This window comes from Ylistrum balloti, unplaced genomic scaffold, assembly GCF_031769215.1.
Source record: "Ylistrum balloti isolate Yb309-2 unplaced genomic scaffold, AGI_CSIRO_Ybal_v1 Utg370104, whole genome shotgun sequence".
Classification (NCBI taxonomy): Eukaryota; Metazoa; Mollusca; class Bivalvia; order Pectinida; family Pectinidae; genus Ylistrum; species Ylistrum balloti.
In genome coordinates this window covers 1-127,093 of record NW_026782129.1, presented here as the reverse complement: position 1 = coordinate 127,093, position 127,093 = coordinate 1, and the positions used below count along the sequence as shown (strand labels likewise).

Sequence of the window (127,093 nt, the reverse complement as noted above, 5' to 3'; positions counted from 1 at the left end):
GTGATCAAAGCAATTCAACAATACCATGACAGACTTGTTTGTTATAGACAATACCACACTGAGAGACAGTTTCAACGATAGTATTCAGCGACCAAACTTTATAATACCATGCGTGATAGCAAGAACTTCCTACGGAATCCTTTTAGAATAAGTCATGTAGAGATGTCTTTAATGCCGATTTCACATGACAAGTCGCCAAATACCCCATTTTACCTACAGACTGATCCAAATGTTCAACCATGATACAAGAGAGTGCTCTAATGCTTACAAAATGCACACAAATCGTCCAAAGTAATTCACATTTTGTATAAATCTCTAGTTTTGTTTCTAATGGAATGCTATGGTTGTTACCTGACATTTTGCTGTATTTATGCTTTCCCTGTAACTGAGGTAGTCACGTAGGTTTTCTTTTCAGCCATAAATGGTGCGGACTATTTTTACGTACCTGGTAAGAATTATTAACCAGTCCGCTACAAGTTGAATCTTGTCATAATGAAAAGCAGTTTGTAATAATGAATTTACAAAACTAGCTTACAATTTGGATATTGCAACTATTGCACAAACAATGATTGAATTCAGCTTTTTAACTTGGAATCAATGTCAGTGAAGTCTGTGATAAGATATACATCTTGGAATATACTGATCACAATAGCATCATAATAAAACTAATGCGCATATAACCGCTTTATCTTTAATTGGGATGGATCAGAAAAATTAAAATTGCTATCAGCCATTTCAAATTTCGGATTGGAATAAAAAGTAAAGTGTCCTATATTTCTCAGTAACTGCAGAAGGAATCAGGAAGAACAGGGTACGTTGTTCTTATTCATGTCTTTGTTACAGGTACAGCTCCAGATTTACTGAATTTCTTATTATGGAAAATTGTTAAGTGGTTTGAAAGACCAATGGTACCTTACAGATCCTTTTTAATTGTTTTCCCTGCATAATAATCCATTTCTGATCAATTGACTAGAAATTGCAACTATATATATTAACGAATGGTGCAATACTATTTTCAAAATACCTTGGAAGCTTGTACATTTTTGAAGTTGAAGAGAACAAGAAAGAAAAAGAAAAGAAACTATGTATATGTATATACTAGCAACATCATGAAGCCTTTCAATGATGTTGAGATCCCACTGGAAGCTCATGTGTATAGTGTGCTATTTCTTTCAATTGAAAAATTGAATAACTTGAAGCTGTGGTGAAATTACCTTCCACACACCTAAATAGAGTCTTCTTCTGTTACAGACTTCCGTCAATGGTAATGATGTTGAAATTTCATTACCTTGGAAAAAGTATAGATTTTTTCAATCTGTGCCAATTGTCAATGGCATGTGACATAAGTTATTCATGACTATTCTAAAGGTTGATTGCATTTACTGCTTTTTTTTGTGTCTTATATTTTTTCACAATTTCTGTTTGAAAATTAAAGCAGCAAACTGCGATAGTAGATCTACAAAACAGAAATGCCTGAAAATAGAAACAGTTTGGTTATATCTGAAATTTGTAATAGTCATGTTGTATTACAATACATGTGTATTAAAACTGATAGAAATGTGTTCTGTTGATAATGTTCACACATTAGTTATAGATATATGATGCCATTGGAATGTACACTAGTAAGTAATTACCTTATAACATGTTATGTATGGCAGCCATTAGTTATTTGTTGAAGACATTGATTAGTACATGTTGTTGATAAAACCTCTATAGATTTTACACATTAACAGACATCAGCATTTCAACTTTGTTAAAAGACAAGGAAACCATACTAAAGAAGTTCCTTCTAATAAATGTCACATCAGCATGTAGAGTTTCTTAACAACATCCAAAACCACTCCTCTTGAACACTGCCAGTGGAGTTCTGTCTCCCTGTCATTCTAGCATAGGCATTGTTAGTCTTCTCTAACAGTCATATATGCAATATACTGAATATATGTGACAATAAAATGTTGACTAGTACCAAATGTATCCATATAAGTTTGATATCCAGTGAAAATGCATACCAATGTTATTTCAGTGTCCTGTTATAAGCCTAATTATTACTGGATAAATATGATGATATTCAAATCTCAGTACTTGTATAAAAGACCTGTTCTTTATCACAAAATCTCATATTGTATTCTTTTTTTTAGGTACAAAATCATTTATATATAAAAAATTATCCTATGTCAGATGATGCTGTAAGGTTTTGAAACTCAGTTCTTTGTTTATCGTACTCGAAGGGAATAACATGACGATCGCATGTCAGCCTCAATCTGGACCCGTCAGTCTGTCACCCCGGTAATGATAGTGGCCACGGGCTTCAATGCCTTTTATCATCAGGGCTCATTTTTCAGTATTTATTTGTGTAGTGCATTGTTATCAAAGACATTATGCCTTGGGTTGTCCAGGGCATGTCTTCACTTAGGCCAGACCATCAGTGGTCAGTCAATAAAAGGCACAGATTGATAGCTCTATTGTTTGTTTGTGAAAGTCATTTAGCTAAATAGGAAATAGTGCAACTATACTATCCATACTCCTTACTGGATTTGCTATTGTGTTGTAGGATTGATTACAAATTATGGTCAGTTAAAAGGTTCCCAATAGGCAATGTCACCAGGCAATACTTTCATTATCCTGGTTACTTCACTTCAATCAAAATTGATGTATTTTGATCATGTGTCCACTGATTAGTCTGTACGTGGTCGGAACCTTGATTTTATTTTCTTTTGTTGATTGAATCTCAGTGATTTTTCTTGCCATACTGATTTCTCCATAAGACAAAGAGAATGGTATTTTCCTAAAATGAAGCAAGAAAGAAAAGAATGTCTTCACAATTATTTAGAAACTTGTACATCATCCAAAGTAATGAATGCAGAGGATGCTGTAAAATTAAGATAGAAAAAAAACACTGCTGATGTAAGCCAGTACTTGTCAGTGACTGGTAAGAGACAACACGTGCTTGTCAGTGGCTGGCAAGAGAGAGCACGTGCTTGTCAGTGGCTGGCAAGAGAGAGCAGGTGCTTGTCAGTGGCTGGCAAGAGAGAGCACGTGCTAGTCAGTGGCTGGTAAGAGACAGCAGTGCATGTGAGTGGCTGGTAAGAGACAGCCAGCACTTGTCAGTGGCTGGTAAGAGACAGCCAGCACTTGTCAGTGGCTGGTAAGAGACAGCCAGCACTTGTCAGTGGCTGTTAAGAGACAGCCAGCACTTGTCAGTGGCTGTTAAGAGACAGCCAGCACTTGTCAGTGGCTGTTAAGAGACAGCCAGTACTTGTCAGTGGCTGGTAAGAGACAGCCAGCACTTGTCAGTGGCTGGTAAGAGACAGCCAGTACTTGTCAGTGGCTGGTAAGAGACAGCCAGCACTTGTCAGTGGCTGGTAAGAGACAGCAGTGCATGTGAGTGGCTGGTAAGAGACAGCCAGCACTTGTCAGTGGCTGGTAAGAGATAGCCAGTATTTGTAAGTGGCTAGTAAGAGGGCTGTTAAATTGGACTATGATTTTCTATCTGTGTGTAAACATCCTTTTATTGTGTTACATTATGCCAGCATTTCCCATAAACTGCTGAATGGATCAGGAGGAAAGATACATTCTTTAGTCATTGTTGTTGATCTGATGCAGGTTTTTGAGTAAATCTCTATTGGAAAAATAAGGTGGCTCATGCTTGCCAGCCATCTTGCTTTTTGATATCAAGTTTTGTCTTGGTACCATTGTCTTATACCTTGTTCTCATTTTAAGATGTGACATGACTTATGGATTGACCACTCAAGCAGAAGGAGCTTACTCTTCAGGAACACCTGATGTTATTGTCACTTTTTCATGAATCTCAATGGAAATCTTTCTTTTGTTCTTATTTTGCTCTAGTTTTATTGTAAGTAAGCATTTATACTTGAATTTACCATACATTATATATCCAGCACCAATCATGTTTCAAAATATGAGCCCTGTTTTATTGGCATTATCTATTCATGAGAAATATCTATGCAATATTCTGGAAATTAATTAATATGATACATTCCTGAAATCCTGCTTTAAATTGGTCGTAAAACGTTTAAAACCATTTTAATGACATACTAAATCAAGATTCTGTGTACTGTAAAATATTCCTCTTTATGCACTTCAGCCCTGATGAGATCCCAGCAAGCTCTCATAAACCAGACAAAAATAAGACTTGCTGCTATTGTATTTTGGTTCACTTTCCCAAAAGGAGATTAAATTGTCTGCATACTAATATGTAAATTTTCCTTTCTGACAATTCAGCAGAAATTTAAATATTAAAGACTCGATATCTCTTCTGTAGGTTTAGGTAGTTTGAATTACCATAAGTCTATAAATGTAGATTTCTGTTTTAGAGAAGTCATTGGCAAGGCTAAATTAAACCATAGAAGAAATGGCCTGCTGAATTGGCTGTCTGTAGTTTAGTATACAGACCTGACAAAACCTGTAGGAAATTTCTGGTGTACATAGATCTGAAAGATATTTGGAGTCAGTACAGACCTAAAGACAAATCACATGCCTGGCCATTTCCATTTTTTTTAACTGGGATAGATGTACATGTAAATCAGTAATATTTACATTCTACTGGCTACTGGCCAGGTAATCAATGGAGACAATCCATGATTGACAAATCTTAATTGTAACAGCTATACAGAGACAAAAAATTCTATTCACATGATTAAAGTGAAACTGCCAAATCATCATCCAAGTGACTAATTTGAATAGAACTTGCCTTGGCCTTACCAAATGGGGGAAAAGAAATGATATGTACACAAAAGTTGGGGGAAAAAATTCAAAACTTCAGCAATGTGTAAACATGATAAGACTTGATGAATGGTAAAATTTGGGAAATAATTTTAGCTTATGTTGATTAGGTAGCTGGTACCAAAATAACACATTTCTGACTTTCATAAGTAAGTCTTAAAACATTTTAAATCACTATTAAAACCACTGTTTAGTAGTTGACTAGCATGATATGTATACTTTATTCATTGCAACAATTACAACTATTACAAAATTATACAACTTATTTAAAATCATATCAATTACGAATCCTATGTAAGAAGTACTTTAATTTAGTGGATAAATGGAAGCATACACAGAACTCAGCCCATTATCTAAGCAAAATGAATGTTAGTCTTTAAAACGATACCAGTGATACGTTCGGCATTTTAAAGAAGAAAATTAGCTGATAAAGATGAATATATCAATTCAATATGACAGAAATTTATCTATATAACAGTTAACACAACTGTTTCCAAATGACTTTGGTTGACCTTCAAATTGTCACTCTTGTATCCATGGATGTCTACATTTAATTGAGCATTCACAAGGGAGTTCGAAGTAATCTGATTGTGTGTCCAGAGAGGGAGTGGACCGGTCAGTGGCTCAGCATACAAATAAGGAATTAGGTTAGGGATTTCTGAACAGTCAGGTCTGAAGCCATGTATAAGATCTATAGATTTGTCGACCATTCGCATACCCTGCTTTCCATCTACATAGTAACGTAGCTTCATCACCATCTCCTCACATTAGACGAAGCCATAGACTTCCTTAATGGTGTATTGGTCAAACAGGACGTTTTGCGCGCTGGTTAATTGGGAGAGAATTATAAGGAAATGTCATGCTCTCAGCATCAGTGTACAGAACCTGTTAGATAGATTTATATAAATAGCAAATATGTAAAAGTTGCTGAATAAAGACATCACAGATTTCTGGTCAAGTCTGAATCACTGAAGATGAATCACAGATTTCTGGTCAAGTCTGAATCACTGAAGATGTATCACAGATTCCTGGTCAAGTCTGAATCACTGAAAATGTATCACAGATTCCTGGTCAAGTCTGAATCACTGTGTAGATGTATCACAGATTTCTGGTCAAGTCTGAATCACTGTGTAGATGTATCACAGATTTCTGGTCAAGTCTGAATCACTGTGTAGATGTATCACAGATTTCTGGTCAAGTCTGGTCAAGTCCTGGTCAAGTCTGAATCACTGTGTAGATGTATCCCAGATTTCTGGTCAAGTCTGAAACACTGTAATGATGTATCACAGATTTCTGGTCAAGTCTGAAACACTGTAATGATGTATCACAGATTTCTGGTCAAGTCTGAATCACTGAAGATGTATCACAGATTTCTGGTCAAGTCTGAATCACTGTGTAGATGTATCACAGATTTCTGGTCAAGTCTGAATCACTGTGTAGATGTATCACAGATTTCTGGTCAAGTCTGAAACACTGTGTAGATGTATCACAGATTTCTGGTCAAGTCTGAAACACTGTGTAGATGTATCACATATTTCTGGTCAAGTCTGAATCACTGTGTAGATGTATCACATATTTCTGGTCAAGTCTGAAACACTGTGAATATGTATCACAGATTTCTGGTCAAGTCTGAAACACTGTGAATATGTATCACAGATTTCTGGTCAAGTCTGAATCACTGTGTAGATGTATCACATATTTCTGGTCAAGTCTGAAACACTGAATATGTATCACATATTTCTGGTCAAGTCTGAATCACTGTGTAGATGTATCACAGATTTCTGGTCAAGTCTGAATCACTGAAGATGTATCACAGATTTCTGGTCAAGTCTGAATCACTGAAGATGTATCACAGATTTCTGGTCAAGTCTGAATCACTGTGTAGATGTATCACAGATTTCTGGTCAAGTCTGAATCACTGAAGATGTATCACAGATTTCTGGTCAAGTCTGAATCACTGTGTAGATGTATCACAGATTTCTGGTCAAGTCTGAATCACTGCGTAGATGTATCACAGATTTCTGGTCAAGTCTGTTAGACTGTATGGTGGTATGAGGTCAATCATAGAGGTATATATTGATAAGACATGGTGTTAGACTGATGGGTTGTGTGAGTTCAAACATCAAGGTATACATTGGTAAGACATGGTGTTAGACTGTAGGGTGGTATGAGGTCAATCATAGAGGTATATATTGATAAGACATGGTGTTAGACTGTAGGGTGGTATGAGGTCAATCATAGAGGTATATATTGATAAGACATGGTGTTAGACTGTAGGGTGGTATGAGGTCAATCATAGAGGTATATATTGATAAGACATGGTGTTAGACTGTAGGGTGGTATGAGGTCAATCATAGAGGTATATATTGGTAAGACATGGTGTTAGACTGATGGGTTGTGTAAGGTCAGATTTTTTAGTCATTTGTTTCTCAATTGGATTTTGAAGCATAAAAAAGACAAAACAAGATGTGTAGCTGAGTTTTATAATGTTGATATTCTGTAGGTTTGAATACTTATGTGGTATTGCTTCGTATTTGATAGATGAAAAGTGATGTGAAGACAAAATGAAATTAAACTAAAACTTCATAATAGTGTGTTTTAAGCTGTTCTTTCAAGTGAATAAATATGATTTTGAAATTATAAAAAGTTCAGAGACAAGCAAGGAAACAAGATGGGCATTAAGTCTATTGTATAATCATTGTGTAGAATTGTTTGTTTTTGTTAGACTTGTAAAACACCAGCTTAACATACCTTACAAAATTACTCCAATTCTGCTGGTTTTAGCTAAAACAAGTTCAGTTACTGTCAGTAGAAATCAAAAAAATTCTTTATTAGGAAATGGATGCCTTTTCTGTTTCTTTAAAAAAAGAAAAATCATTGAAATGAAAAAAAAGAAGTGGAAGATGTGTGTCAGTTTTAAGGAGTCCACATTGAACACTGCAGATGTGATAATGTTTTTGGTTAGACCTAATTGAATTTTGATTATTTGTTTATGATCCTAATGCAAATTATTGTAGGATGAAGTAATTGAGACTGATGGGTATTAAATGTGAATTAGTTCCTGTCACTTTAGTGTCCTACTCAATAACTTCACCTAATGGATAAAATTGTGTTGTGTGTTTGAGGCTTAAAGCCATGTTCTTTAGGATAGAGTAATTTACTCTAATGTAAGAGAACAGGACTGGTGAATCTTATCACATAATAGGTAAAAGCATATGTAAAACATTTTCTGTATCTGGTTTAAGTTTAATATGACATTACAAATGTTTCCTTTTTAATTGGCTTATCATACAATAGGATCCATGCAAAACCAAGCAAATACACATAATAAAAGTCATGCTACTTTGTATATGATTATTAGCTGAAAAATGTATTTATCAGTTTCATGTGGGTATTTAGTTTGGAATTTGACAATTTATATAAATGGGTAGAAGAAATGTTCAGTCTTAATTGCATAAGGAAAAGACAATCAGAGATGGAATAACAGAAGCTATCACAGTAATAGTCTTGTCCTTTAAGTTTTAATGGAATTTTAGTTGAATTCCTTTGTTCGAGCTATATTACTGTGTTCAATCATTTGAAAGCTGACAACATTCTAATGAAATCTTGTGCAGTAATTTAATTGCCAACTGTACCCTAAATAATGTATCTAGGATCTTGTCTGTTATTTTAAATTGCATATTTGTATTTTTCCTTATACAGCATTAGAATTTACTTGAAGGTGTAACAACTTTTTCTGTACCATAACTGAATTATCCATTAAAAACAAAAGCACATTTTTAAAGCATTGGTCATCCTGGAACTATTTCTGGATCTTTTTTTTAATTACTTTTCAACCATAAACCATTTGAACACCCGCCATGACTCAGAAGAAGAAAATGGTCCCTGAAGCATCTGGCAGCTGTGACAGACATATCTTCTTCACTCTTCACACTGTTTGATTGAAACACTAATCTTGTGTGCACTGAAGACATAACCAACTAAACACTGCATGAGGCTAGGGATGATGAGGGTAGTCACCATGACGTTATTGTGGTAATAGAAACAGTCATCATGGCCATGTACTTCTTCAGCTCTCCAGCTATTCATTGCAGATCCATTAGGTCTATGATATACAGAAATACTTATATATATTTCACTTTTTTTCTTGCTCTTTTTTTAAGAATTGTGTTGATTACACAATGTGATAATGACTTAACTGTCTTGTAGCAGTTCTCTCAGAGGTTTTGAAACAAATTTGACCAGAGTTAACATATCAGTGACTAATACATGTAGTCAAAAATAATCCATTTAGTTTTAATTATTTGTGCACAGAAGTGTAATGTCTAGCAATTTTCATTGTTTTTGTGCTGGAGTTTATTGATGCAGATATTTAATGTAATTTAACTATCAACACAATATTTTGGATTTTGTGTTACTACTTAATTGTTTTGTGTCGTACTGCTGAAGCTAGACAAATGAGATCTTATAATAGCTGAGCCTTACTCTGAAGGATATCTAGGCCTTCTGGAGCGAGATTATTTGGTGAAGCGTAGAATGAAACCAATATATTTGTCTGGCATTTTCATGATGAGTTCTGATGTGTGCTCCAATGTTAAGGCTGAAATAAATGAAAATTCAGAGATGTTTTTCTCAAAAGATTTATGAACCTACTTAAATCTCTTCCAAAGGCCTGTATAATTAAATTTTAAAACACAGTATATTTAATAACACTAGTACTTTTTTAATTTCTTAATAGAAAGCATGAAATGTTTATGTAATGAAAGATTGTGATATTAGAAGCACTAATATCACAGTATGAGTTTTAGAGAAAGTGAACCTGGATCAATGGAATATAATTTTGTCAAGGAAAATATAAGATTCTTGTTATCAGGAGGAATGTGAAAACAGACCTGCACAACTACCAGAGCAAAGACATTTTGAAGCATTTTGACCTTGCTTGCTAATATGTTTGAATCCATATGATTTAGACATGTGTTACTTATAGGGTAGTCTGGTAGAACAATACATATTCCTATTACCTGAAGGCCACCAGGGTTTTATTTCAGGGTTAGAGATGAAAAATTGTAACCTGCCTGCCCATGTTGGTTTTCTCTGTGTTTTCTTAGCTGGTCACTTACAAGACAACCTGGATTTTCTGTTTTTCTTAATTGGTCACCTACGAGACAACCAGGATTTTCTGTTTTTCTTAGTTGGTCACCTGCCAGACCTCCTGTGTTTTTGCTGGACAGACCGCGTAGTTTTGTAGTCACTTGCCAGTACTTGTGGTTTTTTCTCTGGGTTTTTTTGTCACTGACCAGACCATGTTGATTTTCTCTGAGGTTTTCCATTCATCTGCCAGCCTATGTTGATTTTCTCTGAGGTTTACCATTCACCTGCCAGCCCAAGTTGATTTTCTTGTCACCTGCCAGCCCATGTTGATTTTCTTGTCACCTGCCAGCCCATGTTGATTTTCTCTGAGGTTTTTACTCACCTGCCAGACCATATTGATTATGTTGTCACCTGCCTGATCACATGGGTTTCTCCGTTTTTTACTCACCTGCTATATAAATACGCCATTCACACATGCATCTGGTTCCAACAACCCAGCTCTATTGTTGTTTTATTATGATTTAAGTTTGCTTCTTAATCATTACTAATGATAATAATCCACAGCTCTTTCTCTAGTTCTATTGAACCAAAGAAGCATGCTCTACCAACAAAGACACTATGTACAGTCCATGCCAACCTGTTCCTCCTTAATTTCAATATGTTGTCATAATTTCAATGTTTGCTTCCCTTGACTTCAGAGATTTCATGTCTATAATTGTAGTGTAGAATTCCTTATAAGACAAACCAAGTTATGATAAATTTGATTTGTATATTTGTTTTCCATTGTTGCAGATATATTAGAAGGACAGGACATTTGCCTGTCAGACAGTTGTATTAATGGAGGCACATGTGTGATTGACAATACCGCCATTAAATGTGTATGTCCACCCAAGTAAGTAAAAAGTAGTATATCACTTTCTGTCGAAGTTAATCACTAACATATTCATAATTTATTCAACTTGATGAATTCAAATATCTTCACACTGCTAAAAACTCATTTTTATGTCTGACTGGGTTTTACTAGATCATTTTGTTATACCTGAAAATTTAATGGAAAGAACATGGATGCTCTTAGTTTGAAGATATGAATATATATGGGCAAAGGAATCACCATCCAAACATGGTTATTACAGACGTACAAAAAGTACTTACGTCTTCCATTCTTTCAAAAAATGACAAAGTTTAGACTGTTCATGGTATACACAGAGACATCATGGTATGTGATATACAGAAATATCAGAGTATAGTTATCACACTGTGATCATACTGGTAGATATCTACTAGAGAGTAAGACAGCCCTTGGTATGCATTACAGGTAGCTATATAGATATTTTTCTACAGATTTCAGACAGTTCTTGGTAAGCTTATTTTAGCTATAAGTCTGTACTTATTCCTGGAGAATTAACACAGCTCTAGAGTTAGACAGCTGTTGTTTTGCTGAGTTTAGTTGCTTGTCTGTGCTACTGGTAGATGTTATCTAGAGAGTTAAGACATCTCTAGAGTCAAGAGAGTTCTTGGAATGCAAGTTTTGTTATCAGGTTGTGCTACTGTTAGATGTTTTCTAGAGAGTTAAGATAGTTTTAGATTTAAGACAGTCCTTCAGTATGCTGAGTTAGGCTGTACTACTGGTAAATGTTTTTAGAGAGTTAAGATAGTTTTAGAGTTAAGACAGTCCTTCAGTATGCTGAGTTAGGCTATATAACAGGTAGATATTTTCTAGAGAGTTAAGACAGTTCTACAGTATGCTGAGTTAGGCTGTACTACTGTTAAATGTTTTTAGAGAGTTAAGATAGTTTTAGATTTAAGACAGTCCTTCAGTATGCTGAGTTAGGCTGTACTACTGTTAAATGTTTTTAGAGAGTTAAGATAGTTTTAGAGTTAAGGCAGTCCTTCAGTATGCTGAGTTAGGCTGTACTACTGGTAAATGATTTTAGAGAGTTAAGATAGTTTTAGAGTTAAGGCAGTCCTTCAGTATGCTGAGTTAGGCTGTACTACTGGTAAATGATTTTAGAGAGTTAAGATAGTTTTAGAGTTAAGGCAGTCCTTCAGTATGCTGAGTAAAGCATCTGGAGATGAGTCCCAACATTTCTTGATAGGCTAGAATAGAAATATCAGAGTTCTGTTTGCAGACTGTACTAGACATTGTCTATACACTTCAGACTGGTAACAGCCATACTGCCGATCAGAGAAAGTTGTGTTGTTTAGCTGTGCATCCTCTCATTGCAACTGGCGACTAATTAGTGCACAATACTTCCATTAACATACAATGGAAGGACGTTTCCAGAACTCCCTATGCTTGATAGAGAATCACATAACATCTGTTTAGGTGTTTCTCCTCTGATATAATTTTATACTCGTTTATTACAAACCACAGATGGAGGGATTGGTGATAGAACACATCTATTTTATCTGTAAATGACAGAAACTTGATTTTAAAAGTGGAAACATTTTTCTGTAAATGATATGCATTTCATTTTTTTACTGAAGCAAGATAAATTATCTGTCAAGATAAACGTTTGTCATGATACCATATTTTCCAGGCTATAAGTCGGCACCCAAGTAGGAGCCGCAGGGCTGGTTTTAGCGATTTTTCGATTTGATCCACATATAAGACACACCATTTCTTATGATGAGGTAGATTTGTTAATATGAAATGTGGTCATTGTGCAATCTTAATAACAGGAAAGATTTTTTGTATTCACTACACTCCATAGACTATATTAGGGTATGTTTTATTTGTTTGTTAGATATAGTTTTTTATACCCTATTCTATAACCACGCAGCAAGCAAATCTTCTATCTTTTTAATATATAACAAAAATAAAGTTGCTCCAGTAATGTGCATTAATTAAGTACAGTAAAACTATTTGGAGATTTAATTGAATGAATCAGTATATATGGTTGTGGTGTTCAGGCATTTCTTCTGCAGGATTTGGGCATGACTACAGGCCCAATTCCCTCTGACAAAATCTTTTTCGATCCAAACATTAAAATTCCCAAATGTCAAACAAATTTGGATGGTAGAAATAAGTTCAGTGTTGGCAGTCAGTTCTGGATTCAAATGGTTGTGTAATTGCTTCAACAATATATTAAGAGGTACATAGGACAGAAATAAAATGATCATTTGTGATTTTAATTTAATCATCGTAATGTTTTCTTATTTTCCCCAAACTGAGATTTTGTCTGATTTTTTTCCCCCTAAATTCGAAGCCACATACATCATTATTTCCAAAATAGTGCAGGAAAGCCATGTACAGCCTTATTTCCAAAATAGGATGAGAAAGCCATGTACAGCCTTATTTCCAAAATAGGATAAGAAAGCCTAAGAAAGCCATGTACAGCCTTATTTCCAAAATAGGATAAGAAAGCCATGTACAGCCTTATTTCCAAAATAGGATGAGAAAGCCATGTACATCCTTATTTCCAAAATAGGATAAGAAGGCCTAAGAAAGCCATGTACAGCCTTATTTCCAAAATAGGATAAGAAAGCCATGTACAGCCTTTTTTCCATAATAAGACAAGAAAGCCATGTACAGCCTTATTTCCATGATAAGACAAGAAAGCTATGGTTGTAAGAATGACTTGATAAGATCATCTGTGCATACCATCAGTATAAAGATCTCCTGTGACAAATCAACCAGGGCTTTTTGAGGGTTTTTAGGGGTCGATAAAAGGCCCTGTTCCCGATTGAAATCATTTCATATTTCCTAATTTCCATATTTCCTAACATTTGCAATATACTCCTGAAAGTTTCCTTCACGATTCAGCAATTCATTTCCCTGAATGAGGCTAAAAAGCCTTGCATACTGTATATCAGATAAATCATAAGTTGATTTATTTGTTATGACATCAGCTGTCTTAAAGATCCTGTGGGAAAGCATAGTTTCTGGTCACATTTTATGTATCCTGATGGTATGCTACTGCATGAATTGTAAAGCTATATATAGAATTACAATTGTATATGTTATCACATGTGATAATTACAAAGCACCTATCGTGTACAGCAGCGAATGCAAAGTAAAAATAAAATATGGCTAAACATTTGCTGTGAAGTCTTTTCAAAAACTGTCTCTATATGGGCAAAGACATCTTCCTCTCTCCTTTTGTTATCCTGAAGTTTCAGGTGTGGCCCAACAGAAAAAGCTTCAGCTGTTAAAGTAGTGTTTGAACATGCTCTACATTGTAGCTAACAATGAGTACCTAATAACATTTTCATGCAAAGACAATAAACATTCTTTGTTCTTAAAAACCTGACAAGTTAAATCCCTAGTGTTGAAAAAATATTTGCTCATGTTTTAAAATTGAAAGAAGCTGACAATAAAATGCAGACAAAAGCTATAAATTTTACCGGATTAGGAAACCGAATAATTGTGCATCCTTTTGAGGACGAAAATCAACTACCAGGGTATTAAGGTTCTTTGTTGAATTAAAACTCTTGTGTGTCTGGAGGTAGCAAAGCATGAACAGGATTCTATAAAATGGTCATGATTGACAATATCATAATGATGAGGGATGAGAGAAATTGCTTTTTTGTTGGTTGCCACAAACTTCAAACGAAAAATTCCTTTGATCTCCAGAATTTCATTGCAGAAGACGCAAGATTTAATGAAAGAATGTGCTGTCAAATGAGAGAAGGGTGGCAGTGTAGCACATATGACTCAGAAGTAATTTGATGATAGCTATCCTCCTCTCTAGATTACTGGAATTTCCTCTTGCATAACTTAAAACATTGGTGTCCCTAAGTGTGATGGTGAGGATTGATGACGCCTGAAGTAATCAATTTGCCACATTAGGAATGGCCTTACAATTCCAGACAATTTCACTTTGAAATCAGTTAGGTTAACATAGGCTTAAACATAAAACCTTAATACAATCTTTTTGCTCCAATTCATTTTTTCTTGTCACTGGTGACAGAAAAGTTGTTTATTTATGTTTAAAATTTGACTGTCCAAAATAAAAGGTTTTGCTACAAGTATATGTAACTGGTTTCTTTATCAGTTATCAATATCTAGATATGAAAATAAATACTGAAACATTGAATGGAAAATTACAAAAGAGACAGAAAAAGCACTGGTTTGGGATACTTTGTGGGGTGGGGGTGGGAAGAGTCATTCGGTCATGAATTATATTAGAAGTGAGAAACACTGGTTTGGGGACTACTTCAAGGGGCACTGATGTCAGAGAGAAAATTATGTTATAGGAGGAAGGTATTAAACATGGAATAGGAAATTTTAGGTAATGCTTTAGGACACCGCCAGCCTTGTGAAATAGAAAATAGAATTAAAATGTGGAAAATGGGTGGTTGGGGATATGGTTAGGGAAGTACTTCCAGGTAGTCACTGAATTTAGGAAGTGTTACATCAGGGCATTGAAATACTAGATAGATAGTGACATTAGTAGAGGAAAGCACGGAGATAAAAAGTACTGAGTTGGATAAACAAGTAGTGGTTATCAAATGTAAACAAAAGGTCGACCTATAGATGCCTGCTTCATTTCAGAAAACTCATCATTGCCGAGGAGCGTGATAAAATGTGTCAATTAATTCTATGATAATAACTGTACAAAAGTAAATGTTACAGTAACAATATAGTCATCTCAATTTGATGGTGCAACCTTATTTGGTATACACCATTTGTGACACCATCCAATCCATCAATAAATAGAATATCTCTACTCACACCTAATTATGTAAGCATGTAATTACTGTGTAATCACAGAGTAGCTCTGAAAAGGGAAGTAACCAGTGGTCATTATTGAAGCTATTGAACCTTAGAAAAACAAATTGTCTTATCCTCAAGACCTTGACAAAGGTTATTGCCTTGTCATTTGAAGGTCAGACTGGAAGTCAATAAAAGATAATTGAAGTTGTCAGTCTACTGTCTGATCTGAATGTGCTCTCGTACTGTGATGTCATGTTATAATAGATCATACACCACAGATAATTGTCATGTTATATAGGATGATATCTAACATAGTCAATTAGCACTTTTTAACATTGATTATTTGTTACTGTGGTACTTTCAGTTACACTGGCGATCACTGTGAGAACACCCTCCCTTGTCCAGTGTGTCAGAACGGTGGGGAATGTGAGGGAGGTATATGCCGATGTCCCTCAGCGTTTTCCGGCTTGACATGCCAGGAAGATGTGAATGAATGTGCCCAGACGACTCCACCATGTGAGCCCTATGGAAAGTGCCAGAACACCTATGGAGGCTACACATGTACTTGCATAACAGGTAATATCAAGACCACAAAGAAATCCTGAAAAAGTGAAAACATTTTCTGTAATAATTCTTTGTGTAACATTCCGACTGATTTTTCTTCCATTTATTAACTTTTATGAATATTGTGTACTATGAGTGCTTATGCTTATGTATAAAACACTTTCTCTAGCAAAAATATAACTTTCTGCAAACAATATTATCAATTGATGATATGCTCCTGCAAATTGCTCACAAGAAATACATTGAAACAACTAATGAAATGAGAGATAAAGTATTGGTGTGTCAGTGTATCAGTTGCTGTGTAATTAAAGAATACCCAGGTGCATATTTGGATGTGATTTAATGCTCCCGCAAGTTGTGAAAATTGAATTGATGGAAATTGATAGACATTGTCCATATTTAATGAGACACTGACTTAAACCTTAACATTAAATGTGTGGGCTTTTTTTACACCTCTCATTCAGTTTATAGTTTGATAATAATTTCTTCCATAATGTCCGTTTCTAAATGTATCCATGTTACATATCCACAGTTATCCTGGACACGATCTTTTCACTCATTCATGAAAAATTTGTTCAGTCTTTGCTTCAGGACCATTTCTAGCATCATATGTCATTTTAATGTAAAGGCATGTCTTTCTATTTTACTATGCTAGACAATTAAAGTGACTAGCTGTTACTGTAATACTGTAGCTCCCATTTATTTGGATTCCTTCACTAACACTACTTAATCATTATTTTGGTATGTGGACATCTTTGTTCTTTAGAGACTAATTATAAAACACCCAAAGAGCATGGAAGCTTATGCAGAGATAAATGGTCATCCATTGTCTGATATCAGCTTCTCCGTTTAAATGACAACCTCTTCTTGTGACTTTGACATGCTTTAAAGGTCACAGGAGTCAAACAGCTTCATATGAACAATCATGAGTCTTATATATGCTTTTTATACTGAGTTTATCACCCTGGTAACAGCCAGGGCATTTGGGTTGGGATTTCTTTGTGACTACCTCACATAACCACATATCAGAGGCTTGCTGCAATTGTCATCCAGATCTAAATCTAGACCTAAGTGTCATGTGGAACACAAGCTGCCATGGGCAGGGAGAGTCTAACCACAAACCTCTGATCTTCACCTGAGGTTATACAGGCCAACACTCTAACTGTAGGAGCTTGCCAGTTGATATTTTATCAGAAGGATTGTTGTTTGGCTAGTTAACATGTTACCCTAACCCTAACATGTCATATTGATAAAGTCATCGTACAAAATCCTCTTTTCATAAAGTGCCAAACAGTAAGTAGTAGACATACATAAGGCCTCTTTACATCTGATTCTTTTCTTTATACTTTTTTGTAATAATTGAGCCTGTCTCTGAAGTCAGTTCTATATATAAGCACTTCTTGTTCAAATGTAGGTCAAAGGTCAAGGTCAAATGGTCAAAACATGTGGTACCACCAGAAAGGTCGTGTCACAAGGAACTCACATACCAAATACAAAAGTCCTACCTCTTATGGTGCAATAGTTATGTGCAAGGTTAAAGATGACAACAGACAAATTGACAGTACAAAAATAATATGTCCCAATCTTTCAATCTGGGGGCATAAAAAGATAGAAATAAAAGAGAGAAGAAAAACATCAATTTGATGTTACTTAGAATTTTACACAATCATTAGCTTGCTACCCTGATTCTTCATGTCCTCATGCATCATTATGATTAAAAGCTTTGAGATAATTAAGGAAAGATATATAAATGGAGTGGTGATTTATGATTTGAGAAAGTCGAACAGTGACTGCAAAAAGTTGCCCAACCCAGGTTTGTATCATTGATTGATACTTATTCCCAGTAGCATCATAGCAAGAATACCTAATGGTAAGATGGAATATAAATATTCACAATACTGTAAATGATTTTACTTTTAATTTGTTTTGGGGAACATATCTTCATTTTAATGACCTTATGAAGTATGTACTTGAGGGATATAGCTGAGTTACATATATCCCTTATGAGGTATGATTTGAGGGATGTAGCTGAGTTACATATATCCCTTATGAGGCATGTTTTGGGGGATATAGCTGAGTTACATATGTCCCTTATGAGGTATGTTTTGAGAGATATAGCTGAGTTACATATGTCCCTTATGAGGGATGTTGTGAGAGATATAGCTGCGTTACATATATCCCTTATGAGGTATGTTTTGAGAGATATAGCTGAGTTACATATGTCCCTTATGAGGTATGTTTTGAGATATATAGCTGAGTTACATATATCCCTTATGAGGTATGATTTGAGGGATGTAGCTGAGTTACATATATCCCTTATGAGGCATGTTTTGGGGGATATAGCTGAGTTACATATGTCCCTTATGAGGTATGTTTTGAGAGATATAGCTGAGTTACATATGTCCCTTATGAGGTATGTTTTGGGGGATATAGCTGAGTTACATATATCCCTTATGAGGGATGTTGTGAGAGATATAGCTGAGTTACATATATCCCTTATGAGGTATGTTTTGAGAGATATAGCTGAGTTACATATGTCCCTTATGAGGTATGTTTTGAGAGATATAGCTGAGTTACATATATCCCTTATGAGGTATGATTTGAGGGATGTAGCTGAGTTACATATGTCCCTTATGAGGTATGTTTTGGGGGATATAGCTGAGTTACATATATCCCTTATGTGGTATATTGTGAGAGATATAGCTGAGTTACATATGTCCCTTATGAGGTATGTTTTGGGGGATATAGCTGAGTTACATATATCCCTTATGAGGTATGTTTTGGGGGATATAGCTGAGTTACATATATCCCTTATGAGGTATGTTTTGGGAGAATTTCATGTTTTTTTCATTCATCATCCATTTGCTTATCATAATGACTTAGATTGTCAAATATGACAAAGTATATCAAAAAGATTTCACGATTTGTGACATTTTGCCACAAACAGTTATACTGATATAAGAGCTAGCCATCACACATGTTTGGTGAATATGTGACCTTGTTTCTAATTCACTGAAATAAGATCAATTTTGAATAAGATGAATTTTCTCAAAAGGGAAGTTTTCATTAAATTAAGTGTGCAATATATTAGGCAATATGACAATATTTACTTTGAATTCCACAGAAGTCAGGTGAGTAACTGGGGATTGATTTAGTCCAAACTGGCCTTTTCCCCAAATTTTGAAATGTTACACAACTACTGTCTAATGTACAGGTGCCACGGGTGCAGAGTGTGATTCGCTTCTCGACCCCTGTTTGAGTGGGCCGTGCCTGTTTGGAGGGACCTGCCATGTGGGTGTGGAGGGGTTTACCTGTAGCTGTGTGGATGGCTTCATTGGGGACAGGTGTGAGGCCGTGGTCAGGAGCTGTATCAAAGACCCATGTGGACAGAACGCTTTGTGTGTGGACAATCCTACAGGTAAGAAAAATTGCTATAAGTAGACAACTCTACAGGTAGGCAAAAGTATTGTAGAGTGTGTGAATAAACCTACAGCCACAGGTAGTTAAGATTACTGTGTGGGTAAAACTGCATTCACCATACACTTCACAGCTAGGTAAAATTACTGTGTTTATACCTCCATTTGCAGGTTGCATTGTTAGTCATAGATTCTGACGCCAAATATCACACATATCCACATAACCTTAGTTATACAATGTGAAATATTTTAAGAACAGAATCTTTCTAATCCAAGTAGACTTGAGGCTTAAAATGCAGCGTTCAGATTTTCCTAACCCAAATGTTGATGAAGAAGAATGTACAAACGTATAACAGTACATATTATTTTGTGAAGGTCTAGCTATATATCTCCAGTGTAAATGTTGGTGTGTCAGTATAGTGGTTGGTTTAGCATTTCTGAAACCCTGCAGGAGACCAAGAGACACTAGACACTTTTACAGTGTCTATTTGCATGCTGTATGTTTGTAATAAACTAGCATTGAACATGCGTGTTTGAGGCCCAGAAAGCCATCAAGGATTCTATAATTCCCAAGTCTTAGTGATGCCCCACTAGATCAGACATGCGGGGAAGTGATTTTATAGACATATCGCATGCATTTAATTGCCCCATCAATAAACCAATAGAGCAGGCTTATTCACTTCAGTGTAATATTACTAGATATAGAAAGGGCTTCCAGGTCTTAGCTTGGGTACTAAAGGACACTCTCAATAACTTTTAAGTACATTACCAGGTCTGGAGGGGATTATTATACCAAAGTTTGGGCAGCTTTGTCCCATTACATACAGTAAACAATTTACAAAGAGATGTTCCACGTACGTATCAAATTTAACAAATGTATTGATTTAAAAAAGATGTTTCTACCATCATTTTCCTTCTACTTGACTCTGTGTACATCTGGAAATATCTATAAGATATGATCTAGAGCTGGGTGTCTATGAATACTAAAGTGTCTATTGGATACTGAAATGTCTGTTGGATATTAAAGTGTCTGTTGGATACTAAAGTGTCTATTTGATACTAAAGTGTCTGTTTGATACTAAAGTGTCTATTGGATACTGAAGTGTCTGTTGGATACTAAAGTGTCTGTTGGATACTAAAGTGTCTATTGGATACTGAAGTGTCTATTGGATACTAAAGTGTCTGTTTGATACTAAAGTGTCTGTTGGATACTGAAGTGTCTATTGGATACTGAAGTGTCTGTTGGATACTGAAGTGTCTGTTGGATACTAAAGTGTCTGTTGGATACTGAAGTGTCTGTTGGATACTAAAGTGTCTAGATTGGAGTGTCTCTTTACACATAATGAGAACTCTCTATGAGATATAATTTTAGCCGAAGAAATGTGCTCTTTGAAACATTTCAAACAGAAAGGAAATTATCCTTACCTATGATTTTAATTAGGGGTTGTTAATTCTTTATACTTCTCTCATTTGTTTTTGGTGCCCAATGGCCGTTACAATTCATGCTTAATTTTGCTGAAATTCAGTTGCTTTTTGCTTTCTTACTTGAATAACATATACATTCTTTTAGGTGGCTATACATGTTACTGCAAGCCTGGTTACCATGGTGAGCAATGCCAATCAGACATAGATGAATGTGCCTCCTCGCCATGTCGTAACGGGGGAACATGTTACAATGACATCGATGCCTTTAACTGCACATGTACACCAGGTAAGCGTAACCATGTACATGATGGTCAAACAATACTTTGTTAAATCATACAATGTTATCATGTGTCAAAGTACAAATATTTCTGTGCAGACAGATTTAGAGGAAAGTGACCAGTGGCCATATTGTATTTTTGCATTGAAAAGTTTTTGTTTCTGTTTATCACAAAATACTGAATAGTCCAATCACTTGATTCTTCAAGGATCTCTTGTTTTTGGTCTGTGTAACCTGTAAGACTATGTAACATCATATTCTCCTCCATAGGGTACTCTGGTCCTCGCTGTGAGATTGACGTAAATGAGTGTGACAGTAATCCTTGTAAGAATGGAGCGACCTGTTCTGACATAACCCTCAACAGCTTCCAGTGTCTCTGTGCCCCAGGGTACTCCGGAACAACCTGTGAGACAGACATCGATGATTGTAGACCTGAACTCTGTCAGGACTACCAAGTCTGTGTGGATGATGTGAACAAATACAGGTAATGTTATACCTAACCATGTAACTTCCTCATAATTCAACTGCCTATCCCCAGTTGTAGTAAGCATAGTATATCAACATACTCAATAAAACATGCATACAAAAAATTTTCAAAAAGTGTTATTCTGAAACCTCATGCATTTCTTATCCTAAAGTTATCAGCTGATGTATCTAAGATTTCAATATTGGCTTGCTCATTAGGTGCGAGTGCCCTGCAGGCATGACAGGAAGTAAATGTGAGACACATATTGATGATTGCCATAGCAACCCTTGTCTAAATGATGGGACATGTGTAGATGAAGGTGACCGATTTGTGTGTCGGTGTTTGGATGCATATGCAGGTCTACTGTGTGAGATACGTACAGACTACTGCGACCCATCACCTTGTCTTCATGGGGCCACTTGTGTAGGGAACCTAACCACTCCCCCATTCTATACCTGTCAGTGCCCACCAGGTTTCCTTGGAGATACATGCGAAGGTGATGTGTATGAGTGTAGTTCAGACCCATGTCAAAATAGAGGAACATGTGTGGAATTTACAGATGGTCGAGCAGGGTATACTTGTTCCTGTGTTACTGGGTACACAGGACAGATGTGCGAGACTGAGGTCAGCACATGTGTTCTCACCTGTCTAAATGGAGGAACATGTAACAGCACCTCCAAAGGTAAATCTTCCTGAACCAAGTTAATATTGTCCATAAACATATCATCTGGAAATTGAGATGATGCGATTTTCATAAATTTTCGTAAATATTTTACTTACCTTAATTGAATTTGGATAAGTACTGTGAATATAATATGTAATTATAATAGGAATAATTCATATGAATATAACAGTGGATATTATGTGATATGAAATAATGACTGATGTATGATATCTGGCTGTGAAATCAGGTAATGAAAGTAATTAATGAGTCAATATCTGTTACAGGTGAGAGGTGTGAGTGTCCACCAGGTTGGACAGGTAGTACATGTGAAGCAGACATAAAGGAGTGTTTGGACCCTCTGAACTGTCAGAATGGTGCCACATGTGTGGACCTGCCAGGCAGCTTCCTATGTGTATGTGGGGATTTCTGGGAAGGGACCCACTGTGAGACTGACGTGAAGGAGTGTGACAAGACACACTGTCAGAACAATGGTACATGTCAGGAAACACTTGGGGGTCCACCATTGTGTAGCTGTTACACAGGTTTGTTTTTTTCTGTTAACTTTAATATTAGATATACTTTAATAGATTACAAATACACCAAAATTTTTGTTAAATTTTTTTTTCTCATGAAACAGGGTAATGAACTGTCTTATTCTACAGTTGTTGTGTACCCAGATTTCTCTGAATATCTTGCGATTGGCCTCACATATGTGGTTCACTGAGGTAGCCACCGGCTGTTTCAAAGAGATCTGGCTTTTGCTGTTGACGGGATGATAAACCCAGCAAACAAACTATTCTTATAAAAATATTTCAGTTATGCAAAGTTGGTGTTGTTATTTTTGGCAGGAACAACTGGACAGCTCTGTGAAACTGTTGTGGATGCTTGTAACCCATCACCCTGTCAGCATGGCTCTACCTGTAGTAATGTGGCAGGGAACTTTACCTGTACCTGTACACCTGGATTTACAGGTAAATCCAACACCAATATTAGTACACACCTAGATTTACTAGGATGGTGATGATGATATTTGGTATGTGGGTTGTTTTTCATAGTGTGATGTGTGATATATTTAGTAAAGTGAATTATATCAACTTTTTTTAATGGATATCAGCTTTTTAATTGAACATATAGCTTTTGTGTAGTTAAAGTTCTGCTCCAAGTATTGAGAAATTAATAATGTTTTGGTCCAAACAGGCAACTTTGACTTTCTAATCTTATTTATTTTTTCAATTGATTTGTATAATTTGAATTTATGTGTAGCTTTGAATTACAGTTGATATTCATGTGATCAAAATTTGTCGTCAATGTGAAGCTATGCTATTCTCAAATAGCTCTTGTTTCAGAATCAAACTGGGTAAAATACAAGCTAAAGTGAAAGCCATGCCATCAAATACATTAATACTGATTTCTCACAGGAAATCTCCAAAGATATATTTTTATAAACCAGAGATAAGGAAAATGTCTGTGATGAGAAGATCAGCTGTTGGTGCTAGTTTGAATCAAAACTAAAACAGATAAATAAAAAATGACAAATACTCTTTATTTTAGGACAACTATGTGACCTTGACATCGACGAGTGCCTAGATCAACCCTGTGAAAACAATGCCACCTGCCATGACCTTGTCAATGACTTCATGTGCATCTGTGAACCAGGGTTCACAGGAGTTAATTGTTCAGTAAATTATAATGATTGTGACCCTGACCCCTGTCGTCAAGGCAGCACCTGTGTTGATGGGGTTAATAAGTACACCTGTACTTGTCAGCCAGGATATACAGGTAGTTATGTCAACATTTCTTAAGTTACTATGAATTTTGTTTAAGGCCCCAATAACCCCTCTTATACCGAAATACTTTCATTTAGTGCATAGGAAGCTTTTGGAATATTTAATGAGTAGCTTAACTGAACTAACATTAGTTCATTCATGCCAAATTTTTTTTGGTGATACTTATTCATGATATGATAAGATTAATAATAATGACACACCTTCCTAACTTAAGTTTCCAGCTACGTTATATAAAACTCAGTATAATACTGAGATACATACTGTCTGTATTACCAGTATTTCAGTTTGATGTTTCTATGATGTTAACAGGTACCACATGTGGTGTGGAGATCAATGAGTGTGGTGCTGACCCTTGTGTTAACAATGCTACCTGTATGGATGGGAACAATAGTTTCACCTGTCACTGTCTACCTGGATTTACAGGTAAATAAGCTATTTCTAGCTTGTACTCAAATCATTCTTGTATTATGTCATTTTTTTAAAATATGGTATTTCTTTTGAGATAAACATATATTGCTTGCTTGTACTTTAATCATTCTTCTATTGTGTAATTTTAACATATTATTTTCTTTTTAAATAAATGATGTTTTAATACAAATGTTTACAGATAAATAGATCATTTAGTCTTTCAGAATTCCCAAAATTATGACCTTAAAACAACATGTGCCTCAGCTAGCCTTACGATATAATGTTTTGAGTTACAATACACTAAACTGTTTTCGTTGTTTCAGGGCTTACATGTGAAGTAGATATTGATGACTGTATTGGAAATCCATGTTATGGTAGTGCCACCTGTCAGGACGAAGTCAATAGTTACTCCTGCCTGTGTCCACCAGGGTTTACAGGTGAGCCTTAAGTGTGCAATACAATATTATTCCAGCTAGACAAAAGATTATTCACTGATTTTGATTGTTGAATGTTTTTAGTTCTCTTTTCCTCAGCTGTGAATTTTAATGTGATAAAAACTTCATATAATATGTATTGCAGGTAAAACATGCAAGGAAGATATAAAAGAGTGTTTCCCATCACCATGCCAACATGGTGGTACCTGCACAGAGCCAGGAGTCAATCAGTTCCAATGTGAGTGTCCAAAGGGTGTATCTGGAGACACCTGTCAGTTTGTTCACTTTGCAACATTTGACAGTCAAAGCTACGTTCAGTTACCTTCCTTGTATTCCCTGGTCAGCACAGGACAGAGGAAGAAGCGATCAGTGGATAATGTGACAATAGTCTTGTCTTTCATCACATCCGTACCATCAGGGGTCCTTTTGTTAACATCAGGAGTAAGTTATATAATGAAATTTTGTTTTGTATCAATGATTACGTTTTGATGTGTGTAGAACATTGATTAAAACATGTTATAATATACTAAAGAAAACTTGCAGCATACTAACAAATTAATGTGTGCTACCAGATGTCTATTAAGAACAGATCCCTACCATGGAACTATTATATTTGATTTTCCTGGCACACTGGGAACACTTTTTGAAAACATAACATTTTCACAAAACTAATCATGTGACTGAAAGACTGATTTAAACAAGACATTGGACAAATTTGTCTCAAAGTTTTCATGTTGGAAAATCATGTATTTTAGTTATAAAATCATTGTATTAGGGGACAGATTGGTTATAAATTAATGAATAATTAGTCTGCCATCCAGACACATGATTTATGAATATCATAATGAAAGCAGATTAACTGTGCTTCTACTATAAACAACACAATGTTTATTTACAGATAAATAGTGATGGCAGTTACCAGCATGTGAGCTTAGAACTGATGGAGAAGACTGTAATAGTTTCATTAAACATTGGTGATGAGACGAAGACAGGTCATATCCCACTTCCCTCCCCTATTTTGGGGGTTTACAACCACACACTCCAGGTGTCACTAGCATCACCCATCACAAATATCACTCTTGATCCTAATAGTTGTTATGACACCAGAATATGCCAACTGTCACTGAAAGTCACAGATTCTGACAAAAGATGGCTGCTGGAAGACTTTCTGTATGTGGGGGGTTTTCCAACTCTCACCCCATACCAGCGTAGCAAGATCACCATACCACAAGGATTTGTGGGTTGTCAAGGGGTAGGTCATAGTTATGTAGAAATTGATCGCCCATTTTTAAATTGTATTTTGTTTGGATTAGGAATAGTTGACAATATGATTGATAAAATAGCTGTCAATAAACTAGGCGTGGTAATAAGCCCAGCCTTATTTAGTAAACTCAATAAAAATTCTAACAAATGCCATTTTTAATGCCATTTCCATATTCTGATCTGAGGTAGATATGTTTTTCCCTGGCTCTGTTAAAGAATTTCTTTTGAGTAATTAAATTGCTTATGAAATAGCCATAAATAACATTCTACTGAAAACTTTATTTGAATAGAAATAAAGCCAACATTTTTCCTCGCAAAACATAGTGCTTAGTTGTTTCATGACCTTGTAATTGGTAATCAATGCATAAAAATTTTATTTATTGTTAGGAAATTTCACCACTCATGGTTTTGTTGTTTAGGATTTGGTCATCAGTGGGAATAAAATCAGCTTGATGTCATCGAATTTGTCATCTGTTCTTCCATTGGCTGGCTGCGCAACACACAACTACTGTTCACCAGATTACTGTCAGAATGGCGGCATATGTCACGACGCCTGGAATCGACGCTATTGTGATTGCCCTGTTGGATTTGATCATAGTGTCTGTCAGCACCAGAATGAAGCTCACTTTGTTCTGACTTCTATGCTACATTTTGCTGGGATCCAGGAGATCACACAGATGTCCCTAAGGGTGTCAGCCATTAGTTCCTCTGGTGTTATAGCCTACACGGTATGTAGAACTAGGACACCTGGACCATGAAACATAGATATAACTGATTTAGGTCTTACTTACAACGGTCACCATGAAACATAGATATAACTGATTTAGGTCTTACTTACAACGGTCACCATGAGACATAGATATAACTGATTTAGGCCTTACTTACAACGGTCACCATGAAACATAGATATAACTGATTTAGGTCTTACTTACAACGGTCACCATGAGACATAGATATAACTGATTTAGGCCTTACTTATAACGGTCACCAACTGTTTTAGGCCTTACTTACAACGGTCACCATGAGACATAGATATAACTGATTTAGGTCTTACTTACAAAGGTCACCATGTGACATAGATATAACTGATTTAGGCCTTACTTACAACGGTCACCATGAGACATAGATATAACTGATTTAGGTCTTACTTACAACAGTCACCATGAGACATAGATATAACTGATTTAGGTCTTACTTACAACGGTCACCATGTGACATAGATATAACTGATTTAGGCCTTACTTACAACGGTCACCATGAAACATAGATATGACTGATTTAGGCCTTACTTACAACGGTCACCATGAGACATAGATATAACTGATTTAGGCCTTACTTACAACGGTCACCATGAGACATAGATATAACTGATTTAGGTCTTACTTACAACGGTCACCATGAGACATAGATATAACTGATTTAGGCCTTACTTACAACGGTCACCATGAGACATAGATATAACTGATTTAGGTCTTACTTACAACGGTCACCATGAGACATAGATATAACTGATTTAGGCCTTACTTACAACGGTCACCATGTGACATAGATATAACTGATTTAGGTCTTACTTACAACAGTCACCAACTGTTTTAGGCCTTACTTACAACAGTCACCATGAGACATAGATATAACTGATTTAGGCCTTACTTACAACGGTCACCAACTGTTTTAGGCCTTACTTACAACAGTCACCATGAGACATAGATATAACTGATTTAGGCCTTACTTACAACGGTCACCATGAGACATAGATATAACTGATTTAGGCCTTACTTACAACGGTCACCAACTGTTTTAGGCCTTACTTACAACAGTCACCATGAGACATAGATATAACTGATTTAGGCCTTACTTACAACGGTCACCATGAGACATAGATATAACTGATTTAGGCCTTACTTACAACGGTCACCATGAGACATAGATATAACTGATTTAGGTCTTACTTACAACGGTCACCATGAGACATAGATATAACTGATTTAGGCCTTACTTACAACGGTCACCAACTGTTTTAGGCCTTACTTACAACGGTCACCATGAGACATAGATATAACTGATTTAGGTCTTACTTACAACGGTCACCATGAGACATAGATATAACTGATTTAGGCCTTACTTACAACGGTCACCATGAAACATAGATATAACTGATTTAGGCCTTACTTACAACGGTCACCATGAGACATAGATATAACTGATTTAGGCCTTACTTACAACGGTCACCATGAGACATAGATATAACTGATTTAGGCCTTACTTACAACAGTCACCAGTTACAATCACTGCTAGAAGAATTGAATCCTAATCATACATTCCAGAACAATAGAGGGTCAAATTTTTAAACAATTAGGGCTGGTTAATACATTTATAAAGGTTGATTTATAAATCATAGTGTTGATATTTTTAGAAATAAGTTTTTACATGAAAAGTTCTGTTGTTGTTTCTGAAAATGCATGATATACAATAGGATATGTTTGATTCAAAGTGACATCAAATTTTTCAAATTTTAGAAAATATGTCGGTGATTTGTCTCTTATCTCCACAGCTGGGGTTTGAATCCATGGCCTTGATACTAGATAAAGGACAGCTGAGGCTGCAAATCCTGGCTTCAAATTCTGAGTATTTGAGTCAAGTTGGAGAGAACTTAGACCATGGTGATTGGTTCTATATAAATATGAGGCTGGGAGCAGGCCAGTATAGACTTCAAGGTAAATATTTTTGTGTGACAAGTTCTATTTCAGCAGAAGGCTAGGAGTAAACCAATTTAGCAGATACACTAAAGTGATAAAGTACGTTTATTCATGAGCACAAGTCAGTGGAGACTTCAGTGTAATTATTCATTAAATGTCTTGATTCTTAACCAGCATAACTAAATTGCATGTTAGCACTGAATGTAAAAGTTAGATATATCTTATATAAACTCATGCAAATTTTCCAAATGCCTTTTCTTTACATTTTACTTTGCAATTACAGTTTCCAGCAATAGCAATGGAGTTGTAGGGACCTCCAGTGGAACTGTCGGTAATTTCCTGACCATTCAGATGCCAGTGTTTTTTGGTCGACTGCATGACCATCCAGGTGCAAACAAGTGGCGAGTGAGGGAAACACCACTTCCTACATATGAGAGGTGAGCAGGCAGTGGCTTTAGTTATTCAGAGGTCTTGTAGTTAGAGAGTTCATGACAAACTCAAAGGCTCTGTAGTCAGAGTTTGTAACAAAATTAAACTCAGAGTTTCTGTAGTTAGAGTTACTCTCTAAATTTAAAGTCAGAGGTTCTGTAGTCAGAGTTACTCTCTAAATTTAAAGTCAGAGGTTCTGTAGTCAGAGTTACTCTCTAAATTAAACTCAGAGGTTCTGTAGTCAGAGTTACTCTCTAGATTAAACTCAGAGGTTCTGTTCTTGGAAAGTTAATGATGAACTAACTCAGTTCTGTAGTTGGAAGTGGGCTTTAGAAAAACAAATGAAATTATATGTTATTTTACACTATACTTTTTGTGTTAGAGTAGTTTACTATAACAGAGAATTACTTTAATTTAGAATCATCAATACATGAGCTAACGCATTGATATAAGATAAACATAACACTGAATTACAATGGATCACTGGTTACTGTATTCTCAACACTGTCTTCACTAATAGACGTCTTTCCCTTGTTGTTATCATGAATATGTGTGTGTCACACCTAAACGTTATCTTTTGTATGAGATGTTGTGACAGCCCTCTGAGATCTTCTTTTTAACAGTTTTAACGGCTGCATCAAAGATTTGATCATCAACAATCACCAAGTAGACCTCCAGACAAGCCAAACTTCCATATTTGGTAATGATCCACCCATGGCTACACCGGGGTGCCCCAGAGAAGGTGTGTGTCGACCATCACCCTGTCAGAACAATGGTGCTTGTAATGGTGGGTGGAATGGCCATTCTTGTACCTGTCCTGCCAACTACCAAGGATATAACTGTACAGAAGGTAGATTGAACCATACTGTGTGATTCTGTTATATTATAAACTATATTTCTAAGAGAACAGGTTATTATATTAAAATAATTCCTAAAATAGTCACTGTATTATGACTTGCCATTTTATTGTTCACACCTCTTTAGTTTATGTCCCTGAAGTCAAATTATCATAACTATCACCTGGGGAATAATATATGTGTAAAAAGTCTGTCACTGTACTGTAATTATATATATATTGAAAGTTATTTTATTTTAGCACTTTCCACCTTTAAAGTATTGCGCTAAATTAGGATAGTATCAAGTGCAGATTCTGTGTGCTGTATAGAAAGCATATGTATGTATTGTGAATGCACAAATTCATTATTAGACAGATTTTTCAAAAGGTGACACCAAAATTTGGTTGTGTTAAATTTCATTTACAGTACTATGGTATTAGAAAATATTTACTATTTAAATAACCTAATATAATATTTGTATGTCTAGTTGCTGCAGCATCGTTTAATGGCCTAAACAGCTATGCCCATCTCCAACTTGATCGCAAGAAATTACCTTTTGGGGATGAAGGGACGTTAGACTTTAAGACCAGACAGCACACATCAACCATGATGTATATTCAGTTTCTGTCCAATAATGGTCAGATTCTAGGCAGTCTGGAGTTTAGGCTGTTCAGACAAGCTCTACAAGTTGTGGCAGGATTTGAAGGTCAAGGTAATATGGTATATCTATCTCTACCTATTAATGTTTGTTGTTTTATAAAAATGGAGTCCATACAATTTGTTTAAAATATAATATTACAAGACAAAAACAATTACTTATGGTGTTGTCAAGATATTTTACTGGACATTTCAGACCACTTGATATTGTCCCTTTATGTATAATTCCTAACTCTCTTAAAGCCTTACCTCTCTAATGAAATAAAACACATCATCTGTTCATATTGGTTGTTTAGAGCAGTAGTGTCTACTAGTGAGCAAAGTTGAAGTTACTTTGAGATCTTGGGTAATGATAAAATTTAGATTCCAACAAAAAAATTTTTATAATAGCAATATATACACTGTATATGGGGAAACTCAACACATTTTAAAATTTGTCCCTTCCACCATTTAAGCAAAAATTAAAGGTAGGCAAAATTTTGATGTTAATGCTAAAACGCAGGTTTCTGTTACTGTAAGACAAAACATTCTTTAAGGATGACAACATCTTAAGCGAATGTTTCCCTGTTTATAGTTTCACAATGGTCTACAGTGTTGTAACCTACATCAGGTAATGACATCTCATGTTGCCTTTACAGAAAATGTTTTAGAGTTTCCGGTCATCATCTCCGATGCCATATTTCATCATGTCCAGTGGAGGAGACAAGGTTCTGACATCGTTGTGGCAATGGATGGGCTGTCGCAGGTCCTCAACACATCATTTAACCCCTTCAGAGCTGATTTTGTTCCAATCATTGAAGTTTACATCGGAGCTAAACCATTTCGGCAAGGTATAGCATATTTCAATCAGGTCTATTCCCTATCAAAAAGACCTTTTGCTGTCACCCATGTCCATCTCATCCCAATTCAGTGCCAATGCTTTAGCTAAACACACTCCATGATAATCTTCAAATCAGATAATGTTTCAGGGTGCCAGATTTAAGGTCACCATCATTAGTTAGTGAATGCCTGTCAAGTCATTTCAGTGATTTTTATTAATATTTAGGTGAAGAACAATCATGAAAATTAAATGTTCCTTGATGCACAAGGTCACTTTACTTTCTAATCTGATTTCAAATTGATTAATCTTTACACAACAAGTCAAGACATCTTGATAATCAAAATCAGTTTATGAAGTATGTTCATACTTGAAAATCATGTAGGAGTTTAAAGGTTGAAGGGAACATAATCACCTTTAGAAGTTTGGTAACAAAAGTAATTCTACATAGGTGAGTGTGTTGGAGCTTTCTTGCCTTACATTTTCTAGACTTTATTGGAGAGAAAAATTCTAGATTGGTATAACAGGTTGTAAAAGTTATATTTAATACATGAAAAATTATTGCTCATATGCCATGTTTACTTCTTTACTCAATACATTTCCATATGTCTTTTGAAAGCATTAGTTTGTCATAACAAATTCCTAATATATAAAATTTGCCATCAAGAAGAATTGTTTGGTGGTCAATCCCTTACATAGATATGTGCTGTTCATTATCATGGAATTTTAATTATATTTCACAGGGTCTATCTACCTGATTGGCTATTTCCTGGGCTGTCTCCGAGACATAAGTTTTAATGGGAAATCACTGGACTATATTGACGGTAGTGATCTCAGCACTGGTCTGGTTGTCGTTGGGATTTATAAGGTGGAATTAGGTTGTCACGGAAATGACGTTTGTAACCCTGACCCCTGTCCAATAAACGCAGCCTGTACAGACATCTGGAATTCCTATGAGTGTCCATGTCTGCCTGGATGGTATGACCTTGATTGTTCTACGAGTGTAGACGATTGTGTTGACAACCAGTGCAAAAATGGAGCTTCCTGCATAGATGGTCATATGACCTACAAGTGCCAGTGTGTTGAAGGCTATACAGGGCTGTACTGTGAATCAGTGAAGATGATGTGTGAGGAGAACTACTGTGTTCCCGGTAACACAGTTAACTGTACAGATATATTTCCCTCTAACTACTCCTGTCTGTGTCTGCCAGGTTGGTCAGGGAAAAATTGCTCTCATGACATCGATGAGTGTGCTAATCATCCATGTCAAAATAGAGCTTCGTGTCTGGACCTCATCAATGGTTACAAATGTGTTTGTCCCACAGACTACTTTGGTGAGATGTGTGAGTATAAATACATTTGTGCTTCAAACCCCTGTTTCAATGGGGGCACCTGTCTTCCTCATCCAGACAACGGAGATTACAACTGTTCCTGTCTACAACAGTATACAGGAAGGCAATGTCAAAACTTCAACTTCTGTATGAATCATGACTGTCAAAATAATGCTTCCTGCGTTTCCAAGGAAACTGCGTATGAATGTCACTGTATGTCACAACATTATGGTGCTTTCTGTCAGTTCACAAACTTCTGTGTGGACAAGCCTTGTGAGAATGGTGGGGAATGTATCAACGATAAAACCTCTCACTTGTGCAGGTGTGGCAAGCATTATACAGGTACAAACTGTGAACTCGCCATTGATAAGTGTGAGATCAATCGATGTCAAAATGGTGGTTCTTGTTTTTATAACTCATCACTTCCAGAGACAGATTATTTATGTGTATGCATGGAAGGGTTCAGTGGTTTTCATTGTGAAACAGATATTAACGAGTGTCTGTCTGATCCATGTTTAAATGGTGCCACCTGTGTGGAGAGTTCACAATCTCCTTTTAATTTCTATTCGGGCTTCCATTGCAACTGCCAGCCAGGTTACTATGGTGAACAGTGTCAAAATGAGACAGATGAGTGTTCCAGCACGCCTTGTGTAAACAATGGTACCTGTGTGGATTTGGTGGATGAGTATAAGTGTAATTGTGCTGAAGGATTTCAGGGCCAGCACTGTGAACAGGACAGACGGGGTTGTACATCAAGTCCTTGCCAACATGGTGCTCAGTGTCAGGCGATTGATCTTAACGGTACTTACAAGTGTGAGTGTGTGACAGGGTACAGAGGAGTTCACTGTGAGGCAAACATTGATGAATGTGTAAACAACAGTTGTCAGCATGGAGCCACTTGTGTTGATGGCATTGGGGGATACAAGTGTATCTGTCGTCCTGGATACAGTGGCATATACTGTGATGACATTGTTGATTCCTGCTTCAGCAGTCCGTGTGCTAACAATGGACTTTGTCGCTACCAAGGGCTGTGTGACTGTACTGACGTTGTGGATTACTGTGGCTGGCACAACGAAACCTGTCAGCGCCTCCTTTGTGACAACCGTGTGGAGTGTACCACCTATGCTACCTCCTACAAATGTGTTTGTGACGGAAGTGGTTACCGTGGTGACACGTGTCAGGAGGACGTTAATGAGTGTGAAAACCCATCTTCATGTGAACATGGTGGACAATGTGATAACACCATGGGTAATTACACATGTAACTGTGTGGACACTGGGTTCACAGGTCAACGTTGTGACCAAGATGTGGACGAATGTGATGGTGTTAATCCATGTTTTAATGAAGGTAAGAAATTTTAAGACTTCTTTTATTTTATTTTTCATCAAATTGATCTGATTGAATTTTTCCATCCTTTCTACATACATTTGTGTGACCAGCCTTGCTCTAAACAAACTTTTGATAAGTTGCCATGAAAATTTATTTAATCATTTTCTATTGAACACTAAAGAACTGTTTTCATGTTTCGCAGGTCGTTGTCTGAACTTCATTGGCTCATTCCGCTGTATCTGCCCAGCTGGCTGGACAGGACAAACTTGCGGTCAAAACATTGATGATTGTGTCAGTCAACCATGTAAAAATGGCGGCCTGTGTGAGGACCGTATCAACAGCTACATCTGCGACTGCAAAAATACCGGTTTCCAAGGCAACACCTGTGAATATCCAATCAATGATTGTCTCGTTAACCCATGTCAAAACAATGGCCAGTGTATGGATAAGATAAATGGATACACATGTGACTGCAGTGGTACTGGTTACCATGGTGACCGTTGTGAGTTGATGACTGATGAGTGTGCTTCGGTGCCCTGCAGAAATAATGGAACATGCGTGGACGAACGGGAGTCATTCACTTGCATCTGTTCAGGAACAGGTTACAGTGGCACTCTCTGTGATATCGACATCAATGAGTGTGAGACTGACCACCAATGTATGGGTAGTGCAACATGTGCCAACAAAGATGGAGGATATGAGTGTGTCTGTGCAGACACACATACAGGTAAGTACATTCAAGAAACCCACACAAGTCAGGATAGGATAAACATACACCAGTATAGTTGTCACCACCAGATTGTGGGGCGAAAGTATAGTTTTTTTATCTATCTAAGTTGTCTAACTGCATAGATTTCTTGGTTGTTGGTTGGTTACAGGTTTCCGTCTCCATGACTTGTCCTTTCTTGAGCAGTTATCTCACCAACAAATATCAGTGTTATAGTGACATGTAGAGTGTTACGCATGAGTGAGAAATTTAATGAGGTAACCGGTCAACTGGTACATGTGAGGTTAATATGTTACTTAGACTGATATGACTAATATGTAACCATTATTGCAGAGGGCAGACACTTTTTATATGGTCCTATTTTTCTGCAATACCCTTGACTTCAACTCAAATATTCTACTTTAAGTCATTAAGAGCAAAAACAGAGAAAAGAAGGAAAAAGATCCAACTTTCAAAAAGCAAATAAACTTAAAACAATGATGGTCGTCAAAATCATTGTGGGATTTCTTGTTTCAAATAGCATTCCAGTTGTAGGTAAGGGATGGTGGCCCATGGGACCTCTTGTTATGTTCCCCAAAAATTTCCCGGAGAGCATATAGTTGCTGCCTTGTCAGTCTAGATGTCTTTCCATCTGTTCTTTTGTGTCTGGAGCATAAGTATGCCCAAACTGAAGCATGGATCAAGAAACTTGGTGTATATATTGGTCATACTAAGACAATGTGCAGTGTACTAAATTCAAGGCCCTTGGTCCTTCAATTACAGAGTTACTGACCTTTGTTAAAATTTTGTGTCCAAAGCAAAACTTGTTTGCAGTTAAACTTGGATGATGAAACTTAGTGTATACATTGATCATACTAAGAAAATATGCGGTATACCAAAGTTAGGATCTGCAATCCCTTAATTACAGAAATATTGCCCTTTGTTAATATTTTGTCTCTAATAACATTGTTTTCAGGGAGCATTCATCAGTTTTACTGATACTCTTGTTTTTGTTGAGATATGAAATCAATATTGATGAAGGTTTCCTTATTGATTTCACTTTTGTATATTCTTCCTTGTAGGTACATACTGTGAGACACAATTGTCTGTAACTGCTCTGGAGGATGGCAGTGGGGGAGTTGTTGCTGCCTCTGTCATTATCATCATCATTCTCATTGCACTTGTCCTTGGATATATTGCGTGGTATATGAAGAAGAGTAGGAAAATGCATGGACGTTATCGACCATCGGAAGAGGAGAATTCCGTTAACACTTCCATACCTCTGGAAAAAATGTTAGATGTGACAACAGGAGAACGACTTATTTAATGGAGATGACTATCTTACATGGTGGTAATAACTCCTTGTTTACTGACTATAACGATATGAAAAATAATGTCTGGATTGAAAATTGATCTGGTATTCAGAAAGCCATACTAGTGCAGAAGGTATAATGATAAATAATTTAGTATATTTTCCTGTAAATATTGAAATAGACATGATCTCCATTTACTTTTTACATTTTTTATCTGTTATTTTGTTCTGTTTATAGCATTGACCAAAGAAATGTAATTGTATATAATACTGTAATTTGTATACATTAGGACAAACACAAAGGAAGTGTTATCTAACATAAGATGGCTGCAAAAAACGCCACATTATTGAGTAGGTTGTGACTTTTTTTTTTCGCTTTTTATATGTCAAACAAAACCTTATGTTTTTTTTTACAACTTATAGGGACTTTAGTGATAAGTCCTCAGTTTTGAGGAAAGTTGTGAAACTTTGTTATGACAGATATAACACAGACTAATTGTTATGAAAGATTTTATATGTGAATAAAATATTTATAATTTATCATTCCACTGGTTTTCAAGTTAATATACATGTGTAAGGGACGTGATTAATATATAATTTATCATTCCACAAGTTTTCAAGTTAATATACATGTGTAAGGGACATGATTAATATATGATTTATCATTCCACAGGTTTTCAAGTTAATATACATGTGTAAGGGATATGATTAATTTATAATTTATCATTCTACTGGTTTCATGTTTTATGTACCTGAAGGTATTGATTGAAATTAAGTATTTATCAGATATTTTGCTAAAAATCATTATTTTATATAATACTTGTTTTTTGTTATTTTTTTTTAAATGTGCAATATTAATATAAGTAGTAGGATATTTTTTCTTACCTATGTACCATTTCTTAAAGATCTCAAATAATCATAGTTAAGGTTTATGATATAACTTCATCATGTACAAGATGATTAAACAATACCTGGTGTATATAATAATTACAATTAATTTATTTGGGGATGACTTTTAAAAAAAAATATTTGATAGGTTTGGTACATGTGATGTGTACAAGGTATCAACATTTTGTATTTTGTTTTACATTTTCCTTGGGAAAAAGCCTGTTTCACATTTGTAGGAGTAGTACTTAATTAAATTAGCTTTTAGCTGACAATTTTAGTTGCTTTCCCTCAAAGACTGTACAGACATTTCAGATTTTCCTTTTAATTGACAGTGATTAGTATATTGTGCTAGTGTAAAAGTTATTTTCTCTTTAAATGATTTGTAATCTTGCCATCTTTAATTCAAATTCTAAGTCATAATTTCAATTATATTTTTATCCCTCCATATAAGGACATCTTAGATTTACTAAGTACTGAAACATATTTGTGCTGTAATATATGAAGTACTTGTAACCAAAACTTTTATATTGAGTGTCAAACAATTTTTAAGGATCATGAAACTTAGTGTATACATTGATCATAGTAAGACAATGTGTTGTGTACCAAATTAAAACCCCTTGACCTCTCAGTTACAGTTATTGCCCTTTGTTAAAAATATTTTGTCCAGAGCATAACTTTTCCTGCATATAAGCTAGGATAATGAAACTTGGTATATACATTTATCATACTATATGATGTACAGTGTACCAATGTTAGGCCCACAACCCCTTAATTACAGTTATTGCCCTTTATTGAAATTTTGTGCCATGGGCATAACTTTGCTTACATTAAAACTAGGATACTATGAAATGTGGTGTATACTTTTGTCATACTAAGAAAATGTACAGTACACTAAGTTAAGGACCTGAACAGAATTGCTGCCCTTTGTTAAATTTTTGTGTCCAATAAAGTTGTTTTCAAGGAGCATTCATCACTTTCACTGATACTCTTTTTTGATAAATAAATTACCAATATCAATAGATTTGCTCTGGTTACTCTGGATTTTTTAAATTTATATGTAAATCACGTTATCGTGATTTAATTTGTATTGGGAGTCAGGTAAATTTCTTAAATTGAATGAAAAAAATATGTGATAAGCAATTTATTATACCATAATTCTTGATCTGTTATTTGATTATAAAACATCTAACAAAGAAATGTTATACTTGTTTGTTGAGTTTATCACCTTGTAAACAGCCAGGGTCATTTTGAGACAAGATTCTCTTCTAGTAGATAGTGACTTCCTCACTAAACAACATACAGAAGATCTGTCATATGCTATCCAGAGCAATTAAGGTAAAATGTCTTTCCGAAGGACACACCCACAATCGTGCAGACTGGTTTGTTTCTCAGCTTCCTGAGATATATAAATCACTACGGGGAGGAAGTGTCAAACCACACAACTCTGATCATAACTTGAGGCTTCCTAAGCCAAAACTTAACAGACTAAGCTGTTGAAGCACCCAAAATATGTAACATTACTCATCTAGGATGCCCTTAATATACTGTGATATTATTTTATGATTTATAAGTTTGGCACTTTTACATATTAGTATATAGATATCAATATCTACTAGTTCTTATGATAGAAAGATCTCAGTTTTTCACCTAATGTATTCATGTATTCTATGTACTATGTTTCCAGAAAGAAATTATATGAAAGAGACTCTAAGAAACTGATAATTTATGCATATACTATCAGTAACTTTACTTGTACAGAGATAGCATCTGCTGTTTTTTTGTAAACAAAGTTTGTAATATTTTTATAGTGGAGCACTACTGACCCATCCAGATTTTATTACAGTTGTTATTACCTTCCCAAACATGATTTAATATTGCAATGTTAATTGTATTAAACAAATATCAAAAGTTTTTATCTTGAAATGATGAACCTGATTAGAGACTTATCTATAACAATATATTATATATTTTCTGACTGCTGAGTTAGGTTATCTGATCTATAGGGTCAAGATGATCTATTGCCATTTAGGTTTGTTCATCATCCACTGTGCATAAACTTTTACTTTAAAATGCTTCTCCTCCCATATGTCTGAACAAATTTCTACTAAATTTCAGGAAAGCATCATTAGAGGATAGCAATCGAATGTGAATAAATAAAGTTTATTCAACCCATGGGGACTTGGTAACGGGTTCCCAAAGGGGAAATTATTCAATTTCGATTTAAGATGCTTCTCTTCCTTAATGCCTTGGTGGATTTCAATAAAGTTGGTCTGAAACTTAACTTAAAAGAGGGCGATCATTTCTTATATGAATGAAGTTGATTCAACCTCTGGGGACTTTGGAGCAGTGCACCAATAGGGAAATTTAGCTGAAATTTGTGATTCAAAATGCAGCTTCTCCTTAATGCCGTGGCGGATTTTAATCAAAATATGTCGGAAACATCATTAGGGAAAGCAAACATGATATATATAAGTTAAGTTGATTTCACCCTGGGGAAAAATCATCTTGTCTTATTCATGATTTTGTTACATACAATTAATTACACAAAATGACTAATTGAATATGAGCTTCAATGATTTATTGTATGAATCATTATAGATTTTGTGTTTAACAAACAGGCTGTGTATCCTAGATAATGTTTATTGTAGGATTAGTATTTGTATGGGTCCAATTCTTTACACATGTATAATAACTTAGGAGTTCTCATATATTCTTTGTCAAATTTTTATGTTTGATTCGCTGATTCCTATATTAAATAGTTCATTTAGATAATTATTATCTGTCAAAAATTTGGTAATTTGGGGTTTTCAAAAATGTGCTAAATATTCAAGAAGTGTTGTTTATTTATGAACATTTACTATAATGAAACATATTTGATAAAAAAATTTAATTTATAATCTATATTTAGTGTATTTATGACGTGATGAAGACGATAATGAAATTGTTTGTAGTGTCGTGATTTGTTATATTGACATAGGACACACTGCTCTTCTCTTCTACATAATATAATATTCTAGTCGGAATTTATTGACCCATCAGATTTTCCTTGTTGATGTGCTCCTCATTGTGAATCCTACTTTCACACAGCAATATTTGTCTTGTATGTTACTTAATTGGCAGTATTTGGTGGAAAAAAGCAAATTGACAAAACAATGTTTCAGAATTTTCTTTCCTACGCTTATTAGGTTCTACAGATAAACTAATATATTAATCTGTGGGTCATATCATGTATATATCAGTGTCCAGAAACAATGACTTGTATATTTGTTTGATGATTTTGTCTCTAAAATCGATCATGAATTATCAATCAAAAAGAGCGAACATTTTAATTACTGTTGTAGTACACATGTCAACTTTTTTATTTGATAATTATTTTTCTCATTTTTAATAAAAGAAAATCTGTATTTTGTATAAAGCATTTCCTGTTTTCTTTCATCATCAGCAAGTCGTACCTTCCTAAAGCTATCATCAGATGGTGGGATGATTGAATCGCCCTACATCCATGGTCCATCTACTGTCACTAAAGAATTCTTTGTTATTGTTATTCTATGACAAGTCAAGGATTGATTTTTCTCACATTTTATGCACAGGTGCCCCTTGAGCCCTTGTGCCTTTTCGACTTTTGGACTGATCAGCAAAACAAAAAGTGTTGATAGAAGGCCATCTTATATTTTGACAATGAAAGTTTGCTATTGCTTTTTCTTGAGAAGGAATGGATGGATATTCTCAAATACTGTGTGTAAGTTTCTGTCTGGCCCAAGTTGTGATTTTTTTCTCCTTAAAATGGATCTTTTCCATTCTTCTTTCCATTCTTGGTTTACTCATATGAAATTTGAACAAGAGTGCCGTGGACAAAATATACACCGCCACATAATATAAAGATCAAGATAAAATGGCATAAATCTTACAAAAATCAGAGAACTGTCAAATCGTCCCTTCATGCACATCTACCCCTTGTAGTAGTGACATTGAGCAAGTTGGTGAAAATCTGATGATTACTTTAGGAGGAGTTGCGTTCACAAGGCTCCACTATGAGCAAGCTACAGATACAAAGTTGAAAATGGCATAAATCTTACAAAAATGAACGAACCAAAAAATCGCCCCTTCATGCACATCTACCCATTGTAGTAGTGACATTGAGCAAGTTTTGTGAAAATCTGATGATTAGTTTAGGAGGAATTGCGTTCACAAGAAATGGATGGACAGACGGAGAAGATGACGCCAATATATGACCGCCTCCGGCGGCATATAAAAGTCATCAAAGAAACAGCAATATTAATCTTTAATGTCAAAACCAAGATGATCAGTTCTAAAAGGGCACAACTAGGGACCCAAGGGCACCTACCTATAAGAGAAAGGTTCATCCTGTATATCTCACGATTTAACAATAACAAATTTTCATTGTCAGAATTCAAGATGGTCACCTGACGACTATATTGTGTATCTGATCAGTCCCAAATTAAAAGACACCTAGGTACTCCGGTTGCCATACATATGTAATTTGAGTATGATCTATCTGGCACTTCTCCAGATATATAGATCATACGGACATGGGGTATTGGAATAGTCCACTATCAAGAGATGAACAACAGGTATGTATGTGGTTGAGTTTTACCTGATGTGTCAACACTATGTGTTCACAACTTTAGCATTCAGGTCTAAAAAGCTTCATCCTAATATGATCTGGTCATATTTTTCAAAGATTCATACATTAACCATGTTGAAATAGAATTTCAATACTTATTTAACAGCTTATCTAATTAAAACAAAATCAACAAGTCTAATGCCAGTTATCTCCCTTTATTGCACTTTTTCACAGATACAGATATAACAAAGAATTATTTACTCTCAACAATGAAGTGTTAATTATGACACAAAAAAAGTATGGCTAACATTTTAAATCATCTACAGTAATGACAATATCAATATTTCACCAAAACTTATCTTTTACACCATAAATAACAATAACAACATCTTACTAATATTTCAATCAGTTACAAATTGTCTTCATAACCAGTAATATACACAGTAACAAGCAAGTGCTGATTTCTACATACTATACATGTATTTAAAATACCAAATATAAGCTGTAAGTACAGAAATATCACTGATATTCAACCACTTCAAAATACTGTAACCATAAACCTGAGCATTTCTACATATATATTCCACTTTTTTAAACTCCTGCCTCAAACACATCTTATAAAATCTTTATTCAGTTTTAATGTGCCCAAATGCGTAATGGGAAAATATGATTAAAATGGAAATCACGTAATTATGGGCTATAGATTGACTGTTAAGGATCATGAGTACAGTGGAGAATTGGTTAGTTAAAACATCAGTAAATTTCTAAGCTGTACCACAAATGTAATTCTAATGTCTCCGGATGGTGTCTTGGTAGTTAATTGTTGAAAGGCATCTATTGAAGTCTACTGTAACCAAGGCCTGGTCTGTGTCAGAACTTGCATCAACTATTTGATATAGGCATTCAGATTATTACATTGTTTTACTGTTCTTCCTCAGTATATACAACATAACCATTTTTCTAGAACACAACAACAATTTACTGTTTCTGCAAACTACAGATATGTAATAATTTGACAGTTGGAACTGCATATATTCTTAATGAATTTTGTGTCGTGAAATATTTACAATGAAATATGCCAACAGTCTACCCTCTATTATTACACAATACTGGGTAACATTGGGTTTCTCTACCATACACAGACTATACAATACAACCACAGGTCAACACTGTAAGGCTACATACAGCACCTCTACCATACACTGACTATACAACCACAGGTCAACACTGTAAGGCTACATACAGACTCTCTACCATACACTGACTATACAACCACAGGTCAACACTGTAAGGCTACATACAGCACCTCTACCATACACTGACTATACAACCACAGGTCAACACTAAGGCTACATACAGCCTCTTTACCATACACTGACTATACAATACAACCACAGGTCAACACTGTAAGGCTACATACAGTCTCTCTACCATACACTGACTATACAACCACAGGTCAACACTGAAAGGCTACACACAGCACCTCTACCATAAACTGACTATACAATACAACCACAGGTCAACACTGTAAGGCTACATACAGCCTCTCTACCATACACTGACTATACAACCACAGGTCAACACTGTAAGGCTACATACAGCACCTCTACCATACACTGACTATAAAACCACAGGTCAACACTGTAAGGCTACACACAGCACCTCTACCATACACTGACTATACCACCACAGGTCAACACTGTATGGCTACATACAGCACCTCTACCATACACTGACTATACAACCACAGGTCAACACTGTAAGGCTACACACAGCACCTCTACCATACACTGACTATACAACCACAGGTCAACACTGTAAGGCTACACACAGCACCTACCATACACTGACTATACAACCACAGGTCAACATTGTAAGGCTACACACAGCACCTCTACCATACACTGACTATACAACCACAGGTCAACACTGTAAGGCTACATACAGCCTCTCTACCATACACTGACTATACAACCAAAGGTCAACACTGTAAGGCTATATACAGCACCTCTACCATACACTGACTATATAACCACAGGTCAACACTGTAAGGCTACATACAGACTCTCTACCATACACTGACTATACAATACAACCACAGGTCAACACCGCATAGCTACATACAGCACCTCTACCATACACTGACTATACAACCACAGGTCAACACTGTAAGGCTACATACAGCCTCTCTACCATACACTGACTATACAATACAACCACAGGTCAACACCGTATGGCTACATACAGCACCTCTACCATACACTGACTATACAATACAACCACAGGTCAACACTGTAAGGCTACATACAGCCTCTTTACCATACACTGACTATACAACCACAGGTCAACACTGTAAGGCTACATACAGCACCTCTACCATACACTGACTATACAATACAACCACAGGTCAACAACAGAACATGCTGTTGAAAACAGAAAGATTTGTGAAATAAATACATAAGAATCTAGGTCATTACAATACATTTATGTGAATCAATGACGGGGATCTTAAATTTCCTGTTCTTACTATAAATTAAACCATATCATAATCTATTACAGAAATCAATACTATCTCTTAATCAAGAGAAGGTTAAAGACTTAAAACTACCCATAATCTAGAACATATGTAGATTAAGGATTCAAACCGCCCGGTAGTCTATTATAGATATAGGTCAAAGACTAAAAACTATATTACGTACCCCATAAAGACCTAAATACTGTATAACAGTACAATTGATACTGAAGATATATTGATATTTCAAAGTTTGAATACCTTAAGACATCTTGTATTTTCAAGCAGTAATAATGCACTATTTAAAATCTAACTTACATCTATTGTATTTCAATAGCAACACCAATTCAGTAGCAAGGTTAGTAAGCAGTCATTCAATATCCTGTATCAGTATCAGACCCCCTCATGTTTCTTATGTATTGGCAAGATAAATATTTCATATGTAATATCCTACACATATTATTTGTATGGATGGTTCTCAATAATAAATCTAATGTAAGTGTACATACTATACTTACATTCACCATTCATAATATCAAATAAATATTTACAGAAAAAATAGAAATAATTTATGGATTTTTTTCAGAATTCTTTTGAAGGAATATGATTATCATATAATAGTTAGCTGGCATATCAGAACTTATGTAGTTGGTTAGGGACAAACACATTTAAATGTACATGTATTTGAGTTGCCACTGATAAACCATACTGATTCCATGGTTACAAATTCAAGTTGTAATACATGATATCCATAAATACATAGACTTTCTCTCCTCAATATCCTCGGGACATGCAGTAACACTGTGTAGCCATGTTAACAGTTCGTGTTAATGAGTAATGATACTTTTTAAACATGATTAACAATCAAATTATTAAATGTTAGACTTTGACAATTGGATTCCATTTCATAAAATAAAAGCAGAAATCATCACAGTAAGTAGAATACAACGATGTTTTAATCTAATGAAGTAAGAATTAAATATTTACCTGAAATAATCTAATAAATGTATATCTAGTCTAGAATTGAAAGAATCATACCCAATACACTGAAATTAATTTGGCATAAAAAGTGTCAATTCCAGTACAACAGATTTAAGTTAGACATAGTTTTAACTCTGAAGATGGTAGATTATATACATGAATAGTGAAAAACTGGTCCATTTTCATATCACAGATAACAAAAAAAGTTGATAAATAAACAATATATGTATAAACAAATTCCTTATCTTATCATGATACTGTACTGTTGAAGGATTTGAGTTAATGATTTTTTCTAAATCAATAAATATAAAAATATCATTTTTCAAATAAGTATTTCCATTTTCAGTTTTCAAATGACCAAATTAAAATGTAGTACCTAGTATGTAAAGTTTGTAATATATCGTTTATCAAGGAAACAAGATAAATAAGTTTCAATGATGAACAGATCATAAAAAAGATATTTAAAATTCTAAAATCTATAATGAACACAAATATAAATCCTGTGGAAAAATATAGTGTAATAAGGATGATTACCTGTAATCTCAGACCTCTCCACAATTAGAAATAAGTTCAACAAGGTTTTTAAAGGTAATGCCCGACATTGATTTTATACCAGGAGCTGGGTCCACACCGTTCACACATAAAGAAATTTAAGTGGCTCATAATTGCCATATTGATTGTTTTTAAATCTGCCTAAAAATCTAACTTGTGCTAGCTATATACAGTAAGTATTTCTAGTACAGGAAAACTAACAGTTTCCTCCAGGAATTATTTTATCTCACTCATTACTTGTCCTAGAGGTCTGTTCAAAAACTAGGATATCTGTTCTCTTTGATCCCTTTTATATAAAACACTTAAGTTACAGAAGTTAAAAATATGCAGTTTCTCTCATTATTTCTGTATACTATATCTGATTCTGACTTTTTATTAAAAAATGCTATTCACTTGTTTCTTCTGTACAATATTTGAAAGCCAAAGCTTTTTCAAAGAGTTACTCCACAGAGGCCTTCATGTTTATGTTTTGCTTTTTCAGTCAACACAAAATCCAACCACTTTACATATCACCTTACAACTACCGGTAAATATACAAGTGTATATCGCCTTCCAAAAAAAAAAAACCAAATCTATCTAAACCACACTCCATTGTGACCAAAAATAACCTACTGAAACCAACCTGCCATATCAAGATTCATTAGAACCAAATTCCATTTCCTTGTACCAGACTCCATCCTTTCTGAAGTGAACACAAGATGGATCATCCTTAGTAAAATAAAATACACTGAACATGGACTTGTATACAGTGTCATTTGACAATAAAATTTGGTTTCCATACCTGACAATAAATCTACCTGTTTACACATTGTTAAGATTAGGCAAAGAATTAAACATTTTTTTTATCTAATTTACATACAAATTTAAGTTTATAATTTGTGTTTAACAAACAAAATGACGGACAATCAGCCAGAGGCACCATGACATAAACAACTCATGCTGACATGATGTACGTATACAACACTTAACTATGAAATACATCAATAGAAAATCAATGTTGATAAATCAATATTAAAAAAAAATATTAAAGATGTATTATCTACCATTTAGTTTTCTTTTGAATTATCTCCCTTAGAAATGATAAGCATTACATAATCTTCAGATAAAGTTACCATACCGGTACTAGAAATGGTATTATTGATTTATTAAAGTAGAACAAGATACAACCTTAAATAATAAAGAATTCTGTGATTAATTTGCAAACCTTCGATCCAAACTTGTCAATGACATAGGTACTTGGATTGTATTTTACAAATGAACAAGTTGCAAACAAAAATGGCACTAAGTGAATTACAAGTTATCTGTCAATATTGCCCAGACTGGAATTCTTTTACTTTTTCTTTATAAAAGTCGTCCCATATACAGTGTACTTATATTGTTACTAGACATATGTGTTCAGTAACCTAAACAATTTATATGCAAGTTCATTTATTTTGTTAAAGGTCTTTACACCCTTAAGTTTGAGTTAAGAAAGTGGTCACTTGCAAGACATGCAGGCAAACACTACATTTTATATGTATTTTTCTTAGATTTCAACAACAAGTTGTTGACAGATAGCACCTACCCTGGTAATTTTTGACTAGCTATTATATATGACATAAATTTTTGTTTACTTTATTATCTACAAACGAAATGTGCACCATTTTATCACATACACCTTATACAAATTGTCTACTTGTCTTCTTATACAAATCTAATATGTTGATTGGGCAATAAACAAACAAATCTAAGACCAAAAACTTTTCATAAAAAACCATCCACAAGGAATTTTCACATACCATCCTATAAATTTCCACAGCAGAGTTTTCTTTTGTGTAAAATCTACATATGATGATACATTAATTCACCTGCATTAAAACCTTGGGGAATAAAACTGCTCCCTGTTGCAGGACATCATTCACTGCTAACAAGGGTATGTCAGATCTACAAAAAATAATTAAATAAATCAAAATAATTTTCATGCAAGATGTCAATAGCTGACAGATAAACTCACAATAGAGGATTTTGAGGGATGTGAGTTGATGAAAACTATTGGAAAGTCTTTTGGTGCCACCATGATCTCCTTGGGGGAACATTCTAATTCCACGTACAACATAAACTTAGATGTGATTGCTGCTCGTTAGTATGCATGATAGTTTAATTGTTTCATTTGAGAATGTGACATTACCTACTAAAATTTGCCAAGATTTACAAGGAGGGTGTCATCAATGAAGCAGAAGATGCTTTTTCATGAATCCATGTAAAAATCTTTCGTTTTTTCTCATACTGCCTTCTTTTCATCAATTCTGAGTCTGAAATAATTTTCCGCTTTCAAGTCAGTATTTTCTAGTTGTTTTTTATAAGCAGTGAGAGAATCATGACTGACCTTTCATTTACAGAGTAGTAAGAGAACTTTATCACTTTGGCTGAGTACCAGGTACATGTAGATCTACTTTTTCCTCATTATCCATCAATGTAGCTTGCATCTCCACATCATCACCACGAGCCTTGGCCTTCATTGTATCCCGATCAGCTCTGTGAAAATAGTTAGGGTCAACATGTTGTCAAGAACATATGTATTGAACAATATGATGGTTTACAAATAGCCATTATATATGAAATAACAAAACTTTTGAGGATAGGACAGTATTCTAATGAAGATAAAGTAAGACTGTCCTCAATCAGTCTGGAAGTATGCTCCTTCATTACCATATACACACAGCATTACTGCTATTTGATCTAAACCGTTCTGCTCCATAATAGATTTTTGTGTTGAATAGAGTTCGAAGATGGAGGTTTCCTCAACTGGATAACTAGAACAATTAACTTTGAATTCTGTGAATCAATTCTGTCTACTATCACTAAAGGATAGAAAACAGTATCATAAAGTCACTAAGTAGTCTTGTATAATTTCATGTAATTTAATCCATTACTTACTTTCTGCCCAGGAACATCATGCCATACAGAACACCACAAACAAACACAAGGGCACTACCAAACACTGTGGACATCCCAAAACACATCAAAACTGGAGTCAGTGACAATCTGTAACACAAATATCAGTAAAAAGTCAGTTTTTGTGCAAAATATTTGGTATACTTTTCAAGTAGATCATATCCCTTTCATACATATAATAGGTACCAGGTATCTATATTCAATAAAGATCTTGTTACATTTATAATAGTATATCTGTCATGTTCATTTTAATATGTGGATTGCTGAGAAATAATTGATGTACATAGTGATGAAAAATCAAATCATTAAAGAAATTGAAAAATCATGTTTCAAGGTAATAAACACTGCACTTCCTTCAACTTAAACCAATTAACCTTTCATCTACTAATGTATATCAAGATTGAAAAATACAACTCATTAGCAAGGTTTGGTGTATTAAGTAAAAGACAAGTCTGACTGACCCTTCAGACAGTGTATGTTCTACTAATCCTTACATCATCTGAGGGAATTCATTGTCCATATAAACACATTACTACACAGATATAAGGATTGCTTTAGCATGTAAATATGAAATGAATAATCACCAGGTGTCTGGAAATAGTCAAACAACAGAAGAAAGTGTGCATATTTACCCACAATAAATGGCTGCCTTTTGCCATGGTGCTCTGGCATCAGAAAATTTTCCAACTTTATCTGCAAATTCTATAAATTGACAACAGCATGGTGCTTCAAATAACACTACTATGAACCCGACCAGCCTGTGTAAAAATGAAAGCATATGCCATTAATACAGCCAGAAAATATACAATGGAACAAATAACAATAATGGGCTTCTGATTAAAGAATTTCAAAATCAGCCAATTTACATTTCAAAGTGCTTAATGTGTCATGTATTTGTTTTTGTCCTAGGACAGAAACCCTTTAAAATTAGAAAATGATTTACTGGGTTTGTGATCTATTGTTATATATTATGAAGATAAGAACAACAATGAAATTATTTTGTTAAAATGAATGTACAAATTAGCACATTAAATTTATCAATTTAAAAAACCATTGATAATTTTTTTATAACAATTTTCAGTTATTTCAAGCAAATTGTGTATCCTTAAATCCTATATCACGGAATGATATTAACTTCATGTCTTTGTCGTAGAGCAGAAATACTTACATCTGTAAAACGCCAGCTACAATGCAGGTTGCAGATAATGATATACAGGTAACTATTCCAGTTATCATAGCAACTGCAATTAGAACAATTTAATTTCAGTCCATAAAGATGTAGTTTAAAGAAAAGAAAAATAATACTAATTGAAGTAAATTTTATGAAAATTATGTGGCACACATTCAGATCAAATAATTATTCATATAACATGAGGGAGAATTACTAGAAAGTGAGAGATAAGTCTGTAGAAATGTTAGTATATGCAGAATATAAGAATTAAAAATTTGTCCCTCTCATGGGTGATGGTTTGCTTTGAGCCTTCTCTGTGGAAAGTACAGGTATACAGTACTTTCGAGGTTTACTAGTCTATAATTGCTAATATCCATAGATATCAGTATATCACTTCATTTTCATTAACAACACAAGACCGTGTTAACATGTTCAAGTACCCTTTTGTTTGAATAAGAAACCGAGAAGTAAATTTTAATGACCATAATCACTTTAATTACAAGGGCAAGATGACCAGACGTGATGACCTCTTAGTAGTATATGTATTAAACAATACTCATTAGCAAAGCAACGACGGATATGCTAATTGCATGCGTAATGTCGTAGATATATATCTCTCAGTCCGTGGTCATACTGGCAAATTATTAGTCAAGACCGGTTTTGTAACTCTCAATTAGGACTTATATATAGTTTTCAATCAAAGTTCGTGTAATGTTATTGTATCAATACTTACTCAGACCGCCAACGGTGCCTATTGATTTAACAAGAATTCTGAACCACCAAGTGGCTTGATCATTTTGTGGTGGTGGTGGCTGCTGGACGTTCGGCTGCATTTTGATAATTCTGAATATCCTTACAAGTAGTCCAGACTGAATGAACTATAACAAATTACATTACTCAGACTAGTGTGCCTTTGACGTGTTCATCATGTTTTCAATCATAGTGACTTCCGGTGTAGTAGAGTAGTCTCCCTTTCCACACACAGTAAGGGTTCGATCTTCATTAGAGACACTATATATTTATTTAATAAAAATAAATTAAAAGTAACTCTATTCAGGATAAACGTACATTGTAATACCAAGAAACCTTGATTTTTTTTAGAAATTTATTTAATACATATTACTTGTAAATGTTAAATACGTTTTCCTTCACCATGTTGTAAAGATATGGGTTCAAGTCACCATAAGAGATTTTTGATCTAAACTTCAAGTCTATGGCGTATGACCAAGGTGTTAATATATCATCAATTTAAACTGTGTGGTTGTGCTGTGATTTAACTCTATGACGTCATTATCATTATAACATCATAATATGTTGTATTGGCAAACCTTTTCACGTAACATTCGTGAGCACCTGACATATCTGGAATATTTAACAAACATTTCAGGGATTTCAGGTTCAAGAGGGAGAGAGCCCGCGCACATTTTATAAACTGAAAATCCATTTTTTCCTTTCACGTCTTCCGTCCTTTTGTCCTTTTTTTTTAAAAATATAGATTCTGTTTTTGTTTTGTGTTTCTAATTTGGTCGAACTAAAAGCTGGAAAAGAAGTCAGGATGATGTTGTTGATAAATTGTATTATGAAATTATATGTTTGCAGCAGCGCATTAGCGGCCCGTCGCCTGTCTATGACATCCTTAAGATTTCTTATTGCTATTTTGTGAAGAGCTCTAGAGATGATTCTCATCAATTAAAGGACTGCGCTATCAATAAGATAGAAAAAATATGGGGAGGGTATTCGGACTGAAAAGGCATTTTGCCGCTATTTCTAAGTTGGAAAGGAATAGTGGGATCCCTTTCGTAAATTTCATAAGTGTATGTGTCGGATTTCCTTGGTACCTAGAGTTTGATGTTCAGCTTTTGGGTAAAATAAAAAGTACACAAAATAATACACGTATCTTGGATTTGGAAATAATCTAACCAACTTTTATATCTAACATCCGTTTTCGATGATGTTTCTTATCCATGTTTGGTTTTGAGAGTGATTGGAAAGGTAACTTGCGTTCTCTGTTTTAATTTTACGATAATTAAATTAAATAATTAAAGGGGACTGTGTTGCATATGAATGATATGATACGATAATCCATCCTTCAAGTCCATTCTTACGTACTAGTAACAATGAGAGCTAAAGAGCACTTAGTAACTTGAAGTAAAAGTGGGTGGGAGTGGGGAGGGGGCCGCTCATTGCGTCCTTCCTTTCCATTCAAGCCCCCACTCCCAGCCCCTTCTCCCTTTTTCAACCTTGATTTCTGACAGCAATCAATTCTCACTTGGGAAAGGTAATCTGTCACATATTTATTTATTTATGTTCCGTATCACGTGGGTCTGTTTCGAATCTAAAATTAGAAAAAAAATACAAGGCCGTTCACATCGTTAACAATCAAATACTACATCTTTCGAAACCTCTCTGTTGATTCATTTGTAGTGAATAACAATTTAAACAGGAAATTGATTGGTATTTGCCATATGTTTTAATAATAGTAAACTTCTCTTTCTTGTAATAGGTTTCACAAAAGTGTTTGTGAATGTTTTAAGCGACGCCAACACCAGAAATCGAAAGAAATGTCTGCCAAACCGAAGTAAGTACTATAGGTGACTGTCTTACTACTTTATGAAACATACTTTGAAACTTTCCAGCCAGAACACTGAAGAATCTTCGCATTCCCGTTTTCAGAGGATTTTATTATCAACAAATTAGGCATTACATATCAAAGCTACTGCACCATGGTGTATCATTGAATTGCCACTATAATCATAATCCTCTTGTTCCATTGCAGGGTACTAGTATCACATGGTGCTGTTGTCTGTGATGAGTGCGAAATAATTGGGGATGTAACAATTGGTAAGACTTAGGTGTTCAAAAATAAGAAACCCCTCAAAAATATGAAAAAAGTGTGTAAGCTTTACAGAATTGGCTTATAAATATGATTTCATTCTAAAATAATCAACTTTTAAATAGTATTTGGTGTCAGACAGTCCTGAATGTTAGTTTTAAACATTTGTTGTGTAACACCCTTATAACTTGTACATTATATCTAACTGATATAGAATTAAGAATAATCACAATTAAAATGTTTTTTAGAGAATAACAGTGACCATTGATGAATTCAGTAAATATAACTAAGATCAACAATTCTGAATTATGAAAATTTTAATAAAAAGCATTATAACTATACATTTAAATACAAAGTAAAATTTGACATGTAATGAAATCCTAAATTTTTTTCAGTTAAGGCCTTAGTGTCCGAGAAAAATTTCAAAATTCCAAGTGAAATGAATGTTGAATGTCATATCACTGTTTTCTGTTTTCAGGTGCACGATCTGTCATTCATCCCAAGGCACGCATCATTGCAGATGATGGACCTATTATCATTGGTGAAAATAACATCATAGAGGAACTAGTTACCATTGTTAATAGGTGTGTTTTAACATATATATGCTGGTGGACATTAACAATTTCTCTGCATTTTTGTCTGTTTATTTATACATTTTTTGAGTCTAGCGTGTTGTAATATTTCTTTGAATTTGACGGGAGTTATATCGTTGACATTTTGATGTTGGCATTGTATAAGTTGGTTCTTGTGTGTATTTGTTTGTGTTTGACATGCTCTAAATTGACATTTTTCAGAAATCCAGCAGGAACAGATGCCAACACACAGCAAGTGATGATCATTGGGAACAACAATGTCTTTGAAGTTGGTTGCTGTATCCTTTTATATGTTTTGTTTAATTGTACCTCAAGTATGTTGTATCATTTTAGTTAATCATGGTATATATATTCAAAGCTCTAAAGCACTGTTGCAATTCTTAGTTCAAACTTTACATTTTAGCCAATTTGACCTTGACATGAGTGTAGATGTAGAAGCAACAAAGATTGGTGATCACAATGTTGTGGAAGCTAAAGGTAAATTAGCTGTCTTTTTGTTTTTGTTTTTTTTTTTTTCATACCTTTACACTTATTGCCCCCCACCTCCCCCTTCTTAAAATAGAAGTACCAGAAAGTGTATTCCTGTAAATTATACCCATGAGAAGTTGAAGTGCGGTTTTACCTTTTCCTCAGTGTGGAAATTGATAAAAGTAATGAAGGTCATTCTCCAAGTTTGTTTACATAATTTATATGTCATTTGATTTTTTGCAGCAAAAGTTGGGCGACAAGTCGGTTTAACAACAGGCTGTATAATAGGTTCCATGTGTTCACTGACCAGCAATGAGACGCTACCAGATAATACTGTGATCTATGGCAAGGAGTGTGAGAGGAGGGTCCAACGAGAAAGACCTCCAGTAAGTTGTCTACAGTCACTAATGTATTGCTTCTGTCACAATTACCAGATAAACAAATGATAAATATTATATACTTTACAGCAGTAATGACAAAACATACTACAGTTTTACTAAAGGCTAGAATCAAGATCTTCAAGTTTTAAAGAAGTGAAAATAAAAGTTTTGATTAGATCACCATAGATCAATTACCAGATAATTTCTGCTTTCATTAAAGGTTATGCTGCTTTTTATGCTCCCCAAAGGGAGAGCATATATTCACAGCAATGTCCATCTGTCTGTTCATCATAATTTTGTCTGGAGCATATCACAAATCTTTGAAAGGTTGTGTTAAACTTGACAGAAATATAACAAAACTGATATATGTATATGTGTTGATTTTCAGACCCAGAATCTTCAAATTGACTTTTTGACCAAGATATTGCCAAACTACCATTACATTAAGAAGACCAAGTCTGGAACTCCTCAACGGACGTGATGCAGCTGTACTAAGGAATCACAAAATTATACCTTTACTTATGAACATGATTTCAATATCCGATGAAATACAAAAAAAATTATCTCTGAAGCCCAGAATAACAACAACTTAAAGATAATCTCAGTGTTTTGTTGTGATGTCTGATATTATTTCAAAATACAAGTATGCACTTGGATTTTTGTAAAGGAATAATTTTGTGATTCCTAGTGTTTTATGTTTTTTCGGTAAGTGTGTTGAGGTTTTTAATGAGGTGGTATCAGCAGTTTTTAACAGTTACATGCTTATCATTGAAACCAGCCAAACGGGCATAATTAAATGATATTGACAGACCTGGCTTTAACCCCTCAACTATTACTATTAGTATAAGTTACTAATTATATCTTGTGAAACTGGAAAAAATACTGAACAAGTTTAATTTTCAATACATTTTGATTTGCAAAATATTTCTTACTTGGGGTATTTATTCAAATAAACATTGTTGTTTAGATTAAAAGAGTGCTTGACAAGAATGTTTTTGCAAAATTTTATACCTTGAGCCAAAGATATTTTCTTGGGCCATACATATAATATTATTTAAAACATTTAAAGGTAGTGTCACTGAGAAGCAAAAGGGTAAATCTTTATATTTTATGTAAAGGAGATATAGACTAAATGTTTGAAAAAAAAACTTAAGCTTCTGTGAGGAGAGGATCAACAATCAAGTGTGTATATGAGACAAAGAGCAGTTCAGAAAATATTTGAACGGCTAGTTTGTCAATACTCGTAGAATGGGTCGAAAATAAAAGATTCATTTATCTTTTTCAGTTGAACATTAAAGATAATGTCGACATATATGTATATAGTAATAAGGATCCTGAACGATTCCTTTCAATTTATTTATTATCATTATTTTTTTGCAGATAATCAGTGCAATATTCTGGCATGGTGGCAGAGGGAACTTTTCTGTGGATGAATGAACTACAAGTTGCTTTTGCTGGTGATAGTTCACATTCTGACTGGTGGTGGTAAACACACTAACTGGTTGAAACTTGCTTTGACCAGGAGATACAAGGATCTCCCACTGCAAGGATGATACTGATCCCCCATTTAGGATGTACTGGGAGCATGCTGTTCAATGGACCAGAGCAGTTATAGTCTTTTCTCATTGCAAATTATGACAAAATATGAAATATCGTCATTGTAAATTAATTAGTGTAAAGTTGCCATATAACCTTTTTAATGTAAACTCATGCCTGTTCTGTGCCTGTTCTGTGTCTGTTCTGTGTGATAATTGCATTTCCAATGTATATTTCCGTGAAGAGAATTCTCTTAAAAAGCAACTGTTCAGTCAATTCTTTTTTCTAAGCCTCCTCAGGGTGATGCTGACAAAAAATGTGTGAACTATCATTATGTATTTAAGGACTGGATGTCCTCTTTAAAAATAATTAGCTTAGGTTGTCTAGCTTTGTAGCATCATTTTAATCACAGTAACTGCTCACTTTATATTTTCCCTGGTGTTGCTTTACACATTTTCATTGTATTTTTGTACAGCAATCCATCCTTTAACTAAAGTGAAACAAGAACCTGTGAATTTACAGAATTTCTCTCTATTTATGCCCATTTGTGTGAACATAAAATTTGTTAGTTTATTATCTTGAAATATGGTGCAATGAAGTAATATATTGAATTTGGTAAAAATTGTTACTATGCAGTATATGATCAGCCCTTAAAAAGTAGGACTTTTATGTTCGATAGTTACCAGGATTAATTATTAACAGATACAAATCACAGTTGTTTTGGTTTCAAAAATTGACGGTTCAGAGGTGGATAGAAATAAAAAGGCAAATCCAAGCTCCATGACTGAGTGTACATTCTGTAATGGGGCCAAGTCTTGGTATTTCTATAGTGTTTCACTCAAGCTGCAAGTATTGCATTTTTTAGTTGTATTTTAAATAACATTTACATGACTACTGGTACAAGATTTGTCCTGATTAAACATAATTTACATTAGTAAAAATATACCTTCTCAATTATAAGGAAACAAAAGACATGTTTTAAGTAATATTCTTTTTCCTATTATGGAAGTTCCTTGTTAAATGATAATACATGTTCACCATATGTGTCTGTAAATCAGTGTAAATCATTGTATTTATTTAATAAAGGATAGTCTTATTTAATCTTTGGGCTTGTCTTCATCTCTTCAAACTACTCACTGTGTTGACTCGCATTTTCAAATGGCTCTTATAAAGTCTGTGAAGCTTGTTAGATGGAATCCTGAATTCTGTTTTACCTGAAACTGTGTATGTATGTAGACTAATTTATTCTGAATCTGCATGTAAACGGTGTACTGTTACATGTACTATTATTTATCACCCATAACTGAAGGGATTACTATTGGATTTGATATGTGTAATTGCCATAAACAACGTTAAAATACCTGTAGTTGTACCCATATGAAAATTTGAAAAAGTAAAGTAACACGACAATGCAAATCAATATAAAACTGACTGATAAACTCATTACAATTGGAATGGTGGACAGGCAAAGAAAACAGTTTTCTCTCCCTCATAGATTTATAAGTGTATTTACCCTTGGCAGCTTTAGAACTTCAGTAACCTAGACCTAGAACATAGATCTGAAAGTAATAAGTGACTTACTGCCTTTTGAGCTATAAGCCTAACTGAGAACTTAGGAGGATAGACCTTTAACCTTATTGTGACCTTGACATTAGTGCATATACCTGAAAATGGTAGGCAATGTATCACCTTGTCCTTCATGAGCTTTGACTTACGAATCTGAAGAAAGTTTAATGTTGAAACTTGCCTTGCTATCAGAAATATATATATATATATATATATCCACGAAGAATTATTGACGTAACGGGTCACTTTCACCGTTTGATTTAATTAACCTTTAATCTCAATGTGAAATTGGCTTTGGACTATTTGTATAGCTCGGAATTCTGTCCATTAAAGAAATTTCATTAATATACTTTCTTTTAGTTGTGACCTCGACTATTATTTCAGGCAAACAAATGACGGACAAATGACCTATTCTATATATGAAAAATCCCGATATTTTCGCGAGCATAAACGTTGCGACCTGACCGTGCTGTTTTGCATAATTAAGCAATCAATGAATATTTAAATTTTATTTGCCTAGCTCGGAATTCTGTCCATTAAAGAAATTTCATTAATATACTTTCTTTTAGTTGTGACCTCGACTATTATTTCAGGCAAACAAATGACGGACAAATGACCTATTCTATATATGAAAAATCCCGATATTTTCGCGAGCATAAACGTTGCGACCTGACCGTGATGTTTTGCATAATTAAGTAACCAATGAATATTTAAATTCAGATTAATGTTTTTCATTACTCTATGATCACACGTGTGTTACACGAGGTCAGTGTTACAAAAACCAGAAATGACCAAACATGTGAACATAATCCAATCGTAATCACAAATTCAATGAAACTGGGGCAAAATATTAACAAAAGAAAGATTTACCATGCAAAACTTTGTAAATCCAAACAAGAAATGTCACGTTCAACACGTACAGCTTCGTATCACACAAAGAAATAAAACATCCATAACATCACTATGACAACCGTAAAATAAACATAGATACGTTGATTGTATAGTAATACAATGGTATAAGTTACGGATGGGATAATGCGTTTTGTCCTTACAGACAGATCTCCATGTGTGATGGGAAGTTGTCCCATTTCGGATTTTGCGAGTCAAGCTCACTGGACTAATATTTATCAAGAGATTGGAAAGGACGACGAAAAAATGAAAGTAGTTCCTAGTTACGCCTGCGTCCGAGTCGGACTTAATGAAATACCAATATGGCAAACAGTAATCTTCAAATGTATGTACAGTTAACCTCGCCTTGAAAGCAACTTCTGTATAATAGGATATCTGTCTACAGTTTCCAAATGTAAAACTATGTTCCAACCTCTATGTAAATACCTCTGTAATTTGATGGACACGTAGGAGTTAATAGAGTTCCATGCCTATACTCTTTAATCGTAAACTGTTTATACTATGATATACTGTGCACGTGATCAAGACAGTTGTAAATTAAATGTACACTGTGTAAATTATTTTCAATAGTGATGCATTGATATCTTTACTCAACAACGATAAAAATATGTCCATACAGTTGAGAAGTCTGAAATTCGAATGACGTGCTGTTTATATCTTATAGACAAACATAATATACATTCCGTTTGGAAAATGTCTTGCATCTATCGACACACCTCTTTTTAGATGATTTAGATAACCGATATAACTAAGTCACAAGGAGCGATAATTTCAGTGTCATGCGCTGCGTATCCGAGTTTACAGCTTGAAACTATAATTAAATATTCTCAGGTTATGTACGTACACGTAAGCATGTCTGATTTATGCTGATGTATTTGTAAACTCCAGGGAAGTGAAGACTTGCTGCTGTATGGGATTCATATCTGTTGACGAATATAATCAGCAGCAGCAGTATTCAGATAACCCTTGACCTATGTACTGAACCACTCCCATGACGTGTGGAAGTTCAGCTACAAGGTTTGGCACGAAAGGAGCCATGATCGTGTAACATTTTCATTCGAATCTTCTGATAGCAGAACGAACATTTTTATTGCATACAACGTCATACTTCAAAACAAGTAATTCAACCGAGTTTGTGAATAAGAAGATCCATTCATAACACAACATAACACAACTGTTTTTCAAAGATTGATAATCTTGTTTCTCAGCGAAAAGAAGTTCGCATGATTTGAAAAAAATTGCCATATCTATCATTTATCAATGGTGACCAGAATAGACCCCCGATGGTGACCAGTACGGACGATTGATTAATAGTGATTATTAACAATGATGACCAGTACTCTCATTGGTTATCAGTATTGAATACCCATGATGACCAGGACTGGTTACCAATAGTTACCAGTGCAAAAATGGTTACCAACACTGCGTACTATTGGTTACATGTACTTATTACCAATGTTGATCAGTAATGACTACCAATGGTGATCAGTAACGGCTATCAATGGTGACCAGTAACGACTACCAATGGTGATCAGTAACGACTATCAATAGTGACCAGTAACGACTACCAATGGTGACCAGTAACGACTACCAATGGTGACCAGTAACGACTATCAATGGTGACCAGTAACGACTATCAATGGTGACCAGTAACGACTACCAATGGTGACCAGTAACGACTATCAATGGTGACCAGTAACGACTATCAATGGTGACCAGTAACGACTATCAATGGTGACCATTAACGACTATCAATGGTGACCATTAACGACTATCAATGGTGACCAGTAACGACTATCAATGGTGACCAGTAACGACTATCAATGGTGACCAGTAACGACTATCAATGGTGACCAGTAACGACTATCAATGGTGACCAGTAACGACTATCAATGGTGACCAGTAACGACTATCAATGGTGACCAGTAACGACTATCGATGGTGATCATTAACGACTATCGATGGTGACCAGTAACGACTACCAGTGGTGACCAGTAACGACTACCAGTGGTGACCAGTAACGACTACCAGTGGTGACCAGTAACGACTATCAATGGTGACCAGTAACGACTATCAATGGTGACCAGTAACGACTATCAATGGTGACCATTAACGACTACCAATGGTGACCAGTAACGACTACCAATGGTGACCAGTAACGACTATCAATGGTGACCAGTAACGACTATCAATGGTGACCAGTAACGACTATCAATGGTGACCAGTAACGACTATCAATGGTGACCAGTAACGACTATCATTAACGACTATCAATGGTGACCCATTAACGACTATCAATGGTGACCAGTAACGACTATCAATGGTGACCAGTAACGATTATCGATGGTGATCATTAACGACTATCGATGGTGACCAGTAACGACTACCAGTGGTGACCAGTAACGACTACCAGTGGTGACCAGTAACGACTACCAGTGGTGACCAGTAACGACTACCAGTGGTGACCAGTAACGACTATCAATGGTGACCAGTAACGACTATCAATGGTGACCAGTAACGACTATCAATGGTGATCATTAACGACTATCAATGGTGACCAGTAACGACTATCGATGGTGATCATTAACGACTATCAATGGTGACCAGTAACGACTATCAGTAACGACTATCAATGGTGACCAGTAACGACTATCAATGGTGACCAGTAACGACTATCAATGGTGACCAGTAACGACTATCAGTAACGACTATCAATGGTGACCAGTAACGACTATCAATGGTGACCAGTAACGACTATCAATGGTGACCAGTAACGACTATCAATGGTGACCAGTAACGATTATCGATGGTGATCATTAACGACTATCGATGGTGACCAGTAACGACTACCAGTGGTGACCAGTAACGACTACCAGTGGTGACCAGTAACGACTACCAGTGGTGACCAGTAACGACTATCAATGGTGACCAGTAACGACTATCAATGGTGATCATTAACGACTATCAATGGTGACCAGTAACGACTATCAATGGTGACCAGTAACGACTATCAATGGTGATCATTAACGACTATCAATGGTGACCAGTAACGACTATCAGTAACGACTATCAATGGTGACCAGTAACGACTATCAATGGTGACCAGTAACGACTATCAATGGTGACCAGTAACGACTATCAGTAACGACTATCAATGGTGACCAGTAACGACTATCAATGGTGACCAGTAACGACTATCAATGGTGACCAGTAACGACTATCAATGGTGACCAGTAACGACTATCAATGGTGATCATTAACGACTACCAATGGTGACCAGTAACGACTACCAATGGTGACCAGTAACGACTATCAATGGTGACCAGTAACGACTATCAGTGGTGACCAGTAACGACTATCAGTGGTGACCAGTAACGACCATCAGTGGTGACCAGTAACGATTATCAGTGGTGACCAGTAACGACTATCAATGGTGATCATTAACGACTACCAATGATGACCAGTAACGACTACAAATGGTGACCAGTAACGACTACCAATGGTGACCAGTAACGACTATCAATGGTCATCATTAACGACTATCAATGGTGACCAGTAACGACTACCAATGGTGACCAGTAACGACTACAAATGGTGACCAGTAACGACTACCAATGGTGACCAGTAACGACTATCAATGGTGACCAGTAACAACTATTTAGAAATCATTTTTGATGATAATTATGCAGCTGCATACTTGAGTTAAGACAGCTTCACATTTGCTATGTGTTACTTCTAACGTGATAATCACTGGGTCATTAAAAAAACCATAAACCTAATTTAATATGTAAAAACAATACAAAAACAAATATTTAAATAATTATTTATTTTGCAAAGTGTACAACTATTTCCTGGTTTTTGTTAACCATCCTTTCATAATACATTGTATAACAGGCCCTCTGTATAGACTATAACAGGCCCTATTTATTAGACTATCTATAACAAAACATCTGTATGACTGACCGTGTAGAGCCCTTACATCAACATAAACCTATACTCCGTTTAGATATTACATGAGTAGTTATAGGTTCTGTGACTTTTAAGTGAAGCAGTATGCGTATTAATTTTTTCAAACATTCAATATTAAGATATTTACTTAGAAAAAGGTTGATGACATACATGTACAAGACATAATTTGCTATCTAAAAAAAAGATTTTTAAGCAGTATCATAGAAAAAATTCACTGATTCAGCAATGAAATAAGTAAAAGTTCTACAGAAGACATGCATCAACTAACGAGAAGGGTTTTAAAAAAATGTCTTTTTCGAAATTCAAACATTCAAAAATATATGAATTAGGACAACATATGTTACAAAGATAAATACCAATCTCAGGTTAAAATCTCTCACCAATGCAAAAAAATGGGATTAAAGCACATTATCCTAACTTTAATGAAAAGTTCTCACCATCTTTGCCATCTATTAACAGTTAACAAAACGAGACAGCTTTTATGGCATTATAATGAAACCATATCATAATGGGATCCATTTAAGTTTTGATTTTATGTGAAACATCAAAGAAAATCACACCAGGACATCTTAGTGACAGTAGTTTTGGCAAGAAATTGTTTGGATTATGTTGATCTTTCTACAAGCCTGAGCATCAACTTTTGATTAGGAAGATTAAAGCACCATGATTACCTCCCTTGAAAAAAAAATAACAGGGTGCACATAAGAGTGACATGGAAGTTCATAGATTATAACAAATATCTGTATTAAGACATAACACATTGACAAACTTTGATTTTCTGTCTTCAGGACAAATATAACAGAAATAAACCTGGATTTACATTTAATGTTAAAAATTCCAATTATATCACACGATTCATCATTGGTGGATATCAGTTAGAAATTATATATATTACTACAAAAGTATTCATAGAATGTAACAATTGGAATGTGGCAACAGTAGTGTCAACATGATTAGAATAAAAGTTCTCTCAGCTTTAAACATTTGATGTGGGAAGAATGCCCCGATACTACAGGTTAGGAGTCTGTGGTTAGTACTGACCTTACATGTCAATGTTTCCCATTAATATTACATGTCATTTCTAGAAGGAATCAGAAACTATTGCCTATATTGACCATACCTGTGCCACTGTTTGATATAATATGTCTGGGTTAGGGTCAGGCTAGAAATGTCATTCATGGAAAACTTAATAAAGTTATAGTTCTGATTTAGACTTTGTACCGTGACTTTTAGAAAAGATAAAGTGACTTGTGTTTATAGTGCACATTTACTTACAGTCAGCCACATTCAGTGATCAGTTCATTATAGGAACCACAAGCAGCTTCAGTCACACACACCCTGGTTTCAGCCAACTAGAGTATGTAACATATAACTGTTCAATTTAACAGGTCAAAATTTTCCTTCAAAGCGACAGAATTTTATTTAAACCAATGAAAATTTTGTGATCTGGATGTTAAAGGACATCTTATACACATGTCTCATTACTTCTTGAATTAAATTTTCACCATCATGTTTATATACTTCAAACTTACCCCAGCTGTAATAACTGCCCATACGGTATTACTAAAAATTATGTTTTAAATGTTTCTTTGACTGAAAGCAATACAAAGCATTGAGAACCTACACACCAGAATCAGAGTAATATCCCATAACACTCCAATCCAAGGAGTGATATCCTCGATGTTTGTTAGTTTAACACTTGTGATGTCATCAGCAGTGTGTATAACATCTAAGATGACATTACTGACAACACTTATGGGAAGCTGACCTCCAACCTAACTAATATAAACATATACCAATAGGTTTAAAACACATATGTAATAGCTTATCACCAATCATTATTAACTGTTTCCAGTACAAGTGTCTCTGACCTGTATTAGGATCATAGCAGTACACTGACAGAGACAATGCCCTTGTGATCATCATGAAACACATTTGGTTTATAGACATCTATAATGAGAGACATGTGTACTTAGGCAGCATATTTGTGTAGTAAATTAAAAAACAATACACCATGTACAAAACTTAATATCATAAACTCTGATAATGTAACTTAGTCTATCAGACGTAAAGTTACAGAAATACGACAATAAAAGTTAGAGATAATGTTTGTAGGGTTTACTGATCTTAAACACTTCCTTATTGTTTAGGTAAAAAAATTGTCGAAAAAAATACTATAAACATCATATATTATTTAGCAATGAGAGCAACTTTTAGATAAAATAAAAAACTACAAAAGTATTGACTATGAAAAAGAAAATATAATATTCAGATCAAATTTGGATTTAACAGTTGAATCTGTGAACTTCACAACAAGGAAAATTAATGTAGAATTTATTTATACAAGTTAACAATAAAAAACGAAGATGTTGGGACTAATCACCATGTTTGTAGACTGAGACCAAGACGTATTTGATTGTTACAACTAATAAGAATTCTACTATTCATCCCAAACCAACAACACATGTATCAGAGATAAAAAAGGGTATTTAACATAGTTTTATAAAACTTTCATAATCTCTGTGGCATATATTTTACATAACAATAAAGATAATGAGAATTATCGATGTATTATGGCAAAGAGTTAAACATCACACAGCTAGAGTATAAAAATTGAAAACGAATGTAATTAATTTCAGCAATTTCATAATTTTTTTTATAAATACAAATAGTGATAAGACTTAAAATACTGTAAAGAATTGCCAGAAAAGTCTTCTCTTCATTTTAATATATGTTGAGCAAATAGAAACTAGTGATGGCACTAAAATAAATACATTTTTTTTAATATAAAAATATCATCTTATACAGAGAAACATAAAATGATGGTATACAGACCAACATGGATCAGATCTGGCAAACTCACACCTAAATTCAACAATACAATATCAGGGAAATATAATTATATGTTTGTTTCCTTTATATCTTCATTGCTATTTGCGATTCTAAAATTTCATATCAATCAAGATTAAGTATCAAGGTTCCTGATCATTCATTCCTATTGAGGATGATGAATTAATCATTGTTTTAATAACTTTTCCTATACACGTATCTGATTCTTGCCTGTACAGATTAGCACAGGTGGTTAAACACTAGAAGTGTCACAAAAAAGGTCAAATTATTGCTAAAAGTCCTTTTAAGGTTAGAAAACTTAAAATATTTCATAACAAATAACTATCTTTCCTTTGTAGCATTTCAAAGGACATCACACAGTGAAGAGACAACATTGCTATGGACATATAACAGTATATCTTGAAAGTGGTTAAATAACAATTAATACAGAGTGACGCTGTTGCATTAGAGACAAACATGAAAATATGAATAGATTATATAAATGAATATCAGAAACATGTGATAAATTGATTTTCTATCTGTAATCATCAATTTTCTCCTTTCATTCTTTCCACTGGTGTACATTTCAAACAAAAAAGAATCACAACTTTAACAATATGGAGCAAAGAATTTGAAGCCCTTGGAATAGAACATCAAAGTCTTTCCTACACTAAAACCTCACCACCATTTATCACTATAAAGCATAGAATTTGTAGCCCATGAATAGCAAGCCATTTAAATGCAAGACTGAAGCTGTTGATATAACCCATGATCATTATCAAGTAGATTAACGATTTAGCAGGTAAAATAATCAAAAATGCCTTAAAAATAGCAGAATTTTGATATCCAATCATGAAAACAATGTTATTGAATTCTATGAACACAAATGTCTGTCAAAAATGTGAAACTATATTGTCTTATCATTTTATTTCTTTGGAAGACTCACTGCAGAGATGTTTTTCCGAGGACTGTTACTTTCAAAGCTGACTTATAACTTTTGTCAAAATTCAAAACATCTAGCCAAATATGACTCTGAGGGTCTTGAGGTTATTCAGATCAATTCAAAGATCTTAAGATGATCCCTTCAACCTTGTTAGTAGGTGAAGGTAATTCATCATCTTACCTAATGAATTTTAGCATGACATTTTTAAGATGATCCCTTCAGCCTTGTTAGTCAGTGAAGACAATTCATTTTCTTACCTGCTGAATTTCAGCATGGTATTCACCATGACACTATCAGGTCTTCTTGGATATTCATCAGAAAGTATAAATACATCTGACCTCTCTGATTCTTAAAGTGGCTCAAGGTCATTTATTTGAACAAAGTTATGTATTGATAAGATATTTACAAATAAAAATCCACTCAAGCATGACTGACAATATTATCTCCTCATAGCTTACAATATACAATGTATAAGCTAATTGTCCTCCCATTTCTGTGGATGAAATACAAAACCATAATTTGTGTAAAAAAGAAATGTGTCAAAAAATATTCTTATATTCATGAAAATATTCAGTAACCTGGACTGTTCAGTAATGATACACTATTTTATTATTACTAGTTAAGTAATGAAATATCTGACTATTAATTCAAAATGATGAGTTAAGTACTGAAGTAAAACATGCCATGTGGCTTATTTTTCCTCCTTCGCTTTATCTTCATTTCCATCTGTCTCATTTTCCTTCTTCTCTTTCTTGTTTTTCTTCCTCAATATCTTCATTAATCCTTTACTCATGTAATAGGGCTTCTCGGGACTCCCATCATGCATTTCTAAGTCTTCCACTGAAAGTCAAACATGATTTAAGAAAGTCATATTAATGGTTTTCATTAAATAAAATGGCGCAAACAAATGTCCTATCAGGCCGTCATGGAAGCTTCTAATACTGAAACAATTTTTTGCCACAGTCAAATTCTGCAGTCTTACTTTTTGGGATACTTCATTTTAAATGAGCCAATTTCCTTTTTCCTTTTTATTGTTTTTCTGTCATCAGGATACAACAAAAACTTATCTATTCCCATGTACTGCCTTTAAAGTAGACACAAAAATTCATTGAAATCTGATAGACATCTCTTTAAAATTCATAAATTTGTTGTGTACTCAGTGGTCACTTTCGGTCCAACACTTTGACCCCTAAATTCCCAAGGAGCTGAGTCCCTTACTAAGTATATATTCCTATCCTCATCATTCATTTGTGATTTCCACCAAGTTTCATGAAGTACTGACTGAAAAAACTTTCCTAAAAGTAAGAACTGAGGTGTATGACAAATAACACACAGCATACACTAATATAGATGCATACTACACTGGTTTATTTCACCCAAACAAGTTTGTCAGACAACACAAGCCAAAAACTAAATACTATCTATAAGTTTTTCAATCTATAGATCTCTCATGTTTGTATCTGTTAAATGAATAACTTCAAAACAGATCTTAACCATGTTTCTTAACTACAGAATTGGAAGAAAAGTAAAACACAGGATCTATCAGAGAAATATAAACATCAGATCCAGCCTCTGTAACAGGCCATTGATAAGCCTTTCTAAAATCCTCATCCAAGTAAGTATGTTTGACATATACAAGTGTACAAATGAACTTCAATCATGAATTTACATATTCTTCAACAGGTATGGATACAAATGGATGGTCCTATATCAGAGACATTCATCAATTATAATGAGATGGACTAAAGATTGAGATGGTACTAAATATATACTCACAGAAACACAGGAACAATGTGTCCACAGCCATTGTGTAGACACTAAAGAAACAGCAGGTGATCAGGTAGGTGCCTAGGATAACAACCTGTGGGAAGAGAGTAACATTGATAGTGTCAATAAGTACACACTTATTGTCAGTGCTTATTTTATCACTGATTGTGATAGTTATAGTTACAACACTGATTGTGATAGTTATAGTTACAACACTGATTGTGATAGTTATAGTTACAACACTGATTGTGATAGTTATAGTTAAAACACTGATTGTGATAGTTATAGTTACAACACTGATTGTGATAGTTATAGTTACAACACTGATTGTGATAGTTATAGTTACAACACTGATTGTGATAGTTATAGTTACAACACTGATTGTGATAGTTATAGTTACAACACTGATTGTGATAGTTATAGTTACAAATGCTATACTTATTGTGATAGTTATAGTTACAACACTGATTGTGATAGTTATAGTTACAACACTGATTGTGATAGTTATAGTTACAAATGCTGTACTTATTGTGATAGTTATAGTTACAACACTGATTGTGATAGTTATAGTTACAACACTGATTGTGATAGTTATAGTTACAACACTGATTGTGATAGTAATAGTTACAACACTGATTGTGATAGTTATAGTTACAAATGCTATACTTATTGTGATAGTTATAGTTACAACACTGATTGTGATAGTTATAGTTAAAACACTGATTGTGATAGTTATAGTTACAAATGCTATACTTATTGTGATAGTTATAGTTACAACACTGATTGTGATAGTAATAGTTACAACACTGATTGTGATAGTTATAGTTACAAATGCTGTACTTATTGTGATAGTTATAGTTACAACACTGATTGTGATAGTTATAGTTACAACACTGATTGTGATAGTTATAGTTACAACACTGATTGTGATAGTTATAGTTACAACACTGATTGTGATAGTTATAGTTACAACACTGATTGTGATAGTAATAGTTACAACACTGATTGTGATAGTTATAGTTACAAATGCTATACTGATTGTGATAGTTATAGTTACAACACTGATTGTGATAGTTATAGTTACAACACTGATTGTGATAGTTATAGTTACAACACTGATTGTGATAGTTATAGTTACAACACTGATTGTGATAGTAATAGTTACAACACTGATTGTGATAGTTATAGTTACAACACTGATTGTGATAGTTATAGTTACAACACTGATTGTGATAGTTAGAGTTACAACACTGATTGTGATAGTTATAGTTACAAATGCTATACTTATTGTGAAAGTTATAGTTACAACACTGATTCTGATAGTTATAGTTACAACACTTACTGTGATAACAAGAACACTGATGGATCAGCAAGGGCCTTACTCACTATATGGCTGTAAATCACACTTTTGTTTGGGGCCTTACTATCACCTACTATAATACTACAATACTTAATGACACACCTGTAACTACAACACTTATTGAGATACCTGTAACTACAACATTTAATGACATACCTGTAACTACAACACTTACTGAAATATCTGTAACTACAACACTTAATGAGATAGATACCTGTAACTACAACACTTAATGAGATACCTGTAACTACAACACTTACTGAGATACCTGTAACTACAACACTTAATGAGACACCTGTAACTACAACATTTAATGACATACCTGTAAGTACAACACTTAATGAGATACCTGTAACTACAACACTTAATGACATACCTGTAAGTACAACACTTAATGAGACACCTGTAACTACAACATTTAATGACATACCTGTAAGTACAACACTTACTGAGACACCTGTAACTACAACACTTAATGACATACCTGTAACTACAACACTTAATGTGACACCTGTAACTACAACACTTAATGACATACCTGTAACTACAACACTTAATGACATACCTGTAACTTCAACACTTAATGAGATACCTGTAACTACAACACTTAATGAGATAACTGTAACTACAACAGTTAAGATAATTATAATGGCAACAATTATATTGTACTAACATAGTGATTACAGACATTGTGATAATTACAACAGTTTTTAGAATCCAGCCTATCATGATTACATTATAAAATGCCATCCGAAGTTAGTACTCTGGCTGTGACACCATCAAATTAAATGTAGTACAGTTCCCAAACTGATACTTACAATAACAGGTGTTAGGTAGTAGTTGAGAACAGGAATAAACTGTGTGAAAAGGCTCACTTTTCCTTGAAACCAGAAATAGGCTCCCACACCTGTAAAACAGTTATATCATTTACAACAATTAATCATTAAAGTGTACAAACAAAGCTTGTAAGGTCTTAACTTTACAACGAAGACATATACCTGTGTTGAACGTATTTAATGTTGAGCCTTAAATCTTTTTCACGGGGTGAAATAAACTCTAAACCTGTAACTATAATTTTCTACATCATCTCCGTAATGAGAGATACATCAGGTAAATTCCTGTTAGTTAGGGATCATACCACTCTTCTACTTTTCTATGAATTAAACAATGACCATTTTTCCTGGATTCATATACTTTGTACTAGATGTGTATATCATGTAATCTATACCTACATAAAAAGCATGCAAATTGTTTTGTGAATTGTCCTGATCACGTGATGATCCCTTTATGTTATATAAAAAAGTTCCTGCTTTCTCACCAGAACACACCAACACACGCCCATGTGTATAACTTACCTACTCCAGCAGTGACCATGAATTTACTGAGGAACAGTACATAATCTGTGACCTTGTCTAACACCACCGCTCTGTCAACAAAGGTCAAGGTCAAATTGTATCAAGGTCAAAGGTTAATAGAAGAGCCATTTACATTAATTACGATGTATGATAACGGTGAAATTTGCTTACAATATCATAAATATTCACTACAATTATCATAACTAGTAACAGATCAATAAATTACATTACAGGGATTGTTCGTATTATTCACAATCTTATAAAGTTAAGTAAGACTTTTTTACATTATACAAACATTTTAACAAATGCACAGAATATCATCTCCAAAACTTTTTCCAGATTGTCTTCAAAAATTAGTAACAAGATTACTTAATTCTTATGTCAAGATATAACCAGCTATGCTACTAGGGTGAGTGTTAAGGGAAACATACCTCACAACATTTCTCATGATTAAGAAAAACGCATCTTTTGCAGCTGTGCAGAAATTTTTTCCATAAACTGCTGTCTGTAATTTGGATAAAGGAGGAAATACGATTATCTCTATAAACACAATACAATCAGATAAAGTGAAAAACAGCAAATTTTCTGTAACTTGTAGATATAAGGAAACAAAAAAATATATTGACACTATACAAATCAGATAAAATTAAACATTTACAAATTCTCTGTTATTTGTAGATATAAGGAAATAAAAAAATATATTGACACTATACAAATCAGATAAAATTAAAAAATAGCTAATTCTATCACCTCATGACATGATCTGGAAAGTCATCATATAAATATTATGGGATACAATCCTAACCATCTCTTATCAGCATTGAACATATGTAATATCTCAGTTTTTCATTGCAATAAGCTAATTACTTTAATTACGGAAAGGTGGGCTTATCAACAGGCATCAAGATTTACCGATTGTCAGATAAATACAATGGTAAGTTATTATAGACAAGGTACAACACATCAGCTACTGGGTACTTATCATAGACATGATAAAACACATCAGGTATTGGGTACTTACCATGATATAAGCATTCCTGTTTAGGAATTTGATCAATTTTTCTAAACAAGCAAAAAAGCATTTCAAGCACCTGGAAATAAAGCATTGATTATGAGTGTTAAATTACTACAAAATAACACAGGTAATTCTTCATGTCTACATCATGTACTTAAATACGAAGATAATGTAAACAATCACTCAAAAACTGTTTGGAAATTATAGAGTAAATTCACATTACTACAATAGACAGTTAAAAACATTAAATCTTACTTTTCACCATCAAATTTAAACATTTTGACTTAAATATCATTAATTTGTAAACTTTATCACCAGGATTACTTACTTGACCATGAATTTTGCCACTTTGTTTTCAGCGCCCTTTAATTTACTGTCTAAGTATTCCAGCGCCACTCTGATCATCTGTATTATGGCTATGATGAGAGAACCGAATGCCAGTGTTCCAAGGTGATACCTAAAATATTGGTATATTTTCAATATTACTGAGATATTTCTTCTCTCTAATTCTTTGTGCTCTAACACAATATACACACATTAACATAAAGAAAATCTGAAATATTTACAACACTACATGTTTTTATATTGATACTATTATAGTGTCTGTTTATTCAGAAATTACAGTGACATGTATATCCCGACACTTAATCACAAACCTGATGGATCGGTAAAATCCCGACATCAATGGGAATGCTGGGATATCTTTTGGTTTCTCAAATGCCCAGTAGTAAGAGGCAAATGCTCCAGCCAAGGTCATTTGTCCAAGGGCAACGACAAAGTTCATCAACCAGAAGAACATAAACAACATGAAAACCTCCATAGCGATGATATAGTCTGTACCTCCGTACCGGACAAAGTCACAGAAGGACCCCACAGTAGTGTTCTATACAAAAATCAAAACCATTGTCAGTTATAATTAGAAAGGACAAGACAGAATATAACAATTAATTGGCAGATTTGGTAATAGTATCACAGAGACATGTAGTGAGAGACAGAAGACAAGGAAGGAGTAGAGAGATACAGGAGACACATGGCAGAAAGGATAAAGGAAAAATCAGGCAGTAGAGATGGTAAAACTTACATCAGGAGTACAAGGCACTCGGTCCAAGACAGAATTGATGCTGTTAGCGACATCTGTACCGTTGGAGTAATACTCTGGTCCACCAATAGATGCTATGTAGCTTTTGAGGTCAAGGACAAGTTTCTTTGTGTTATAAATTCTTATAATATCTATGTGTAATGTATCAGTCCATATCAGAAGATAATTCTGAACCAATTCATCCTGAGATTGACAACATTTGTGAGACTGCTATACCTATGGTTCAGATGTACATTTACAGATTTTAAAGAGATTTTCCATCAACACAGAAGTCACATGATTGGATCAAATCACCTGATCCATCAACACAGAAGTCACATGATCTGAATAGATCACCTGATCCATCAACATAGAAGTCAAAGTGATTAAGTTATTATACGTCGGTGCTTACATTATTGGCTAACAGAACAAACCTGGTCATGTGACATTATTGGCAAAAAATACAATTATATTTCAGGTAAATTTAAACTTATGAAAAATCACACACAAAATTCAAATCAGATGACATTTTGTTGTCAAGGATACATAGCACTGGCTCCCATGTAGGCAACAACAGCCAGCTGTATAATAAATGGGATGATGGGCCACAAGAGTGTGAAGACCATGTTACTTATTGCCCTGAAATAGGTAAAAAAAAATGTAGTTACTCAAACATATTTCATCAAAATAAAATGTTCCTGAAGGAGGATTACATTTTGAATAGATTGAATGTATAAAAGATTGGAATGTATTCTGCTATATTCTGGTGAACATATGGCTATTGACCAAATAATACATGGAGATTAGGGTTGACTAATGGATATTAGGAATAAATATATGATGCATCCTGTCCCAATTATATTTAATACTTATGTCATTCATAATGGTATGAAAGGTCCCTCTCAGATTTTATAAAAAAAATTGAAATAATACTACAATAATGATGTATATCAATAATGAAAAAAACCCATTAAGATGATTAATTTCTTGATCTGAGTGTTATAAACATACCTAACGCTACTTACCTACTGCCTTCTTTGATCAGCTCAATGGCGATACATATTCTTGATACCAAAAAAATGAGGATGAGGAGAAAAATAAGGAGAATCGTTGCTGTTGTACAACCTGTAAGATATAAATGTTAAATGAAATATTTCCTGGAATTCAAAATCTGATTTAATTTGCATTTCAAAATATTTCATTTAAAAAGAATTTAAAAATAAGCTTAGAATCCACCATTACATTAATTATGTGTTGATTTCCTGATTTTCTCCTGTTAAAATATGCGAACAAGTCACCAATAAGTAGGGTTCACTGATAGGGTTATGGCAACAGTACATAGATGCATTTCATAACCATTAAACTTACCAAATGCCAGCCAGGTCTCCCGCAGACGGAGGTAGTAACTAAAATTGAGGGTGAAGAGTTCCGACACCCCAAACTCTGCTGTAACATTCTGGTTCTTTAGCTCATAGTACTGGGAATAGCTGTAATAACAGCCTACAACAAAATGTCTAAATATAGCACCAAACAGAGTGTCTCACCAAATACAGAAATACATCAAACATATTGTGGTAATTCACAGTTAAAACCATATATTGGGCTTTACCAAATGTAAGGTGGTAACAGATATACAGTTACAACAAATATATCTGGTTTTACCAAAAATAGGACTTTATCAATTATAGGGCTACCCTCTTTACTAAATATTGGGCTGTACCAAATATATGATTACACTAAACATAGAACTTCACCAAATAATGGTCCTTATCAAATATTGCACTTTACCAAATATTGGGTCACAACAAATGTAGGGATTCACCAGATATAGGGTTTAATAAGATATATGGTTACACTAAAGTTTTCACTAAATACAAAGTTTTACCAAAATACGCATTCATCAAACAAAGAGCTTCACCAAATATGGGTTACACCAAATATAGGCTTCACCAAAAATATCTAAATGAGACCAAATAATATGGTTACACCACATATTTTGGTTTACACCAAATATACAAGTATGGCTACACCAAATATAGGGATATATCAAATATATATAGAGTTGCAAGAAATATAGGGATTTTCTAAATGTATATAGGGTTACAACAAATATAGGGATTGGCCAAATATATATAGGGTTACCACAAATATAGGGATTTGCCAAACATATATAGGGTTACAACAAATATAGGGATTTGCCAAATATATATAGGGTTACAACAAATTTAGGAATATGCTAAATATATATAGGGTTACAACAAATATATGTATATATGCCACATATCTATAGAGTTACCCAAAATATAGGGATATGTTAAATATATAGGTTTATACCACATACTTATATAGGGATACACTAAAATTAGGGCATCAAATATACACCAAATATGGGGTTGCATTAAATATATAGGGTTACATCTGATAAAGGACTTCACCTAATGCAAAGACATCACTAATATTATAGTGTTACACCAATTAGAGGGTTAAGTCATTTAACAGATTACATCAATTATAGGGTTACACCATTATAGGGTTACATCAGTTTAAGGATTACACCAATTATAGTGTTAAACTAATTATGTTGTTACATCAATTAAAAGATTACATTAATTATAGTGTTACAACAATTATAGGGTTACATCAGTTAACATATTACGACAATCATAGGGTTACATCAGTTGAAGGGTTACACCAATTATAGTGTTAAACTAATTATGTTGTTACATCAGTTAAAAGATTACATTAATTATAGTGTTACATCAATTATAGGGTAACATTAATTTTAGTGTTACACCAATTAAAGGGTTACACCAATTATAGGGTTACACCAATACTGCATTAAAACCAGATTGGACGCAAATTTGTTAAAGATCTCATTCCTAATCAACATATTATAGAGTGATGATATAATATTAGGACCAGTATAACAGTAGGACATAAAATGTAATACATAATACTGAGTCAGACTCCCACCCCTCTTCATTTCTCTTACTTTGTGGTCAGTAACTACCACATCCTATATTGTAATACACTCTAGAATATTGTACAAACTTTCATTGTTTTGTTACTTCAATGCAGTCTTCTAAGCTGAAACATATCAATAATCATTTAAACAGAAACATAAGGTTTCTCTGTTCTGAGATATATAATGTGTATATTATAATACACACCAAAGCCAAGGAGGGCCAGAACGACAACGATGCTGACCCAGACGAGGATGCCAGCAAACCATCGAAGAAGGACAATCCAGATGAAACAGACCACTACGGCTATCGCACAGAAGCTGCCATCAAAGAAATTTTAAAATGGGATGAAAAAATAAATGAATAAAAGCCAACAGTGCAATGATGAAAAAACATATATACATTCCATATAAAAAAAAATTTATTGTGATATATAGAGAAAATAAATCTTTGTTATATATCTATATATATATATATTACACCCTGAAAAATTTAAGGTAAAATGTATTGATAATGACAAGTTATGGTCCAACTTTTACATTGTTACCATACAACAGTCACTATCACATAATTAATAGACAGTAAGTAGAGTTGTAGGTGTGAATATACCCAAACAAGTACGAGATTCCTGTCTAACAGTAACTTATGTTGTAAGTGTAAATAGTCACATAGGCATAAGGTACCAGGCTCACAGTAAATAAGGTTGTAGGTACAAACTCACATAGGCATAAGGTACCAAGCTCACAGTAAATAGGGTTGTAGGTACACACTCACATAGGCATGAGGTACCAGGCTCACAGTAAATAGGGTTGTAGGTACACACTCACATAGGCATGAGGTACCAGGCTAACAGTAAATAGGGTGGTAGATACACACTCACATAGGCATGAGGTACCAGGCTAACAGTATATAGGGTTGTAGATACACACTCACATAGGCATGAGGTACCAGGCTAACAGTAAATAGGGTTGTAGATACACACTCACATAGGCATGAGGTACCAGGCTAACAGTAAATAGGGTGGTAGATACACACTCACATAGGCATGAGGTACCAGGCTAACAGTATATAGGGTTGTAGATACACACTCACATAGGCATGAGGTACCAGGCTAACAGTAAATAGGGTTGTAGGTACACACTCATATAGGCATGAGGTACCAGGCTAACAGTAAATAGGGTTGTAGATAATCACATAGGCATGAGGTACCAGGCTCACAGTAAATAAGGTTGTAGATACACACATAGGCATGAGGTACCAGGCTAACAGTAAATAGGGTTGTAGGTACACACACACATAGGCATGAGGTACCAGGCTAACAGTAAATAAGGTTGTAGGTACACATATAGGCATGAGGTACTAGGCTAACAGTAAATAGGGTTGTAGGTACACACTCACATAGGCATGAGGTACCAGGCTAACAGTAAATAGGGTTGTAGGTCCACACTCACATAGGCATGAAGTACCAGGCTAACAGTATATAGGGTTGTAGATACACACTCACATAGGCATGAGGTACCAGGCTAACAGTAAATAGGGTTGTAGTTACACACTCACATAGGCATGAGGTACCGGGCTAACAGTATATAGGGTTGTAGGTACACACTCACACAGGCATGAGGTACCAGGCTAACAGTAAATAAGGTTGTAGGTACATATTCACACAAACATGAGGTACCAGGCTAAAGTAAAGAAGGTTGTAGGTACATATTCACACAAGCATGAGGTACCAGGCTTAAGTAAATAAGGTTGTAGGTACACACATAGGCATGAGGTACCAGGCTAACAGTAAATAGGGTTGTAGGTATACATTCACATAGGCATGAGGTACCAGACTAACAGTAAATAGGGTTGTAGGTACACACATAGGCACGAGGTACCAGGCTAACAGTAAATAGGGTTGTAGGTACACACACATAAGCATCAGGTACCAGGCTGATAATAAGTTAGCCTGTAGGCATATTATTATGTTATATACTCACATAAGCATGAGGTACCAGGCTGTCACAATATCCTTAAACACAAGCTCCACAACTTGGGTAGCAGACAAAAATGTGGCAAGATACCTGCAACAAATAGTTAATTATACAACACTTTATGGCTAATGGAAAGTTTATTCTGACTCTTTTTTAATTTTTCTGACATCTTTAGAGCATCACAAACTGGAATCAATTCCAAATTTCATTTGAGATTGATATCACACAAGCTTTTTGGCAAATGCAATGTCATCAGCTCACCTGATATCATCTGTTCAACCTGATATTGGCCATAAAAAAACCTACTCACACCATAAAATATGCCAGAATATTTCAGTATTTAAATTTCAAATTCATTTTGTGGACCTTATATAGTTAAAAATAATATTCAAAGAAAAAAAAACATGATCTCAATGTAAAGAGATGATCAAATATAAAATAGAACTGACAAAAAGCCCAAACTATTCAGTACACTCCTATATTTAGCCGACTCTCAGAACTTTGATTTTACAAATGTTAATGTTTAACTGTTGAATGTAGAAGACTGGCTAGTAAACAACATTGTGTAAATACTGACTCGCTGGCAGTTTCTATGAGGTTTCCCGTCACTGGTGTTCCTCCAGCTGTAGTGATTTTGAAGTTTCCAGATGTGACCAGCTCCTGGGACTTGTCAAAAATAGTCAAGAAAATGGACGGAACACAACGACCGACAACTGAAAAACGGGAGAAAACCACACGATAATTGCTGCCATATTGGAAAACTTTAAAAAATATTCAAGCAATTGCCATCTTTGACATGGCTGCAGTTGAAATCTCAGGAACCCACAAACCACAGATGTATATTTCCTGTTTATGTCAGACAGGGGTTAAGTGACTAATATTCACCTGGGAGGTAGAACATGATTGTAAAATACACAATACATGATGTACCCACTTGCAGTGTTGGGAAGGTAGTAGGCTGCACAGTCTTCATCTGATATAAGCTGCTGGATACTCTTCTGTAAAAACCAACACAAAATTCCATAGTCAATCTATAATTTTAGCATTTCTTACACAATGAAGTCGCGTGGACTACCTGTCCTTGAAATTTATATCCAAGGAGCATGTTGATGGTTGGTAACCTTCAGATTATATAATCATCCATTTGAGCTAAAATTAAGACATCATTTTCTATCATTGAATGAGATATAACAGATGAAAACTAATATAATTACAGAGTTTGATGTACTGACAGCAAGGTGTCTAACCTAAAAAAGGACAAGTAATTTGAATTTTTTCCATTGAAAAAAAAAAGAGAGAAAACATTTCAATCCCTTTATGTCTCCAACAGACATTGTAAATTTATCTTTTTCAAGTGATAGGGATGTATTAGTTTTTTATTGCAAATAAAGAAATTTCAGAATTTTTTGGTTAGACAGGTTTTTAAACTTTTCAGCAGTTAAACTTACTGTTCCTGCCGTAGGGTCTACACCATATTTACAGAGCAGTTTATTCCGTTCTGTATTGTCCTGTCCTCCACCTGCTGTCTCAATGGCTATAGATTCTAGGTAAACATAATAATCTGTTGTACACGCCTCCACACACACCTAAACAAATAAAATATATTCATAGTGTCTCCTTTATCTGTTGTACACGCCTCCACACACACCTAAACAAATAAAATATATTCATAGTGTCTCCTTTATACATTTAAAGCATATTCATAGTGTCTCCTTTATACATTTAAAGCATATTCATAGTGTCTCCCTTATACATTTAAAGCATATTCATAGTGTCTCCCTTATACATTTAAAGCATATTCATAGTGTCTCCCTTATACATTTAAAGCATATTCATAGTGTCTCCCTTATACATTTAAAACATATTCATAGTGTCTCCTTTATACATTTAAAGCATATTCATAGTGTCTCCTTTATACATTTAAAGCATATTCATAGTGTCTCCCTTATACATTTAAAACATATTCATAGTGTCTCCTTTATACATTTAAAGCATATTCATAGTGTCTCCTTTATACATTTAAAGCATATTCATAGTGTCTCCCTTATACATTTAAAGCATATTCATAGTGTCTCCCTTATACATTTAAAGCATATTCATAGTGTCTCCCTTATACATTTAAAGCATATTCATAGTGTCTCCCTTATACATTTAAAGCATATTCATAGTGTCTCCCTTATACATTTAAAGCATAATCATAGTGTCTCCTTTATACATTTAAAGCATATTCATAGTGTCTCCCTTATACATTTAAAGCATATTCAGAGTGTCTCCCTTATACATTTAAAGCATATTCATAGTGTCTCCTTTATACATTTAAAGCATATTCATAGTGTCTCCTTTATACATTTAAAGCATATTCATAGTGTCTCCCTTATACATTTAAAGCATATTCATAGTGTCTCCTTTATACATTTAAAGCATATTCATAGTGTCTCCCTTATACATTTAAAGTATATTCATAGTGTCTCCCTTATACATTTAATGCATATTCATAGTGTCTCCCTTATATGTTAAAAGCATATTCATATTGTCTCCCTTATACGTTAAAAGCATATTCATAGTGTCTCACACACCTGTACAAATAAAGCATATATATAGTATCTAACACACCTATACAAAAACAACTTATTTTAGTGTCTCACACCTACACAAAAACAACTTATATTAGTGTCTCATACACCTACACAAAAACAACATATTTTAGTGTCTCATACAACCACACAAAAACAACTTATTTTAATGTCACACACCTACACAAAAACAACATATTTCATTTTCTCATACCTACACAAAAACAACATATTTTAGTGTCTCACACCTACACAAAAACAACTTGTTTTAGTGTTTAACACACCTACACGAAAACAACTTATTTTAGTGTCTCACACACATTCACAAAAACAACATATTTCAGTTTCTCATACCTACACAAAAACAACTTATTTTAGTGTTTCACACACCTACATGAAAACAACTTATTTTAGTGTCTCACAAACATACAAAAAAAAACCCAACTTATTTTAGTGTCTCACACACCTACAAAAAAACAACTTATTTTAGTGTCTCACACACCTACAAAAAAACAACTTATTTTAGTGTCACACACCCACACAAACAAAACATTTGCAGCATCACGCATTTACATATACACAAACACAACAGTATATTATTAGACAACATTCTCATTTTTATCTAACACAACAAATATAAAGTGTTTTATCTTAATGTTAATTGAGTTATTAAGGATATAGCTTACACAAGAACAAGCACTTACTTGAGGAGTAGGGCATCCTAAAAAAATGGACTGGACTTTGGAACACTGTAGTAAGTCAAAATACATAAGGTTTGGCTTCGACACCACACTGGAAAATGTAACAGATTGTGTCATCTTTAATTGGTAAGTGTAAACTGTAATACATATTTGTAAGGGGCTCAAATTTCGTGATTTAGGGGGGAAAATACTTTTCATTGTCACTTGATCTTGTTAATCATACTCACAAAGTACATCTGCAATAATTAATCATATTGACAGGATTTATCAATTTTGGACATGTGACTTTGTGGACTAAAATGTACCATTAATACCAACAAAAAAATCTAACCCTACAAAACATGAAGTTTTCAAAGTAACATACATCACAGTTAAATATCTAAGCCAAGTAAGTAAAAAGCTACAGTAATGTTTTCATATTTTCATGGTATAACAGTCAAAATACCTCAATGAGATATACGATTTATAATGATGTGTCATTTATTAACTGTCCCATTCAGTTAACTATAAACATCAACCATGACACTGCTACAGTTCCATACCTTTTATCATAACCACAGATATTGCCTCCAGAATCTGTGGGGAATACAAGCTTTGCAGGGTTTCCTCTAGCATAACCTGAAACACAAAATACAAACTTTTAACGTCTTCTACCTATATCACAAGCTGTTATTTTCCAATATAAAATGTCAAATTATCACAAGGTTTTATTGGACAAACGATGACAGTATGAACAGTTTTTACTTGACCAGTGGTGGCAGACAGTTTTATTGGACAAATGGTGGGAGTATAACAAAAAATACACTTTGTAACAGATTGTTTTAGTGATTAGACATTACATGGGGGCAGCATACATGTTATAATTACTGCTAATGAATGACAAATAGTGGAGGTATATGGATCTTATTGATACATGTTCAAACAAGGTTTCATGAGACAAATGGTGGCAGTATAACAAGGTTTTACTAGACAAATGGTGGCAGTGTAACAAGGTTTTATAGGACAAATGGTGGCAGTATAACAAGGTTTCATAGGGCAAATGGTGGCAGTATAACAAGGTTTCATGGGAAAAATGGTGGCAGTATAACAAGGTTTCATGGGACAAATGGTGGCAGTATAACAAGGTTTCATGGGACAAATGGTGGCAGTATAAAAAGGTTTCATGAGACAAATGGTGGCAGTATAACAAGGTTTCATGAGACAAATGGTGGCAGTGTAACAAGGTTTCATGGAACAAATGGTGGCAGTATAACAAGGTTTCATGGGACAAACAGCCGTATAACAAGGTTTCATGAGACAAATGGTGGCAGTGTAACAAGGTTTCATGGGACAAATGGTGGCAGTAGAACAAGGTTTCATGGGACAAATGGTGGCAGCATAACAATGCTTTTCTTTTTAAAGTTTTTTGTGACGTATCATTCCATCAACAGGAAAAGGGATATATATTAAACCATTAACAAGTATTATCCACTCATTATGAACTAAGTGACAGCTTCTAATGTTTTTTTAACTTATTAAGTGTAAAAAGGTCAAAGGCCATATATTTTGTACCTAGATTTTACTTGAGATTAACATATTTTCAATCATTATTTTTCACCATATACAAATGTGCACTAATTATTACACACATGTAGACTGACTTCCCGTACTGTATTACCTGACCCAGTCAGAAGCTGTTGAAAACGGGTTGTCAGATGATTAGTCACCTTGAGTTTTTGTTCTGACTTGAGTTACAGAATGTGAGCAAAGACACAACCACTGAATTAACACATACATGTACTCCAACTAGGTCAACCTCTTATACATTTGTATGCTTGAAATATGGCAGATTCCTCCCAGAGTCTCAATAGTTTATAATCTTTTACTCTTTGTATCAACCTATATATATGTAATTTGCAGAAGGAAAAGGTTGATTTTCCTGACCAATATGCGACATGCAGTCAGTGCTGTTTAATATACATATGTAGGTGATGGTATCTATCAACTGTCTCACTGCAAAATCCATTTTTTAATGTGTTTGATTAAACAATTCTGTACATGTGAAATGAATCTGATACGGCAGACACTTAAGATTATTGACAACTTAACTGTAGTGTTTTATGGTTCTGGAGTAAATCATCATATTAAATGAAATTTTAAAAATTAAATATTGTTTTACAAAAGCAGCTTTATTTCAGGGGATCATATCATATAAAGAAATATTTCTCAACAAATTGTGTTGAATTCTTTTAAACAACTAAACAGGAGAGTTGTTTAACTCTTAGCAAACTGTTTTTTGTACGCCACAAGGAAAGTAAGTGATAAGTAAGCTGTATATATTACAGGTGCATCATCATCTGATCACAGCACAAATATACATTTTATTATAAACCAGCTCCATGATATAAGCTTTAATCAATGTATTACTCGTATTGGAATTTCCTGGTTCGAATTTTGTAAATGCAGACTTAATATTCATAAACATCTTCTACAATACAAATATCAGACCTTGAACTTGAAAACAGTGATATCTATTTTCAGATCTGTAATTAGATCATCTTTCTATTCAGAAATTTCCTGGTACAAGAGATTATTGAATTTGATTTGAACAAAAACAGAAACAGGCTATCAAAGCAGAAAATAAGTAAACACATAAATTGTTTAAACAATGATACACATAAACAATATTGTAATTAGATGTGTTTTTGTTTACATGTATATTATCATTTTTAATTGATATATTGTTGAGTTCCCACCTTCACCAGTGTTCCAATCATATACCCAGTATGTGTTAATCCTATTAATGTCACTAGTAATTAATAAGTCCAATCTGATGTATATACTGATTTTTCAGTAAGAAAACTAACTTATCTATTTCACCGTCCTGTAATAAGCCCACCCCCTGCCTTTGAATAAGTAGAGACGTATTGACCCTATGGTCATACATGTTGTCTGGGATCCCTTATCCAGAGGTATTAGGGGTGTGTTTTGAATGTTCACTGATGATTCCATGATAACAATGTGCTCTTCTGGAACAATTTTCTTGTTAAAGCATCAGTTCAGTGTAGAGATCAAAACAATGAGAAATAAAATGTAAACATCATTTCTGTGGTAGTGCAAGATTTTTAATAATTTTACAATGTACAGTAATTACTATACATTTGGCAGTATCTAAAAGAGAAGTGTGTCAAGTAAAATTGGTTTCAGAAATTGAGGTACATGAACCATGTACGTGTTGGTTTCAGAGATTGAGGTACATGAACCATGTACGTGTTGGTTTCAGAGATTGAGGTACATGAACCATGTACGTGTTGGTTTCAGAGATTGAGGTACATGAACCATGTACGTGTTGGTTTCAGAGATTGAGGTACATGAACCATGTACGTGTTGGTTTCAGAGATTGAGGTACATGAACCATGTACATGTGTTGGATACATGAACCATGTACGTGTTGGTTTCAGAGATTGAGGTACATGAACCATTTACATGAACAACAAACACAGTAATTATTGAGTCTGAAAAAAATAATGAAATACTACACTTGCTACAATAATCTAAATGTCATCAAAACCAGGAAAATCTATCAAGCAGGAAGTGTAACACAGAAGTTGGCAGCTTAGATAATATACCAGTGGTTATTTATGTGTAAATACGACTGTTAATGGTATATACACTCTACGTCAAGCTTTCATTCAGTTTTCATAAGTATGTGTGTCACAGATATAGAATTTTACAAGTCAGCTAGTGATGGTCGTAAAGAAACTGAAATACAAAGCAAGATAAAACACTGATGAACTGTGTGTGTTAACCCCACATTCCATTCAAAGGGATTCGTAGTCTGTAGGTAAAGCTAAATACAGGCGTCACTATGGCTTACTGAACCGTTCAGTATTATACCCATACAATTTATAAGGTCGAATAAGGTTTAAATACATTTAAAATAGTTAGCAGTAACCATACTACTTCTGTAGTCACGGTTGTCAATAGATGGGTCAGTATCCGTCGATATATGGTAATGTGACAGCTGACTGGAGTATAATTTACCCATATGTCACTTCTTAAATCAGTCATGTTTACAACAACAACAGGACAACAGGAAAAAACCAAACATCATCAAAAATTTATCAACAATTTATGTTTATTCAGTTGAGGTGTTGAGCTATTCTCTACGGTTGAAACATATGTATTGCACATGTCCGTGTTTTCATGGGTTGGACTTCTGGCATTGTATAAGACATCTGGTGTGTGTAATATATCCCATGTCAATGTCATTTTATATTGTGTCAAATACTGACTTCAACTTTATCACATATACCAAGCTTCGAGGATAGTAATGGTACACAGTTCAACTAAATTTATTCATAATATGTCAAGATACAGTGAACAAATTAGTGTTAGAGTTTTCACTATCAATATTTCTATGTTTTTAAATGTCACATTATATAAACCAGCTATTTATATTCTATCTCATCTTCAATGATTAAATAATAAATTCTGCATTATACCTATTTAAGTCCTGGTATATTACATTTCAGCATTTTATAAAATTTACTCTAATATCTGAATATGTAGGAAAATGATCAGATCAGTTTTATATTCTAAATATATTAGGATATACAGTACAATGGATATACATTGATGTAATGCTTTACCTTACGTGTAACATATAGGTATACATATATAGCTGTGATCATTGTTTACATACTCCTGGAAACGTCAGAATGTTGATGAGGCTGAGAATCAATAGATATTATCAGTTCAGTCAATAAAAGTGACTTCCAAGCATGTTTTACACAACAAGTAAATAAAACATCAACCAATATTCCCTGATGCATTCGTAAAGTACAACTTTGTTACAACTTAGTTACAACTTAGTTACAACTTTGTGACAACTTTGTTACAACTTTGTGACAACTTTGTTACAACTTTGTCACAACTTTGTGACAACTTTGTGACAACTTTGTGACAACTTTGTTACAACTTAGTTACAACTTTGTTACAACTTTGTTACAACTTAGTTACAACTTAGTTACAACTTTGTGACAACTTTGTGACAACTTTGTTACAACTCAGTTACAACTTTGTGACAACTTTGTGACAATTAATTTTAATTTCTGTGACAGAGGCTGATTTACCTTTCATGTCCAGAACTAAGGTTCGATTTCCATTAACATTATACAGACCTGACATTACATCATGTTTGTACATTTGCCCATGACCAATAGTAAGTCATCTTGTGTATTACCTGAAGCCATATGATTAATACTGAGTATGTGAAAGAGTTCTACATTACATCACTAGCGCACGACCCACCAAATCATCAGAAACAAGTATTTTGCTAGAGGAGATGACACTAGTGGTTTGACAAGTCACAGGTCCAATTCTAGGTGTTTCAAATGTTTGCTTTAACATTACAGAACAAACATACTAAAGGACAGGATTTGTTCTTAGGCAAACAGAGACATCATTATAGATAAAATAACTGGCTGCCCTCAGCTGGTGTGTTAACATTACAAGCTATTTATAACACAAGGAAGAAAAAATGAAAGTTGTTGAAAGACATTTTACCTGATAATCAAATCCATTAAAAAGAGTCTGCATGATAGCGCTGTTATGCTGTATCATATGTTGAATAGAGAGTAAGACATCATTTAGATTACTGGGGATGTCTGAGCATTGGATTTCTGAATCAGGAACCAATATCTAAGTCCATATTCAAATTCTCTCATATTTACATTCATCATGGATCGAGGTTCACCATCACATATAAAACTTTTCTGTTTGCTCTAAATATTCCATGGGACATTGGTGTCATTGACCGATTCTACTGAGCTATCCTTACCTAGCAGTAATCAATATTTACAATTAAACCCACTTTTTTATCATATCTTTGGTAAAGAAGAAATACATGTATATATATATATGAACAAAGAATATCAATATTCATGTTTTGCATCTATATAACCTTTATTTAATTCTGGCTTTGAGGGATGAAAACTGAGGTCTGCAACTTCAGCAAGTTCTGATCTATAGTAATATATGGGTGACTGTGCATGCCATATATCACATCTCTCACTTAATAGCAGACCTATAATCTTTGTACCAGGAAGCCGAATCATTATGTAAACTGTGATTATAAATGGATCCACGCCCAGATTCTGTGGAGAGGCAATGTTTGCATATTTACTGTATAATCTGTGATCGCTCAATCTGATTCACTTAGTAAATGTAACGTTTTTATTCCAGTGATAAATATTGTAATTTTATAGCCTGCCATATCGTTTCACCACCAACCAAGTGTTGTATAACCACATCATAACAGTCTTCCTGAATCAGCCTCAATATTTCACAGAAAGTTCCTATAGACATTAGTAGTCATGAACAGTGTGGATGAAGCCACAATTGTTTGGTAGAAATTCATATTATCAGGTGAATAAAACACAATTAATATACCTAAATCTCTTGTGTTGTATTGTAATGGATGAAATAAGTTATGTATCAACTTAAAATATTAAGTATCTGTAGAAAATTCTGACAAGACATGCTAAACAGACTTAATATTGGTCATATACCTGCAAACAAAGATTGCAATACAGCTTGATTTGACCTTGAACCTCTTGCTACAAATGAAATTAAATGACCTTGAAGATACATTCCCTATAGTCAAAACTGATATGTGATCTGACCTAAAAATACTTCACAAAGAATGGAATCCAGAAAATGTATATGTAAGTTAATTTGTGTATTGTATATATAAGTGTCAGATGTGTGTGCATTGATCAGTCGTACCAGTCCTTTAGACATCTACAACAATACTGACAAAGGACGTTAATACTTAGGTTTACTGGTAAATGTTAGACAAGTTCTGAAATAGAAACATTAAAATGTCCTATAATTTCAGGAAAAACTTCCTGTTACCAAGGCAAAACTTACCAATAGCTGAACAGGCAACCATTACCACGATACAGACTAAGAACAAAATACAGCAGATTATGTCTGTGCATGACCTGAAAAAAATAATGACATCATTTATTTCTATAATCCAATGTGTTTCACTAATGTTAGGTCAGTACATAGGTTTGAGTTATATGTATACATAACAAAATAATAATGTTTCACTGTGTATTTTATGTTTTCTGCAAACACATTTCATAACTTACTTTGAACATTAAACAGGTAACTATATGTTGTGAGCTATTCTTTTAGAGTAAATATGATTTCACTACAATTGGTATGTCTTTCACAGAAAACTGCTAACTATGATAACATAGGGGTACAGTATGGGCCCTATTTCAAGCCTTAGAGCAATTCAATAAATCTGACCATTGTGACCTTAAATATGGGTCAAGGTCATTTCCTAAAGCAAACTCTGCAGCACTCAGTGCTAGCAAATCACTTGTTTGTATCTAGTTGTAACACAGAAACAACGTATCGTCACAAGGATCTAACTCAAATCTGTTTTATCTTCCCCAGTACTACATGTATCTAGTTGTAACACAAAAAACAACTTATTTTCACAAGGATCTAACTCAAATCTTTATAATCTCCCCAGTACTACATGCATTTAGTTGTTTAAGTCGTTACAAATGTTTACTCTGCCATCTAACACAATAATGTTATTAAGATTTTCATGTTGGTATGTTAGACAGGAGAGTGTGATTGTGTGGTGATATCATCACATAGTCTTGTATGTTAGACAGGAGAGTGTGATTGTGTGGTGATATCATCAGATAGTCTTGTATGTTAGACAGGAGAGTGTGATTGTGTGGTGATATCATCAGATAAGTCATTTTCATTGTTTTTATTCTTATCATTTTACTATGCTTTGTTGGTGACAGAAACATCACCAACCAAACATATGTATAATTTGTATCAAAGGACATTCACAGACTTAACCACTACTTTTAACCACAACTTTGCTTCAGATATCATTAGACAACCATTGATATAATACTGTTTAAGAAAAACTAATGTCGTTCTCCATTAACATTTACCTCTGACCTGGTGACCTTGGCCTTACAACCATGTTTCTTAGCTCTGCTCAAGAATGTCATAATCTACAAGTTAGCTTGTTAGGGGATATTGGTCATCGAAACAGCTACTAAAACTTGCGATGAGTTCATGTATGATTGAAAATGCATTTTCTTAATGTGCACTTTTATATAGTAACATTACATGGAAGTGTTGTAACTCGTACACAGTAAATGTAACACAATCCGCCTTTACTTACATTGGGATAACCCTAAATCTGAATGTCAAACAAAGAGTAACAAGCATCACTCTTTCTGACATTGGTTTAATGGTCTCTGCCAGTGGGCAGAATCCATATTCCCTTGCTTGAACAGCGTTCAACATAAAGATGAGAGTGGAGCATTTTGAGTTAAGAAGGTTTTTAATATGACCAACTGATATTAGCCCAATATTTCATTGTATTGTATATGTAGGGACATCAGTTATCAGTTACCTGCTGAGTAGTGTAGCCACCTGTTATAACTAATTCATGACTTGGTACCTGAATACAGCCTTATTTGCTACGACAAGGACATAAACAATCATTGTAAGGTAATGCACATAGTGAGCACATTTTTTATACCACAGGAATTTAGATATCAAATCCTACAGTACATTAAATAAGTTCAAGAAATTGAACTCTTCAAAAATTACATTGAAAGTTTTTCATCTTTCAGAAAGTGTTTAATCATGATAATTAGCCAAGACATTAAATTCTTTCTTCATTTAAGAAAACTGTTTTACAGTATGGAAACCAAATGTCCATAGATACAACCCTGCTGATACATGTATACACTCACCTATTTTTGATTGGTCCTTTAAATTTTGGATCATGTTTTTTAGCTTCACCTGAAATCGATAAAATTAATATGATATGGTGCTTATCATCTACAATTTTGAAAACCTTTTCATTAGAGTACATGTGTCATATAGTTCCCAATTCTGTTCCTATTACTGAAATATATCATTTACATATTTTCCAGTCTGAGACAAAAAAAGACTTTTTGTGTGATAACATATCTCACTACATAATATAAATGATAACACATGTAGCTATACACATGTGTATGTACTGCAGTATTTAAACTTTTATAGTTGTACATGAACATTGTATTTGTTAATAAAACAGAAATTAACAAAATTAAAACAATGGGAAATGTATCTACTACCTCATGTGATATGAGTACACACTGCCCAACCCCACCCTTGACCTCCCCCTTCATCCCACTTACAACCACCCAATCTTAATATTTATATTGGATGCATAAGGAAATTTTCAGCCTGTATCGTTAAACATTCTCCCAAAAACATAGAAATCATGACAATATACAGAAATCATAGAGGACAGGTTCAGTGGAAGTAAAGTGTCACAGAGTCATTTTGTAACACACTGTAAATATTAATATCGTGATAGAAATTTCTAAAACTGTCATAGTCAAACAACTGTAACGTCTATAAATAGACATGTATGTATAACGTTACCGGAACTGAAATGAGTTTTACCGTTCATTTGGTATATGTCTTCAGAGCACCTGTTGACCCCATGTCAGTTTCATCAACATTTAATGGATTCATCACATATGTAAATAAGTTAAATACAAAGCAGGCGGATTAACTACACATGTCTCGGGCGATAAAAAATTGGAAACACGATGATATAGGTCCTATGAGTATGCCTTGTGTACATACTGCATTGCACGCAGAGTATACATGTATCGCAAATTACCAACGACGATTCACAACTTCAGTTGTTTCTATGTCAAGTTTGTACTTACCATACTTTTTATCTTCATTTTCCTCTCCCATCTTCACTGTTCGATTTATCGTCCGAGGAAGTCGTTTCAATTTCTCCGGTATAAAATCGTGACGTACAGTTTACACACCCGATCAATTTACCTGTGTTAAAATCCCACCTTTCATCACGTGGTTTGTAGGTCCGCCTCCCATTGGAAACGACGACAACAATCGAGTGTAAACTTTGGGGCCCTCATTGGGGTGACCGAGACACGAAAATAGGTCAATTTTGGAAATTGAAAGCAAATATTATTGGAAAGGAGATATACCTAATTATCTATTGACACATTAAAACATTATTTTGGCTAATTTTAATAATAGTTTTCATACAACGACTTTCTCACCAGGAAGAATAGTTTTCCTCTGTGCAATTGAATGAAATATCCCTGAGAGACCTCTATCTCGACTAAATGAATCTACCTTCATATAGAACTGAGTACAATAGGGTTTGTAGAAGGTATAGTTATTAACCATGAGTAGGTAGAGAAAGCACTTATCCACTCAGTACGGGACATTTCGTTTGACACACGCAGTTAGGACCTATTTTCTGAGTGGATTTTTTTTTCGGATTTACACAAAATGTGTGGTGGAAACAAAGTTGAGGATATAGAGGAGGATGAAAAAGATGATAAGAAAAAAGTAGATGGTAAGTCAAAATTGAACAACTATTTATTATAAAAGAATAATATTTTTAGAAATGATAATTATTTACAAGCTGTTTGTAATTTTTTTCAGCACAGAATTAATGCATGTGCATGTTTACTTTCAAACTGAACTGAAGTGGAATGGTACCCAATGATCAGTATGTGCCTCAATTATGAAAGTTACATTGTACATGGGACTGAATAACAAACATGAATGTTTACTTAGTTGAAGTGTATAATTCATTCTGTACTGTTCAAGATATTTATACAGAAAAAAACTATTCAGGTGAAACAGGAATATTACCAAAACTTAGCCAGAATTATTGTAACGTTCTTTTTGGTTTTGAAATTGATTATTTCAGATGTTGACAATTTTTATTTGGTAAATAAACATGTAACTAGTATTTAATGTTATAATTCTAAATAACCATGAACAGACTGAAAAAGACCATAATTTTTGTGCGATGATTGCTTTACAATACAATACAATACAATAAGCATTATTTTGTGTCGTATATGATAAACAAAGTCAACATTAGCTCAGAGGAGCTATTATTACGACAAAAAGGCTGGTTTTATTGAATTATTACACAGCCAACTTAGATATCACTATAATTCTATACTTACTCTACAGTAATATTACAGTACAAGTAGAAACATGACTGCAGTAAATAAAAATTAAAAACTGTTTTACTGTCTAGATATATGGTACTGATTGTAATGTTGTTGGTAAAGTACACTATACAACAGCACTTCATCTATACACCTGTTGTTTAGACATGTTTTTGTGTTGTGTATTCACAAGCAAGTTTACCTGTTTACCAGTGTCTCTGTTGGATTGTTTATAAGGAGTGTCACGTCGATTATATGATACAATGCACTATGATCTACGTACTAAAAGTACAGTGTACAAAAACTCTTGATGATTGTTGTGTAAATTAAATAATAATAATAATAAAAAAAACAGCAACACACATTTCACCTTCTAATTCCCAAATTACTTCCAACCAGTGGAATATTGAGTATGAATTGTAAGCTATATCACGGTTTATTGATTGTGTGAAGCCACAGGTAAATTGTTAGAGTTATATCACATATATATACTGTCAATAGCTGATAAGAACACAATCAATATTACCATCAAAGTCTTATACTTAATCAACATTTGTAAAATAAGACCCTGGTCCTGTATCAACAAAACTGAAGCCATCAGGGACAGCAATCAATGGACACGTTATACCTAACTATACCGGTTCTGACCTGATTAACAGTACATAGCTCATTGATCTCCAGCCTCTGATGCAGTCTACATGGCCACTGAACTGCCCAACAGACTTAGGTCTTATAGTAACTGGGTGATCGCCTTAATCCCTTAATATACTGGTCATTGATTTAATTACTGGTGTCCATTTCTCTATAAATGCCTCATCTATATGTTTATTAGTGATGCACCATCGATACATCTATGTAGTGGTACCTCACAATGGTGTCTGGTTGATTTAGTGTGTCCCATAGGTATAGAGGTACCTCAATGATGTATTGGTGTCTCATTAATATATTGGTGTCTCATTGATGTATTGGTGTCTCACTGATATAATGGTGTCTCATTGATGTATTGGTGTATCATTGACATAATTGTGTCTCATTGACATAATTGTGTATCCTTGATATAATTGTGTATCCTTGATATAATTGTGTCTCATTGACATAATTGTGTATCATTGATATAATGGTTTCTCATGGATATAATTGTGTCTCATTGATATAATGGTGTCTCACTGATATAATGGTGTCTCATTGACATAATTGTGTATCATTGATATAATTGTGTCTCATTGATATAATGGTGTCTCATTAATACAATGGTGTCTCACTGATAAAATGGTGTCTCATTGATATAATGGTGTGTGGTTGACTTAGTGGTGTCCTATTGATATATTTACAATTTGTACATGCTGCATTGTATAATAATTACTAGACATAGTCTTTATAAAGTTTGGATTGTTGGTGGTAAGTCTTATTTTTGTTATTTACTGGTGATACCATCTTTCCATCAGGTGATAAGTTGATACATTAGAAGCTGTTTCTTTTGATGAATAGTGTCTTACCTTGTTCAATATAGATGGAAAGTGTATGTCAATTGACTGTATGGTATAGATGTGTTCTGACATGTCTTAAAATAGATAATTTAAAATATCTCAGTTTCCTAGCTGTATTCTGTGGTAAATATTGTGTGACATTGGTGAAATCCCTGTCATCAGCCCAGTATAGACATGAATACCATCACTGCAAGGGAATAGATCCCCAGCATGTTCAGTAAATCAGAATGTGTTTAAAGACACAGATGGTTATGAGAAAGTGATTTAAATGTTCATCTGATAGAATTAGTCCAACCGTTGAAGTATGGAATATATGACTTATGTAGATACCATTTAGGAAACTACTGACCTATATTGTAGCTAGCTCAGAAAGAATAAATTTTGCTTTTGTGATTTCAAGAGGTGATATCTAAATTCAGCTTGGTCTAGAGACAATTTCATTGAATTGTAAGTTGGACAGTCAGTCTTCAACTTGTTACGTAGAGTATATGATATTGAGCAGCAGCTGGTGGTAACAAGTCTGACTAATATTACCTCAGACCTTAATGAGAACACAGAGTGTGAAATCCTTGGAATCATGACAGTCATATCCTGTTAAGTCAATATTACTGACCGCTGATAAACCAGTATGGAATATAATTGGATCTACACAATACAGGCCCATTTTTCTATCCTAACACAGACATATATTACCAGGCATATGAATTTGAGAAATAAACCACAGAAATTATATATTAACTTACTGCTGTCTGTTTAATGAGATCCATTTGGAAAAAAGTATATAATAATAAAAATGATAATGACAAGAATAACAATTTTTTTCCTGATTAAATTGTAAAGATCATTATTGTTTTCAGGAAGAGAGGAAAGTTTTTGTGCTTAAATGCTCAAAGTATTAACATCATTTATGTTTTTTTAGGCTAATTTAATCTTTTGTCAGATATGGACTTACATATATATCTATCTCCTCATTATACAAGGTTTAGATATACAGCTACGTAAGTTAAACTATTGACAATCTGTCGCCTGCGTACATCCTACCTTCAAGGAGATAAAAAGTCACGAATAAAAAGTAAACCTAAAATATACAGGGTACACAATGCCACAAGACCTATTTGTGTAATTATCCAAAATATCCACAGACACGCATTCTTGTGCGTTGGGATTGAAGGATTGGTAGGACTGGACTCATTACCTAGTTCAATATACTCTCTGTCTTTAATGTGTCACTTATCATTTAAATCTTTCATATGGTAGGACAAAGTCATGAATTCATTATTTAAAATCAAACTGTTTTCTGGATTGAGCTTAACAATTTCGGATCAATGAAGGGTAGGGAAATTGTATGATATAACACGCTGGAATATAGTGACATGAGTATTTGGTCTCGTATACATGTACGTTAGCTCAGCAGTGTTGTATTACATTCGTCTCCAACAATACACTATTCTCTTCTTTATAACTAAATGGTTCAATTCATGTATGTGTTCTTGTACTTTAAATAATTTAAAGTGGCTGTGCTGGGTATTATATATATAGATTAGTGTTACAGTGTGACACATGTATCATAGGAATAAACATCGACCATGACTTACAGGCATTTTAAGCGATAGTGTGTGGTTCATGAAACAATTATAATATTAAGTTGATTTCAAAATGTTGTTTTTTCTCCTGATGGATAGGTAATGTAAGTTTACACTATGTATTACTGTATATTTAAAGCAATTCCATAACAATCAAGGTGGACAGGTATAAATGATTTCATAGATTGCCTATGCTTGGAAATTTAACTAAACTTCAGCAATCATTCAAAACTAACAAACTAAATCTACAATGTTGTTGAAAAAAATGTCTATTTTACTTCACGACAGTATGGTATATATTGTCATCAGAACGATTGTTGTTAAATTCCTCTGTTCAATTGTTCACATCATTATGCCTCAAATTACATTTCTTCTGCTAAATTGAAATGTCCTCATTCCATTCAATAGTCAGCTAGACTTCTTTGTTGATAATTCAGTTGAATAAACAGAAGCTTTATATTGAAGAAAACATACAATAATTACTTGCTTACTGCTTGTATGGCTTATTTAACGAAATATATCTGAAGTAACATTGAACCAAATCAATATCAATTCACACACAATACTTACTCTTAGCTAGCTTCCAATTTACATACAACCCTATACCTCCAAACTCCTATTACACACAACCCTATACCTCAAAACTCTATTACATACAACCCTTTACCCCCAAACTCCTATTACACACAACCCTATACCTCAAAACTCTATTACATACAACCCTTTACCCCCAAACTCCTATTACACACAACCCTATACCTCAAAACTCTATTACATACAACCCTTTACCTCCAAACTCCTATTACACACAACCCTATACCTCAAAACTCTATTACATACAACCCTTTATCCCCAAACTCCTATTACACTAACAGCCCTATAATTCCTAACTAATTACACACAAACCTATACCCCATAACTCCTATTACACCAAACCCTATCACTCCTAGCTTCTGTTGCCTTGTTACACACAACCCTATATCTCCTAGCTCCTATTTAACAAAACCCTATAATTCTTAGCTCCAATTACTTTATACATCAAACCTTACAACTTCCGAGCTCCTAGTAAACACAACCCAACAACTCCTAGCTCCTAGTAAACACAACCCTACAACTTCCTAGCTCCTAGTAAACACAACCCTACAACTCCTAGCTCCTAGTAAACACAACCCTACAACTCCTAGCTCCTAGTAAACACAACCCTACAACTTCCTAGCTCCTAGTAAACACAACCCTACAACTCCTAGCTCCTAGTAAACACAACCCTACAACTCCTAGCTCCTAGTAAACACAACCCTATAACTCCTAGCTCCTAGTAAACACAACCCTACAACTCCTAGGTCCTAGTAAACACAACCCTACAACTCCTAGGTCCTAGATAACAGAACCCTGCAACTCCAAGGTCCTAGATAACACAACCCTACAACTCCTAATAAACACCACCCTACAACTCCTAGCTCCTAGTAAACACAACCCTACAACTCCTAGCTCCTAGTAAACACAACCCTACAACTCCTAGCTCCTAGTAAACACAATCCTATAACTCCTAACTCCTATTAAACACTACCCTATACCTCCTAGCTCCTATCAAACACTACCCTATACCTCCTAGCTCCTGTTACCGTGTTACACACAACTCTATAACTCCCTAGTTGCTAGTTATTACACACAACCTTCTATCTTATCCAGGTATCACTCACAATCCTTACTCTCATGGGATTAAAGACTTTAATACACAACAAGACTCCTAAAGCTTGAACACAAATTATATCACACGATTATTACACTCGAGGTTCTTGTTACACACAACACGTACAGCAGCTTATGATGTTCCATACTTAAGAAACTAGTCTGCTTTGTGTTGATATATGAATGTTTTACATTTTTCATATGTGTGCCAAAATGAAGAATACTGTCCAACTGCTATCTGTATTTGATAAGGAGGACTCTCCTTTATAAGGTCATATGAATTTACATTTGGTAATTTAAGATTCCAAAGTAAAAAGTGCAGTACTCACAAAAATAACGATACCATTCGCAATCTTTTAATGTAATTATGTTATCTTTTCCTTAAAACATTAGTTGTAGTTTTATCCTTATTCCAAAAGCCTGTGAAAAGTCTTTATAATCAGCCTAAAGTAAAAATTTATAAACACATGTACAGGTTTGTAAGTTTAATAACAGAAAAGTCTAAGGTATGTTGACATTAAGACCTTGAATCCATTCAGTAGAAGTCAAATTTTGCCCTTAAATCAGATTATAATTGGTATTCGTTTGGTCACTTTGGTCAAAACCTTCATTGTACGTACAAGATGTAGTTAGGACAAATTGATAAATTTGATTTCCTACTATTTGTAACGGTTCATTAGTAAAGAGTTGTGAGCGTTGAGAAGTTTCTTTATTTCAGCATTCTGTATACTAGAAGTTCAATCAAAATGTGGTTCATGGTCAGGAAAGTTGTTAATAAACTTTTTACACCAGAATCTGATGAAGTTAAGGAAAGTTGTTAATAAACTGTTTATACAAGAATCTTGTGAGTTTCAGGAAAGTTGTTATTAAATTGTTTATACAAGAATCTTGTGAGATTCAGGAAAGTTGTTAATAAACTTTTTACACCAGAATCTGATGAAGTTCAGGAAAGTTGTTAATAAACTGTTTATACAAGAATATTGTGAGATTCAGGAAAGTTGTTAATAAACTGTTTACACCAGAATCTTGTGAGATTCAGAAAAATTGTTGTTAAATTGTTTATACCAGAATCTGATGAGGTTTGAAGGAAATTATTTATCAAACATTATAAACTAGAATGTAAAAGTAAATGATGATGCAACATGAAACTAAGAGATACGAGGACTGATCGACAGGTTGTGAGCCTTGTATTGAAGAAGTTAAAAAGGGATATCCTTTTTCAGCTCCCTACTCCCTGACTATTGATGGCTGCACTCAAAGACTGGTATCATTTGATCAGTTTGTGTAGAAGAGGTAGCACTCTAAAGTAAACAGGGCAAATGACTTTTGCAAAATGGACAGAATCGCAGGAAGAGCAGTGATTCAATATTTGCATAAGAAAGGTCTAGTACCTAAGGATATTTATACTGATATGGTAGTAACACTAGGGAATGATGGTCCTTCTTATGCTACAGTGAAAAGGAGGGTGGTGGAATTTAAGCATGGCAGGCTGAGCCTTGGGGATGACGCCCGTCTTGGAAGGTCTGTCATTTTTGCAACCCCAGAAATAGTCAATAAAGTCCATGATATTGTTTTGGCTGACAGGCAAGTTACAAAAAGATATATAACCAGTACAGTTGGGATTTCACTGGAAATAGTACATTCCATTCTTACAGAAGATCTTGCAATGAGAAAGCTCTTTGCCTGTGGGTTTGTCATATGCTAATCTGAACCTTTTAGAGGCAGATTCTGCTAACTTTCTGCAGAGGTTTTTAACTATAGATGAAACAAGTCTGTCCATCATTTCACCCCAGAGTCCAAACAACAGTCTAAACTAACGAAGCGCCCTGGTTCACCCCCATCAAAGAAGGCAAAGTCTGTTCCATCAGCTGGAAAGGTTATGGCCTCAGTTTTCTAACATGCTGATGGTATTTTGATGGTAGATTCTTTGCAAAAGGGACGAACAATCAGTTGCACATATTATGCATCACTTCTTGGGCAGTTAAGAGAAAATATTTAACTTGAGTGCCGCAGAAAACTCAGTAAAAGTGTGTTGTTTCACCAGGACAATGACCCTGTTCACAAGACTGTCATTGCCAGGCCACCATTAACAACCGAGACTTTGAATTGACTGAGCATCCACCTTATTCACCTGATCTTGCTCCATCAAATTAACTAATTTCCAAAATTGAAAAAGGCCATTTCTGGTACTGACTTTCGGTCAGATGATGACATCATACATGCAGTGGAGGATGCTCTGAATGGTCTAGAAACTGACTTTAAAACTGGCAATGAGGCCCTTAAACATCGCTAGAAAAATGTATAGATACTGAAGGGGATTATGTTGAAAAATAATGCAATATGTCCACCAAAAGTCAAACCCTTAAATATGAGGCTCACAACTTATCAATCAGCCTACATTCATCTATTACCTCCTACAACTTCAGTCAGCTCCATTTTAGATAACAGTGCCCTATGATATTCATAAAAGCATACTTTACAAAACTTACAAAGCATATTGATTATCTACTGAAGTATATTGACTGTCCAACAATATCCTGTGTCCATACAATATACTGTTTAAAGATCTTAGCCTTTAGTTGTAACGGATATTGTTATAAACAGACATTCACCTGGCCAGCTATACTCAAACTACAGTTTAAAAGCACATTGACTTTCTTCCCCTACAGCTATGCCTCTGTTAGAAAAGTACACATTATCCGTTCAATAAACAAAATTGTAGGTGTTGAAATGTATAGATTTTTTAAGTCTTTGTGTTATTGAGTTCTACAATCTTTACACTGTAATGGTTTCTGTCAGGAAGCATTCACTTGTGCATAAATTGTTGACACCTTTATCAGATGAGGTTGAAGCAATACATAATGGTAAACAAGTAACCAGTGTAAGATTTAAAACAAAGACTGAATAGAATTGATTTCTGTTGATAAGTTATGTGACATTGATTTCTATCTTTGATAAGTTATGTGACATTGATTTCTGTTGATAAGTTTTGCGACATTGATTTCTGTCTTTGATAAGTTATGTGACATTGATTTCTGTCTTTGATAAGTTATGTGACATTGATTTATGTTGATAAGTTTTGCGACATTGATTTCTGTCTTTGATAAGTTATGTGACATTGATTTCTGTTGATAAGTTATGTGACATTGATTTCTGTCTTTGATAAGTTATGTGACATTGATTTCTGTTGATAAGTTATGTGACATTGATTTCTGTCTTTGATAAGTTATGTGACATTGATTTCTGTTGATAAGTTATGTGACATTGATTTCTGTTGATAAGTGATGTGACATTGATTTCTGTTGATAAGTTATGTGACATTGATTTCTGTTGATAAGTTATGTGACATTGATTTCTGTCTTTGATAAGTTATGTGACATTGATTTCTGTCTTTGATAAGTTATGTGACATTGATTTCTGTTGATAAGTTATGTGACATTGATTTCTGTTTATAAGTTATGTGACATTGATTTCTGTCTTTGATAAGTTATGTGACATTGATTTCTGTCTTTGATAAGTTATGTGACATTGATTTCTGTTGATAAGTTATGTGACATTGATTTCTGTTGATAAGTTATGTGACATTGATTTCTGTCTTTGATATGTTTTGTGACATTGATTTCTGTTGATAAGTAATGTGACATTGATTTCTGTTGATAAGTTATGTGACATTGATTTCTGTCTTGATTTCTGATAAGTTATGTGACATTGATTTCTGTTGATAAGTTATGTGACATTGATTTCTGTTGATAAGTTATGTGACATTGATTTCTGTTTGATTTCTGTTGATAAGTTATGTGACATTGATTTCTGTCTTTGATAAGTTATGTGACATTGATTTCTGTTGATAAGTTATGTGACATTGATTTCTGTTTATAAGTTATGTGACATTGATTTCTGTTGATAAGTTATGTGACATTGATTTCTGTCTTTGATAAGTTATGTGACATTGATTTCTGTCTTTGATAAGTTATGTGACATTGATTTCTGTTGATAAGTTATGTGACATTGATTTCTGTTGATAAGTTATGTGACATTGATTTCTGTTGATAAGTTATGTGACATTGATATCTGTTGATAAGTTATGTGACCTTGATTTCTGTTGATAAGTTATGTGACATTGATTTCTGTGACATTGTTGATAAGTTATGTGACATTGATTTCTGTTTTGATAAGTTATGTGACATTGATTTCTGTGACATTGATTTCTGTCTTTGATAAGTTATGTGACATTGATTTCTGTCATTGATTTCTGATAAGTTATGTGACATTGATTTCTGTTTTTGATATGTGTTGTGAGATTGAGATCTGTTTATAATTTTTGTGACTTTGATTTCTGTTGATAAGTTATGTGACATTGATTTCTGTTGATAAGTTATGTGACATTGATTTCTGTCTTTGATAAGTTATGTGACATTGATTTCTGTTGATAAGTTATGTGACATTGATTTCTGTTGATAAGTTATGTGACATTGATTTCTGTATTTGATAAGTTATGTGACATTGATTTCTGTTTTTTGATAAGTTATGTGACATTGATTTCTGTTGATAAGTTATGTGACATTGATTTCTGTTGATAAGTTATGTGACATTGATTTCTGTCTTTGATAAGTGATGTGACATTGATTTCTGTCTTTGATAAGTTATGTGACATTGATTTCTGTCTTTGATAAGTTATGTGACATTGATTTCTGTCTTTGATAAGTGATGTGACATTGATTTCTGTTGATAAGTGATGTGACATTGATTTCTGTCTTTGATAAGTTATGTGACATTGATTTCTGTCTTTGATAAGTTATGTGACATTGATTTCTGTTGATAAGTTATGTGACATTGATTTCTGTCTTTGATAAGTGATGTGACATTGATATCTGTTGATAAGTTATGTGACATTGATTTCTGTTGATAAGTTATGTGACATTGATTTCTGTTGATGTTGATAAGTTATGTGACATTGATTTCTGTCTTTGATAAGTTATGTGACATTGATTTCTGTTGATAAGTTATGTGACATTGATTTCTGTTGATAAGTGATGTGACATTGATTTCTATCTTTGATAAGTTATGTGACATTGATTTCTGTTGATAAGTTATGTGACATTGATTTCTGTTTATAAGTTATGTGACATTGATTTCTGTTGATAAGTTATGTGACATTGATTTCTGTTGATAAGTTATGTGACATTGATTTCTGTTGATAAGTTATGTGACATTGATTTCTGTCTTTGATAAGTTATGTGACATTGATTTCTGTTGATAAGTTATGTGACATTGATTTCTGTTGATATGAGAAGTTATGTGACATTGATTTCTGTTGATAAGTTGATAAGTGTATGTGACATTGATTTCTGTTGATAAGTTATGTGACATTGATTTCTGTTGATAAGTTATGTGACATTGATTTCTGTTGATAAGTTATGTGACATTGATTTCTGTTGATAAGTTATGTGACATTGATTTCTGTTGATAAGTTATGTGACATTGATTTCTGTCTTTGATAAGTTATGTGACATTGATTTCTGTTGATAAGTTATGTGACATTGATTTCTGTTTTGATAAGTTATGTGACATTGATTTCTGTCTTTGATAAGTTATGTGACATTGATTTCTGTCTTTTTCTGATAAGTTATGTGACATTGATTTCTGTTTTGATAAGTTATGTGACATTGATTTCTGTCTTTGATAAGTTATGTGACATTGATTTATGTTGATAAGTTTTGCGACATTGATTTCTGTCTTTGATAAGTTATGTGACATTGATTTCTGTTGATAAGTGATGTGACATTGATTTCTGTTTATAAGTTATGTGACATTGATTTCTGTCTTTGATAAGTTATGTGACATTGATTTCTGTCTTTGATAAGTTATGTGACATTGATTTCTGTTGATAAGTTATGTGACATTGATTTCTGTCTTTGATAAGTGATGTGACATTGATTTCTGTTGATAAGTTATGTGACATTGATTTCTGTCTTTGATAAGTTATGTGACATTGATTTCTGTCTTTGATAAGTGATGTGACATTGATTTCTGTCTTTGATAAGTTATGTGACATTGATTTCTGTCTTTGATAAGTTATGTGACATTGATTTCTGTCTTTGATAAGTTATGTGACATTGATTTCTGTTGATAAGTTATGTGACATTGATTTCTGTCTTTGATAAGTTATGTGACATTGATTTCTGTCTTTGATAAGTTATGTGACATTGATTTCTGTTGATAAGTTATGTGACATTGATTTCTGTTGATAAGTTATGTGACATTGATTTCTGTCTTTGATAAGTTATGTGACATTGATTTCTGTCTTTGATAAGTTATGTGACATTGATTTCTGTCTTTGATAAGTTATGTGACATTGATTTCTGTTGTTGATAAGTTATGCAATGATGCTCAAATCTCATTTTGTATATGTCATATGGAATACTTTCAGTTAATACTGTGAATCTTAATTCTGAAAAAAAAAACAAAAACAAAAACAAAAAACAAAAAATGAAACAACCCAAACAAAGGAAAACAAAACAATTCATTTATTTAAAATTGTGAATAAGTCTTTAAGATAACCAACAACTGTCAGAGATTTGATAAATGATCAATTCTAAATCAAGGAAAATGTCAATCAGATTAAATCCATACCTCAATTTTCGCAAAATTGGCTACATCAATTCAGCTTGACAAAGCTGAGTGGGGTTTATATAGATCAATATAATTTATGGGTTTTATTCTAATTTAGAAAATGTTTTACCCCAGTCTAAAATGTCATTTGAAATTGAAAGTGAAAATGCTATGTAAGCTTGTCTATTTTTGACCAATCATTTTCAGTAAATGACTCCTGATAGCTATAGGTCATGCTTTGTGAATCTAAAAGACCTGGAACTCAGATCATTGTGATAACAAGCAGCGTTCATTACGCCCATGGCAACAATCAAAATATTTAACTTATGTGGGTATTCTTGTGAATCGAGTACACGATTTCCTTATCATGTGTGTGATTTTTCCTTTCATATTGAGATAGTAGTATATATACACACCTTCATATATCTATTTAAAAAATCATTAGATCATCTTTAAGACATGACGTCTGTACAAACAGAATGCCCATCGATGCATAATTGATATCAGTGTAATCACTACCAGTAATTTACCAGTTCACACCTACGTCACTGTAAATAGCATTATAATACTTCAGTATCTTCATACACATCTACAAACAACACCATAGTTTCCTTTGGAAGTAAATATATTTGTTGTATAATTTTGTTTAATAAATGTATGTAGTTGATATTAAGATTACTATTTTCTGTTTGATTGAACCATTCCTATGCTTATTACATTTCTGTTTCTTTTAACATGGAATTCTAAATATCGTAGTTTAACATGGTATCACTGAAGATTGAACAATTTGATTGAACATTAAGTGGAGTTAGTTTTGAAATCTAATGTACCACAGGGAGAAGGGAGTTCTGAAATCTTACCTTACCACAGGGACAAGGGAGTTCTAAAATCTTAAATTACCACCACAGGGAGAAGGTAGTTCTGAAATCTTAAATTACCACAGGGAGAAAGGAGTTAACTTACCACAGGGACAAGGGAGTTCTAAAATCTTAATTTACCACAGGGAGAAGGGAGTTCTGAAATCTTAATTAACCACAGGGAGAAGGGAGTTCTGAAATCTTAAATTACCACAGGGAGAAAGAAGTTAACTTACCACAGGGAGAAGGGAGTCCTGAAATCTTAACTTACCATAGGGAAAAGGGAGTTCTGAAATCTTAACTTACCACAGGGAGAAGGGAGTTCTGAAATCTTAAATTACCACAGGGAGAAAGGAGTTAACTTACCACAGGAAGAAGGGAGTTAACTTACCACAGGGAGAAGGGAGTTCTGAAATCTTAACTTACCATAGGGAAAAGGGAGTTCTGGAATCTTAACTTACCACAGGGAGAAGGGAGTTCTGAAATCTTAACTTACCACAGGGAGAAGGGAGTTCTGAAATCTTTAACTTACCACAGGGAGAAGGAAGTTCTGAAATCTTTAACTTACCACAAGGAGAAGGGAGTTAATTTATCACAGGGAGAAGGGAGTTCTGAAATCTTAACTTACCACAGGGACAAGGGAGTTCTGGAATCTTAACTTACCTGAAATCTTAACTTACCACAGGGAGAAGGGAGTTCTGAAATCTTAACTTACCACAGGGAGAAGGGAGTTCTGAAATCTTTAACTTACCACAGGGAGAAGGGAGTTAACTTATCACAGGGAGAAGGGAGTTCTGAAAGCTTTAACTTACCACAGGGACAAGGGAGTTCTGAAATCTTAACTTACCATAGGGAAAAGGGAGTTCTGAAATCTTAACTTACCACAGGGAGAAGGGAGTTCTGAAATCTTAAATTACCACAGGGAGAAAGGAGTTAACTTACCACAGGGAGAAGGGAGTTAACTTACCACAGGGAGAAGGGAGTTCTGAAATCTTAACTTACCATAGGGAAAAGGGAGTTCTGAAATCTTAACTTACCATAGGGAGAAGGGAGTTCTGAAATCTTAACTTACCACAGGGAAAAGGGAGTTCTGAAATCTTTAACTTACCATAGGGAGAAGGGAGTTCTGAAAGCTTTAACTTACCACAGGGAGAAGGAAGTTCTGAAATCTTTAACTTACCACAAGGAGAAGGGAGTTAATTTATCACAGGGAGAAGGGAGTTCTGAAATCTTAACTTACCACAGGGACAAGGGAGTTCTGGAATCTTAACTTACCTGAAATCTTAACTTACCACAGGCAGAAGGGAGTTCTGAAATCTTAACTTACCACAGGGAGAAGGGAGTTCTGAAATCTTTAACTTACCACAGGGAGAAGGGAGTTAACTTATCACAGGGAGAAGGGAGTTCTGAAAGCTTTAACTTACCACAGGGACAAGGGAGTTCTGAAATCTTAACTTACCATAGGGAAAAGGGAGTTCTGAAATCTTAACTTACCACAGGGAGAAGGGAGTTCTGAAATCTTAAATTACCACAGGGAGAAAGGAGTTAACTTACCACAGGGAGAAGGGAGTTAACTTACCACAGGGAGAAGGGAGTTCTGAAATCTTAACTTACCATAGGGAAAAGGGAGTTCTGAAATCTTAACTTACCACAGGGAGAAGGGAGTTCTAAAATTTTAACTTACCATAGGGAGAAGGGAGTTCTGAAATCTTAACTTACCACAGGGAGAAGGGAGTTAATTTATCACAGGGAGAAGGGAGTTCTGAAATCTTTAACTTACCACAGGGACAAGGGAGTTCTGGAATCTTAACTTAACACAGGGAGAAGAGAGTTCTGAAATCTTTAACTTACCACAGGGAGAAGGGAGTTAATTTATCACAGGGAGAAGGGAGTTCTGAAATCTTAACTTACCACAGGGACAAGGGAGTTCTGGAATCTTAACTTACCTGAAATCTTAACTTACCACAGGGAGAAGGGAGTTCTGAAATCTTAACTTACCACAGGGAGAAGGGAGTTCTGAAATCTTTAACTTACCACAGGGAGAAGGGAGTTAACTTATCACAGGGAGAAGGGAATTCTGAAAGCTTTAACTTACCACAGGGACAAGGGAGTTCTGAAATCTTAACTTACCACAGGGAGAAGGGAGTTCTGAAATCTTAACTTACCACAGGAAGAAGGGAGTTCTGAAATCTTTAACTTACCACAGGGAGAAGGGAGTTAATTTATCACAGGGAGAAGGGAGTTCTGAAATCTTAACTTACCACAGGGACAAGGGAGTTCTGGAATCTTAACTTACCACAGGGAGAAGGGAGTTCTGAAATCTTAACTTAACACAGGGAGAAGAGTTCTGAAATCAAACACCATAGATGGTCAAAAGTTTTGAAATCTACAGACTATGGGGCAGATTGACCGTATTCAAACTCTAGTTGGGAACAGTTGTGAAATACAGGTGGGGTCAGTTTTGAAATGACCATAGCTATAACAACAGGTGAGAGGGAATTCTGGAATGTTTTACTGATCACAGGGAGAATTATTTAAAACATTTTACTGACCATAGAGAGTAGGAAAACTGAGCTTTATTAAACATTTTACTGACCATAGAGAGTAGGAAAACTGAGCTTTATTAAACATTTTACTGACCATAGAGAGTAGGAAAACTGAGCTTTATTAAACATTTTACTGACCATAGAGAGTAGGAAAACTGAGCTTTATTAAACATTTTACTGACCATAGAGAGTAGGAAAACTGAGCTTTATTAAACATTTTACTGACCATAGAGAGTAGGAAAACTGAGCTTTATTAAACATTTTACTGACCAAAGAGAGTAGGAAAACTGAGCTTTATTAAACATTTTACTGACCAAAGAGAGTAGGAAAACTGAGCTTTATTAACATTTTACTGACCATAGAGAGTAGGAAAACTGAGCTTTATTAAACATTAACCTAGAAAATATAAGGTCAAAGGAACAACTGACCACTCGAGGAACATTCTGAGTGAATTGTCCAAGTGGACTGTCCAAATGATGTATGAGCATGACCAGAGACAGATACTCTTATAGTTGATTAAAAGAAGAAAGGGGCACTAGAGGGGGTAGTTGTTGACTGGCATTATATCACATTTTGGATATTGAAACTGACATCTTAGGATAAAATGGGTCTGATATTAGGTTTTTCAACTTGTCTTCGTGATTATTGAATTGAAAATGTTTTCCCACTTCAATGATTGCTTGTTATTATATCAACTGACACAACATGTAGTCTACATGTTGGGACAGGATAGAGATTATATCTTGTATTATCTATTATTTAATACAATAACATTGATATTAGTCCCCATACGACCAGAACAGTAAAAGCTGATAAATAAAATCATCTAACTTGTTTTTTCCAGCGGGAGAACCAAGAAAATATGATCCAAATTTTAAAGGACCTCTAAAAAACAGGTAGGTAAACTTACTTATATTGTAATCTGATCATTATTGCAGCACTGTCTGTAATTTCTATAATTGTTCTTATTTGGCAAATATTCTGGAAATGATAAATTGCCATTGTTCTTATTTCTGTCTTTGGAATATGCACACCATGTATCACTCAGTAACTTATATACACTAAACAACACTAACAGTTTAAAATTGCTTTTGAATGTTGGACTCAATAGATAAATTGGCACAGGTTAGGTGTAGTTATGTGGTTAATGAAGATAAAATGTTGTAAAATATCAACTTGATGATGAACTGTCTGTCTATTTCAAATAAAATTATGGCTGTAATTTAGAAAATATCACTTCAAGTTTAATAGACTCAGTTTGATTACTGAGAAAGACAATTGAAATTATGAAAGAGAGAAATATTTCCTTTCTATCATAATGAATGGTTTTGTTGATTACAGATCCTGTACAGATATAATATGTTGTCTCCTCTTCCTCTTCTTCCTTACCGGAATGGTGGCCTGTTCCATTCTTGGTATGTAGAAATATTGATGTTGTGCTTGTAAAGTTCCAAATAAGTATTTTGGTATATGTTTTCCACTGAAAGGTTCATCTAATCACAGATTCTACATTGTTGTTCCTTGAAATATGAATGATTGCACGGCAATATTGATGACTATTGTGTGTGGTTTGTCTCAGGTTTTGTGCGGGGAAACCCTTACAAGTTGATCTACCCTACTGACAGCTCTGGCAATATCTGTGGACTTGACTCAAAATCGTGAGTAAAAAAATAATACAAGGCTGCGTAATTGAAACATAATTTCATGGTGATTAAACCCATATACCCACAGATTATATGTTAGAAGGTATGATCAGCTGTTGGGTTTATTGTGATGCATAAATCTCAGATTTGAAGGATTTGCATTTTGTTCATCTGTCCTTTCACTATCTTGTCCAATACTTGGCATATGGTTTCACCTTGGTGAGGTGATGTGTCACCTATTGAAATTAAGTCGCCCTGATCTACATTTTGACTCTTGACTACAGCAAAGAAAAGTTTGTTCAGGGTCTTATCTCTTACACTACTAAGCAAAGGAACTTCCTACTTCGGTATGGAGTCATCTTGTAAAGGCAGTATGTCGGTGAGGCACTGTAATTCACCCAATTGTCTTCTTCAAATTATATGGAAGAATTTCAAATTGGGAAACTTATAAATTTGAATGCATGTCCCTAATTTACTTTTGATTACTGCGTTTAATCTCTCAAAGATATTTTTGTTGCACTATGATGAGTATAAAAAAAATCTATGCAAGTATATGAGGCAAGTATGAATGGTGAAAGTACAGCAAACTTTTTTGTATTTCTAATTGCACAGCATCAAAGAAATTTTTGACTCAACTAGAATAAACAGTGCTGATAAATATGAAAAACTTTTCTTTTTACAGAAGCAAACCATACTTGATGTACTTTGATGTTCTACAATGTGCAAAGATGGGGGCAAATGCTATAGTTGCAGGCTGTCCAACACCACAGGTAGGCTTTGTATTTTGATGAGTACCAAGTATTATTTTGTAATAATTAAATAGCATGATAGAGATCAGAACAAGTTGTTTCCAAGCACAAATATTATAACCCATAGATCTAGCTGTCGAAAATAAGTGCTCAGATTTGTAGATTTGTTGGTTAAAATCAGATTATATAAAGATGCTACAGTTTGGAATTATCTTAAGTAACATTGTATGTTATAAAATGAGAGAAAATCAAAGAGTAAATTCTGAAAGAAAACTACATTATGATTAAAACCAGAGATATACACATCTGAATGGTGATGTGCTTTACTAAAAGAGTGAAACATTACAGGTGTGTGTATCAGCATGCACAACGGACTACTGGGTGTACTTAGAAGCTATAGCGACTAGCAATACCGCCGGACTCTTGTGTAAAGACTCAGTTGACACAACAACTGTGACCACAGGGGTAAGTGATGATGTCACCAATATGTGGGTCTATTGTCATACTTTATGAAGCCATCTTAAGGGACCTGAATGCTTCTCATTGACTACTTATGGTATAGACAAGCTTTAAGAAAACAGAATGAAACCTAAAGTTGGAGAAAGTTTTTCATATGTTAATTTCCATGCTAAATGTTAAAAAAGATGGATTTTTGTCATAAATATATTTCTGTGTTTTCTTTCAGCAAATCGCTTCTCTTGTGTCTAATGAGGACTGTGCTTCATACTATGTCAAGAACACTGCAAGTAAGTGAGCAATTGAGTTATTTCCCTTTGTATAGGCCAAACATTAATTTTTAGATTGTCCATCTGGTGTAAGACTGGTAAAAGTATCATTTGGTACATTTCTTCTTTTAGTCTTAGACTTTTAAAGAGGTTGCATTTAATAACAAGCATTCATCTGTTCCCCTATGACCTTTTTGTCCTTTTTTATGATCTTTGGTCTTTTTTGGCTTTTTTCCTTTTGATCATAGATATTGAAATGTTGTTTTAAAGACATTTTCATTTTCTTATCAAAGGTACCCTCAACAAAGTTTATATTCATACAACATAGCATCAATACATATATGAGGTTCTACTCTTGATTAGATTTTCATGGTCATTGGTCAACGGTTAAAGGTCAAAGTTCACATGTATTAACCTGACTTTCAAAAGCTTCCCTTATCTTGTTTTTACTATTCTGTACATTTGATGGACGAGTTGTTAAAAGAGTGTAACTATTGCAACTTAAAGCTATCAAAATGGAAGAGAGATAGATTAAGTTGAAAAGATATTGTATATGTAGAGGTAGTGTTAAACTCAATTGAAGTGATACAATGTAATTCATAAATAATATCTTTATTTTACAGTTGTGGGTCGTTGTGTGCCTTCCTTCTTCCTAGATGTCACTAACTATGCTTCGAACCTACAAACCACCGGAGCTTACAATCTGACTACATCTAGTGGAGGATCTGTTACAGCTAATGACATGACCACTGCCAGCTAGTAAGTTTAACCTCTAAGTTTATGGTACCATTTCCAGGAGTGATGTAATTGTCATGACTTGAATATAGAATTTAACAAAATGTTAAAAAAAAAAAAAAAAAAACGCCTGACAGGAGAGTTAGAATTTACCTTGATGATTAAAATCACTTTGTTTATTTGATTGATAAATAACCTGATATCAGTATAACATCAGTGTTAATTAACTTAGGTGCACTGTTGTCTGCCAATTGTTTAGTTCATTGCAACACCTTCCTTAATACAAGTATATGTTAATAGTAACAATAATGCCCCTTTCTTTTCCCACAATTTTCAATCAAAGAATTGTTGAAAATGTTTCATTAATACAAACCTATATCTTTGTTGTAACTTTTTCCTAGCTACTTGGCAAAATTCTTCACAGCCACACAGTACATAGAGATGGTGTTCAAGGACATTGTGGCCTCTTGGTGGCTCCTTCTGGTGTTTGCAGGCATCGCCATGATAACCTGTTTTATTTGGATCATTCTCCTTCGTTGGATTGCAGGCATCATGGTCTGGATCAGCATTGTTCTAGTATTTGGTCTCCTTGGATTTGGTAAGTTTTCATACATAGAACATATTACAAGTACTATGTGATGGTTTATTGATGCAAAAATGTTTTGGAAAATGTAAAATCAAGACAAATGTTTTAGAAAATGTAAAAACATTGGAAACATAAAAACTGTAGAAAGGAAGAAACTGTAAAAAATAGCAAAAAGCATAAAAAATGTAAAAAAGGAAAGAGCAATGCTTTTGAAAATGTAAGAACAGAACAAATGCTTAGAAAGTGGAAAAACAGTAAAAATGTTATAGAAAATGTAAAAAGGACAAAAAAATGAATATAAAACATTTTGGAAGATATTAAATCTCTAAATATTGTGAAAAAAAATGGAATAATGTAAAAATGTTTTGGAAAATTCAAAAATAGTGCAAAAGGTTTTGAAAATATAAAAAATTTAAAAACAATTTTGATAATAACAAATAAAGAGTGAGGGTATAGTGAATGGTATGTACTGTACATTGAAACACCAAACCAGCGTCCACTGTTTTCAGTATGTATGTCAGACACCAAGTGATTACATGTATATATTAGAATTTATTCCTGCTTTTGTTAGGAATTCTTTTCTTTACACTACAGCATGCTACTACAGCTATGCCCAGTACTACGAATTAAAGAACCAGAATTCCACAGCCACCTACGGAGTTTCTGAAGCTTTCGCCCTTAACTTCAGTTACTATCTCCAGCTTAAAGAGACATGGCTGGCCTTTGGTAAGAGACAGATGACATTGATTATGTCTACAATAGATTTAATTATAATTATGAGATACATGTCTATGTGGTATCATTCTTCACTAAAACACCTTCACCTGACAAACTTGACTATATCTACATAACATTGTGTATTTGGTGCCAGCTGGTATTGAATGGAACCTTATAGATATGTATTTGATAACCAACTTGATTCACAATATAGTATTTCCACTACATTTTATATGAAAATTATAAATAATATCTAAAAAAAAACAATGTTTATACAACTTTGTTTCAAATTCTGATAGATAATATTCAGAAATAGTTACAGTATTTTTATTAACTGGAAAAAACTCAACTTCTGTGCTGTAGCCACCGGCTACACATACTACATGAGAAAGGGGGTCCCACCTTAAAATGATCTTTGCTATTTACAGGGCGATAAAACTGACAAACGAACCAGCTAACAAATATGTAAGAATTGAGATCAATTTTAAACTTTGTATATTTTTTGTCTCTATTCAGCTTGTTCTACAGCGACGTTTCTCATCATTTTCCTATTGATATTCATTTTCCTGGTAAAGAGAATTTGTATAGCCATAGAACTGATCAAGGAGGCCAGCAGGTAAGCTTGGCTTATCATTTAGATGTTTTAACGCATTAAGTGTAAGTGTAACTCAAATTAGTGGACAGCACTGATAGATATCTGTTGAAATTTATTAGATATAATTAATACTATATAAACATATTGCATCTTGTGACGTCTAAACGTATAGTATACATATCTATGTACATCATATTGGCTAAGTCTATTGTGTGTGTTTAAATTTTACACATATATTGTGACAGCTAAGTCTATTGTGTGTGTTTAAATTTTACACATATATTGTAACAGCTAAGTCTATTGTGTGTGTTTATATTTTACACATATATTGTGACAGCTAAATCTATTGTGTGTGTTTATATTTTACACATATATTGTGACAGCTAAACCTATTTTGTGTGTTTACATTTTACACATATATTGTGACAGCTAAATCTATTGTGTGTGTTTATATTTTACACATATATTGTGACAGCTAAGTCTTTTTTGTGTGTTTATATTTTCCAGGGCCATCGGTCACATGATATTCACATTGATTTGGCCAATCTTCCCGTTCCTCCTTCAAGTCTGTGTGGTTGGTTACTTTGGTGTCAGTGTTGCGTATCCTTTATACATAAGTGACCAGATATATTGACGGAATGAAGTTGTATAAAATTGAGACTGTTTTCAAATAGTTACATCAAAATGTGTATCCCAATATAGACTTACAAAATATACTTAGGGATAAAAAAATACCTACCCATGTTCCTGCTAAATCCTATCAACCTGGTCTTTGGAGCATATAGCATATACCCTGATTTTTTTTTTTTTACAATTTTTGAGGAAGGACTTATGAAGTCAGGATTTCTTCACTATACACCCATAGAAAAAAAAAACTTTTTAAAATAAGAATAAAGGAATTTCCCAACTGACAGGTTTTTCCTAACATCTACGATAAAACTTGCATACAAATGAATCATTAATAAGGACTTGTTATTGACCAGTTGTGGTCAATTCCTCATTCTAATATATAACATAAGTTGAGTTTCAAGTATTATCAAGAACGTCAGCTTTCATTTTGTTCCAGATCTTGACATCTAAATCTGAAATTAAAGACATGTCTGTTTTTGGCCTTCACTGAAAAAAACAATAACACCAATAAACCTGGTTAACTTTTTTTTCAGATTATCTACCTTTGATTTAAGATAATGATTAACATTCATATCCTCATTATCAACAGTATGTATGTTTTTCTCTTGGTTCTTGTTGTTTCCCCAGTTTCTGTTGTTTTGATCTCTGTACCCCTTCTGTCAGTGTGGAGACAGTATTTTGTCTTCACTGGTCTTGTTTACCTTATAAGATGTTTATACTACTATAACCTTGACTATCTCCCAGTTTCATAGCTTCCATGGGTGATGCCGAGTATTACAACAACTCGACCAACACCTCTACCGACGGTGTCAACTATTATCTGTCTAGAGTCACCTGTACACCAAATGTAAGTTTATTTGTTATAAACCTACTATAAATCTATCTGTACACCAAATATCAGTGTACTTGTAAACTATTGTTAGCCTTCATGTACACCTCATATAAGTCTATCTGTAGCATAATGTAAATCTACCTGTACATCTAATGCAAAGCTACCTGTATGCCTTACATTGTCGACTAGTATACCTAACATAGTCTATTTGTTACATTATTGTAGCCAACCTTTACGCCTAATGTTGACTACCAGTACAAATAATGTTAGTCTACCTATATACCTAATGTGAGTCTACCTGTATACCTAATGTTAGTCTACCGGTACACCTAATGTGAGTCTACCTGTACACCTAATGTGAGTCTACCTGTATATCTAGTGTTAGTCTTCCTGTATACCTAATGTTAGTCTACCTGTACACCTAATGTTAGTCTACCTGTACACCTAATGTGAGTCTACCTGTACACCTAATGTTAGTCTACCTGTACACCTAATGTTAGTCTACCTGTACACCTAATGTGAGTCTACCTGTACACCTAATGTTAGTCTACCTGTACACCTAATGTAAGTCTACCTGTACACCTAATGTTAGTCTACCTGTACACCTAATGTTAGTCTACCTATATACCTAATGTTAGTCTACCTGTACACCTAATGTTAGTCTACCTATATACCTAATGTTAGTCTACCTGTATACCTAATGTTAGTCTACCTGTACACCTAATGTTAGTCTACCTATATACCTAATGTAAGTCTACCTGTACACCTAATGTTAGTCTACCTGTATACCTAATGTGAGTCTACCTGTACACCTAATGTTAGTCTACCTGTACACCTAATGTTAGTCTACCTGTATACCTAATGTTAGTCTAAAAGTTTACTAATATTGATATATAGACTTGTAGATAATCTGAACTTTTTGTAATGTATTATCTACTGATACTCAGTAACTGATACCTGTAATATATATACTTATATCCTGTGGTATTCTTTATACCTGTAATATATATATACTTATATCCTGTGTTATTCTTTATACCTGTAATATATATATACTTATATCCTGTGTTATTCTTTATACCTGTAATATATATATACTTATATCCTGTGTTATTCTTTATACCTGTAATAAATATATACTTATCTCCTGTGTTATTCTTTGTACCTGTAATATATGTATATACTTATATCCTGTGTTATTCTTTATACCTGTAATATATATATACTTATATCCTGTGTTATTCTTTATACCTGTAATATATATATACTTATATCCTGTGTTATTCTTTGTACCTGTAATATATATATATACTTATATCCTGTGTTATTCTTTATACCTGTAATATATATATACTTATATCCTGTGTTATTCTTTGTACCTGTAATATATATATATACTTATATCCTGTGTTACTCTTTGTTTAACAGGACACAACTCTCGGCTCACTCTGTGACTTTGTCAAGTATGGTGGTACTGAGTAAGTATTGAATTATTTACATGTTACTAAGCCATAGTTATATAATGGAAGAGAAATTGTTTCCCTCACTGTAACAAAATTACAAGAAAAATTTACTTCAGCCATTAAAACTAATTGGAAATAAAAAAAATCAGTTTAAATTTGATTAGGTAATGCATACCATACCTACATCCCTATAAATAAATAACCTATGTTTATGATTTACTTTCGTATTAACTGCAACACATGTACCAATGTAGAAGTGTACACTGCTATCTAATTTGATATATAATTCCTATATGTTGGACCCAGGGGTACAGTGATATTTTAAATTTAGTTTGACATATGATACCTATATTTATAGGTGTACAGTGCTATCTAATTTGATGTATGTGGGATCTTTACAAATGGATTTTTATGGTACATAAAATTTTGTGATATAACTCTTAGAAATTTTTTATTTTAGGCTTGCAAAACTTAGAAATTGAACATAGACATGCATGTAAAAATATTTACATTGGTGAATTCAATAGATGACATACCTAATATGTGGTTAAAAATTGCCGAGATTAAACTTGACAATGGTTTCCTTTTTGTGTTGCCTGCAGAGAAAGTTTTGCGGACTTTTTTCAATTTATCCTTTGAGTTATTGAAATGAAATTTGGTATTTGGCTTCTTGTTGGAAGGGTACAGATTCAGTTTGATTCCTGGCTGTCTGTAACCCTTCTTGGCAGAGTTATGCCCCTTTGAACTCAAAAAATTCTCTGGGAATATTGTTTTCCACTTTTTTTTGGGTTATCCTTTGAGTTATTGAAATGAAATTTGGTATTTGGCTTCTTGTTGGAAGCACAGGCACTCGAGGCCAGGATATTATTTTTTAAACATTGATTTTTGTTTTAGCACTCAAAAAAAGTAGTTATGATAAGTTCCATTAAAAATACACAAGTAATTTTAACAATAAAAAAAGTGTATCCTTGTAAAACAATATGTATCCGTAGTGTGTGTATATTTACCTTTTATTTGGTGCATAACATTACAGGCAACGAGAAATTCACAATACGTACATGAGATTAACATCTCAATAACCGGAGATTTTATCGTCCATGTAATTATCTTTGACGGAAGTAACATGCCATTTCAAGGGCGGTCACTCCGACTTTTTGGGAGAGGAGTTCCGGATAGCACTATACCAGTGAACAGGTAAGAAAGGTTCCGATGTCATTACGCGCGTAACTTCAAAATAGATATTTTTATTTCTACAAATACATTTGCGGGGATGGAAAAATAATGGCTGGGCAAAGAAAGTCCACATTTGCCAACTCGGATACAATATCATGGTAAGGGATTATACAGAATGCATCAACTTTCAATCAAGCTGGCGGTAATGAGAATTTTTTTTTCAAAAAAAAAAAAAAAAATAAGAAAAAAATCATGCAGATAATGAAAAAAGGGCGCAATTTATGAAAAATATCGTGGGGGAAATATATTAACTTTGAAATTGGAAATTAAATGATTTTTTCCATAATGATTTTTGTCAAGTTATTGAGAATATTTGAAAAGAAATACATATTACTTATTAACCAAGAGGCCCAAAGGGCTTGTATTGCTACAGGTACTGTATGTTTTGGCAAACATCCATACAATGGACTTCCTGACCAAATATCATGACCCAAGGCCTTTTTGGTTATCAGAAGATGTTATTTAAGGGTTTATCCATGACCTTGAATATAATGTCAAAGTAATATCTTTTCTCAAACTTTGTTGCCCTTCACCCAAGAAACATTTTAACAAACATCATGATCCCTGGACTTTTGGTTAATCGGAATAAGTCGTTTAAAAAATCAACACATTGGACCAAAGTGACCTTGAATAAAGGTCAATGTATTTTTTTTGCTGCAAACGGTGTAGGGCTTTATCTAAGGAACGATATTTTTCATAAATTGCGCCTCTTTTCAAATATTCTCAATAACTTGACAAAAATCACTATGGAAAAAATCATTTAATTTCCAATTTCTAAGTTAATATATTTCCCCCACGATATTTTTCATAAATTGCGCCTCTTTTCAAATATTCTCAATAACTTGCCACTTTCATTTAATTTCCAATATCTAAGTTATATATTTCCCCCACGATATTTTTCATAAATTGCGCCCTTTTTTCATTATCTGCATGATTTTTTTCTTATTTTTTTTTTTTTTTTTGAAAAAAAAATTCTCATTACCGCCAGCTTGATTGAAAGTTGATGCATTCTGTATAATCCCTTACCATGATATTGTATCCGAGTTGGCAAATGTGGACTTTCTTTGCCCAGCCATTATTTTTCCATCCCCGCAAATGTATTTGTAGAAATAAAAATATCTATTTTGAAGTTACGCGCGTAATGACATCGGAACCTTTCTTACCTGTTCACTGGTATAGTGCTATCCGGAACTCCTCTCCCAAAAAGTCGGAGTGACCGCCCTTGAAATGGCATGTTACTTCCGTCAAAGATAATTACATGGACGATAAAATCTCCGGTTATTGAGATGTTAATCTCGTGTACGTATTGTGAATTTCTCGTTGCCTGTAATGTTATGCACCAAATAAAAGGTAAATATACACACTACCTACGGATACATATTGTTTTACAAGGAACTTATCATAACTACTTTTTTTGCCAAGCGAGGGGTCGATTTTTTAAAATATCCCACAGATATATAATTCACAAAATCAACTACAGTAAACTGTATTGTTCAGTTATTGAAGGTCACTTACTTTTCACAGCAACACGAGTTCCCTTGTACATACTCTTCATTACTCCAAATATTGTATGATCCTTAAAAATCAAAAAGAATTATTGTAGTTAAGCAAGAAAATGTTATATTATATGGATATTATTGTATAGTAATCATTAAATATTTCGTGATTCTTTCAAAAAGTATTTGTAACCCTGGTAAATTTGGGCTGCAATACAGCATTCAGCAAGAGAATTTTTTCATCAGCTCCATTGAATGAGCAAGCTTAGTACACCAGAGGTCTGGTGTTTAATCCTTAGTAGAGGCATTGAAATATATAATTATATCTATTGCATAAGCAGCATGTAGGTGCCCTGGAGGTGGGAACACAGGCATCCCTGTATACTTAGGAAACATATGGACAAGTTCTTTCCTTGGGGAAAGTATGTATCCCTGGTAAATACTTATAGCCACAATATACCAATCAGTTAGAGAGAAATTTTCTTTAGCTCAATATGTTCAGTTTAAGCATAGTAAACCAGAGGTCCCAAGTTTGATACCTAGCAGAAATATTGAAATAAATAATGAACCCCATTATATATTGATAATTTTGTAAAATCTGCTGAACATGGACAAACAATATTCAACATGAGCTCCAAAGGATTTGTGTTGCTCACTTGCAATTGCTATTTAAAATTGAATCCGAATCACAACATCTGAACTTTTGATCAACAATCAGGTCCAAATATAACAAACAAGTACCATCACGATTTACACAATACAACTGAATTTGATTTTGCAATGTTTACCATGCTCTATTGTCAGTGGTTGCTTTCTTCTACTAATATTGAGGATTTCCTATTGTTTCCCAAAGGTACTTTCGAACAAGACTATGATTTTATCATTAAATATGGAAAAGTAACAGGATGCATAGTGCATGGTCTCCGATTAACTTTGCTGTCGTGATATTTTTACATACTGAGTATTCAAGCGTTTTCACCAACATCAGACTACTTGACAGTGGTAGACGCTACAATATTGACTAATATTGGTGTGCTGTTATTCGATCACGAGTGTCGAAAACTACCCGTCCGAAATCTAAATATCAAACATGTCCGGGGTACATGTAAAAATGTACACTGAAATGAAAGCGTGTAGCATCCGTAATATGCCAGAATTTGTATATATCGAAATTTGTTTACCCATGTTGAAAACTGAATGTCTAAATACACAGCTATTTCTGCAGACGACATGTCATCATGACGTGACATGGCAGTTGCTATGTACATCTTACTCCAATGCGACAATCTTGTATATCAGTTCAGTTTTTTACTTAAATTTCATAGCAAAACAAATCATGGATACCTGGTCAAATGAGACAACCCATTTCCCTTGTTCCGGGATGGAAACAACACCTGCTACAAGGAAAAGTAAGGTTACGCTAAGTCGCAACATGATTTCCGTCATGCTGGAAACTGAAAGTGCAGGACAGCAGTTAATAAAGTTTGTTTACGTGTAAATTTAATAAATGAGTTAAAGGGATATAATGATTAACGAAATTTATACCTGGATCGAGTTTTCGTCATTAGTCTACAAAAGAAATTTTCGATAATCTAATAGAAAATTTATTTTTTAATTCCACCAATCTTAAACCTCCACGATCTGACTACTTTGTTCCTGATTGCAAAATGGCGCTGTCCAGTGTTTGATTTCGTCTGCTTGTTTGCAACGTCATCTAAAGTTGATTCATTGCTTTCAAGTAGTCCCTAGAACGATTTCCACCCGTCAATGAAGGCGCCGTAGACTGATTTATATTCAAAAGATGTTCCAGATTAATTTTGTTGCAATGTTATTGTATTTGGCTGTGATATTTACACTGTCCGTATTAACATCTTTGGCCTTCAATCCGTTTATGGATAGTGATCTACACTCCATTGACTGGGCTGGTCCTTCGTCAATCGACCAGGTATATTTAAAAAAAAATCCTTAGATATCATATAATCTTTCACAGATTTTATTCTGACTATATGTTTCTTTGCTGTCAGCTCATTTATATAGGTTAAGTAACATGGTGTATGTTGTTTGAAAGTTCACCTGTTCATTGCAGCTTTATAGCAGTCATGTGAATAATAATATGTCAGACACCTTCACAGTGCCTAGAAAGAGCGAAGCTGATATTCTTTGTTGAAATATCATGCAAATAAAGTTTAGATATATTATGGTTGAATTGTTAGTATATGCTTCAATAAATGAAGAAAATTGACTCTACAGTGAGTGATCGATCATGCATATGTTGTGATGTTGTTGTTGTTGTTTGTGTATATGTTGTGACCACATGATATTGGTTGCCTGGCATTATATGCCAGGTACTTAAAGGAATAAAGAAATTTCAATTCATGCCAATTTCGTTGGTATAAAATCATGTTTAGTTAAAAATGAAATAAGTCAAAACAAATTCATGTAAGCAAAACTGCTTTGATAGTATTTTTCATTAACATTAGCTCTGGGTAAAATGCAGAGCACCTAGATAATGTACATTGTGTGCTACATCAAATTTTCTCAAATGGATCAAGTCATTGGATCTTGTCCTGGTAATTAATATAAATGTTTCCAATGTTAAAGATCTGAAGTTCAATTGTCCATTATGGGTTCCCTGTAGTTACACAATATATATAGATGTGGTAGGTTTTTCCAATATTGATCAAGGCTGGAATCAAAAATCTATGTAGATCTTTCTTTAACTCTAAGGTACAATGGAGGAAGGAATATTTCCATATGATCAGAAAGTTCTTTGTTATTTAGTTTTAGTTTGTATTCCCTTCTAGTAATGTTTTCAGTGTCAGAAGTTATGAAAGTTGACACCGCAGGATCAAGGATCATATATTTAGATTTTTCCATCATAATTTTGTAGAGTTCAGTCATATCTCCCTTGGCTGTTCAATAGGCTGATGCTGGCAATTCTAGATGCTGTAGTATCTCTGGGTAGAATAAATTGATGATCCCTGTTATTAGCTCAGTACTGCTCCTTTGGACATTTTGTAATAATTGTAAGTGTTTAACCAGATGGCGGCTCCAAGCTTGGTTAGCTTACTCAAGGTGGAGTTTCACAAGACCTTTGTATAGAGGTTTGCATGTAGGTGGATCCATGCATGTATGTTGCTAGTACCCTCATTCAATTTATCACAATTTGCACTCACTGATGAGTGACATGTAACATGTAACAGCAGTGTTTCTTGTATTTTTCACAAAATATTTAATCTGCTAGTGTATATTTTGATCCACAGTTTTATTCAGAGAGTAATTAAAGTCTTTGTCCATACTATTCCAGCCTTCTTATTTTAGGCCTTAAGGCCATGTCTATGCAATTTTTGCTTTTTTGAGGTTATATGATACAATTGTTTTTATTTTATTTCATTAACACAGATTGAAGATAGCAAGAATGTTGTTGTGATGAAAACAGGGGCTAACGAGAAGTATAAATGTGTTTTGCCTGATACCAAAGATTCTGAAGATGATGTAAGTACAGAGCCCAGTTTTAAGTAGTAATTTATAAACTTTTATAATTCAGACTGTGGTTTTTCATTTCGTTGGGTATTGATGTCAGTTTTGAACAGTTTCATGAATAATCTGCAGGAATGTACTTAAGATACACATTTTGTATTGGAGATATGGCAGACTTCTCAGGTAACATAACAACAGATAAAGTAAATATTAGACAAGAATAGTACAATGTAAAACATTGATATACTTTATACCCAGGTAATTACAACTTCTGTGGGATTACTTTGAAAAATTGTTCTGATAAAAGTACTTTGAAATCAAAACTGAGAGGCAATTACTATTTTGATGTAACATGATATCTATTTTATTATAATAACTCCATCTTTTTATTTGACCATCATTCTGACAGTCATCAAAGAGGAATTATGCTGGGCCTACACCTGATGAGTTAATGGAATCTCTGTTTCAACAGAAAACTTGTTCATACAGGGTAAGTACTATAGATGTATGTTTCTTTTTATTTCATATGGTACATGTATCACAAAAGTAAAATTATATATTGGTATTGTAGTTTAAAGATATTTTGTGTTTTTGTAGTATGTACCTGGTAAAATTATATATATAGACTTGTTAAGAGCTTCAGTGATACTAACATTCTTAAATTCACTTTTTAATGTAAACAGTTTGTTGTTGATAATCTAGAAATTTAGCTAGAACATCATTAGCAAATTCGAATATATCATATGGAAAGGTATATCTTGGAATTGATGCAGGTAGTTTGTTTATAACAAGTGATTCCATAGTCTTTCTCCTTGGTTTCAAATACCATTGGCATCATTCTAGAGGATAAAACACCTGTATGATGCAGTTTAATTCATTGTTTGGCTCTACTATATCCAATTCTAAATTTGTGTTGAAATGTGCTGTTCACTTGAGGTACAAATTATCAAATTATCCAATGATCAACCCCTCCCATAGGGATATGTGGGGACTCTACATGTATATACTGTTGCTTAGTCTCAATCTGTCCTTCCATTTGTCTTTCTATCTGTCTGTCCATCCTTCCATTCTTGATCTTGTCTGGGTTCATTTTACTGCACTACTTTTCACTGAAACTTCAAACTTGGTGGTATGAGTCAACAAAGGTAAGGTGGTATATCATATAGCAAAAGTACGTCACTTAGATCTACATTTTTACCTTTGACTCACATCAAACAAAAAAATACTTGCAGTGTGAGTTGACCTATAGGTTAGACACTGTGTCATAACCTATATTTCGACCTTAGACTTACACCAAAGAGTTTGTCAAGGCTCCATTTACCATTCTTCCTGTCACTGGAACTTAATACTTGGAGAAATGGTTGACATGGTTGAGGCGATGTGTCATGTAGATTACTTTCACCTACATTTAGGTTTCAAGCCTGAACTGGGAATGGGTGATACCATCAATTCAAATCTGTGATATTTCCTCTTTGAATTGATGATATCATTTTTTGGCTTGAACTTCTGATTTCACATACTTGGTACTAAAATTAGTGTAGAGTTGTAGATCAACTTTATAAAATCAAATTACATGCAAACATGTAGTGTTAATGTAATTTCCTATTGTCCTAGCTCTCTCCTAGTGTACTGTGTGTCCTCTTGAGTGCCAGGAAGTATTGTGTACTGCTGGACATCAGTCAGACAATACAGGATGTACTGGTTTCCTCTATCTGTATAACAGTGTCTTGGTTTTGGTATAAAATTCTGGCAGTTTTACAAGTTTTGTTGCAAGGGAAATGAAAATTAAATGAAAAAGGTACTGTAGATACTACTGTTATGGATAGAGTTTGTCTGGTGGAGAGTGGGGAAGAATGACAGTTTTACTTCAATATGATAAATCATATACTATCAAAATGTCTAATTACACATTGTACTTAATGTGTTGTATTGCTATTTATAACATATTTTACTTTAAATAATGCATTAGCTTTGCATTGTGCAAAGGAAGTGTGTTGAACATGCCTTTATATAATGTCAAAATTACATAAGTAGGTGTAGCCTGGTGAAATTTCCCTTTAGCACATGTGTAGTGGTACATGTGTAGTGGCACATGTGTAGCGACACAAGCATTAGATAAAACTTTAAAATCTGGAGTAACTGCTAGATAACCAGATTTCTTGTATGTTTGTTTATGTTGTTCTAACTTTTGCTAGCACATATGCTTTAAAGTGTGATGATGATCTCTGACAAACATTTCAGATTGAAAGTTACTGGACATATGAACTGTGCCATGGCAAGCATATGAAACAATATCATGAAGATAAAGAACTGAGTAATGTAAGTAAGACTTAAACAGTTAATTAATTAACTCATATTATTTTTTTATCAATCAATCACTGTGTAACTCAGTGAAATAGATTCTGTTTTATTTATTTGAAATCATCTTTCTTAATATCAAATATTGTGCAATAAAAGTCTTGTTTTATGAAAAAATACTCACATTTAACTTTTCTTTTTGTAGAAAAAGGCTCCCCCTCAGGAGTATTATCTGGGCTTTGCTAAACGGGGTTCAAAAAAAGGTATGATATAAATTATTCAAATTAAATTCTAAATGTTTTTTGTTAAAGGCTTTTTAAGAGGTATGTTCTTGTTGCATTGAGAAGAAATTGAAAGGGGCAGAATTCCATTATTTGAGTTTATAAATGGATACTTAAAAATATTTTGTAGAATTGTTCAAGATTTACATATCTGTAATATTATTTTAGGGGAACAAATTTGCTGCCCGAGAGAGAGAGAGAGAGAGTGAGATGTGCATGTACATTGTGATATTCATATCAAAACTGAAATTGATTTCACATTGAAACTGAAATTTTAATTGGAAACCGTGTGCCAAACAGTGTTATATATGTTCAGATACAGATAAAAAATATTGATGCTTAAAAAGAGAGTTGGGTATGGCTTTGTAATGAAGATTGTAATAATTTCTTACCGATAGACCAGAGTGTTTTTAGGGTACATGATAATTAATTTGACCATATTTGTGGGATATCATTGCCTTGAGGGAATAGCAAATATTGTTGATTTTATCATTTGAATTTAAACAAAAAGTCACAAAATCAAAAATTCCAAACAAAAACTCAACTCTCTGTCACATTGATAAAAAGTGAAGTAAATGCCTTTTTAATTATATATATGTATTATCTTTTGATATCTGTATACTCCCAAACTGTGTTACCAGTGAAAACAACAACAAAGACAGGACAAGTAGTGGAAGAACAGGTAGAGGAAGAAGTAAAAACACCAACAGAGGTATGTTCTGTGATCCAGCTGACAATTCAATGTGATGATAAATTGCTTAAGTTTAGGTATCCTATCTTTTGTTATACTGAACTGACAACCAATGTTACATACAAACAAGTCTCAATACTCATACATATGACACGTTAGGGCATTTATTCAACATAAAATCAGGTTTTTATAAAGCATACATTTTACCGATAATTATACATTTGGAGTTCAATCTCCTAGTCTGTAATGATTGTAGTGAGAGAGTTCAATCTCCTAGTCTGTAATGATTGTAGTGAGAGAGTTCAATCTCCCAGTCTGTAATGATTGTAGTGAGAGAGTTCAATCTCCCAGTCTGTAATGATTGTAGTGAGAGAGTTCAATCTCCTAGTCTGTAATGATTGTAGTGAGAGAGTTCAATCTCCCAGTCTGTAATGATTGTAGTGAGAGAGTTCAATCTCCCAGTCTGTAATGATTGTAGTGAGAGAGTTCAATCTCCTAGTCTGTAATGATTGTAGTGAGAGAGTTCAATCTCCCAGTCTGTAATGATTGTAGTGAGAGAGTTCAATCTCCCAGTCTGTAATGATTGTAGTGAGAGAGTTCAATCTCCTAGTCTGTAATGATTGTAGTGAGAGAGTTCAATCTCCCAGTCTGTAATGATTGTAGTGAGAGAGTTCAATTTCCTAGTCTGTAATGATTGTAGTGAGAGAGTTCAATCTCCCAGTCTGTAATGATTGTAGTGAGAGAGTTCAATCTCCCAGTCTGTAATGATTGTAGTGAGAGAGTTCAATCTCCCAGTCTGTAATGATTGTAGTGAGAGAGTTCAATCTCCAAGTCTGTAATGATTGTAGTGGGAGTGTTAATGTCTGTAATTGTAGTGAGACATGTATACACGTATTTATGTTGCATGTTCATCTGAAGGATTCCATATCTTTCTGGTTATTTGTTGATATTAAGAGAAACCTTCTGTAATTCTCAGGTAACGGTTGTAGTGCCAGATTGACATGCCAGTAATTGATCAATAATTGAAAACATATATTGATGCCTTATCAGTCTCTCAGGACACTAGAAACAAATCTGTACACTTATCAAAACTCACAGATTTAAAATGTTAAATCACATTTTTAAAAACCTAATCAGTTATTTCACAAATAAATAATATGAAATAAAAAAATATTTTGTATGCCAAGTACCTGTACATATGTACCCCAGTATAAGACAAAGGTAACATTTAGAGTGGATAAAATCTCATTGTAACAGAAATCTGGAGAATTTTGTAAAATGATTGAGGTTCTATGTTAAAACATATCAACAGAATTGAAAAGACATTTAAAGAAATTGTGAAATTTGTGAATTGAATCGAATTTTAAAAATGATGATTTATTATTTACAGATTAAGATCAAGAATAGACAATATTGACCTGCCATATTTTGAAGTAAATATGACAGATGGGCAAACTTGTGACCTGACACAACAGCCTCGGAAATCTAGATTTCTTTACGTATGTCAGCCTGATGGACGAGGAGAGATCTATAGAGTTCAAAGAAGTTTCCACCTGTGAATATGAGATTGTGGTCCTCACTGCAGTACTTTGTTCCAATCCATTATTCAAGTGAGTGTAACTAGATATTCTGATTTAGCCTTCCTTGAAAGTTTGATATAATCCAATCTGTATCAATTTTCAGAAATAAGACTAATGTTTTAGTTAAATTGACCAATTTTTGTTTAAAAATCAGTAAAAAATGGATTTCCATTTTAATGTTCCTGTACAAGAATAATGAAACTCATTTGAGAAATTTTGTAAAATGTATTAAATTTGACTTTTTAGCCCACCATCTAATAGATGGTGGGTTATTCAAATCGCCCTGTGTCCATGGTCCGTCGTCCGTCCGTCCGTCCGTAAACAATTATTGTTACCGCTATTTCTGGAAAAGTACTGGATGGATCTTTCTTAAATTTCATATACAGGTTCCTCTTGGTCACTAGTTGTGCATTGTACCTTTTTTGAACTGATTCGCATTCAAGATGGCCGACAGGTGGCCATCTTGGATTTTGGATACAAAAGTTTGTTTGTATTTCTATTTCTGGAAAAGTACTGGATGGATCTTTCTCAAATTTCATATGTAGTTTCCCCTTGGTCCCTAGTTGTGCATTGTACCTTTTTTGGACTGATTCGAATTCAAGATGGCCGACAGGTGGCCATCTTTGATTTTGGAAGTAAAAGTTTGTTACCGTTATTTCTGAGAAAGTACTGGATGGATCTTTCTCAAATTTCATATGCAGTTTCCCTTGGTCCCTAAGCTGTGCATTGTACCTTTTTTGGACTCAATTCGAATTCAAGATGGCCGACAGGTGGCCATCTTGGATTTTGGAAGTAAAAG

General features: G+C 34.1%; 6 protein-coding genes across 6 annotated transcripts; 4 read left to right on the top strand and 2 right to left on the bottom strand.

Annotated features, from left to right (window-relative positions):
* Positions 1-2,236: 2,236 nt before the first annotated feature.
* LOC132550111 (protein crumbs homolog 1-like) lies at positions 2,237-36,325 on the top strand. Its single transcript, XM_060214129.1, has 23 exons — positions 2,237-2,269; positions 2,955-3,145; positions 15,858-16,069; positions 19,272-19,475; positions 21,044-21,184; positions 21,446-21,659; positions 21,860-22,323; positions 22,590-22,847; positions 23,154-23,276; positions 23,857-24,084; positions 24,402-24,515; positions 24,824-24,937; positions 25,080-25,375; positions 25,833-26,186; positions 26,617-26,925; positions 28,749-28,911; positions 29,177-29,330; positions 29,946-30,172; positions 30,646-30,870; positions 31,454-31,645; positions 32,376-34,310; positions 34,495-35,019; positions 36,081-36,325. Exons 1-23 carry the CDS (start codon positions 2,237-2,239, stop codon positions 36,323-36,325), a joined length of 6,921 nt encoding a protein of 2,306 aa, XP_060070112.1.
* A 10,559-nt stretch (positions 36,326-46,884) lies between these two features.
* Positions 46,885-50,825, bottom strand: LOC132550101 (calcium channel flower homolog). The gene is made up of 6 exons (XM_060214114.1): positions 50,667-50,825; positions 49,931-50,003; positions 49,395-49,520; positions 48,745-48,852; positions 48,194-48,342; positions 46,885-47,751 (listed from the first exon to the last, which is right to left on the bottom strand). Exons 1-5 carry the CDS (start codon positions 50,764-50,766, stop codon positions 48,225-48,227), a joined length of 525 nt encoding a protein of 174 aa, XP_060070097.1. The 5' UTR covers positions 50,767-50,825; the 3' UTR covers positions 46,885-47,751; positions 48,194-48,224.
* Positions 50,826-52,484: 1,659 nt separating this feature from the next.
* LOC132550080 (dynactin subunit 6-like) lies at positions 52,485-56,844 on the top strand. The gene is made up of 8 exons (XM_060214089.1): positions 52,485-52,511; positions 52,710-52,774; positions 53,245-53,350; positions 53,561-53,637; positions 53,789-53,836; positions 54,071-54,213; positions 54,596-54,912; positions 55,588-56,844. The coding sequence occupies exons 1-7, from the start codon at positions 52,495-52,497 to the stop codon at positions 54,686-54,688; spliced, it is 549 nt and encodes a 182-aa protein (XP_060070072.1). The 5' UTR covers positions 52,485-52,494; the 3' UTR covers positions 54,689-54,912; positions 55,588-56,844.
* Positions 56,845-66,650: 9,806 nt separating this feature from the next.
* On the bottom strand, positions 66,651-90,542 carry LOC132550110 (choline transporter-like protein 2). Its single transcript, XM_060214128.1, has 22 exons — positions 90,512-90,542; positions 89,537-89,585; positions 87,660-87,733; positions 81,290-81,365; positions 80,751-80,838; positions 78,922-79,059; positions 78,408-78,471; positions 78,051-78,186; positions 77,480-77,563; positions 75,705-75,817; positions 73,903-74,034; positions 73,560-73,659; positions 73,081-73,173; positions 72,538-72,637; positions 72,113-72,339; positions 71,785-71,913; positions 71,463-71,532; positions 70,873-70,946; positions 70,442-70,512; positions 69,905-69,993; positions 67,736-67,820; positions 66,651-66,799 (listed from the first exon to the last, which is right to left on the bottom strand). The coding sequence occupies exons 1-22, from the start codon at positions 90,540-90,542 to the stop codon at positions 66,651-66,653; spliced, it is 2,172 nt and encodes a 723-aa protein (XP_060070111.1).
* Positions 90,543-91,109: 567 nt separating this feature from the next.
* On the top strand, positions 91,110-115,254 carry LOC132550092 (choline transporter-like protein 4). Its single transcript, XM_060214106.1, has 14 exons — positions 91,110-91,176; positions 107,405-107,456; positions 107,902-107,975; positions 108,140-108,218; positions 108,886-108,973; positions 109,301-109,417; positions 109,638-109,698; positions 110,301-110,436; positions 110,814-111,010; positions 111,593-111,724; positions 112,232-112,331; positions 112,818-112,910; positions 113,685-113,787; positions 115,201-115,254. Exons 1-14 carry the CDS (start codon positions 91,110-91,112, stop codon positions 115,252-115,254), a joined length of 1,353 nt encoding a protein of 450 aa, XP_060070089.1.
* A 4,400-nt stretch (positions 115,255-119,654) lies between these two features.
* On the top strand, positions 119,655-126,164 carry LOC132550105 (endoplasmic reticulum lectin 1-like). Its single transcript, XM_060214120.1, has 7 exons — positions 119,655-119,909; positions 121,367-121,459; positions 121,854-121,934; positions 123,686-123,763; positions 123,948-124,005; positions 124,665-124,735; positions 126,105-126,164. The coding sequence occupies exons 1-7, from the start codon at positions 119,766-119,768 to the stop codon at positions 126,129-126,131; spliced, it is 552 nt and encodes a 183-aa protein (XP_060070103.1). The 5' UTR covers positions 119,655-119,765; the 3' UTR covers positions 126,132-126,164.
* The last annotated feature ends 929 nt before the right edge of the window (positions 126,165-127,093 follow it).

Excerpts from the sequence above, each read along its gene's own strand:
- LOC132550110 (XM_060214128.1), bottom strand. The coding sequence starts at position 90,542 with ATGGGAGAGGAAAATGAAGATAAAAAGTATG. Across the intron at positions 77,564-78,050 it reads CTCATAGAAACTGCCAGCGA|GTATCTTGCCACATTTTTGT; the intron begins GTCAGTATTTAC and ends TATTTGTTGCAG. Across the intron at positions 73,174-73,559 it reads CTGATCAAAGAAGGCAGTAG|GGCAATAAGTAACATGGTCT; the intron begins GTAAGTAGCGTT and ends TACCTATTTCAG.
- LOC132550092 (XM_060214106.1), top strand. The coding sequence starts at position 91,110 with ATGTGTGGTGGAAACAAAGTTGAGGATATAGAGGAGGATGAAAAAGAT. Across the intron at positions 91,177-107,404 it reads TGATAAGAAAAAAGTAGATG|CGGGAGAACCAAGAAAATAT; the intron begins GTAAGTCAAAAT and ends TGTTTTTTCCAG. Across the intron at positions 112,332-112,817 it reads CTGATCAAGGAGGCCAGCAG|GGCCATCGGTCACATGATAT; the intron begins GTAAGCTTGGCT and ends TATATTTTCCAG.
- LOC132550101 (XM_060214114.1), bottom strand. The coding sequence starts at position 50,766 with ATGCAGCCGAACGTCCAGCAGCCACCACCACCACAAAATGATCAAGCC. Across the intron at positions 49,521-49,930 it reads GTAGCTGGCGTTTTACAGAT|GCTGGTCGGGTTCATAGTAG; the intron begins GTAAGTATTTCT and ends ATTTTTACACAG. Across the intron at positions 48,853-49,394 it reads AAGGCAGCCATTTATTGTGG|ATTGTCACTGACTCCAGTTT; the intron begins GTAAATATGCAC and ends TTTGTGTTACAG.
- LOC132550105 (XM_060214120.1), top strand. The coding sequence starts at position 119,766 with ATGTTCCAGATTAATTTTGTTGCAATGTTATTGTATTTGGCTGTGATA. Across the intron at positions 123,764-123,947 it reads AAGATAAAGAACTGAGTAAT|AAAAAGGCTCCCCCTCAGGA; the intron begins GTAAGTAAGACT and ends TTCTTTTTGTAG. Across the intron at positions 124,006-124,664 it reads TAAACGGGGTTCAAAAAAAG|TGAAAACAACAACAAAGACA; the intron begins GTATGATATAAA and ends CTGTGTTACCAG.
- LOC132550080 (XM_060214089.1), top strand. Across the intron at positions 52,775-53,244 it reads AATTGGGGATGTAACAATTG|GTGCACGATCTGTCATTCAT; the intron begins GTAAGACTTAGG and ends TTCTGTTTTCAG. Across the intron at positions 53,638-53,788 it reads TGTCTTTGAAGTTGGTTGCT|ATGTAGAAGCAACAAAGATT; the intron begins GTATCCTTTTAT and ends ACATGAGTGTAG.
- LOC132550111 (XM_060214129.1), top strand. The coding sequence starts at position 2,237 with ATGACGATCGCATGTCAGCCTCAATCTGGACCC. Across the intron at positions 24,516-24,823 it reads CTGTCTACCTGGATTTACAG|GGCTTACATGTGAAGTAGAT; the intron begins GTAAATAAGCTA and ends TCGTTGTTTCAG. Across the intron at positions 30,871-31,453 it reads GGCAGGATTTGAAGGTCAAG|AAAATGTTTTAGAGTTTCCG; the intron begins GTAATATGGTAT and ends TTGCCTTTACAG.